Here is a 121,896-nt window from a genome sequence, read left to right as displayed (position 1 = left end):
CTGCCTAGGCATATGCAGCATAACCCAGGCTCCTTGAGCCAGTGCTGGTTCGAAAAACACAGTGAGAAAAAAAATTGTAAGCTGGGATGTAATGAGAGACGGGGTACTTGTGAGTTATCCGGGCGTCCGATTTTTTGATTGTATGCCTTAAGTTAAGGCATACAATCAGATGCGATGCGATGCGATATCGCATCGCATCGCATCGCATCGCATGCGATATCGGATGCGATGACCCGATTTTTCCATAGGAATCAATGTTAAAATGATTCCTATGGAAAAAGGGGTCCTTTTCATACCCCTACTATCCAAGTGGGCATGGAGTTGGATATAAACCTGTGGCGAGCGTAGCGAGCCACCGAGCCCGAAGCGTGGCGAGCGAAGCGAGCCCCGCGAGGGGACGGTATTCCGTGTCCCCTCGCGGGGCTCGCTACGCTCGCCACGCTTCGGGCTCGGTGGCTCGCTACGCTCGCCACAGGTTTATATCCAACTCCATGCCCACTTGGATAGTAGGGGTATGAAAAGGACCCCTTTTTCCCATTGAATTCCATGTTAAAATGGACTCAGTCCATTTTAACATTGATTCCTATGGAAAAATCGGGTCATCGCATCGCATCGCATCGCATCGCATCCGATGGTCGCATGCGATGCGATGCGATGTGCCCGATCCGACCCGATTTTCAAATCGGACGCCCGGATAACTCACATGTACCAGAGACGGTTTTATAAGCTCCATTAAAGGGCGGTGAGGGTTTTTTCGGACAACAAGGATGGCTTATTTTTGGCGAGGGAAAAGCCATCCTCACTGTCAAACCCCCTCGCCGTATTCAATGTTTGGCCAGAATCCTCTCCATCAGAGGCGGACGAGGATCCCCTTAAAACAGCGAGGTTCACTGCAAATGCAGCGAGTCCACTGTATTTTGTGACGAGACCCGCGATTTTAATGGAAACACTCGCTGTTTCCACATAGCCGAATGGAACCAGCAAGGTGGAAACGGCGAGTGAAGGGGAGGCAGTTGAATACTCTGAAGGCAAGCTGTCGGCACTGCTCGCCGTCATAGCTCACCGTCAGGGGCTTTGAATACCCCTCAAAGTCAGAAGCTAGAATGTCCGTCTTATTTCCGTAACTCAGACAGTGTAATGGAGTGTGACTTTTATGCTCCATTTACAAAATGGATGGAACTTTTCGCTGTTATCTTTAAATTAATTTACAAGTACAAAATTGAAGATCATTTTAGTAAGTATACTTCTTTAAAATAATTTCTATGCCGAAGCTCCCCTCAGCGACCCAGCAATAAGCCAGGCCACTGGGGCGGGGAGGAGCAGCAGTAAATCATCGGGAGGCGTCAAAGGAGGGAGCGCTTGGAGATGACGCTGCCTCCTCCCTATAGTATAAATGGGACCCTGGTCGCTCGACCCAGGTTATCCGTTTACACTGCCCAGCAACCTCGGTCCAACCCAGGTAAAACACTTATTTTAACCCGGGTCGAAATGCCGGGTTGCTCGACTCGTTTTTTTCCAAATTTAACTTACACACCTCACAGAGACCTGGGACGGACCTGGGTTATTTAGGGGTGATTCTGGTTGGCTTGCAAAACCATGCGAACTGCAGGTGGGGCTGATGTAACATGTGCACAGTGTTACATTTGTGTGAGTCATTTTGTTTCTGTTCAGAGTAAATACTGGCTGCTTTATTTTTGCACTGCAATATAGTTTTGCACATTGTTTGCACCATTAAAGGTGTTTTTGCAAACCAACCAGAATCACTGATTCTGGTTGTGCGGTGTGAAAGGGGTAGTAGTTACATGTGCCGTCGGCTTTCCTCTAGTTTCTTTGCATTCATGAAATACCTGTGATAGAGCACAATTGTTTGTCACCTGATCACTACACAATAACTAGAGCCAGTTGAGAAATATACAATGAAGTAAATGTTGCACTTAGATAATCTTTTCCTTGAGTGGTGAGAGAGTGGTGTTGTTGGGCACATCACCATGTTATTACAGCCATGCCCTGTAACATAATGCATTGCTTCACAGGAGTCATTTACAGGATGTGGGTTGGACAATCTACAGATCTGCATATTATAATATGTATTGATGCCTGTGATCACCACTGGAAAATCATCAGTATATTTGGGATATTGTAGTGTAGTAATGTGAGCAGCCTGGGTTACATAGGAAAAGATGTAAGAGAACTGGGCCATCTTAACAGCAGTATAGGTCCTGGGCAAAGCAATGATCTTGGACCCCTACCCACCCAATCAAAGGAATCAATTAAACAAAATAATAGAATTTATCCCTCCTGTACTATCTGTCGTCAGCTCTCTGGAGGATAGGTCCAGCCATTCACCAATGGCATGATGACAGCCATTCACATTCTGATTGGCTCCAGCCATCCACTGTAGTGACAGCCATTCATGTTGTAGCTGCAGGTTTGGAGGCAGGTACAGAATGCTGTTGTTAGTGATGGACATCAGTAAGCCCACCATTAAAATGTTTGATGCAATGGTAAGTAACAATCCCAGCAGCGCAGTAGTCAGGAAATATATATTTTTCAAAATAACCATCAAATCACCATTGGATGATTACGAAACATCAGAGCGCTGACATTGAATGGGTACACCACTACCAATTGAAGAAAAACATTGATGGTCAGCAAATACAGTATACCATACACCTGTCATCAAATATTGTTGATTGTAAAAATTCTGAGAGATTAGGTTTTGTATGAAATAGATACAGAAATATTACACCACAGACAATTGAGAACGAAGAATTGCTCCCATGGAGTCAGCAATAAAAATGATAATTCACAGAAAAAATATTTGAATACTGGGAATAGGGATGGATATCCAAAAACAATCTATCAGGGGAAACAAAAAAAGAAAAAAAATCTATCACAATTTTTGGATAGATCCTGTAGGCATGAATCAATAAGAATGAGCCAACAATCATACTGTTAGGAGTGATGTTCTTATTTGTTTCCAGGCATGTGTGACATTTTGAATTTATTTTTTTACTGCACAAACTGACTCCCCAATTGCGACAGAATGAAAATCAATCCTGGAGAAGTTATTTTCATAATTATTTTTTGTTTGTATCGATACGGGACAATCAATTAACCATTCCTACTTGGGAGAGGCTGGATATGAGGGGTAAGAATAGCCTTAGAAATAAAATGCAATAATACCAATAGCATATTGGGCTTGACCATGGATCCATACATCAAGGCCCCTGGTATTGCATTGCAGCAATATCTGCAACTCATCGACCCCATCCCCCCCAGGTACAAGGCTCAACAGCGTCTGTTCATTCACTGGGTCTGAATTACCCCATGTTCTGAACTTGAGCCAGTTTGTGTTTGCAGACAGTGGACCAGATGTACCAAGCTTCAGATGTGATAAAAGGTTGAGTGATAAACAACCAGCCAATCAGCTCCTATCTGCCATTTTCAAACCCAGTCTGTAACATGACAGGTAGGAGCTGATTGGCTGGTTGTTTATCACATTCCATTTTATCATGTGAACCTGGCTCACTGTCTGTGAACTTAAATTATCTTAAGTTCAGAACATGGGAGTAATTCAGACCTGATCACACAGCCACAAATATGCAGCGGCCAACGTTTAGTTAAACTGACCTCCCTGTTAGAGTGAAGTCCCGCCTTGTGAATTAAAGTGCTCGCTGTGCAAATGGATGTTTACAGCTAAATATCTATTCGCAGCCGAGCCATCATAACAGGCTCACCATCGAGTGATGGTAAGAGGGATCTAGGTGTCACTATTTCAGGGGACTTAAAGGCAGTTAGGCAATGTAACAAGGCAATGAAAAAAGCAAGTCAGATGCTTGGTTGCATAGGGAGAGGTATCAGCAGTAGAAAGAAAGAAGTAATAATACCACTGTATAGTTCATTGGTACGACCTCACCTAGAGTACTGTGTTCAGTTCTGGAGGCCATATCTCCAGAAGGATATAAATACATTAGAGACTGTACAAAGAAGGGCAAATAAAATGGTGCATGGCCTACATCACAAAACGTACTAGGAAAGACTAAAAGATCTTAATATGTATACTTTAGAGCAGAGAAGGGAAAGGGGGGACATGATAGAAACTTTCAAATATATGAAGGGTTTGAACAAGGTACAGGTGGGAGACATTCTTCACAGGAAGAGGAGCAACAGAACACGAGGGCATGCACTGAAACTAGAGGGAGGAAGGTTCAGGGGAAATGTAAGGAAGAATTACTTCACAGAAAGAGTAGTAGATAAGTGGAATAGCCTCCCATCAGAGGTGGTAGAGGCAAATACAGTAGTACAATTTAAACATGCAGGGGATAGGCATATTGATATCCTTTAAAAAAAAAAAGGATCAAATACGGTTTAAGGTAACATGTTTAAAAAAAGTGGCAGGCTTATCTGGTTCTTATCTGCCGTCAAATTCTATGTTTCTATGATTTTTATACTGATCATTGCAGGCTCAGAGTAGACAGAGGTTTACTCAGGGGTGCGATAGAAAAAGGCATATACCCAGTGGCGGAACTTGTGAGTAGTTGGCCCAGGTGCAAAAATATAATTTAGGCCTCCCACCTCCAGTCCAACCTAAGTTCACAATATGCCACACAGCAGTGGTTGGCAGCAGTGGGCCCCTTAGTACTTATGGGCCCCGATGCAATGCACCTGCTGCACCAATGGTAGTTCCGCCTCTGCATATCCCGCCTGGAGCTGACATCACACACCCTCCCTAATTGCTCAGGCATGCCTAGGGTTTTCCTGTGTTTTTCTTAGTACTCCAATGAAATGTCTGGTTTCCACCCCCAGACACCTACTTTCTGTCACTTTGCAAACAGCTTGAGAATAGAAAAAGTAGCAGGCATTCATCGCAGGCCAATCTTGCGCATGTGTACTATGGGCCATGCGCATTGTATTGACAATTGGCCGCCGTGCGAATTTGCAATCAGGTCTGAATTAGCCCCATCGGATGTGCAAGGGCAGTGGCCTCACACAGGGCCTTATTCTAGTTCACTTTCTGACAAAATCCTTCTTACATAGACAAAACCATGTGCACTGCAGGGGGGCAGCTGTAAAATGTGCAGAGAGAATTAGATTTGGGTGAGTTATTTTGTTTCTGTGCAGGGTAAATACTGGCTGCTTTATTTTTACACTGCAATATAGATCTCACTTTGAAGTAAAACCCCACCCAAATCGAATTCTCTCTGCACAAGTTACATCTGCCACACCTGCAGTCAGTGGCGGAACTCCGGGAGACAACGGAGGCTCCAGCCGCCGGGCGCTAAGCCCTGAAGGGGCACATCGCCCTGTCACTGGGCACATAGCTTGATCACCGGGCTTCCCCCCTGTCCCCACCCCCGTCCGCGACAGCCCCGACAGACGCTAGCTCTGCAGTGCCGCAGGCTGTCTATCAGGCTGTCCTAAGCAGGCAGTGATAGATAGCTGCCTGCGCTGCAGAGCTAGCGCCTGTCCAGTAAAACTTCAAACCTGCAGCCCGGGCTTCATGACGGGACGGCAGGCAGGACAGGAGGCCTAGAAGGTAGCAGTGGCACGGAAGATCCTGCGGCTCCTGGCACCTCAGCTCCAGCGGTGTTGCTAAGGTCAGGAGGCTGCTGTTTGCCGGGAGCTATTCATGCGCATTACCAAACTGACTCATCTCTCTCACCCCTCTCTATCTGCCCCCCCTCATTCTCTGCCTCACCCCCTCTCTATGTGCCTGACCCCTCTGTCCCTCTGTCTCTGCCTTAGCCCCCTCTCTGTCTCTCTTTGCCTGACACCCCTCTCTCTACCTTACCCCCATCTCTCTCTGCCTGAACCCCTCTTTCACCTCTCTCTCTCTGCTTGACCCCTTCATTCTTTGCCTCACCCTCCTCTCTATATGCCTGACTCCTCATCCCTCTCTCTGCCTTAGCCCCCCCCCCTCTCTCTCTCTCTGCCTGACTCCCCTTTCTCTACCTTACCCCCCTCTGTCTCTGCCTGAACCATCTCTGCCTGACACCCCTGTCACCCATCTCTGACACTTGTTTCTCTCTATCTCCATGATTCCCTATCTATAATTCTCTCTTTCTCTCCATTGCTCCCCCTATCTCATTTTCCCTCTCTATAGCTATGTATCTATGGTGGTGTTTGTGTGTGTGTGTGTGTGTGTGTGTGGGGGGGGGGGGGCACCAGCTTATTTCTTGCCTCCGGGTGTCATGGATAAACTTACGCCACTGCCTGCAGTGCACATGGGGGTTTATTCTAGTTCATTCTTTCTGACAAAATCCTTCTTAGATGGACAAAACCATGTGCACTGCAGGGGGGGCAGATGTAACATGTGCAGATAGAATTAGATTTGGGTGAGTTATTTTGTTTCTGTGCAGGGAAAATACTGACAGCATGATTTTTCACTGCAATATAGATCTCACTTTGAAGAAAAACCCCACCCAAATCTAATTCTCTCTGCACAAGTTACATCTGCCCCACCCGCAGTGCACATGGTTTTGTCCATCTAAGAAGGATTTTGTCAGAAAGAATGAACTAGAATAACCCCCATGGTTTTGTCCATCTAAGAAGGATTTTGTCAGAAAGAGTGAACTAGAATAAGGCCCACAGTCACTATGCAAACCACCCCCTATTGCAGGGCTGAGCAATTCAGATGTTGATGAACTACACATCCCAGCATGCCTTGCATCAGTTTCAGCATGGCCACATAGCAAAACTAATGCAAAGCATCCTGGGATGTGTAGTTCATCAACATCTGGGGGGCCGCAATTGCCCAGCCCTGCCCTATTGCCTTTAGTAATGCTGGCCACACATCAGACCAACTTTCCTCGAACCATCCAACTAGTTGCTCGGATGGAATAAAAACCTGGTACCTGATAGGAGCAAATGTAATTTGTAATTAAGTAATTTGTTTCCCAAATCTGAAAATAGACAACAGCTGTCACTCAGACAATGTACTGTAGTTGGACCTATTTGATTTAAACAATTTTATCGAATGTTTTTGTCCATTCTCCTGCGTTTGTGAGCAAATTGCTTATTGGCATTTGCCCCCACACAGTACCAGATTTTCAGTCCAACCAACCAACTAGTTGGATGGTTGGAGGAAAGTTGGTCTGTTGTGTGGCCAGCATAAGCAGAGCCCGAAGCGTGGCGAGCGCAGCGAGCCCCGCGAGGGGACGCGGATACCTTCACAGGTAAACGCGTCCCCTCGCGGGCTTCACGGGTGTCCGCTTTTCGCCACGGACACCTGTGAAGCCCGCGAGGGGACGCGTATAACTGTGAAGGTATCCGCGTCCGCTCGCCGACGTGGATAGTAGGGCATGAAAAGGTCGGAGGACGCGTACCGCCGCCCCTCGCGGGCTCGCTGCGCTCGCCACGCTTTGGGTTCACGTTGATCGTGGGGTGGCGTTAACAATTGTGGGGGCCATTTCACAGTTCACGGTGACTATTAGGGCTCTGTGGCCCATTTAACATTGTTTCCTATGTAAAAATCGCGGGCATTGAGGCATTGAACACTAAAATCGGGTCCAATCTCATTTTTAACATTGGTCCCTATGGGAAATCGCGGGCATCGCGGGCATCGCGTCGCACCCGATTTTTAGTGCATTCGATGGTCGCGATGGTCGCGATGGGCGCCCTTCTAGGTAAAGAGTACCGGTGAAAATGTGGTGGTCAGCCAAGAGAACTACATGGGTACACGTTTTAATGTTCTGAACAAGTTTAATGATGTAAAACGTTTTTTTTTATGCTAACCTAGGGGTCCCATGTTCCGAATTTGAACCACTGAAATATTATAATACAATAATATTATATACTATATAATATTATTATTACTATTATTATTATAGAGGAAACACAGCAACTTAACAACTCAGCTGGCAGTCATGGTTTTGTCACGGTCTCTTTATACATGTACACACAGCCAGGCCAAAAGCAACAGAAGAACTACAATTCCCGAAATGCTTTGTGCACGGACGGTGGCTCGAGCAGCCACAATTGACACCCACTTCCGCTCTGGTCGGTGTGTGTGTTGTTTTCCTGATCCGCGAATACGGCGCTGTGTCGTTCCGTTTATCCGTTGAGCTTTTACAGTCAGCAATGGCCGCCCCCAGGCCGGAGAGCTCACCCTCTAGGGCTCTGGCCGTTCAGAAGCCGGGATCCGCTGCCCTGGCCGTACCCAGCGAGAGTGTGGATAAGGGTGAGGGCACGAAGCCCAAGAAGAAGGTGCTGTCCGAGGAGACGTACATACAGGTGAGAGGGAGAGCCCACTGCCAGCGCTGGTGTTAGTTATGCCCATATCCCTGGCTGCTCCTGTGCTCTGCAGATGTATAGTAGAATGATTTGACTGAGTGAGTGCTGCAGGACACTGGCACGGCCACATAGTTTTCATGTGCAGGCCCCATACATTACACATTCAGTTAAATTACGAGGAAAATAAACGTTTAACAGGGCTCTTGAAGAACTGTTATTAAGGTTGACCAATCCCCAGACTGAAATATTTCACATTATGGGCCAGATGTATCAAGCTTCAAAAAGGGATAAAGTGGAGAGTGATAAACAACCAGCCAATCAGCTCCCTCCTGTCATATTTCAAGCCCAGTCTAACATGGCAGTTAGGAGCTGGTTGTTTGTTACTCTCCATTTTATCCCTTTTTGAAGCTTGATACATCTAGCCCTTAATGAATCTGAGAACGTTTAGTGCTGAGACTGACTGTAAAATGTCCTGTGCAGAACTTGCAGAACATTATCCAGAGAGATTTCTTCCCAGATGTGGAGAAGCTGCGAGCTCAGAAAGAATATTTAGAAGCTGAAGAGTCTGGAGACCTGGAGAAGATGAGGCAAATAGCAATCAAGTTCGGGTCTTCTGGGAAATGTTCTCGGGAATCTCCATTAACTTGTAAGTAGTAAACACCAGCTGTTCCTAAAGTCTCTTGAATCATGGTAGTCTAGACCCCCAGTGTTTTATTTTTGCAGCACTGCAAATGTCTCCTATTCATAAGCTCTGCCAAACATGATTAACATAAGAAAATTGGACATTGTACTAATTGTTTGTATAGATTTTACCTGGCAGCTAAACAGGAAGGAAAACCATGAAGAGAGTAGTGGGAGAAGGTGTCTTGCTAGTGGACAGGGGGTTGTGGGAGCAAATGGGAGACTATAGAGGAGAAACGCAGACAAAGATCAGCAACATTTGAAGCGCAGTTCTGATGTCCTCTTCTGTTTGTAAGGACAAATCGCATACATTGTGTTGGTGCACTCACATGGTAGCTAGCGATGGTTGCTAGGATTGATGTGCTGCAAATGAAACCCAGCGATATCGCTAGTGGCGAGTTTATGCTTATGAAAGTACATGTTCGTTCCATTCTGCATTAACATCGTTCCAATGTGTACACACAACCTGGGCTTTTTCAGGATTTAAAATTACTTTCAGTTTGCCATTTACTGCAAAATGAATTGAAATTAAAATTCTAATTTTGCTTTTTACAAGTGAGATGAGAACCTATGCGAGCAATGAGAAATGTGATCTGTGTGTAATTCAAAGTTGTATGAAGGTGACACTATGATATGTATATCATTTTTCTTTTTTCAGTATTCAAGTTACATAATGAGGGTACAGTGATCCCACTTGGATCACTGCAGAGGTACAGGAGCAGCATAAGTGTAGTGCAGGGATGGCTAACCTTGACACTCCAGCTGTGTTGAACTATACATCCCAGCTGCCCTGCTACAGTTTTACTATTTGGCCATGCTAAAACTAATGCAGGGCATGCTGGGATGTGTAGTTCAACAACAGCTGAAGTGTCAAGGTTAGCCATCACTGGTGTAGAGTGATGTCAGTGCTGGTGCCCCGCTCCCATAATGACATTACTGATGAGGGCGTGCCCAGCTGCCACCGCTGTCACTGGTGGGGGGGTGCTATGGCGGTGCTGGGCTTCCTCCAAGCTCTTTGGTTAATGAGAATAGAAGCTGTGGGCATGCGCATGGCATCTTTTCACGCATTGGTGGTGACTGCACATGCAGGCTGTTTGGTACTTGTTTCCTAGCATGGCCACAACGATTTGGATCTGGGGCATCGCAGGTAAAAAAAATCGCGTCGGTCGCATCGCATGCGGGCAAAAAAATCGCATGCGATGCGACCAACGCGATTTTTCATAGGGAACAATGTAAAATGCCTCAATTTACCCAAATCAACATAGGGAACAATGTAAATTGGCCCAGAGACCCCCAAAAAACCCCCTGAACAGTGAAATGGCCCCCCAAAAATTGTTAACGCCACCCCACGATCAACGTGAACCCGAAGCGTGGCGAGCGCAGCGGTATGCGTCCTCCGACCTTTTCATACCCCCACTATCCACGTCGGCGTGGAGTTGAGAATAGAAAGTGTGGCGAGCGCACCGAAGCGTGGAGAGCGGACGCGGATACCTTCACAGTTATCCGCGTCCCCTCGCGGGGCTCGCCACGCTTCAGGCTCGGTGGCTCGCTGCGCTCGCCACACTTCCTATTCTCAACTCCACGCCGACGTGGATAGTGGGGGTATGAAAAGGTCGGAGGACTGATTCATCACACTTAGACCAGCCCGCAGAAATAGGTGGCATTAACAATTTTGGGGGGGGGGGGGGGGGGGGGGGGGCCATTTCACTGTTCAGGGTTTTTTTTTTGGTGTCTCTGGGCCATTTAACATTGTTCCCTATGTTGATTTGGGTAAATTGAGGCATTTTACATTGTTCCCTATGGAAAATCAGGGGCATCGCGTCGGTACTATCGCATGCTTTTTTTTTGGCCGCATGCGATGCGACCGACGCGATCGCGTCGGTCGCATCGCAGACCATTATAAATGACCCGCGATGCCCGCGATTGTGGCCGTGCTAGGAAACAAGTACCGGCTGTTTTACCAGGATGTTGCTAAAGGGGCAGATTGCATTTACCCTTTAAAAATCGGGCAGGGTACTAAAACAGTCCTGATCACAAGATATTACATTCTATAGGGTGGTGTTTCCCAAACTGTTTTGAATCACAGCAGCCTAGGGTTTTAGCATTTTTACTGTGGCGCCCTGAAGCCTAAAGTTTCTTTTTGAGCTGCACGGTTAGCACTGGACTGACAGAAGTGAGTATAATTACATGGGTGCAAGCTGTGCAGTGTGTGGACCCAGGGGCCTGTTTGCAAAACACACATTGCAGCTATTATAGATACAACAGTGGTCGACAAGGTCAGGCTTCTGTACGTCCACATAGTTTGATTAGCAGCCACCAGCACTGGTTTTGCCACTCCGATTTCAGAAAAATCGTTTTATGTGGTACTGGACCACAAACACACGTGGCAATCTTGCAAGCGCCTTTTGGCAACCAGTTTGGGAACAAATCCTGTAGGGCAGTGGTTCCCAACCCTGGTCCTCAAGTACCCCCAACAGTGCATGTTTTGCAGGTCTCCACACAGAATCGTAAGTGCTATAATTAGCTCCACCTGTGGATCTTTTCAAATGTGCCTGAATAATGAGTGCACCTGCCGGGTGACCTGGAAAACGTGCACTGTTGGGGGTACTTGAGGACCAGGGTTGGGAACCACTGCTGTAGGGGCTATGGCTTGATCCAAAGAAGGTGAGGGTGTGCAGTAGCTGGGAATCGGTAGAAAGGTGGTAAGCTTCATTGTAGAAATACTTTTTAAGGGCACAATTGAAGGCTGTGCATGACTGTTATAATAACTGTGGAAACGTGGGTGTAATATGCAGTTTAACTCATGTGTCTTACTAATGTTTCACTATTCAGATGCAACACCTGCCACCTTTGAGACACCTGCTGGTATTCCAGGTACACCTTCACTGATTGCTAAGCAAAGAGGCGGGGATGAAGGTAAGTCCCATTGGCTGTTGCCTAGAGTTATTGTAATTTAAATAACACTCTCCACAGGTGCAAGTGTATTTCCTGGACCTGAGCTTATCTGTTCTAATACCTAACTGAAGGCTTTAACCATTAACTTGTTAATTTTACCCCCATCAAAGACTCAAACGTATATCATTTTAATATAATAACATTTTGACTGTATTTTATTTAATGGTTTTAAATATTTCATTGAAACAAATATGCCTATAGGTTCTCCATAGGCTCCCACTGTAATAGTACCTCCCTACCCACCCTCACTAGGTTTGTTATATCCCCTGTGGCATTGTTCTATTAGCCAGCAGTTTCCATAGACCTCCACTGTGGCACTACTAAGGTTTACTAACATATTATGTGTAAAAGATTCCCAGTGACATTATACAACCAGCCACAACTGTTCATAGACCCACTTTGTGGGACTACCCATCAGGGCCTCTAGTTCATTCATTCCTGTGTGGGGGTGGAAAGTTTCCCTCCTACACTTTTAAGCTGGGTACACACAGAAGTGATTGTTTCTGGACGAACCATAAAGACTTCACTGCTAGTGGACCAAAACAATAGGAGGAAATTCATTCTGCACACATGCAGAATTGTTTTCCTCATTCACAGCCAGGTGATGCAGGCCGGTTTACGTGAGAATGTCAGCATTAGCACAGCGGACTGCCGTTGCTTCCTAAGTGACTATGCCAGTTAAGTGGTCGTGTTTTCATAGAAATTGCAATGCACTGCCATTACAGTACCATCAGCTGTATCATTTTTTTTTTAATAGATCTCTTTGGTGATTTTTCAGTCCATGTAGATGAAACTGTTCAACTGGAAATGAAATACTGTGCTTATTTTAAAAGATGTGAATTAATTAGCATGCACCCTTTCCTTCATGCAGGCGTCATATTATTTATTTATTTACCTCCTGTATAACTACTTGTTTAGTTTGATTGTACATTAAGTTATAGCAAATGACTTCAATTGTTTTGCATTACTGATGTGAATATTGTAGGGGACTCCGAGAAAACAGACGAGGACAGCAGGGCACTTCCCGGACTTGATAATTTTTTAGCGAAACATACAAGTGAGGACAATGCTTCCTTTGAGCAGATAATGGAGGTGGCAAAAGAGAAGGAGCGGAGCCGTCATTTCTGGCTGTACGAAGCAGAGGAAGAGTACAAGCAGGTGAACAAACCATCCCAATTCTGTGTGTAATCTGACATAGACAAATTAATGGAGGAATATTTCAGCTACCTGTATTTAACAAAAAAATAAATAAAAATCTTTTATATGTGTTAAGAAGGTATCAAGAAGGTCAGTAATTTTACTGACTTATGTTGGCCATACACTAGACCAGGCATGGACAACCTGTGGTTCTCCAGCTGTTGTGAAACTGCAAATCCCAGCATGCCTTGCCACAGTTTTGCTATTAGAGAAGGCTAAAACTGTGGCAATGCATGCTGGGATGTGTAGTTTCACAACAGCTGGAGAGCCACAAGTTACCCATGCCTGCACTATGCCAACTTTCATCCAACTAATTGGTTGACTTAAATAAAAATCTGGTACTGGATAGGAGCAAATGCATTTTGTAATTTGCTCCCAAAAGCTGGAAACAGACAAAAACTATCGTTCAGACGAGGTACTGTAGTTGAATCTGTTTGATTTCAATAATTTAACATGCTGGTTTTTGTCCCTGGGTTTATGAGCAAATTGCTGATTGTCATTTGTTACCATACAGTTCCAGATTATTAGTTCAACCAACCAGTTGGATATAAGGCTAGCATTTTATTTATTTATATATAGTCTTTTACTTACACCAAAATTGCTGCCTTCACTGTGTAATGGACAGGTGCTCTTTAAGGTCATTCATATCCGGAATTTTAAAGGCAGAACATTTTTGATGAGAATACAATACACATTTTAAGCACTTGTATTTAACGGAATAAAAAGGCCAGTTATTGCTCACCTTGTCCTTTTAAAAATATTATTTGCCTTCACAGCGATATCTACAAAGTCTGGCTCTCCCTTCCATTGAAATGCAAGCTATCGATTGTGGAAGAGCAGGTCTTGACACCTGGGACTACAAAACTCATAACTCCCTCATGTACTATCCTGAAGGTATGTAATCTGTACATGGTACTAGTCACTCTTCACTAGTTTCCACACTTAGCATTACACTATTTATATATGTAACACTCATGGTTGTCAATCCCATGATTGTTACATGGGGTGGCCAAACCGGTCTTCAAGATCTACCAATGGCCCATGTTTTCCAAATCATTACTAAAGCTGTGTACACACTTGGGCGATAGGGGCTGAAATCGATGGAAATATGGTCGCTGGTGACCATACTGTCAGTTATGGGAGTGTGCCCCGGCGATAATTCGCCGGGTGCGCGCTCCCGTTTTCAGCCCCTTTCTAATCGCTGGTTACCGCTGCCGCACCGCCGGCAGAGGTTCCTTTTTATCAGCGACCATCTCTGGTCGCTGATGAAAAGGAGACACTGGGCAATATATTGCTGAGCAATATATCTCCCCCGTGTGTACGGGGCTTAACTGTCACATTTTTCAATCATGCTGCATTCATTCCTACTATAGATCCACAGGTTGCCTGAAAAACATGAACTGTTGGTAGACCTTGAGGGCAGGTTTGGCCACCCCTGCAATAGACCCGGACTGATAGTTAAGAGATATGTGCTTATTGACATGTACAGCCCCATTTCTTATATTGGTTCAGGCAAGTTTGGATTGGTAATTAATGTAACATGGTAACCCGTGTACTGACCAGGGCAAAGGAACTGATGTAATAATAATTCATGTATAACCTGCTGTATAATGTGCACCCTGCCCTTCTCCTTAGCTTGTACAAGCAGTACTTTACACTGAATCCTTTCATCATTCATTTTACAACCTCTCATGTCTAATAACTACTTTCTATGAGATTCCTTTTTACTAAAGTATCATGCTTGCCACGCACATGCCAGGATAATATTTACTCCGTAGCACATCACTATAACTTTTGTGATGTGTTTCAGATCTTTTGGCAATCAACCGAATGGCTGATTCCTAGGGTTCATTCCCATTGGTCAGATGAAGTTTGCTTTATAAACTACATTTATAACTTTTTTAAATAAGTAGAGGTTTCCTTTAAACAAAAAATTACAGATACTGTGTTTGCTCAATTATTATGACTTTTTACAAAACATATTAATAATACAAATGATTGTGTAAAAAATAATACAAACTTATGTACAATTAGCAAGTTATTTTGTAGCACGAGTTAGGAAAGTGTATAGCTACTGTTACAATCCCTTTTATCTTCTTTTCAATGTATGTAATGTGTATGTCAGTGCTTTGTAAATAAAGGATAACACTCATGCAGTACTACATTGGCCAAGACTTCCTAGGACCTAGGCCAGGCCTGGCCAACCTGTGGCTCACCAGCTGTTATGAAACTGCACATCCCAGCATACTTCACCATTCTCTAATAGGAAAACTGTTGCAATGTATGCTGGGACTTGTAATTTCACAACTCGAGAGCCACAGTTTGGCTCGGCCTGTCCTAGGCCATCCTCTCAGTCCAGTCCCTACCATCTTGTATAGAAACAGAAAGCGCATTATTCTCACACAGCTTGTCATATAGGGAGCAAGTGAGGAGAAGCATTGGCTTTCAGGTGGTGTTCTTCGTGAATCCCTACATAACTGGCAGTGTATGGTTTTAAAACCATACCTTTTTTTAAGTGATTTTTCTATGTAAAAATAAAAGCCATCAAAATTAAATTAAGGCTAAATCTATCTAAGTTGGCACATCCACATCATTCAGTGGTGGTAAGGTTATATTACTAGGAATACCCATATTGGATCTTTACTGACACTAAAATGATTAGATGGTGTCACTGCTGTTCAGTTAGTATGTGGGGAGAGCTGTCAGATTGTCCAAACTTTCTATGCTATCTACTGTACATAAAAAAAAAAAAAAAAAAAGTTGAAATAAAATTAGCGGAGCATGAAAAGACAACTCACCCCACAGTCTGCAACATCTCTTTCTAGGTGTGCCAGATAATGATGCTATATTCAAGAAACCCAGGGAAGTGGTCCATAAAAACACACGTTTACAGAAAGATCCCTTCAGTCAAGCTCTTAGCAAAACTCAGCTCCAGCAGGCAGCAGCCTTAAATGCACAGGTAGGCAGCTCCTCTCCTTTCTGCCATACCGTGTTACCACTTAGAGGATAATGTATATTGCAATTGCCTCCAATACCCCTCAAAAATGATATTGTTCTTTTCTGTGTACAGTACAAACAAGGAAAAGTTGGTCCTGACGGGAAGGAACTCATACCACAGGAATCTCCAAAAGTCAATGGATTTGGATTTGTGGATACTCCATCACCTGCCCCAGGTATATACATAGAGGTTTGCAACCGTCTGGTTGTTGTAGACTTTTTAAAGTTCTAGAACTCACAGGGCGGTGTTCAGTCCCGGGCCTTATTTACGCCAGCGGGGAGATTTATTCAATGCTGCCGTTTCTGACAGCATTGAAGGCAGTTTTCGACAAAACAGATCCGACTTTTAAACAAGTTGGATCTGTTTTGTCAGAAACGTTTGCGGATTGTCGGCCGCTGTTTGACAATCCGCGGCCGTTGTCTTCGCCAAACCCCGGACTTTGCGACTGTCAGTACTTTGAATCCCAACAGTCGAGTATCAGTTGTGAGAAGCGAAAATGGCCTGGGATTCCGTCTGTTGGGACATTCCGACAGTCACAATCCCGGACTGAATAGCCCCCATAGTCACAGTACTGTGTCCTGTAATATACTACCAATTATTTGTCATTGTTAAACTATCACAGGAGTGGATGACTCCCCGCTAATGACATGGGGTGAAGTTGAGAGTACTCCTTTTCGATTGGATGGCTCAGAGACGCCATATTTGGAGAAGGCACCTGGACCATCATTTAAGGTATTTACATCTCATCGCTTTTTAAAGTGGATTAAAATCTGTATATTTTACAGATTCAATGGAATGACATTCATTTTATATTTAGTACTCAGACATTGTAGTTCCTATTAATGTATAAACCATATAAAGAAGTGGTGCATGGTTTGTCACTAATACTCCTTTACCCCTGCATTCAAAAACCCGTGATTTGGCACATGAACAAGCGTCAACATGGGTTTTTGCTAATTGGTAACTATAACTCTAAAAGAAACCCAGGTTTGGTTACCTGGGAATCCAAATTTACGTAGCTTGCAGGGTTAGATACAAGTAGGACCTGGTTTATTCCAATCCTGGTTCAGACCCAAGACTTTGCAAGTACAGGTTGAGTATCCCATATCCGTGCATCCATTATCCGAATTATTCCAAAAACTGTGGTTTTTGGAATAATTCGAAGTTTTTTTTTGTTTTTTTTTACCCCCCCCCATACCCTCTTTTCATACTTACCAAGTCCCAGGGCGTCCACAGCAGGCCTCCAGCATCTTCTCCAGGGCCTCCAGCGGTCCCAGGAATACATTGCACGAGTGCGCCGGTGACGTCACCGGTGCGCGCGCACACCCACGCAATGCATTCCTGGGACCGCTGGAGACCCAGAGAAGATGCCGGAGGCCTGCTGTGGACGCCCGGGGACTGCGTGGATGCAGAGGGAACACCGGACACCATCAGGGGACAGGTAAGTATGCCTAAAAAAATTATTCTAAAAACCGAAAAAATCCCCTATCCGGAATGCTCGTGGTCCCGAGCATTTCGGATAAGGGATACTCAACCTGTATTATACCTCTTTTTCCACCAATGACAGGTCTGACCTTTCATAAGTAATGTATGTAAGCTGCACCTATTTTACTATTTAAAGAATCAATTTTAAATATTTGCTAATTAATTCAATTGATTTTTTTAGTGTCCACCAGCCTCTAATTATAGGACTGGACAATTGTTTAGGGATTCTTTTTAAATAATTCACTGACTATACCAATTTCATGGCTAAATGGCTTCTTATTTCTTAAAGCTTAGCACATCCAGTGCTTTTAATTTTTTAATAACCATCCCACTTGACCAGATATGTCACTACCATCTTATAATGCCACTCTTACCTCTTCATGTATTTTCTGAACAAGCATCTGTTATGTTATTAAGCCATTATATATTTTACTCTCTAACACCATTGTGCAAGTTATGGCTAATATTCTAAGCAAGTGCTATAAAGAATCCACACTGAAATACCTGTGTTCCAGGTAACATCACTCTTCAATTTTTCTGTACAACGCTACAAGACACATGCCATTGATTGCTGTCTGGAAACTATATTTAACACTATTGGATGATAAACTGAGGCCCTTTGGGTGACCATAGAAATGGGGGAGAAGGTTACTATTTGCAATGGGGTAATCTATAGACCACCAGGCCAGGGGTAGGATTTGGACAGGAACCTATTGCTGGATGTCCCTAAAATGGCTTCCAGGATCCAGAACAGCATAGATTTACTGGTTTCGAGATTATTCTTGGGAGACCTTATTGACTTTTTTTTTACTCCATGACTAAAATAATAGCTCAAAGGGGGGCCATAGTTGTAAAATATCTAGACTTTACTATTAGTAATGTATTTGTCACTGTTCAACTGCTAAACAAATTTGAAAGCATAGGATTCGTAAGCATAGGAAGCATAAATGGATCAGAACATTATTGAATGCTAGGAAACTGTTGTAACTGGAGTACATTCTATGGGGCAGATGTATTAAGCCTTAAGAGATTGATTAAGAGAGATAAACGTCCAGCCAATCACCTGCTAACTGCCATGTTACAGGCTGTGTTTGAAAAAAGGCAGTAAAGAGCTGATTGGCTGGACATTTATCTCTTTATCACCCTTGCATTTATTTCTTGTTCAGGCTTAATTCATCTGCCCCAATGTTACCAATGGAGTACACCAGAGATTTACACTTGGACCAATGCTCTTAAATATCCTTATTGGTGACATTGCAAATGGTATTAAAGGAAAGTATGCCTTTTAGCAGATGATACAAAGATATGCAACTGAGTAGACACACCAGGAGGGGTAAAACAAATGATTAATGATCTAAGTAGATGAGAGGAATGTTCAAGAATGTGTCCAATACAGTTAATGCTAACATAAGCAAAATCATGTACTTGGGCCTCATAAAGCCCAAAGGCTTTATATAGTATCTAATATACAGTGAAGGAAATCATGCACTTGGGCCTCATAAAACCCAAAGGCTTATTATAGTATCTAGCCTACAGAGAAGGAAAGGGATTTAGGAGTCAATATTCCAAGTGACTTATGGTCCGCACACACAGGGCGACGGGGTGCCGCGCTGAGAGATGTGCTGAAGTATGGATTGCTCAGTACACATTGTTGGCACACATGCGGCGCACCAGCGATGCTGAGCGTTCTGTGCGGCCATTGTTCTCTGGTGAGAAAGGGAAGTCAGATGCTTGGTGGCATAGGGAGAGGAATTAGCAGCAGAAATAATGAAGTAATAATGCCACTGTATAAGTCATGGTATGGCTATATATATATATATATATATATATATATATATATATATATATATATATATATATATATATATATATATATATATATATATATATATATATATATATATATATATATATATATATATATATATATAATTCTGGAGGGCAACTAAACTAGTGCATGGCCTACACCATAAAACTTACCTGGAAAGTCTTAACATGTATAGTTTGGAGAAAAAAAGAGAAAGAGGGGACATGATGGAAACTTTTACATTTACAAAGAGATTTAGCAAAGTACAGGGAAACACTATTAGAACTTGGGGATAAACACTGAAAATGGAGGGAAGTAGGTTCAGGGAAAATTTATGAAAAAGAATCACAAAAAGGGTAGTGGAATAGCCTCCCACCAGAGTTGGTAGAGTATAAGGCAGTAAAGCAATTTAAACATGTTTGGGATAGGTATATGGATTTTTTTACGAAAGTTAAAAAAATGGTTGAGATTTGCCCAAAGGTTAAAAAAAAAAGGTACAGACTAGATGGGGGAGTTCTGTCAAATTCTAATGTTAATATAATATTTGTTTTTGAAATTGTGTATGATAGATTCTGGAGCCTGGACGCAGAGAACGTCTGGGTTTAAAAATGGCCAATGAAGCAGCAGCAAAGAACAGGGCAAAGAAGCAAGAAGCTTTACGGAAAGTAACAGAGAACCTTGCCAGGTGAATACAGAGCATTAGTGACACATTGTCGGAGATACATTACAGTTTGATTCTCCTATATCCAGAAATGCTTTGGACCAGAATTTTTGGATTTCAGCGTTCTGTATTTTGGAATATTTGCATACTGTGATGTATCTGGTAGTTGGGACACAAGTCTAAACACAAAATGCCTTTGTGTTTCATAAACACATTATACACTAAGGGGGATATTCAATGTCAGGGGTACGGCTGTCGAGCAAGCTCGACAGCCATGCCCCTGTCCCGTTCTCGCTTTGCTCGACGTGAGCTTGGCAGTCGGGATTCAATGTCCCGGCTGCCGAGCGGCGAGTTGAGGATGGAAATAGACGAGCTCCGGCCGGGAGCTCGCTTATTTCTGGCTTTTCTCGGCAGAACGAGCCCGACAGCTTGTGATGTCGAGCTCGTTCTGCGGAGAACCCCTGTTCAATGCTGTCGGGGAAGACAGCATTGAATAGGGCCCCGCAGCCATCTCCCCCATCGGGAGATGGCTGCGGGAGGTCGAACAACATTGAATACCCCCCTAAGAGTCTAATTTGTATATAAATCTTAGTTTACTTCCAAATCTGAATGTTAGGTGGTCTGCGCAGAATGGGTCTCACAACGATCAGACATAGCATGATTTGGGGGTAGCAATCATCACAGTTTTTCAAAAAGAGGGTGTGTTACCCCTTAACCACTTGAGTGGTATGCCTGGAATTTCCAGGCATACCACCAATATGAAGGTGTGTGCCAGTGGTGCCTGCAGCTGCGCACCACTGGTACATCACCTGTCCAGACACGCCGCAACTCCTCTCCCCTCAACTCCTCTCCCCTCCCATCGTTCACCCTTTCCTTTCCGCAGATCGTACACCCGAGCTCCCCTGCCGCTGCCATTAGTTGCAGGCAGCAGGCTCGGGAATGTTCAGTGCAGCTCAGGGGGACTCTGGAGTTCGGACGCCCGAGTCCTTCCGAGCCGCCCCGAACATCCCGAGCCTGTCACCTGTTGTGAATGGAGGCTGGGGCAGCGGTAGGGCCCGGGAGCTCTGGTGTATGATCGCCGGAGCGGAAATGAGGGGGAGGAGCGACAGGGGGTGGCCCACCGCTCTGTGGTGGGTTTTGCTGTGACAGTACAAACTAGGGTTCATTGTATGCCTGACTGGTCCATGGTCTGTGTTTTTGGATGCAAACTTACTGGACCTGGGTGTCTGAATCAGAGGGTCAGCCTGAGTAAGCTTCAGCTTACGCAGACTCGATCGGTGCCTAAAAACGTCACAAATTGCATCTGATGGCCTCGATGATGATCAGAGGCTCGACATTCGGATCTCACAAATAATGCATGCAAGAGGTGTCTGCCTCCTACAGATGCCTTTTGCTGCATTTAAATTTTAATTAGATGGAATTGCCCAGCCGCTTCCTTGCAGCTCCGCAATTCTTTACGAATATTAATTAGTCCAATACAGTAGCCCGAAAGTAACTTTATGCAATATTTTGAATCTTTTTTTTGCATGACGAAGTTTGTGTGTAAAGTAAAACATCGGAAGGTATAGGTGCCACTATCAGTTGCTCTAAAAAAAATGGATATTGGATTTTTTTTAATATGGAGGTCTTCACCTGCACCATTTTGTTTTGGATATCTCTGTGCATCCAGTCCATGCTAAATATTGATTTTTTTCTTCCACAGTCTCACCCCCAAAGCACTCAGTCCATCGTTGTCTCCTGCTCTTCAGCGTTTGGTGAATAGGACTTCAAGTAAATATACCGATAAGGCTCTGAGAGCCAGCTACACCCCATCCCCTGCACACACAGGTTTGCATTCCTATAAAACGCCTGGAGGCTCACGTTTGACACCTACTGTTACTCCTACACCAGGGGCTGCTTCTCAAACTCCATCTGTACCTGATCCCACCTCCATCACTGATAACTTGTTACATTTGCCAAAGCGAAGGAAGGCGTCAGACTTCTTCTGAGGAGGCAGTGGTATGGTTTCCAACAAGACTATATATTTACCTGAGAGTCTGGGCCAACTTTGGATTGTAAGGTGGAACCTGATGAAGATTGGTGGACCAGGCATTAAACATTACATCTCTTTTTGGAGATTGAAAGTGACAAGCTAATTTACTAGCAACTACCTGTGCTACTGGACTTTTTTTTTTTTTAGAATTTAAGCAAACATCACTAAACTTATTCTAAATGTTTCTGTGGAACACATATTTGCAAATTTTATGAACATGATAAAATGGTTTATCAGCTGGATCTGTAGTAATTTTTATATTGAACGTCTTGTGGCAAATATTATAATATCAAGAGTACAAAATAGATTAATTTAGACCTTCCTCGCTCTTTGCTGAGCATCTGCACAAGTGCTTGATATTCTATATAAAATTAAGTTACTCTGGCCATACACCTAAATATTTATTGTGCAATCTGGCTGGTTGGAACAAAAATCTGGTAATATCTGAATGACTGTTTTCCAGCATGTCAAAGCAAATGGTCAACTGTCATTTGCGCCCAATAATTTACCAAATTTTTGTTCCAACCAACCAGATTGGACAATAAATCATTAGGTGTATGGCCAGCTTAATTAACTGAAGCTCTTGAATGAAATGGTGGAGATGACCAATAATAGCAGTTTACTTGTTTACATGCAATGCCTTTAGTCATCATTATATTATCATTATATTACACATGCAGGGGTGCTTGGACAACCCTGCATGTGTAATATACTGATAATATGATGATAACCCAACATATATAGCACTTCAGTTGGTGTTCTTCCCCACACTTTTCTGAAATGAACCACTGTACCACATTATTTTAGAACAAGGAGAGAAGAGACATGGCTATGTGTTGAGAATGAGAAATGTAGCGTGTATCTAAATGAATGATTGTCTCCTGACCAAGCCAATGCTTCCCATCTGGGCAGTTTGAACCTGAAGAAAAGAACTGTTCTGCTCCTCCAGCACTGAAAATGTTCTGCCCAGTTTACAGTGCAGAGCCAGGTTGTGTACAAAGGGCCCGATTCAGGTTCATTCGCAAAGCACATTTGGTTTGCTGATAGACAAAACCATGTGCACTGCGGGTGGGGCAGATGTAACCTGTGCAGAGAGAGTTATGCTGTGTACACACAGTTAGATATAACATTTGATTTAACTATATAGTCAAAATCGAATGCTTTTAGCAGCATTTGATGCAGATTCGATCTGGATGCGTGTTCTCATTTCGTGGAAATCGAAAAGAAAAATAGTCTCTACAGGCAAGACTACATAGCCAAAATCGAATCAAATTCCACATCTAACCGTGTGTACGCATGGATTTCTGTGAGTTATTTTGTTTCTGTGCAAAGTAAATACTATTTAATACTAATACTGCTTTACTTTTACACTGCAATATAGATATCAGTTTGAAGTACTCACCCCACCCAAATGTAACTCTCTGCACATGTGACATATGCACCCCCTGCGGTGCACATGGTTTTGTCCATTAGCAAACCAAATGTGCTTTGCGAACCAACCTGAATTACCCCCACAGTAACAGAGGTAGTCTCAGGAGAGGTACCTGCCACCTTATTTATGGTTGCAGACAGCATTTATTTTTAAAATATGTTGTTAAAAGTAAAATATAATTGATCTTGAAAACTGAACGAAATTGGAAGTATATTCACTTACTTCTTTGTGCCTTTTCTATCTTAAGGTGCCCACACACGCACCGATCCCGGCGGTGCGATGCTATACGATGGGGTGCGCGCTCCCGCGGCACCTCATCGCACAGTACAAAAAGTATGTGCTGCACTTACTTTTTGTACTAGCTTTTTCTAGCATCGCATCGCATGCACATCGTATGCACAAGGCATACGATGCGATGCTATGTGTGCTAGTTAAGCCCACAACGCACGCCGGGATCGGTGCGTGTGTGGGCACCTTTACCAAAGATACATACTCCTTATGGAGAAATTGCCCATAGCAATTAGCTTTTTGCTAGCATTTAGCATTCTAGTACATCAGACACACACACATACACACTATATATCTGCTTCGTACAACTGCCCAGTCATTTCATACAAAATCTTTTTGTCTTCTCTTAATAACCGTTGTAATTATTTTAGAAAGGATAACATACCACAATAAATGTTTTTGATTGCATTTACCAGTTCTTACATGACATGTTTTTTTAGTAAGTTACACTGGTGGGGTCTGACTGCTGCTGGCTTCTTCTGCACAATCTGAGGAGATTGCTTTGTTTATACTGGTGCTGGCCTGCTCTTGCTGCAGGCTTTTTCCTTGGGGGCTTGTTGCTCCAGTGGCCAGCCGTTGTTCTGCATTTGCTGCTTCTTTCTTCACAACAGAAGTTGGGTCTGCAGTGGTGACTTTGTCTGCTTTTTGGGGTTTTGAGGCAGGTTGAAGCCAGCTGTGGTTCAGAGTCTCACAGATTGTAACACGGCGAGTAACATCTGGCTGCAGCATATGGCATATTAAGTCCTTGCAGTCACTTGAGATATGTTTGGAATTAGGGAAATCAATCCGGTGCTCCTTCTGTGTGCGTAACATCTTCTTGACGTTGGAATCATCAAAAGGCATTATACCGCAAACCATTATAAAAAGTACGATTCCCATACTCCAGATATCGAAGAGCTTGGGATCATAAGGTATTCCTTGCAAAACCTCTGGTGCTGCATATGCTACTGAGCCACAGAATGTCTTACTGAGAACGGTCTTGCCAGCCACATCATAGCTTAATCTTCTCCCAAAGCCAAAGTCCGATAGCTTAATGTTAAAATCTTTGTCTAAGAGAATGTTCTCGCACTTGATATCTCTGTGGACAATATCTTGGTCGTGGCTGTATTGTACAGCTAGGCACAGTTGATAAAACAATTTGCGAGCCACTGCTTCTGGGATTGATCCTCTGCTCCTGATGAAGTTTAACAAATCCCCTTGGACCCCCAGCTCCATTACAATGTAAATTTTTCTTGCTGCAGTCTCAAAGATCTCAAATGTCTTCACAACTGAATGATGGTTCATCACTGGCAGGATGGCAAGTTCACGAGGAAGGAACTTCACAAAAAAATCTTTTGAAGCTATTTTACAATTGATTATCTTCACAGCAACTTTGCATTGTAACTTATCTGAGTACGCAGACCAAACTTTTGCATATGTTCCTTCACCTAAATATCCTCCTATTGTGTATCCCTTTTTTTTAAGTATGGCCGAGTCCTCCATGATTTGATTTGGTTTGATGTTTGTTGAGTTAAATGTTGCCGGCGTGGTGTGAAGTTCCTGCTGCCACTGTCTGGTTGGTCTACCTTCCAGAATGTGATGATGTCACTATATGCATTATGACATAATGCTGAATCATTTGTCTGTGAGGTTCACTTTAAAAGCATGGGATAATTTATGCAAAAGTACATCATTTGCTTCTGTTTCAATTACTTACATGTTTACATGGATATTTACATGGATATTTAAGCTTAATGTTCCTAAAAGAATGTTACACATTATTTAAGGAACAGATGTAATTTATTTATTTTTAGATTTTGATCAGTTCCATAAGAAAGACCAAATTAAAATCCAACACCTTTCTCAACTGAATTACTGGACTCCAAAAGCAGAGCTAACAAACTGTATAGGTTTTATAAAAGAGAGAAAAAATACCAAATGAATGAATAAATGGTATAGACACTATATGGACAAAAGTATTTGCATAACAGGGACGGTAATGATACTGTATTCAAATGTATAAACCTTAATATGGAGTTGATCCTCCTTCTGCAGCTTTGACTGTAGGTCAGTATATTTCAACCACTGTGCCATGGCACACTAGTGTGCCTTGAGCTGTTCTCAAGTGTTCCCCCAGATCTAGAGATGCCCAAACCAGTTACAGCCACCACCAGTTCAACTGTTATTTACTGGTCTCTTCTTTTCATGCAAAGGGCCAATGTATTCTATTTTTGTTACCTGTGGGGACCAGTGTGATTGGTTTTTATATGAGGGCCAATAGGTTTGTTTCCCTGTGGGGGCAAATGTGTTTTAACCTGTGGAGATCTCATGGCAATTGCCTTGGCAATTTTAAAATCTTATTTAGTGTGCCGCAAGGAAAAAAGGTTGAAAATCACTGCTGTAGGTACTGTGCTATATATTAATTCATATTATATGCACATATGTCTAAATGAACTGCCACAACACAGTGAGAAACACACAAATGTGTGTGCGTATATATATATGTGGGTGTGTGTGTGTGTGTGTATATATAAAAGAAAACAAACTGCACTCTCACCCAAAAGGAGCCAGATGCTGGGGTACCATTCAGGAGCAAAGGAGTAACCACATGTTCCAATAATATAATGTGTGTGTATGGATGTGTATATATATATATACATATACATATACACATATACATATATACATATACGTGTGTGTGTTTCTGGGTTAGCAAACCCTGAAACGTTGGACTACTAAAGTTTTGCTTTTCACAACAGAGACCTCCAGAGTGCCTCTGCCTGTTTATTGGACTATCTTTATATCATTTGTACGAGAGGGCACTGGGGCAGGTGAATATCCATCCAGAAAAAAGGGGGTTGTGACCTTGTCCTGCGCTCTTTAGAAAGCAGGGTACTTATGAGTTATCCGGGCGCCCGATTTCTAAATCAGGTCGGATCGGGCACATCGCATCGCATCGCATGCGACCATCCGATGCGATGCGATGACCCGATTTTTTCATAGGAATCAATGTTAAAATGGACTGAGTCCATTTTAACATGGAATTCAATGGGAAAAAGGGGTCCTTTTCATACCCCTACTATCCAAGTGGGCATGGAGTTGGATATAAACCTGTGGCGAGCGTAGCGAGCCACCGAGCCCGAAGCGTGGCGAGCGTAGCGAGCCCCGCGAGGGGACATAGAATACCGTCTCCTCGCGGGGCTCGCTTCGCTCGCCACGCTTCGCTCGCCACGCTTCGGGCTCGGTGGCTCGCTACGCTCGCCACAGGTTTATATCCAACTCCATGCCCACTTGGATAGTAGGGGTATGAAGAGGACCCCTTTTTCCCATTGAATTCCATGTTAAAATGGACTCAGTCCATTTTAACATTGATTCCTATGGAAAAATCGGGTCATCGCATCCGATGGTCGCATGCGATGCGATGCGATGCGATATCGCATCGCATCTGATTGTATGCCTTAACTTAAGGCATACAATCAAAAAATCGGGCGCCCAGATAACTCATAAGTACCGAAAGCAGCGCTACTCTAGGGACTCGCTGTTAATAGAGGTCCAATAGAAAGAGATAGAGTGAAAGATGTAGAGGTTCGCTTAGATGTGTTTCACCAACAACAAATTAACTTAAAATCGTATATGTTTATTCCAAACAATAAAAAGTATAAAATACAAAAAACAGAAGTTTTCCGATGATTGTTTTCACAAAGGTGTATTAATTCCTGGTTTGACCATAGATGTATATTGGTCTGAGATACCAATATATATCTATGGTCAAACCAGGAATTAATACACCTTTGTGAAAACAATCATCGGAAAACTTCTGTTTTTTGTATTTTATACGTTTGAATGTTTGGAATAAACATATATACGATTTTAAGTTAATTTGTTGTTGGTGAAACACATCTAAGCAATACCTCCCAACTGTCACGATTCCGTCGGGACAGTCCCGATTTTCGGGTCCTGTCCCGACGTCCCACCCGCGGCAGGCATTGTCCCGCTGCGGGGGGTGGCAGTTGGGAGACCCCCCAATCTAGTAGAATAGACGCTGTGCGCATGCGCACAGCGTCTATTCTCGTATGAAAATGAGGTCGCGGCTAATTAGCATAAGCCGCACCCTCATTTGCATACGCCCCACCCCCTTTTCGGGCGCTCGCGCGGGTCCCTATTTCATCCCGACACAAGTTGGGAGGTATGTCTAAGCGAACCTCTACATCTTTCACTATATATATTTATAATATGTGTTGCGGCTGTTCATTCAGACATAAGTGCACTTGAATATATAGCACAGAACCTACAGTCTTCTTTTGTATATATTTCCCAGTAGCAAGGAACTTGCAGTCAGCAAAATGTACTTCAGTCTTATGGGGCCTACACATGTAATGTTTTAGGGGCATTTTCTAAGCAATCTCACTGGATCGCTTACAAAATGCCCCAATCGTATGTGAGCCCTCCCTGGGAGCTGCAAGCCAATTAGCTCCTAACTTCCATTTTACAGAATGTGTCTTAAAAAATGAAAGGAGGTGGTCAGTTAATACTTTATCTCTATCCATTTTATCTCTCTCTCTCTCTCGATCGACCCCTAAATAGGCTATTGAGGTGAGGGGTAAGGATACCACCAAGTTTCCAATAGTAGAGACCAAATAAATCTGTACAGGCCAGGAAGCTGGTGTATATATAGTATTTGTTATTTACTAGCTAGGGTTTCCCCAACTGTGAGTAGAGCATTAGTGGCTGTTACAGCCTCTGCGTAATCTATCCCAGGGACACACAGGGAATAGGGGATGTTAGTAAGTTATAGAGACTGTGGTGCAAGAAGTAAAATTTAGCCCCTTTTTGCAGAAGTACAAAAGGATTAAATAATGTCATACTCTGTTAGCTAAAAGAGAATCTGTCTTGCTACTTTTGGCTCAGCCACATAAGCCTGATAAGATTGTATTGAGCTGACACTTCCAAACCCGCCATCAGCTAAAGCTATTACCAAAGGGAGTAGTTATGTGCGAAAGTTATAGAGACTTCAGCTGAGATTCACAGTATCATCCGCAGCAAGAACATTTACTCTCTTTTTGACTTTGTAATGTAATGTAAAGTAAAGAAAAGCTTTAATTTAATGTAAAACATTCAAGATACAGTGCAGAACCTGTGGTATGCCTTCTCTAATGAATAAACTTCACTTAGATGGGGTTAAATAGCATAATTTGGTCCATTGAGACATCATTTTTTTTTTCAGATTATCTTCTCTAAAAAGCTGAACAATAGGTTAAATGATTTGGGGGCACATTTATCAAGATCGCATTTACAATGCGATCTGGGCGGAATATTACCGCCCAGGATCTCATTGTAAAATGCATGATATCACCAGGATGTATTACCTGCTGTGCGCAGGGACAGGGCTCCGAAAGGAGCCTGTCCCTGCGATGCCGGAAGCCGGGGGGTCTGCGCATGCGCGGTTATGCGCTGACACCCACCCGCGACCCCGCTGACCGCACTGCCGCTCGGGCAGTGCGTTGTGCACCCATAGGCTACAATGGGTTATCGCCATATCAGAATTGCGATAGCCCAGGGGTGCGAAGCCGGGCTGCCCGATGTTGATACATCGGGCAGCTTCGCATCCCCCATAGAAAGCGGCGCTGCAGGGGAGATCGCAGCAGGGATCGAAGATTCCTGCTGCAGTCCCCCTTTAATACATTTCAGTGCTACTTAATATTTGCGGTTAACCCCCGAGAACGGATGTTTTTGGGGATTTGGCCACAAATATTGCTTGATAAATGGGCCCCTTGGTGTACTAAAATGTACTCTCCGGCCTTGGGCCCTTCTTCAGATCTGATCACAGTACAAATTTGTTCTCAAAATGGGGTAGGTGGCAGGGTTAGAGTGCATGCCAGTGTAATAGAGCAGAGGCCACAGGGTGATGGAGTGCTTCAGAGCAATAGAGCACAGGCTGCAAAGTGAGGTGGTAGTGTATTGGTGTGATAGAGTACAGGATGCAGGGATCATGTCGCTGTGATAGAGCACAGGCCATGAGGTGACGGAGTGCTTCGGTGTGATAAAGTGCAGGCCACAGGGTGAGGCAGCACTTTGTTGCAATAGAATTCAGGCCGCAGGGTGACGGAGGGCTTTGTTGTGATAAAGCGCAGACTGCAGGTTGAGGCAGCAGTTAATGTGATAGAGTGAAAGCCGCATGATGAGGGAGGGTGTCAGTGTGATAGAGCGCAGGCCACAGGTTGAGTCAGTGTGATAGAGTGGATAGACTGTTGACCTTTTGACCCTGTCGACCATATGACTGTAGTCCTAGATATTGTAGATCTAAAATACCATAACCATTAAGCCAACCTACTTATACTATCCATCTTGTGAGATTGAACATCACACAGATGCAATCCCTCACCCTGAAGCCTGTCCTCTATTACACTGACGCAATCCCTCACCCTGAAGCCTGCGCTATATTACAGTGACACACCCTCTTACCCTGTGGCCTGCGTTCTATCACACTGACACAATACCTCAACCTGCGGCCTGCGCTCTATCACACTGACACACCCTCTTACCCTGCAGCCTGTGCTCTATCACACTGATGCAATCCCTCACCCTGAAGCCTATGCTCTATTACACTGAGACACCCTCTTACCCTGCGGCCTGCGCTCTATCACACTGATGCAATCCCTCACCCTGCGCTCTATCATACTGACGCAATCCCTCACCCTGAAGCCTGCGCAATATTACAGTGACACATCCTGTGGCCTGCGTTCTATCACACTGACACAAGACCTCACCCTGCTGCCTGCACTCTATCACACTGACACACCCTCTTACACTGCGGCCTGTGCTCTATCACACTGATGCAATCCCTTGCCCTGAAGCTTGTGCTCTATTACACTGACACACCCTTTTACCCTGCGGCCTGCGCTCTATAACACTGATGGAATCCCTTTCCCTGAAGCCTGTGCTCTATCATACTGATGCTCCCTCTTACCCTGCAGCCTGCATAGAATTCTGCTCCCTATGCTCCATAGTCTGTACATTCAGAACAACGAAACACATAATTAATGGCCTGTGGGAGCGCACATCGTTGATGATATTGAGTATACAGACTAGGCAAATTTTTGAAAAGCTGTGCTTCTAAGAAAAAGTCTAGTGTCTGTCAATTTGTTACTATCCAGTTTGTTTTATCACGGTTTCCAATTGCAAAGCGCAATGGAATATGCTTTGCTATATAAGAAACTGTTAATAATGAGTGTGTTCAATGTTGTTAATAATGCGAGCTCCGATGCATCATTAATGTCCTAAGCCCCCTTGTTAGATCTACATGTACCTGTAGCTCAAGTGTGGCTATTCAGCCAACAACCTGCGTAAGGATAAGGGTGGGTGACATTACTGAATGATATGGTTCCTGTGTCTACACAATATCTAGTTTGACCAATGGCACCGCCAATCGTGTGTAGGCAGCTTGAGCGATATTATAAACTACATCGCTCAGCAGGTGCAAAATTAGCAATATTGTTTAGTGTATATGGGCAGAGCCTAATGAAAGGCTCAAGGGCCTACGCACAGGGTTATTTCAGGGCATTGTTTAAGCGATCCCACTAGATCACTTAGAAAATGTCTCTACATCGCTCATTTGTGTAGGGGCCATAGCGATGCACGGTCCCACGTGTCGCTATGGCCGGGCGATTAATATCCAGCATGCAGGATAAAGCTACCTAATCGGCGGTGAGAACACTAGCCCTGACAGATCGCTCTGCACACAGCGTTGACGCATCGCATGCAGGATCTAATCTAATGCTTGTGGCTTGTGGAGGAGACTTTAACTTTAGCTCACCCGGCTGGCGTTGTAGCACAATGTACATAAAGTAATGGTTCCATTGGTAATTTACATTGGCACAGCTATCTGGCAGTCACCTTAAGAAGTTTACTCTTCACTGTATGTGTGTGGGTAGGGTTACCACCACCCATCCATGATTACTAGGGACAGTCTGGAAGACCTGAGTCCACACTTGCCGACTTTCTGGCTGCCTCCCCCCCCCCCCCCCCCCCGGTGTGCAATGTGTCATTTGACCCATGGACCTCACTTCGGGAGATGTACGGCTCAGCAAAAGGGGGGGGGGGGGGACCCAATTTCCAGGACCCTTTCGGCCATTCGGGGAGGGTAGGCAACCCTGGGCCTGAGTCCCAAGGAGTAGCCTTCCCGGACTATACAATGTATGGGAATAGGCAGCTACTACTAGCTAGAAAAAAATGGAATATAGATATAAAGGCGCAATGAATACTTATAACATTGTGCCAAAAGTCTTTCTCAAGGTACTTGAACTCAGGCCGTGGTGTGCCGCAAAAAAGAAAGAAAGTAAACAACAATAAATTTCACATTTCTGTCTGTTCCTTATTTCATAACCCAAATGTGTTTATTTAATGTGGGAGTAGATTGTTTCCACGGAGCATACCGAAACTCACTTTAAATAAGATATCAAGCTTATAACGGTTCCTTTGATATGGTCCTGGGAACCCCCACTTCTTAGTTAAGGTCCCCATACACTAGCCGATTTTGGTCAGATTTCGGTCAGATTTCGGCCAGATCAGTCGGATCTGGCCGAAATCGGACCAAAATCGGCTAGTTTTGATGTCCCCTCAGATCCGATGCGCGGTCCCGTGCGCATCGGATCTGCGTCGGGTGGTTGGACCTGCTGTACGTCCGACCACCCAACTTGGGACCTAGTGGGGCGGCGCGGCGGTGGAGGGAGCAGGGGGGGCTGGGGACGCTGCGGGGGACACAGGCGGCATAGAGCCGGGAGCTGTCAGTACTTAATAAAAATAAAAAAAGCCCATACAATGAATGGGCGGCCTGTGATTGGCTGAGCGCTCTCTCAGCCAGTCAGCAATTGGCTGAGAGAGCACTCAGCCAATCACAGGCTGCCCATTCATTGTATAGGCTTTTTTTCTAGCACTGACAGCTCCCGGCTCTATGCCGCCTGTGTCCCCCGCAGCGTCCCCAGCCCCCCTGCTCCCACCAGCAGCCCTGCTCTGTAGCCCCCCCCCCCTGCTCCCCGGGTTTTTTACATGTGATAAATCGAGACGATTTATCACATGTAAAAAATGGCACATCAAGTGCCAATCTAATCAAGATCCCCCGGGGAGCAGCCGGGGAAGCTCAGGGGGAAGTCGGGGGCGACTTGTCCTAAGGACAAGTCGCCCTAGTGTATGGGGGCCTTAAGGGTAAAAGTGGTCTACTTCTCTCGTCAATTATTCAAGATTGTGAGAAAATGTCTCCGCAGGTGTTCCAAAACAAAAATAAGAAACCACTCATTTGTAGTACATAGGTGCAAGATATGTGGTTGGTGAGTGAGGAGCTGAGAAAATAATTTAATTAACAGCGTACCTCACTTACCCTTTTCCAAGCGATTCAAAACATATAAAGGTTTCTTTATTATGTAGGGCATACCCTCACTCACTGTGTTATCTGTAGTTTTCAAACCTATAAAAGTTTCTTTATTTATATGAAGGTGACTTCAGTCTACTTCTCCTGTTTATTATTCAAGATTGTGCGAGAGTGTCTCCACAGGTGCTCAAAAAAGGGAAAGATACCACTCATGTGTAGTACATAGGTGCAAAATGTGTGATTGGTGAGTGAGGAGCTGAGAAAATAGTTTATTTAACAGCGTACCTCACTTACCCTTTTCAAAGTAATTCAAAACAAATAAAGCTTTCTTTATTATATAGGGCGTACCCTCACTCACGTTGTTATCTGTAGATTTCAAACCTATAAAGGTTTCTTTATATAAGTGAAGTTAACTTCGTATAATAGTGATCAATTGGATCTCCAGATATCCTATGGTCTGATGTGCTCCAATGATTCGCAGTGCATAAAAAAATAGAAACAATTCAATGTATTATTGAGTATGTACAATGAGAAAGATTCCACCAACGAAAAGCCACCGTTTTCTGGCGTACTTTACACACCCCTTTAAATTAGGGGACAATGCCCATAATGGTTTCTTTAGCCTCCCAGGGGTTACCGTAGGTGAAGGGTTTCCCAAACAAAGTTTATGAGACCAAGTATGATAAAAAAAATCACACTGGTTTTAATCTATAAAAATATTGTATAAGTCCCACACACACTATTTGGGATAGTGGAAATTGTAAAAATCCAAAGTTAAAATACAAAACATAAAATACAAAAAACTTTATTACAATTTGGACTATTTAAATTTTTTTTTTGTGTGTTTTGTATTTTAACTTTGGCCTGAGTTCAAGTACCTTGAGAAAGACCATACTCCATAAAAAAGAGGACTTTTAATTATAAGTATTCATTGCACCTTTATATCTATATTCCATTTTTTTCTATCTGTATGTTTTTGAAGTAGTGGTGTAACTTAAGTAATTGTTATTTAGAGGCAGCATTGCGCCACGATTAATCTATCATTTGCTTAGCTACTACTAGCTGCCTATTCCCGGACATTGTATAGCCCGGGAACATGACTTCTATGGGCTATTTCACACGCTCCGGCTCCTGCCGGATGGCGAAATCCTGCACGGCCAGGAAGCCGTGCCGCACACAGTAGTTTACACTGGAGGGGATGGCCACAGCCCGGCAGCCATCCCTTCCAGTGGTGGGATCCGGCTGCAACCGGCCGTCCCGTGTGAATGGACACAGGCTATGTCACACGCTCCGGCTCTTACCGGACAGTGAAATCCCGCACGGCGAAAAGCAGTGCCACACACTGTAGTTAATAATGGACACAATTGTGTCCATTCACACGGTACGGCCACACCCCGCCTGTCCGGTTGCAGCCGGATCAAACCACTGGAAGGGACGGCTGCCGGGCTGTGGCCATCCCCTCCATTGTAAACTACTGTGTGCGGCACGGCTTCCTGGCCATGTGGGATTTCACCGTTCAGCAGGAGCTGGAGCGTGTGAAATAGCCCTATGGAATGTGGTCTTAATTACCGGAGAGCTAGCTGCCTATTCCTGGACATTCGAACGCCAACCCATTACCAGACTGTCCAGAGTATTCCCGGATGGGTGGTGGTAACCCTATGTATGGGGCTTTAGAGGAGTACTCTCTGTTTGGTGTGGTAATCTCTTCTAATCGTTTAATTTTATTTTATTTATGACTGTTGCACAGTGTTTTTCCATTTGTCTTACTATCAGCGCGCACACACACACAAATTTTATTTTACAGTGACAGTCAGTGTCCGCTACAGAGACACCCTAATCACGAATTACATACCCTCCAACGGGATGCAGTTAAAATCCCGGCGGTCGGGATCCCGGCGTTCAGAATCCCGACGCCGGAATCCCGACCGGCGAAAGCCCGACACTTTCTCCCTTCGTGGGTGTCCACGACACCCCTGGAGGGAGAATAAATTAGCGTGCCGAGCATAGCAAGGGGGGGGGGGGGGCGATCCACGTCCCCCCCTTGTCGGGATTTCGGCGGTCGGGATTTTAAACGCCGGGATCCCGACCGCCGGGATTTAATACTGAATCCCCTCCAACATGTCCCATTCTATTAGGTACAAAATGATCTGTTCCTGGACTTCCATCTTATTGTATGATTACCATCACCTGTGTTGAAACACCCTACTTGTCAATTAACTAGTTGAACACAGGTGATGGCAATCATACATTAAGAAGGAAGTCAAGGAACAGAGCATTTCTTACCTAATGGAGAGGGTCATGTTGGAGCGTATGGGATTACAACAGAGACAGAGGGCAGTATTCAATGAGAATTTTGACGATGTGCAGCGATTCCTGTTTAGGATTCGCTGCACATTCGCCACTGCCCGCCGCGTTCCGGAGCCTCGCCGGCTCCAGTATTCAACGAGTCAGGGGCTCACTGCCCCTGACCGGCGAAATTTAACTCCTGCGGCGATGCCGCAGGGAGCCTGAGGACGGCGGCAGGCAGGGAGATGGAAGTCTCCCTGCCTACCCCAGAACGTTTGTGGGGGGGGGGAGGTGGGCTCCCCGGGAGCCAGGCAGCACAGGCTGCCCCCCGGGATAGCCAACAGGGGACCGGTATTCACTACACCCGATCGTGCATATGTAATGATCGGGTCCAGTGAATATATGAATATCTAATGAGCGGCTCGGCTCCCGGCCCCCTGCTGGCTGCTCTGTGTAAAAAATATATATATATATATATATATATTTTTTTTTTTATTAAATATATATTCATGTGCTTACAGCACATGAATAAAAATAGCATGCCCCTTTAGAATAAAATTCCTGATTTTTTTGACACCAAATGTAAAAAACAAAACACTTTATTTTAAAAGTTCACATTCCACTTCACCATAAAAAGATAGCGATTGCTACTCGGTGAATCATGGCGATAAAAACCTTGAAATGTATTCGCCATCTGGTCATTGAATAGGGTGATTCACCGTTTTAGTAAAAAAAAAAATCACCTTACAGCACGAAAATAGCACAAAATCGCCATAAAACATGGCAAATCAGCCTCATTGAATACTGCCCAGAGAGCAATAAGCCGCCTCCGCTGCACCGCTCTCCTCCACTTAGGATGAAGGAGGAAGGCTGGTTTCACACACTCCGGCTCCTGCCGGACGGTGAAATCCCGCACGGCCAGGGAGCCGTGCCGCACACAGTACTTTATCATGGAAGGGATGGCCACAGCCCGGCAGCCGTCCCTTCCAGTGGTGGGATCCGGCTGCAGCCGTGCCGTGGCCGTCCCGTGTGAATGGACACAATAGTGTCCATTCACAACTAGTGTGCGGCACGGCTCCCTGGCCGTGCGAGATTTCACCGTCCGGCAGGAGCCGGAGTGTGTGAAACCAGCCTTAGGGCTGTTTCACACAGTACGGTTCCTGCCGCACGGTGAAATCCCGTACGGTCAGGGAGCCGCGCCGCACTCAGAATTTTATAATGGCAGGGATGGCCACAGCCCGGCAGCCGTCCCTTCCAGTGGGGGGATCCGGCTGCAGCCGTGCGGCCGGGCCGTGGCCGTCCCGTGTGAATGGACACAATAGTGTCCATTCACAACTGCTGAGTGCGGCACGGCTCCCTGGCCGTACGGGATTTCACCGTGCGGCAGGAACCGTACTGTGTGAAACAGCCCTTAGGGCTGTTTCACACAGTACGGTTCCTGCCGCACGGTGAAATCCCGTACGGCCAGGGAGCCGTGCCGCACTCAGCAGTTGTGAATGGACACTATTGTGTCCATTCACACGGGACGGCCACGGCCCGGCCGCACGGCTGCAGCCGGATCCCCCCACTGGAAGGGACGGCTGCCGGGCTGTGGCCATCCCTGCCATTATAAAATTCTGAGTGCGGCGCGGCTCCCTGACCGTACGGGATTTCACCGTGCGGCAGGAACCGTACTGTGTGAAACAGCCCTTACAACAACACAACCGGCCCCGCCCCCCGGTGATAGGCGCGCGATGCATCCGGGCTCTGCGTCACTCGACACACCGTAAAGCCCGCCCCTGTGCTACTCTGATTGGCTGGACTGCGCTCTGTTTGTTGTGAGGTGACGGAGGCCGCCATCTTGTTCCCGGAGCTAGGTGCATCGGTGCGGTACCCGTTACCGAACAAGACGGGGGTACGTGGGTCAGAAAGGCAGCCCAGCGACCCTGTCTGTTGCTACGACGGAAAATCCTTAGCACCGGGACCGGCGCCCGCTACGTTCCCCACCCCCTCCGGCGAGTGTCCGGTTTTCGTTGTTCTGGCAGGAGGATGAACGGAGGATAAATGGTGCTCAAACCGGACAGCGGCACCTTCCTCCTCCTCTTCCTGCTTGTGCTGACTCTGACCGAGCCGCTGCGGCCAGGTGAGTGCACCGGAGGGCGAGGCCTGCTGAACGGAATTTAAAATGGCGTAGGGGGGTGGGTAGCTGGGGTTCTCTGGCTGAGGTGGAGGTGTGTATGTACGGATTGCAATTACGTTTACTCATCGGTTAGATATCACTGTCAAGAGAAGGTCACATCCTGCAGTCCAGAGCCGGTGACAGGCCGCCGCTGTCTCCTATCTGCCAGCACAGCCCACCCGGTGCTGTCCCCGGTCCCCGCAGCTCGGTTTGGGCAGAGAGGCGGCGGTGGCGGGGGCTGTCGTGCCCCAACACATGGCAAGGAAATGCCAGTATACATTACTCGGGCCCTGTCACGTACACCCTGGTCACTGTAGCTGTGCCCTGCTTGTCACACTGTGCAGCGCTTTCCCATTTATGTCAAGCTTGGTAATAGGAAGTATAACACTTTTTTTTTTTTTTTGCCAAATAGTTTTTAATCTTTTGGGATTTTTTTTTTATTTTTAATTTTTATAAATAATGTTAAGGGCCCCATACACTACAATGATATATATGACCCTGAAGTTGGACGTAATTTCTCTTCAATAGTGCAGTACAAGCGATCTAGGGGATCCTATCGGCGATGCACACAGGACCGCAGATCGAATGGAAAACACACGATTTGACGCTTTACAAACAATATATTGGCCCGAAAGATCTGAAATCCGGCATAATCGTTGTAGTGTAAGGGGGCCTTTAGTTCTTGGTTTTGGGTAGAAGTAATTCTAGTAAGGTTTTGTAGAGTGTTCTAATTTTGTGCGCTATTATGGATGGTTATTGGCCTTCGCTACCTGGGACAAATGGGGTTAATGCAGACTTGAATGTATGCACGTTTGTTTTAGTTCATATGTATTTTGACATACGGTTTGCTCAGAAAATGAGAACGCACAGATGTGGTGATGCAAACCATACGTTTTGCACATAGTATGACCAGAGCGGCTGAATACTGGAGGGAAAGGGTGTAACCTTATATCAGTAATGGAATGCAAATGCTGACCAGCACCTATATGCCTGCGGGATGCAGTCATATGGTCTACAGCATTATGGTAGACATGGGTCTAGGTCGACAAGTCATTAGTTTGACGTTATCTAGGTTGACAGTCAAAAGGTCGACATGTAGTTTTTCGAACTAACGACCTTCCGACCTAGACCCATGTCAACCCGGCCGCTTCGACAGTTCAGGGCTAGCGTTGTCCTATCCCACACTACTGGGGACAATGCTAGCCCTGCTTCTGACTTGGGCTGCGCTGGAGATTTTGGGCTGCGCGGTTTTAGTGAGATCTTGCGCATGCCCAGAAAGCCATTCGAGGGGGGGGGGGCTGCGAGTGCACGGGGCGCCGGGAGAGCCGATAAGGAGAGCCGTTCACGCTGGGCATAATGGCTCTCCTTATCGGTTTTGGGAGTTTAATACATCTGCCTATAACGTTTGACCGCTTCTCCACATTATGCTGGAGAAACGGGACTCGTTATGTGCAAAATGTTATAGGCAGATTCATACATCTGCCCCAATCTATGTAGCTGACCCAAAGGTGTGTGCATCTAGAAATGTGTAGAGGTTTGCATACTGTATGTGCGGAAGTACACTATTTTCCTGAGCACTACTACTGAGCGATTTTTGCCCATTTTACTTTGGACTTTTTACTGTAGTCCTATTTCTTTGGATGGTAGATTAGTCCTTGGTTATTGCTGAAAGGCTGTTAGGATTTACTTTTGGAAGTATTTCGTGGTTTTTCTTTACATGAGATTTTTAACTTTTTTGGTCAGTTATTCTTTAGCATTCATCATGACAAGGTTTTTCCATCTTGTTTTTAAAACCTTCATTTAGGTGTTAATCTTTTGAAGGGGTATATGTTGCCAGTGTGTGTGTTCTGCAAAGCTGTCAAATATACAAGTGTACATTTGTATTTTTTTGGGTCATTTCAGTGACTGTAACTTTTTACAATATTATGGGGGACATTCAATGTGCAGTATTCAATGCCGGTGCGAGGGGGTTAAACTGCGAGGATCACAGAAAACCAGTGATCCTCGCAGTTTAACCCCCGCACCGGCCGCTCGCACTATGCAACGTTCTGGGGGAATCTTTGCAGTCACAGAACTGCGAGGATTCCCCTAAACTGCGAGAGCCGCGGCTAGTGCAGCAAACTCGCTGTAATTAGCCTCGGCTCTCGCAGCTTTTGGAGGCACATTCGCAAATTCCCCCTCGCTCAAAAAACGGAGCAAGGGGGAATTTGCGAATGAAGGGGGGTCAGTTGAATACTGACAGGGTGAGCGGTGACTGCGAGCAAAAAGTCCTGCTCGCAGTCACCGCTCGCCCACGGCATTGAATATATGCCAATGTCGGGGCACAACTGTTGGGCCCGCCCGACAGCAGTGACCCTTTCCTGTTCTTGGTCTGCTCGACCAATATTTTGCAGGCGAGATTCAATATCCCTCCTGCGAGTGTCGAGAAGGGGGCGTGGCTGCGAGAAGCTGCCGGGAGCTTGTCAATTCCCGGCAGAACATGCCCTCTGCTTGATAAGTCGGGCACGTTCTGCCGAGATCTCTGTTCAATGCTGTCAAGGAAGAACTGCCCCCATTTGCCCCATCAGGAATGGCGGCGGGAGATTGAATATCCCCCTTAAACTGTGTACACACGGGGGCGATATATTGCTCAGTGTCTACTTTTCATCAGCGACCAGAAATGGTCGCTTATGAAAGAGAACCTCTGCCGGGGGAGCCGCAGAGGGACCAGCGATCATAAGGGTGTTAAAAACGGGAGCGTGCTCCCGGCGATTTATTACCGGTGCACACTCCTATCGCTGGCAATATGGTCGCTCAGCGATTATAGCCCGTGTGTACGCACCTTTAGTGTGATTTTAAGGGTACATATCAAAGTTTGGGGGAACATAAAATTGTGAGAGGGAAAGTAGTAGCCAGTCTGTTTCTATCATACAATTTAGAGACTGTCTTTCAAAAATGACAGGCCCTCAATACGTTATCGCTTACAATTTTATGACACTCCAAGCATTGATAAACCACTCCTCATGGGGATCCTGTTCATCTATAATGTATGCAGTCTCGAGTTGGACAAATAATGTTATTTAAGGGGTATTTATCAAAGCTTGCTGAGAAATAAAATAGTGAGAGCCATAATATGAACCAATCAGCTCATTACTGTCTTTTTTTTTTTTATTTTAAATACAGCCTCTAAATTATATGGCAGAAGCTGATTGGCTGGTGCTTTATCTCACTACCTGCTTTGCTATATAGCTCCCTTTAGTCTAACATAAATGTAAATACTCTCATTTAGATATAATAACTACATTTTAAGATTTATGAACACTAAAGCTGGCCATAGACTAAGGTGACAACCCCCCCCCCTCCCCATGAGCCACACCAGACCTTCCTGCGATATATTGTATGCATTCCTTTTGCATAGGATATATTGTATGCGATGAGCATCGGACGTGCTGTCAAATAACATGCAATTTGGATACTTTTTATGCGATTGATTGCTGCAATCGCATAAAAAGTGGCCAAATTGCATGTATATCACCTATTGTATGGGCACCTTAATGAAAAAAGGCAAAGGTTTACGTTTTTGCTGCTGAATACCAAATTTAGTTGATATACTGGCTTATTACTTCTTATTATTTGTATTAGTAGTAGTAATTGTGGCACCTATTTCAAATTTGTGAATTGTACCTGGCACTTGACTATAAATTTGTGTAGAAATAGTTTCCATCCCACAATAATTAGAATTACTGCTGTCAAGGATTTAGTGTACAAATTGACCCACTTTACAATGGAGACAGGAAAAGCCAATTATGTCAAGACAGGTCTGGAGGCGGGTAACCCACTTTAGCTGACCTGTAGAAATTAACGCTTTATATATTCCTGTGGGGTGCCTGATATGAGCACAAGCACATGTTTTTTTTTTTTGTATAGATATTGCTTAATTTCAAGAAAATTGTTGACTTCTAATGTTCGTGTGTTAGGATTGCTGACAGTGTTCTATTTAATATGTAAAATAAAAGTAAAATTTTCATGTAGTAATCATAGCTAAACAATGCTACAATCAGAGCCTTTAGTTGCTCACACTGCTTCCCAGCCAGAATGCAAATAGAGCAAGCAGCTCATCTGTAGATATAATCAGCATTACAATTGCAAATCACCACAAAATGTATGTACTTTTATCATGTGACTTTATGTATCAGTGGTTCTCAGCTCAGTCCTCAAGATCCTCAAACTTGTACTATTTTCAGAACTTCTACAGAAGAAAAGAAGCGATATCGCTCATTTTAGCACCCAGCGTGTATGCTGCACCTGACGGCCAATGTACGTTTGTGCGGGTCGTTAATGTCCTTCTCTGTCATCTGTGCACCCATACAAGTGGATTGTTAACAAGGGCAGCATGGCCCCCACTGAGTGTTGTTCGTCACCTGCCAGCATCAGCAATTGTGTATGCACTTGCTGATGCCTGCACCCTGCTGGGTTCCTTCTGCCGCCAATGTTGGTGGCTGCGGGAGTTGCTAGGTGTGTATGCAACTTACCTGTGGAAAAACCCAGATAACTAGATGAACTCACCTGCACATTATTAAATTCATAAAACATGACTTGCTGTGGGTACTTAAGGGCTGGAGTTGACAGTTCCATCTGGAATATGGCTTAAGCAAATATCAATTTCCACTTTTTAATGTCTGGCATTTTAATCACTCGTGGGACTTTTTTTTTTATCTTATGCTGATATTTTGTGTCATGTATGTAAATGGATTTGTAAGAAATATATTTTATAAAGTGCTGACATTGAGGGGATCTAGACACAGACACTTGCTGCCAGTATCATTAAACCAAAGATCACACATTTCAGAAGTGAAATGATTCTTGTGGGATAAGACACCTTTGGCCAGGTTTACATTAAAGGGGAGGGAATGCATTCCTTATCTTGAATTGATTAAGTGCATATTAGATGCAGTAATCCATGTGTAGATCAATATGGCACGCGGTGAATAGCGCTGGGGGAGGGGGAGCTACCGGCGCTATTCTAATCAGTGACCGGCTAAGTTTGAGAATCCTGGTACTCGTGTGAGAATCCTGGTATTCTCACGCAGAAATGCAGTAGTCTGAGTTAGTGGTGCATGAATTAGAATAGCTGCTGGAGCTCCCTTCTGGTGCTATTCACTGTGCACCAAATTGGGCTGCACGGATGGTGTAATGGTTAGCATTACTGCCTCACAGCACTGAGGTCATGGGTTCAATTCCCACCATGGCTCTAACTGTGCAGAGTTTGTATATTTTCCCCGTACTTGCGCGGGTTCCCTCTGGGTACTCTGGTTTCCTCCCACAATCCAAAAATATACTGGTAGGCTATCTCCCAACAAATGAACCCTAGAATGTGTGTGTGTGTGTGTGTGTGTATGTGTATATGTGGTAGGGAATATAGATTGTAAGCTCCACTGGGGCAGGGACTGATGTTAATGTGAGGTCATGGGTTCAATTCCCACCATGGCTCTAACTGTGCAGAGTTTGTATATTTTCCCCGTACTTGCGCGGGTTCCCTCTGGGTACTCTGGTTTCCTCCCACAATCCAAAAATATACTGGTAGGCTATCTCCCAACAAATGAACCCTAGAATGTGTGTGTGTGTGTGTGTGTGTGTATGTGTATATGTGGTAGGGAATATAGATTGTAAGCTCCACTGGGGCAGGGACTGATGTTAATGTTCAGCTATACTCTGTAAAGCGCTGTGGAATATGTGTGCGCTATATAAGAAACAGTAAATAAATAATCTGGCAGCAATTTTTGACACATACAGTGTAGATACACTGTACAATTTTTAACACCTATATTTAAGGTACCTTTATTAACCATTTAGAGTAACAACATCTGAGAGAGGTGAGGTTAAAATGCCAGTTTCTCTCACATTTGTTTGTATAAATTTCAAATAAGTATTTAAGGTAAATATTACAGGTCATTATGAAGAATAGAAATATTTGCTTGGCAATTTTCACACCTATTTTGACAAATTCACTTGACACTCAAAGGGTTAATTACATTAACTCAAATATTTATAAAACTTTGTGGTGCTTTTAAAAACCTTGTTAATTCAATTTTTTTTCCTTTTCCCCCTAATGTTTATGGCAAGTTTAGTACCATTTCCAATTGTAAATTGCAAGGGAATATGCGGCACTATATAAGAAACTGTAAACACAATTACATTACATTAATGTTTCAGTTCAGTCATCTGTAATGGTAACATTCTTGCCAATTTCCACTCTAGTAGTACTGCTTCTGTAGAGAAATAGCCTTTCCCCATCCACTTGTATATTTATTACTCTGATGTGCTCAATTAGATTGTATCTAGCTTGGTAAGTGTTTTTAAATTTTAAATTTCAGGTCCTCAAGTAGCTCTGGCAAGACTGCAATCAGGTGAGCATGATTATAGTATTGGTAGTGAGTAGACTTATACTAGAAAGAAATACTTGTTGTGAATGTATATCTGGCATATTTCAATGACATATTGTGAAAACATTTTGGGGTGGTATATATATATATATATATATATATATATATATATATATATATATATATATATATATTTTTTTTTTTGTGTTGCATGATAATTAGTTGTCATCCATTTTGCATTAAAATTGTTAGGGGTGTCCTTTAATTATCATGCCCAATTTTTCAGGGTTCAAAGCGGCCAAACACTATTAAGCTAATGGGCACAAATGGAAAAGTGCTGTTTAGACATCCAAACAGCTGACTTTTAGCAAGTGTTATATTCTCTGTAAAGGGGCACTGTGGATCCCTTGTGGCCCCCATATAAATAAAGGATTTTTTGATAGTTGGCTCCCCACCTCAAGGGTGGTTGCAAGCTGATATGTCTGATGTAGCTAACAGAATTGTCTGTCAGCTAATGTGTGTCTGATCTGAGAAAAAATTGAAATGCTCTGATAGATGCCTTAAGAAAATAATTGAGTTCCTCCCTTGGAATGTGGTTATCCATTAAATAAAGAAATATTCTGGGTACTTGTGTAGTTTCACGGCGTCAGCATGGCGCCGTGCGTCTGAGTCCCCATGCGGGGCTCGCTTCCCTCGCCCACGCTGTGGGCTCGGTGGCTCGCTACGCTCGCCACGCTATTTAAAATCAACTCCATGCCAACATGGATAGTGGAGGTATGAACTATCCATGTTGGCATGGAGTTAAGTTACTTTTTTGGACATATTTTGTGGTGAGCGTACACCCGGTAGTAGCATGGCGCCGTGAAACTACACAAGTACCTTTTTATGAATTAGAAGGTGGTTTATATCTATTCTTTATCCCCTAACAAAGATGTTAATGTAATATTTTTTTTTTACCTCAACAAATCAGTGGTTGAGCACATATACTAAACTGGTTAGATAAATCCACTTCCGGCATGACTAAAAGTATAGTCAATTGTGTTTAGCCTATAGTCAATTTCTGATAATTTTTGAGAAGTACGAATAAAGATGAAGGTTATATCTGCATTAAATACAATTATGCAACATGTGTCTTTTTCATAAATGTAAAATAACACTTTTATTATATAACAATCATAAAACATCAAATTACACATACATTCATAATTGAATTGATAAATTATAGTAGATGGGAAAAACTAGTATTGAATTGATGTTCAGTAATTAGATGTGTACAGTCACCAAATAGTGTCCATTTGGATTCCTGTTTACTGCTCGTTCCTCGATAATGCTTTCCTGTGTTGGTCCCAATTTTTTGGCAGCCTATATTGTAGATCTGGTTTGATGGACTCTGTGGAGAGATGTCATTCTCCTGCTGTGAGAAAATCTGGTAATTTGGGGTTCCTTTTCATTCAGGCTTGTATTGGTCCAGTCCGAGACGGCTGTGCTCAAATGAAGGGTTGGGAAGCGTTTTTGCTAGGATAGCTTTTTCAAGGTGATGATTCATTTTTTTGAGTAGGAATTCGGATGTTGGTTTTTGTTAATGACCTGACCCAGTCACCAGCCAAACAGGCAGGTTTGGGGCTGGGCAAAACTTTTTTTTTTTTTATTGCTAAATTTGCTTCACATCTTTTCTGCTAGAACTTTACTGCTTGTTCAGCATAGCTTTTTTTTTTTCTTCCTTTTTATTGTCCTTTAAAAAAATTACCACTATGATTTTGGAATCTCTTAATGGAAAACTGCTGCTGAATTTGAAAACCTATTTTGAAAAGACTGACCGGAAGCTGATTGGCAGAATTCTGTCAGCCGATCAGCTTCCGGTCAGTTTTTGAAAACCTTTCAAAACTTTTTTTTTTTAATTCAGCAAATCTCCCCCCCGCAGTAGGAATAGATTGCATTCTAGGCTACTAGTTGGACAGGTTGCATTATGGCGTTCTTCTCTTCTACCATTTCCCTAATAATGGAACGTATTTCTGAAAGTAATCAGAGACCTTATTAATTGTATATCAAAATATAGACATGGAGCTTTTAAAGATTGTTTAACCTGAGGGATGTTAATGCATGGGTCGATGATAAAACCTTGCATGCAAGACCTACTCTTCACAATGTATTATCTGAGCCGCGTCTATTCTCTGGTCACGCACTTAGATGTTCTATTCAAGATTTGGTTAGATGTCTCTGGTCTATTTATAAACCCAGTGATGTTATGGAGGTTTGTGAATCACATGGATGGAAGTAAGAAATGTCTGCTTTCTGTCTTTAGTGAAATTTCTTTAGCATGTGGTCTTCAGCTTCATGCGATGTGGGGCCTGTATATTACACTGTTAAACATTTTAATGGAGCTGTTGAAGGATGCCAGGGTATAACTTTTTAAACTTTATTACCACAAGTGCAGTTGTATTAGCCTATTCTGTTTAAATTTACCTGCAAAACCTGCTCCAGTTTTTACCCAGTTGGCTTAATGAAAACATCACTGTATTTTAAACCATTTAGTCTTTTTAGTTTTTTTTTTTTTACCCTACATCCCTCCACTGCATTTGGATATTGCTTGGGAAGAGGTGCAGCGATTGGCACAATTCTTTAGATTTGTCTCTTGCTTGAAGCTGGGTACACACTATAAACCATAATGCTAATTTTGCCCATTCTGAGCGATTATCGTTTATAATATCGTCCTGTGTGTGTACACTCAAAATCATTAACTATGTGCGCTTTCGCTGGTCATTAACGATGTCCTGTCATTTTTGCATGCAGCTCAATTTTTATTTTACTGTTATGACTGCTTGGACAGAGCGGGGGCAGGATGACCACACTGAACTATATAGTTGGTGATCTCGTTAAGTGTGTATGCACTATATAGTTAGCCTGGGAGTTCAAGCAAAATTGTTATCTATTATTCATAGATGATATTGTCTAGTGTGTACTCAGCTTTAGACTCAGATACTGTCCCTGCAGACAGGGGGAGATGTAAAAAGTTGAGAAGTTGTGCAACGCAACCAAATGTCATTGGGTGCTGATTGATATTTGGTTACTGCTTTGTGCAAATACTCCACTTTATCTCCCTCCAAGGCTTCATAGATGTCCCCTTTTTAGTGAGATTCTAGACCCATTTGTGTTGACACCAAAAGTAAATCTTTCCCCTTTTTTCTGCTTAATTGGAGGATATATTTTGTGAATCATGGAATTGTTTTTTTTTTTTTTTTAATGTATTAAGTTTCTTACATAGCACAGTATATTCCAATGCACTTTACAATTGGAATTCTACTGAGTACACACTAGATTATGTGTGTACCCAGCCGAACCAATGGGCAACTGAATCCTGCTTTGGCAAGTGCAAACACTTACCAATACAGGGGAGCGTCTGAATGTTGTGGGATGCCATTTTACATTTTGTAGCAGGGCCGAACAGAAGAAATGGATGGCGACTGCAAGACACGATGGGTGAAATTTACTAAGATGTGTATTCTACTTCACGTGTGCTGTTGCTATGGGCAACCAATCAAAATCTACTTATTTATTTAGCACCCTCTAGAAGATAGACAGGATCTGATTGGTTGCCCATAGCAACATCACATGTGAAGCGTAATACACATTTTAGTATATTTCCCCCAATGTCCTATATTCGCTGATTTGAAAGACGAGATTGGTCAGTCTACTGCCTATTGTTTACCCAGCTTAAACCTAAATCGTAAACTCCTCACTGAAGATGGTTAACGACATGGCAGAGGCTCCCTTTGAGCCCTTTTACTGTAGTTTTGGCACAAATCAAAAGGCCGTGGAGAGGTGGTGGGAATAAATGGCCAAAGGTCTGGTTTTTGAACATCTAAATTCAGATTTGCTGATACTGATCGAGCTGGGAGGAGAGCTACTGCTTCATATGCACACTCCTCTGTCTGATGATGATCTCCGAAGGGAAAAGTCTCATACGATCCCCCTTGAACCACCCGACGGCTTTCTGGCCAGCAGGATTGCATATTATATATGGTATGTGGTCCTCTTGCATACGATATGTGATATGGGATCTCAGCAAGTCCTGTGGGATCCAATAAATAGTGCAGACCTTGCTCTCTCCAGCTCCGAGGACCGCATGTCGGAATCTGAGGTGACCCATGTGATTTGACACTTTTCATCTGATTTTATGAAAAAAACACCCAAGTTGCACAAATGTATGTGCACCTTTCCTTTTATTTTAGAACTATTATGACTTCAATAAATTCAGCCAGTTGTTCATGTTCAACAGTAGTTTTTTTTTATTTATTTAGGTATTGCTGGGTAGTAGGTAACGAATAGCTGCCATATGATGAAGGCTACAGCCTGATTAAATTGAAACCTTGGAGCAGAGCCTGTTAATTTGCCCCACCAACATTGGTGTGTTATTGGTTTTATTTTCTTTAATTCACAATAAATTTGCTTTTAGATTATTTTTATTGTTTGTTTTATATGGCGTCACAGAGGTTCTGCACTGCCTAACAGAACACAAACACATTATCAAAAAAAATAAAAAAAAGAACTTGCAGTAAAAGACAATGTAGTACAAGTACCGTGTTTCCCCGATGATAAGACACGGTCTTATTTTTTTTTCTTGAACAAAAAACACCATAGGGCTTATTTTCGGGGTAGGGCTTATTTTAATGAACATTGACAGCAAATGTCAAAAAACATGCCCCCAGTCCTCCTTAATAAACATGCCCCCAGTCCTCCTTAATAAACATGCCCCCAGTCCTCCTTAATAAACATGCCCCCAGTCCTCCTTGATACAGGTAAACATACCCCCAGTCCTCCATGATACCGGTAAACATGCCCCCAGTCCTCCTTACGGTAATAAACATGTTCCCAGTCCTCCGTGATAAAGGTAAACATACCCCAGTACTCCTTTAAGTCACAATAATGTCCGGCTCTTCTTTGCTGTGCCACAGCTCCGTGCTGCAGCCGCGTGATGTGCACGGTGATGTCACGCGCTGCACCGCAATGCATCCCTGGGACCGGGAATCGAAGCGGCTTCAGAAGAAGCCTGTGCTTTACCTACACAGCGGAGGTGAGGGGGGTTAGGGGTGGTGAGTGGGGGATCAGGGGGGTTTAGCAGGGGTAGAATCTATTGTCTGAACGCCAGATAATGAAATTTTACTAGGGCTTATTTTCGGGGTAGGGCTTATTTTGGACCAGTGTCCAAAATCAAGGGTAGGGCTTATATTCGGGGTAGGTCTTATTATCGGGGAAACACGGTACGTAGTAAATATATGTATGTATTTTGTTATTTATATAGCGCTTAAATGGATCCAAGACGCCCAGTTACAGTTCCTAAACATGTAAAGAAAACAGTGACTTACAGTTAGGACAAGTACAAGGTGTATAAACATACCTGTATCAACAGACGATAGATACTGAAATAAGTTTTTGGGTGGTGTAAAACCGAAGGATTAGATGCCGTCGAAGGAAGCATGAAGACTTTGAAGTAAAAGAAGGAAGGGCATATGAGGAAAGAGGGCCCTGCTTGTGTGAGCTTCTATTCTAAAGGTGATGGGCAGACAGACAGGGGTGACACAAATTGGGTAGAAGCCAGCATGTAACATTTGTGGAGTGGTGCATGTAAATGGAGATAAGGGCTGATATGTCTCTGAAGACAAGGCATGTGTTTGTTTTAGGGGTCTATGAAGGATTTCCCTCCTTTCTCGCATGCAGCTGTAGCCTGGGTTTTTGCACGTGAGCGTTCATCAACCTGGTATTTCTGTGAAAGGAACATCTTGGGACTATGGGGGTTATTCTGATTTAATCGGTGGGGACCTCTTTTTTTTTATTTTTTTCTGCGTGTGCATGTACAGACACTTGGTGTGAGCGGGTATGGCAAACAGCATGTTCGCCGTCCCGCTCACACCTAGTAATGGGGGGACACACAACCCATGGGAATTGCCAGCGTTTCATGGACCTTCTTATGGTAATGGCCCGGTGTGGGGTACTGAACTAATTTGAGCATCTACCACTATCTGTAAGCAGATGTCAGCTGCCCGCCCGCTTCCTGCACAGGGTGCTTGGGGATCTGTGCAGTAGGTGTCTCAGGTCTGCGAGCGCTGGAGAAATCAATTGATGGTCGCCGATCATCAAAATGATTTCTCCCCCGCACCCAAGGCTGCGAATGGTTGATTATGCAAATCCTCCATTCGTAGCTGTGTGTGGAATCGCGGCATGCAAGGGGAGGCGTAGGGTGGGTGACCATGCAGGCAGCATCTGGGGACTCACAAGGCAGAGGGTCCCCAAGAGTAAGGTCCTATGTCGCCGGTCCATGACCTTGCTTCTGCCCACAGTCATGGAGTCGAGACCTGAGAATGTGACCACTTACTAGACCCAGCATATTCCTGGGTCACATGTTTCAAAGCAGTGTGTCATCTATTTTGTTGAAGTTCTGCTTCCCATCTCATAAACTGTTAAAATAATTAAAACTTGTTTTGATTTGAACCTTTTACATGTTTTAGGTCCCACTTCCTAAAGTATTCCACTTTACACGGTGACCTGCACTGAATATAAAATGTAAACCCTTTCAAGTAGTAGATAAGGAATGTTTAACTCTTTAGAAGAAATCATTTAATTTTTATTCCTTAATAGCTGAAAGGGGAGCCTTTATTTTCAGTGCTGTATGAGAAAAGAGCCTCCCAGATGTGATAATGCTTTGTGTTCATTCAGTGGACTGAGAGTCCCTTGCTACGGTTCATTAGCCAACTAAAAGGAACCATCTCAGATCAGTGTTTTAGCCTAGCAGTGCCTATGAGCAGTTTAAGGAACCCCTGTGTATGCCTCTCCTGTAATATATGGATTTATGGGCAGGATATTGCCCTAATGTACTAAAAATTATATTTTTTAGCCTGTAAAATCTGTATGCTGTTGAAACATGTTTGCAACTTTTTTTTAAAATGACATTTCGGAAGTGCTGTCTAGGAAGATTGACTTGCAAAGCATTAGCCTTCTTTGGTCATGTGCTTTTCTAACATTTTTCTTCCTAGAGGGCATTGGCGTGATTACTCAAGATATGTCAACATCATACCCCCCCCCCCCCATTTCTGTCTGTTTATTTGGCTTCACGTGGTTTCTCCAGTACTGTAAATTGGATGGATTCTGGAGTTAAATGATGTACTACAAACAGGACATATATTGGACACGTATTGTAAAATTTACATTTAAACCTAATTCTAACCCTCAGAATACATAATGTAAATACCAAATGGTATGCAGAAAGAAATCTGCCTCGGGGTAGACAGGGATGAGTTATTAAACTAAATCAGGGATGGCCAAACCAGTCCTAAACATCTACCAACAAAATCGCCTTGCTGGTGCACAGCTGTAGTCATTATGAGCTGTCACTTTATTAAACCTGCTGCATCATTCCTACTATAGATCGACAGGTTGCCTGAAATACATGAACTGTAGATCTTGAGGACAGGTTTGGCCACCCCTGAACTAGGTAGTGGATAGACATGCCACCCAGTGTAAATTAACCTGTCCTGGTTAGCTTACATACTGAGGGAAGGGGCTACCTAATCAATAAGAGAAACTTCAGATGGCAAGATTCTGAGGCCTGAATCGAGCAGAGTCCTGGAAAAGGTCAAGAAGGTCATGACTAAAAGAGGTAATGCAGAAGGATGATGGTAACGAGGCCATATACTAGTGCAGTGGCTACGTATTCCCACTTAGGTATCTGTTCAGAATGATGACTATCTCTATCTCTAGAGTGGCAAGCAGCAGTGATGACCTTTTGTTCCAAATAAGCAATAATGGGTCAGTAGACAAACGCCAAAATCATTTGTAGGCCCAGTCTGATGGAGTAGCACTCCGAGGCACTGTAGCATCTAGACCAGTAGAGGTTCTCGGGGTTATAGGGTGGGAGGCAGCCTTTCTGTACTGGGGCAATTGGATTCTGGTCTTAAAGGGGAAAATCCCTGGATGTCATGGCAAGCAAATTGTTAGGTTGGGTGCTAGGTCGGTGCTTGCTTTGAGAAATATTATGGAAAGGTATTTGGTTAGGACTGGGTTCCTTTAATATAATGGGCCAGATGCACCAAGCTTCAAAAATTTAAAAAGCAGAGTGATGAAAAATGCAATCTGCTCATAACTGTGATGTTTCAAACCCAGCATGTACTATGACAGTTAGGAGCCGATTGGTTGTTTATCCACTTCAGCACTTTTTTCAGCTTGGTGCATCTGGCCCATTACATGCTAAATAGAAATTATTTCCCCTTCACCCCCTGCACACCCCTTAGAAAAAATATCTGGGCACATCTGTGTGCAGCAGAACTGAGTGCAGTAAATCAACAAAACCTTAAGATACCTGAAGGCTGGGACAGGTGGGGAGCACTGTTTAATCTCAAGTTATGATGAAGTACTGCTTGGTGATAAAGTTGGAGGGTGTCTCAATGGGGAAGCATGTCAGCAGAGAAAGTACAGCCTCTAGGCAATGGGTAGCAACAGTGTCTGTGTTTCAGCAGATGCAATAGAGTCTAAAGCAGGTGTGTTCACATGTTTCCCTCCAATGTTGTGGGACTACATATCCCAGAATGGCTTGACACTGGTTTAGTATTCCTTAATAGCAAAACTATGGCAGGGCAAGCTGAGATGTATAGTTCTCCATCTGGATGGCTTCCAATCACTGATCTGGAGAGTACAGACCTGTTCAGCATGGTAGAAAACCCTATTTATGCCCGAGAAAGCACCCTGCTCTGTCTGAGCAGAGTGATGGTTTCTATGACATAAATATGTTGGGCTTGATGATGTAGAGGAAATTGTTTAAATTCTGTCAACTAACTGAAGATTGAATTTCTACCCATGTGTCTTTGTCACACTGCACTTGCGACACAATGGTCCTGCGATAGTGGTAGCTGTTCGATAATAACATTTTGGGGAGATAACATCGAGTCGGATCTAAAATGCAGGCATTTCATGACCTTTATAGGGGCATGTTGTAGCTAGTGGTCCCTGCGTCTCCGTTGTGATGGACTTTCTTGTACTTAACTCATATGCCATTAGCCTATCTTCTCTACCAAAGATGCAACACTGGTCTGACTTGCATCGGGCCCAATGTCACTGAGATTACACAGTGATGTGTGGTTTTATATGCATGCCTCGGATCTGGGCACAACTGCTCTAAAGCTGGCTGCTGCCCAACAAGTTCTACAGTCGATGCGCTGGAATGTTCTTATGCTCACATGGCCATATCCTAATTTACTAAGTGGGCTGGGCATGGTCCCTACCTAATACAGAAGGGCAGAAACATGATACTAGTTTTCTATTCAAACACTGTTTTGGTACCATTTAAGTAGCAGTTTGTATGAACCTTTTTAATTGAATGACTTTAGCTTGACATGGTATGGATAATCTGCCCACAAAATTACTGCTTAGTTTAGAGGTTACTAAACACGGGCTTCAAAGCTCTCAAATGGTCCAGGTTTTAAGTATATCCCTGGCTTAGCATAGATGGCTAAATCCAATTTGCCTAAGGTACTAATTAAGCCACACGTGGCCAAATATGGATATGCCTGAAACCTGGATAGTTAAGGTGCTTGGAGTCCATGCTGTGGATGTCTCCTGTCAGAGGATGCCGCACACATAGTCTGCGTCCTAGTACGCACCCGTTGGTATCTGCAAGATTGTTAAGAATATTGTCTAGTGTGTACCCAGTAGGACTCTCTATATATTATATAATTTAATGAATGTCATTGTAAGTCTTGATCTCTTGGCATACTTGTCATCAGCTGTCTCGTTAAAAGAAATAAACCTGTAGAGCAGTGTTCCACAACTCCAGTGCTTGTTTTACACATGTCCCCAATATAACCATTTACCTGTGCATCTTGTCAGCCAGTAATGAAAACTCCTATGCACCAACTAGGAGAGCTGTACAACATGCAACACTAAGGGCCTTATTCTAATTCTATTTCTGACAAAATCGTTCATAGATTGACGAAACCATGTGCACTGCAGGGGGGCAGATGTAAAATGTGCAGACATAATTAGATTTAGATGAGTTATTTTGTTTCTGTGCAGGGTAAATACTGGCTGCTTTATTTTTACACTGCAATATAGATCTCACTTTGAAGTAAAACCCTACCCAAATCTAACTCTCTGCAAAAGTAACATCTGCCCCACCTGCAGTGCACATGGTTTTAAGAAGGATTTAGTCAGAAAGGGTGAACTAGAATAAGGCCCTAAGTTGGCCCTACATCATACCAACGTTTATTCAACTATTTGGCTGGTGGAAATCAAAATCTAGTAATGTATGGTCACATATTCCAACCAGACATTTGCTCCAAAAACTTCTTTAGTAAGACACATACATTGCAAAAATGTTGCAGTGTTTTTGTGGCTTCATAGATGAGGATCTGTAACTTTGAATTAATATGGATCACTTCGGCAAGTGATATGCTTTATTTGATTTTTAAATAGTCAACTGTGACAAAATTTGTTGCATGTGGCCCATCAGCTCCTTAACTTTCTCATGTGTCTGAAAAATGACAATGGTTAGGGCATCATTTATCATTATCCAGTTTTAGTTTACTTTGTGGATAAATTAATTTTGTAAATCCACAAATGTTAGTTATGTATAAAGCAAAAAATTATTTTTTTGTTATTTTGAAGATTTCAATTAATATCAAACTGGACATTTTATTGTTTTAAAATTGTAGATTCATAAAGATCTTTTTAAAATGTTTGCGGACCAGTAGAATGATTTGTGAATGGTCTGTCAGCATGGTTGTAGTTATAAAGGTGCCCAAACATGGTACAATTTAACAGTATGTGCTGCACATATTGTTTGTACTAGATTGCATATCATTGCATTGCAAAAGGTATGCGATGCAATCTAGTCCATATTGAATACAATAATTGTACCATGTATGGGCACCTTAAGAAAATGCATATTTGTTATGTGTTTGTGTATATGTTGAGGATTCTGATGTTGGATGATGGTTCGATTTATTATGATGGATGAGCATTGAAAACTCGGACAATGATGCTTTTAATATTGTTTGGTTTGTAAGGTGTTTTTCTAGTGTATGCCTTTTTAAATTACTTTATCACTGTAAAAATAAGTACTTTTGTGATCCTCTAACTGTTTAAAAACGTTATACTTTCCAAGACTAGGCTAGAAGGGCCAATTTTTAGTTTTCTACTGTATAAAGTGATTTTAGTACATCAAGTAAGTACTACATTTTTTATTTGTTTTTCTTTTTTTTCCCCCCAGAACTGCGCTGTACACCTGTGCAGTTTGCGTGCCACAGTGGTGCCATCCAGTGCATTCCCTTGAACTGGCAGTGTGATGGATGGCCAACCTGCGAGGATGAGAGTGATGAGGTAAACTGTCCGGGTAAGTCCTACCAATGCTCATTATCTGAAAGTATCTCTTATATACTTTTAAAGTTTCTAAAATGAACTACACATCCAGTATTCGTTGCTACAATTAAGTCATACTGAAACTGTTGCAGGGAAGATCTGAGCTTCATTTACTTTTGAGGTACGAACTGTAGTATTTTCTAAAAGTTTATTTTAGTCTCTAGGTATGAAAAATACATCTCCGAAAGGTGGAGCAGTCACCTAAACTATTTTGAGTGTGTCCTAAGCTTAATATAGCTGTAAAGGTCATTAGTATCTTGTGTCTTATACAGAGGACCACTGCTAAGCTGTAGGTTGATGTTATATTTAGGGGTATTCAATCTGTGCCAAACTTTTCACAAGGTTAAAAATTTACTATTTTCCCTAGTTTTTGGGGCAAATTAGGCTTGCCCTATTCATTCTCAGTAATGATTTTTCGCCTGGGTGAAAATCCGATTAATGAATTTACATCAGATCCATGTTTTTTGTGCTAGTTTTCTACCGTTTTTGGTTCTGATTTTTCTCTTATGCTGATCTGACAAAAGAAAAATTGGAATGGCCTCTGCGAAAACATACTTGAAAAGGACGAAAATGCCCTTGGTTATCGATTTGGCTGATCATTGCAGTTTTGTGCTATACCTGCCTATAGATAAAATATGATCATTATTTTGTCGTCGGGTTGGGTGTGACAGGTCTACCATGTCTAGTTAGACAGTCAAGTCAACACCAAAAGGTTAACATGCAATTGGGTTGGCATGGAAAAGGTTGACACGAAAATGTTGACATGAGTTTTCAGTTTTGGCATTTTTATTTTCCTATATAAAATATATAATTACCGGCATCCAGAAGAACAGAGGCGCCACAGCTTTGACTTTTTCGGGCCAGCCAGGCCTTTGTCATGGCATAAAACTTGAGCAACTGAACACCAGTGTGCCTTGATTCTGAGTGCTGTCCAGTTGCTTGCTTGAACTCTGTGTATATGTGCCTAACGCAGTGATAGGACACATTTTGAAGGCATGCATATATATGGCCCCCTAAGCTACAAATAGGCCTTATAGTACACCAGGAGAGGGATCATGTGGTGCAGTTTGCATATCCCTCCTCCTGTAATCTTTTAATTGAGTAATTTTTTATTAGTTTTACAGAGGAACAAACAAAAAAAAAAAGGCAAAGAGCAAAAATGATAACGGGCAGTAACATTGCATTAAAGCAGTAGGTTCGTAGAATAATTATATAACCGCCAGAATAATACATAAATACAGTGGTATGTAAAAAAAGATACATATGTAGTCACGTACATAATTGGCAGGATATATAGGACGACTAACATCTCTCCAGGATAAGGGCAAACATATAATCATTCAAGGACCCGGAGGCGTCATCCGGGTCCTCAGGAGCGGATGAATAGAAGGAGGCACAAATACAGAGACATAACATATAAAGATCATTACACACCACCAATCTGCAATACAAAGTTATGAACTAGGAAAAATACCACTGTCCAAAAAAAAATCGAAAATAAACCCAACACCACCCCCCCCAACACACACACAAAAAATTTGGGAAAAATAAAAGGCCCAAAACAAACCTCCCTATAACCCCCCACCCTGTATAGCCTATCCCCAACTTGGGTATATCTGAATCCCAAACAACTAATTCCACCCTAATTAAAACCCCTACTATCTATTTCTACTTCAATGGAGAAGAATCGTATGGACTATAGGAGGAAGTAAACTAGCAGTAATTAGCTAAAAGACAGATAACCACACTAACAGTATAGAATCACCACTATATAAGCTAACCTATACCAATAAACTAATTTACCCACCCACCCAACTAAAGGATAATTGCTAAATGGACCAACAGGGGCAATGGACTTATGTTAATAATGATGATAAAAAACAAAACAAAAACGACCCATGACCAGGATGACGTCAGCTCTCCCGCCAGAATATGTATGTCCCATAACATGTAAAACATTTAGTAATCGATAATAGTTATAGGCCTGTATCAGTAATGGTCAATTACATTTAACATAGTGTAATAGTAAGATTGAAAGTAAAGCATTTGCAGCACTCAAAAAGGGTGTAGCATCAGTCCGGTAAACTTAAAACGTTTGTGGACAGGACTGCGGCACGAAACTGGTGAATAGTAGTTTCAGTCCAGCCAGCTCTGAACCCCCCAAATCCACAATATCCGATCACTGAACCCACACCTTTAGTAGTGGGAGAAGTCAGACTCTTAGTCACCGTTATACAGTCCGGAGGAGAGAGTCACAACCCTGTCTGATAAACCCAGGAAAGCCCAGCCGCCAGTGTAGCAGAGCAGCCCTAGCACCTCGCCGGCGAGCCCCACCGGAGAGAGTACCCGGCCACAAACGCGAAACAGCTGGAGGGAGATGCCACCGGGTCACAGCCAAAGGTATAGGAGGAACTCCACCAACCCTCCTTGTCTGCAATAGGGGGTATTGTAGCCTGTACAGGAGAGATATGCAGGATATTGGGCGGGAGAGCCAGCAGACACATCTTGCTTCTAGGCAGTCAGGCCACACTGCCCCTCCTCCTCCTGTAATCTTACATGTGCTTCTAGCCTCCAATTGTGCCAAAGTTAACATTAAAATGAGGCCATGGATTAAGCTCAACTAGGCATGAATGAAACGGAGCTGGGACCAAGGGGGCGATAAGCAGGAAATCTATAGTAAATAATATGTGCATTTGAATTTTTCTATGACACGACAAGCAACTGCAAATAATGATATGGTAAATACAGGTTTTTGTGAAAACCAATTAACATTAAAGCCATGCATCTACCATTGAAAAACACTTTACAGACTATAATGAAAACACCTATACTATGTAAATTGGTTATTTCAAATGGAAAGATCTGAAATTATGAAGCTGCCGGCAGGGTGCCTGAGACACCCACTCTATTCCATATATTGCCTCTATATATACACTGCACCCCCATACCCTCTAGATGGTGCCCCTTCTATACAGAGAACCCCCAATATGCCATATAGTGCAACTCTGCACCCCTTCTTCCATATACTATACACCATATGGTCCTACAGCGCTCAGAGCGGAGTACACGTGACAGGGAAGATGGTGAATTGATTTATAAAGGAAAGGGTGAGACCATGCCCACTGGCTACTTATCCCCCCTTCACCAGACTGACTGAGAGCTGTTTGGGGTCTGGTGGACTTATATGTGCCAGTACCTATTGAATAATGAGAAAACACAACAAATAAGATATATGCTGCATTAGATCTGGTGTGTTATATTATGGAGCGCAAGTTATATAGTAAAGAATGCCATAACCTGGCTATACAGTTGCATTCCATAACGTTTTTTTTGGCTTACTGTGTGCCTGTGACCATGGTAGTCCCATCACTGTACACATTCTGCATAATTGTAAACCATTAATCTCAACCTGAAGAAGCAACCTACAAAAATGGTAGTTGCCAAACATTGAAATACCCTTTTCATGTTGAAATTTTATTTATTTAAGTTAGAATGCTGCTTTCAATGTACAAATGTGTAATTTCCTACTATGTGGCCTCTGTGTTAACATGCAAGCCACCCATTCTGCAGAAGTCTTCTAGATCCAAAGGAATCTGTGTTACTTGATGTAGTAGTAACTGACTTGTATGAGCAAAGTAACTGAAAGCCAGCGACCTATGTAGGAATGACTGCCGATCATATGTAGCTTGTCAGATGTCCATCATTGTAATGTCGCCCATACACAATGCGATGCACACCATGGCCCTTATTCAGATCTGATTGCAGAACAAATTTGTTTGGAAAATGGGCAAAACCATGTGTACTGCAGGTGGGGCAGATGCAACATGTTAGAGAGAGTTAAACTTGGGTGGTTTGTGTTGAAAGTGAAATTTTAAATTGCAGTGTAATAATAATGCAGCCAGTATTTGCCCTGCACAGAAACAAAATAACTCACACAAATCTAACTCTCTCTATACATGTTACATCTGCCCCACCTGCAGTGCACATGACTTTGCCCATTTTCCAAACAAATTTGTACTGAAATCAGATCTGAAAAAAGGCCCATGTGTGTTTAAATTAGATTGCATCGCATCTATTTCAAAATGCATGTGAAGCACCGTGCATTTCGATGTGATGCAATGTAGTTCAAAAAGTACAGGCAGCACACACTTTATGTACTGTGCGCAGGAGCACGCATCACATTGCACAGTGTATGGGCGGCATTAGTCTTTGGGAGTCACAGATGATTAGACCCCTTTCACCATTGTCTGTACATCCCTAGTGCCTCTGAATTCTGCTGAAGCCAGATGCATGTGCCCGGAGATGCAATTCTGCAGCTATACTTCGCACAAGTGAGATTTGAGAAAAAATGTCTTCGCTCACAGCCGAACCAAATGGAGCAGAAATATCTGAGTGAAATCAGTAGATGGAGGACTTTGGAATAAGCCGGCTTGAATACACTGGAGAAATCTGTATTCAAGGATACAGTACATGCAAGCTGAATGCTAAAAAACCGAAATGAAACTATACTAAGGGCGGTATTCAATGTGAATACCCTGCGAGGTGCAGCGAATCCTTTTTAGGATTCGCTGCACATTCGCCACGTTCCGGAGCCAGCGGGCTCCGGTATTCAACGTGTCAGGGGCTCGCTGCCCCTGACAGGCGAATATGAGCTCCTGCGGCGATTGCCGCAGGGAGCCTCAGGACGGTGCCAGGCAGAGAGATGGTAGTCTCTCTGCCTAGCCCAGACCTTTGTGGGGGGTTAGGTGTGCTCCCCGGGTGCCAGGCAGCACAGGCTGCCCCCCCGGGGCTGCCAGCAGGCAAGCGTATATTCACTACACAGGATCGTAATGATCGTGCAGTGAATATATGAATATGTAATGAGCGGCTCCGCTCTGGCGCCACCTGCTGGCTGCTGTGTAAAAAATAATAATAAAAAAAAATATTATTTTTAAAATTAAATATATATTCATGTGCTTACAGCACATGAATAAAAATAGCATGCCCCTCCTCAGAAGAAAATTCCTGATTTTTTGACACCAAATGTAAAAAACAGAACACTTTATTTTAAAAGTTCACATTCCACTTCACCATAAAAAGATAGCGATTGCTGCTCGGTGAATCATGGTGACCAAAACCTTCAAATGTATTCGCCAACTGGTCATTGAATAGGGTGATTCACCCTTTTAGTCAGAAATTCGCCAAACAGCACAAATTCACCATAAAAACCTGGCGAATCAGGCTCATTGAATACCGCCCTAAAAAACGACATAAAGGATGACCAATTGCTTCAGTCACTTGATCATCACTTTATGGTCCCTGCAGAACTGTACTCCCATACCTATAGAAGTCTCCATATAAAACACCAGTAAAATACTGCATTTAAAATGCTTGTAAATGCAAATAATGAACATGCTAACAGATGTGAACTAAAGAAATAAGACTGGACACATTGTTTATGGTTCTTAATGTGATGTGCATCAGATGAAATAAAATTTTATATTATTAATCTCCACTAATGCGTTATGAAAACAATCAGGTGATCTGAATTAAAAAGTTATTTTTTATGCATCTTCCTTCTTTTTTTTTTTTTTTTTTTTTTTTTTACATTCCATAAAAATAAATGCATTTCAAATGCTAGTGTTTAGTTAGATAGCCTATAAGAGGAAATAAATTCCTGAGCGTTTTATAGAGCTGGGATGTTTCGCTGCTCCTGAAGTAGAAGCCACATAAATTGCCCACAGCCTGAACCTGGTGCTTGAAATATTGATACCCTACAGCACAAATGGCATAAACATCACTCATCACAACACGTTCTTGCAGGCTAAATCCAGACCAACACCTGCCTTTCTGCTGCTGCTTGCAGCTGTGTTCGCCAACCGAAGTGACCTTCTGTGCCTTTAATGTTCCCGAAGGTTTGCAGTGTATGGCTATTTAATAAAGTAAGGTGGGGATATAGAACAGCATTTTTATTGACTGGAGGTTTTTGTGCTTTGGTTGTTCTGCGTTTACAACTGTGAACAATTCACACTAAAGTAATGCTTAATTACTTACTTTAATGGTACGTATACTGCTCATAGTATCACATTTTGTCCTAAAGACTAGTTCTATGTAACTTAAAAAAAAAAAAATTCTATTTATTTCCACAGTAATCTTACTATAGTGCTTTTCTGCATGTAAATGTATAATGTAAAGGAATATAGCATATGTTTTAAGCCCCGTATTTACTATCCCATTAGCAGCACCACACTATATCGGCGGTTCCAGTGTCTATGTGTTTTCGAAACACTGCCATCTGGCAATCACAAGGTAGCAGACTAGCTTTTGAAGCATTTGCTTACTAGTATATACTGTGTGTGTGTGTGTGTGTGTGTGTGTGTGTGTGTGTGTGTGTATAATATTTTTTCTTTTAATCGGTTCCGTTGTAATATTTTAGGTCTGGCTGGAGACCAGAGAGCATTTCATGGAAAGGAAAGCGTGGAGACAAGACACGGCCGCAGTAGGAATGGGGAAACACCTCGATTCCACACCGTGAACTTTGCTCAACCAGTACGCTTCAGCAGTAAGTTTTTTTTTTTTTTTTTTTTTTTGCATTTTCATTATCTAATGTATGTGGGTTTTTTGGTGGACCAGCACTCCACACATTCAATGAATTTCCCAGCCTCAAGTGCCCTCCATGATCCGTATGCACTATCTTCCCAACAAAATAGTGTCACTGGTCTTTTTTGTAAGATGCTATATTGTCAAAACATCACACATAGTGGTCCAACATTTGAAGGCAACATGCCTCTTTATGAAGGTGAGAGGTAATCTATTCACCTCGAGAGGCATGTTGCCTTCAAATATCGGACCATATTGTGTGATATTTTGACAATATAGCATCTGTGGCAGATACAGCATATTTCCACATGAGGATAATGTGGAAAATCAGACCAAGGGCCAGATGCACTAAGCTTCAAAGTGATAAAATGGAGAGTGGCTCCTACCTGCCATGTCACAGACTGTGTTTGAAAAATGTCAGGTAGGAGCTGATTAACTTTTTTATTTTTGTTTTAAAATCCCTGTCCATTTTATCACTTTTGAAGCTTAGTGCATGTGGTCCAAGATTTTAGATCAGCAGCAGTAGCATGAAAACTAGATCCAGTCCAGGTTTCCTAATTTATGTGATTTGGGTTGGGCTGATTAAGCGGCACCTGTGTTCTCCTGACCTAAGGCTTTCCAGGGCAAAGGATCATTGCACTTTTATAGTGGGCTTCCTGAAGTTTGTACTATGCTGTGATACCTGTATGCTACTATGCTGTAACCATTATTTCTGTGCTGATTACATGGTTTGCTGTCTGGTCCAGTGTATGTGCTTCCTTGTTACACAAAAGACCTCTGAGTGCCGCTGTTTTGTTGGGAAGATAGTGTGCGTTTGTATAATATGAAACCATACACGAGTTTATGCGCAGTTCTTTGTCCTTTTGGTTCAGTAAGTCCCACAGAAAATGATATCAAACAATGGTAAGGCTGATGTTACATCAGGGTACACTTTCCCACTGTATATGTGTAGTTGGCGGCTCAGTTCATCATGTAAATCAGTCGAGGATTCTGCAAACGGTTTTTCAAAAAACAGCTGAGACACAGCAAGCACCAGATAGTGTTATATTATAGATCACGTTTCAATGCACATCAAAATAAATCCTTTTCAGTCAATCGCAGATGGATCCCGCAATCAAGGATACTTTAGTATTCTTCAGTGATCATTTTAAAATGCACCAATTAAAACCAAATTGGACCATTTATTTATACATAGCATTAGTGTAAAATCACAAACAAAAGAAGAAAAATTACTTCGCTTGGTTCTGCGATTTTTTTTAGAAAGGGTGGGGTCCAAGGAAGGGCCACTGTTTCCTTCTGTCAAATGCAGGTAAATGTCAATTGGGTGGCAGACCAATGCATTTTGCCATTTATACCTTAGGAGTCGGTATATTTTTTATACATACATACATACATACATACATACATACATACATACATACATACATAGAGCACTCTCTCCAAATTGCCTGTAGCAGAATGTGTAGTTTATTGCTCAGTGTTAGTACAAGCAGGTCAATGTTTCAGCCACATAAACTTGGCCTTCTAACACATGTGTGAGTGTGCTCTTTTTTCCTTCTGTGTATCTATGTATGATTCTAATTAGCACCATTCCAGGCAAATGAATGCCGGCGAAGTGCAAGTTCAAATGCTGCAGAATTTAGTTTCAAAATCTCCTCTCTAATTTCTTTGCAGCATTTCAGTCCCAGTACACACTAGAAGGACCGTCAGTCTTGCAGTTGTTCAGGACAATTTCCTTTCAATACAGTGAATGTCTGCATTACACTGCATTGGCTCAAACACGATTCCCATGCAGCACGGCCAACCAGCAGATAACGCATGCAGCTAGAGGGAGTGGGCAATTGGGGGCACACACTAGGTGATGTAGACTATTTTTGGTTTTATTACCACAAAATCATCCGAATACTGTCCTAGAGTGTACCTGGCCTAACGCTCGGTACACAGTGGTGTGCTGACTGGATGATTTGTCACTTCATTTCGACAAATGGCTTCTATCGCTCAGTGTGTATGGATGATAGCACGTGGTCGCTAGCACATGAAACCAAATGGTAATCTATGATCGTTCTCTCCTTCATTAAACTGGTTATGTATGTACTGGCAACGAATGCCCTCGCTCCAGTGCGTACCCAGTTTTAGTGTCCCGTCTTATGGCTTCACTGCATTTTTATTTCAATCCAGTTCCACTATCTTCATCCCCAGTTAAATATGATTTTTTTTTTTTTTTCGGGACAGTTTCTGTCAGGTGTTCATATTTTGGGGGTGTGTACCCCCTCCTTCCTTTATGTTTCCTAGGGAAATGTCCATCAGGATGGCATCACTATGATGGGACTGCAAGCTGCTACAAGGTGTACTCCTCTGGGGAGAACTACTGGGATGCTGTGCAGACCTGCCTAAAGGTGAATGGTTCACTTGCAACATTCACTACAGACTCTGAGCTAAAGTTCATCCTGGCACAAGAATGGGACATGGAAGAAAGACAATATATAAGAAAGGACCAGCGAAGGTGAGGCACTAACCTTTAATTGAGATGTTTTGTTGGAAAAGTGGCAATCTCTCTCTCTCTCCCTTTTTTTAAAATGTCTATATATATTTAGCTATACAAGCCATTGTCCTGTCTGGTCTGTTCGTGAAGTGCCGCACCGTCCGATCTGCATTTCCTTCCGTGTGTGTGTATATATCAGGCAGCTCGCTTATGGTGTGTACACACGGTCAGATGTGCCTTAAGATACTATCCACGATCAGATCGGATCGTGGATAGTATCTTAAGGCAAATCCGATTTGCATACAAGTCTGACTATATAGTGCAGATCTGCACTATATAGTCATGGCAGACAAGACTTTCTGCCTTGCGATACGTGAACGAGCATCGGGATCGCAAGGGTTAAAACCCTTGTGATCTGCATCCGATTCCGATCCGATGTTGACTATATCGTCAACATCGGAAGGCAAAAAGTACCGTGTGTACACACCATAAGTGTGTTTTGTGGAACCAGACAACAACTGACCGTGGACAGCAGTTGAAGCTGCGCTTTACACTGTCAAATTTTTATACTGATGTGTTGCAATGCAATATTTCTGAAACTTGCCAAAGGTTCATTGACCTAAACAGCTTATGACACTGCACTGAATGTACTCAGTATAGTTTAGATCGGTGGTTCTCAGCTTTGGTCCTCAAGTACCCCTAACAGTTCAGTTTTTTTCTGGTTTCCACACAGAATCACAGGTAAAATAATTAGTTCCACCTGTGTCCTGGAAAGCGTGAACTGTTGGGGGTACTTGAGGACCGAGGTTGAGTACCACTAGTTTAGATGATCAAAAGCATTTTGTTTACAGGGGTAGATTTATTAAAGGTCGATCAGGGGAATATGCGTTTCCCCTGAACTATAACACCAGATATGCCGGTGTCTAACGTGCGGCTAATGTATGAATGGTCAGCATCACTGACCGTTTTGCCCCCCTGCAGCTATCGACTTTGACAGCTGCAGGCGGCGGTGCCCTATGCCCACAGTAGGGACAGCGCTGTCCCTGCTGCTGGCTCTGAGCCGTGCTGGGGATCTCGCGTGAGTAGCTAGATCCCACTCATCTAATAGTTTCTTTTAACGCCACTAGGGGTCACTCTTTGTTCACAAAGATGCCAGTATAGAGTATGAAAGTGGAGCATTATTATTGTTGTTATGATGATGTAATTGATATATGTATGTTGATGTCTACGTATATTTTACATATGAAATAAAATATTTTTAATGCAGAGTAATTGAGTAATGATACTTTTATTGAACAATAGAGATTTGTATGAACATAGCTGCTAAGTGTAATAATGTCTGTTTATGCTAATGATGATCCCCTCCGGCTGTACAATACAATAAGCAGTGCAGAGTGTTTAGAAACGTTTTGCCACTTCCTGAGTCACATGACGGAGGTGACTAATTGGCAACAAGAATCAGAAAGAGGCTTTTAACACAAGCGTGATGCTGAGCAAACCGTGCCCTTGATGTGTTCCTGGTCACATGACTAAGGTGACCAATCGGGAGCTTGATTCCAAAGAAGGCTTGCAACACAGACAAGAGTGAAAGAGGCTTGACATGCGTAAGAGACGTGTTGAGCCCGGGAAACTTTGGACATCCGTGCTCTATATAACGGGCGCGGCTAACTACACATTCTCTGAGGAAGCCGCCGGCTGCATTAAGACGGAGAAATGCGTTAGAAGGATCTGGTACCAGTATCTTTGTTCTCTGTGGATGGCCTCCCACCCACTATCATTAACCCTGAACTGCTGAACCTGAATTGCCAACTTAGCCTGGGACAAAACTTGCCATCTTGGTAAGAAGGGATGGCCTCCTATTGATTTACAGAAATTATCAGCCTCACCTTCAGCAAAAAATATTGCTGCTGCAAAAAGGAGTGGTAACTATAAACTGATGCTTTACTACTAATCTCTACGGAATAACCACGCTCTGCCTCTGTGTTTTCTGCCTCCCTAACATTTACAAAAAGACTGCTGCCAACTATCAGCTAATGACTCTCTACTGCTTTATGCTTTCTGCATTTACTAACAAGAATGACTAACTGCTGCTATTCACTGCATAGTGGCTTTTCATAGCTGCTTACTTTCTACATCAGGATTAAGGCACTAACATCGACTGCATTGGGACTCTTTTGGCCGGATAATTAAATCTGTTCATATATAGCATGAATGGTTTTTAATGTCCTTTTGTATTTGTTGTTTAATTGCTTTGTATATTTTATATAACTTGTATGGCTAATTTATCCATTTTTATCAGTTACACAATTAAAACAAAATATATTTTTAATTCTATCTCATGAAAATAATGAACAAAGAGTGACCCCTAATGGTGTTAAAAGAAACCATTAAAGGAGTTAATACATGAGAAGAATCACAGATCTCAGCGCAGTATAACCTCTCTCTAGTTCTTTGATATTTTCTATGTAGCAGAGTACCCACATATCTACTGCAGCTTTGATCTGAGATTCATCCATATATCTTTTTAAAATTGTGCACCCACAAGCGCATAGCCACACCAAAACCCCCCCTTCTCTGTTCAGATCCCACGCATGCCCAGTGAGCCGGCCGGGGGAAAGGAGACAGTGCATCAGTGTTAACTGATGCGCTGTCTCCAGGAGGGCACATCGCCGTAGGGAGCAGTTAGCGATCCCCGCTTCAGCGTACATGATGTTAATACATCTTGTTGGTCTCCCCTCCTGCTTCGCCTCACTAATATGGCGAAGCAGGTAGTGTTATAGCGGCACATTTTAGCGTTTCTACCCCAATACAGTAAGATAACACTATGAAAATATGGTGAGAGGCCAACATGCCCTCTTTAAGATTTTATAGGTTGTTTCGGCACAGCATGCTCCTTTCTGACTTCTTAGTTGAACATTTATGCTGCCCCCTTCATGTAATCCAGCTTTAGGAATGATCATTCTCAGAATGGCTGGCTCCCTAGCATTAACATTATTATCTCTGCATACTGACCTACACGGTCTTCATACAGCTCTATTTTGTCAGGTAATGACACCGCTGTAACGTTTAACTAATCTTGGATAGTAGTCTTGCCAAAACTGAATACGGATACCTCCCCACTAATCTAATATCCCTGTTGAATAAGGATCTTTAAAATTATGTTTAAAAGAATAGCACAAAGGATACACTTCTCTTCCCAAATTACAGATATAGCAATACAGGTCTTTGGTACATAATATGCATCAGCTGCTGGCTGCCCTGCCAAAATTCCTTAAGTCTACTTATGGTATGAATTTGTTAGTTCAACATTATTGGTTCTGAACTGTAAATGCATCACCTATAATTTCTTACTGTTAATGGTTTCCAGTGTGAGGCAGGGATAGTTGCATGCTCACAGACTTCCTATCCCCGGCTCCAGGATCCACTATGACCACTCTGCATTTAGTGGTCCCACTCTGTTTGCCCTCACCTGCTGCTGTGGGACCCTGCTGAGTCCTCCCCAAAGCCACTGACAGTATATTTCCATTGTGGCCTGCTTCTATCATTGAAGCCACTGGCATACGCTGGACTGACTCAAGCAACTGCTGTGTCTGACAGCAGTTCTGGTCCTGCTTTCTGTTGCCTGCCTCCTGTGGTATTCATTCAGTCCAGTAGACTGAACCCTACTCCCATGGGTCCTCCACCATGGGGGGCCTTCCTACCACGCTGGATGCACCCTTCATCCTCAACCTCACAGGTTGGGCATCTTGTCTTGTAAGGATCTCCGCGCTCTGGGACCAGGGACGTGCGGTGAGGTTAGTGGTTGGTGAGGCACTGCCATGGTGGAGCCAGCGCCAACGGGCTCTGTGGGGAGCACTGGGTCTGGGTTGCGTCTGCACTGACAGGCAGGTGTGGGAGCTGCGGCCTGCATAAGCAGCAGAGAACGGCAGAGCAGCTCCTGCCTGTCAGTGCAGAAGCAACCTGGACCTGATGCTCCCCACAAAGCACGTTGGCGCTGGCTCCACCATGGCAGTGCCAACATAATAATTGCCAACATACCTCTGACCTTTTGGCAGGTGTGGGCTTTGTGGCATCTCTCATTGTGCTGCTGGCTGCTGCAGCTCCTGTCTGCCTCTCCCTCCTGCGCAGCGGACCAGACTGTGGTGCTGGGACGATGCGCCGGCATCTTCAATGTGTGCTGGTGACTAGCACGGCGGGCTCTTGTCTGCGCCGTCTTACAGTTCCTCCCACGCTGGGGACATGAGTGACTCTTATGGCGGGAGGGACTCGGTCCTGAGCTTCAGCCATCTCCCGCATGACGGCTGCGTCCGCTCCCCGTCCCAGCTGCTCCCCTCGGATTCTTCTGGCTCTCTGCCCGCTGTCTCTGTCCCCTCCTCTGGAGGTGAGCGGGGAGCAGGGCGACGGCAGCGAGAGAGCAGGCAGTGAGGAGCCTGGCCCGCGCGGCGACAGAAGAAATTAGCGGACCTCTGCCTGTAGAAACGGCACCTGTTGAGGTGCCTCAGTTACAGCCAGGGACGTGCTTTCTGCCTATATGAAAGCACGCCCCTGTCACTGAGGCAGATGTGATTGTCCAATCACATCTGCCTTAGTGACAGGGGCGTACTTTCTTATAGGCAGAAAGCACGTCCCTGTCACTGAGGCACCTCAACAGGTGCCGTTTCTAGAGCTTTTTGAATGGGCTTTTACAGCCCGGCGCTCAGAGCCGCCCGCTGCCCGCCCCCTGTTTTGGACCCTTACTATTATCAGCGGGAGGCACCGCTCTTGGTGCCTCCTTAGCCTGTAAAAAAAAAATGGGAGATAAAAATGTTAATAATAATAAAAAGCAAACATGTTAATAATAATAAAAAGCAAACATGTATGACACATAATATGTGTCATATGTATTTGTTTTCTATTATTTTATTATTTTGCTCATTAATGACAGGGGAGGCTCTGCCTCCCCTGCCTCCCCTGACTGCACGTCCCTGTCTGGGACGTCCCCACTGTAAGATGCTTCCAGTGTCACCTGTATAATCTGAGAAAAGGATTTACTAGTAGTTACCAAAACCCCGCTATTTTATATGGACTGGCAAGAAGATGATGTTTTGAAACTAATTTGTATGATTTAGAGTCTCCCATTGAGTTGACAATTTTAGTAATTTTGTCAAGATAGGACAGTGGTTACATCATTATATAAACATTGGTGAATAAAGCATAATTAATCAAGACTCATTTATCAATTATTTCAAAAACATTTGGGTACTTGTTTCCTAGCACGGCGCCCGTCGGGGTTGATCGCATGCCTTAAGTTAAGGTACTTAAGTCAATTACCAGCTTTAATTGCAGGTAAAGAGAAAATTGCGTCCATCGCGTGCCATTACAATGGCGCAATTTTTCCATAAAGAACAATGTTAAGTGAGTTGTAAAGTTAAAATTGCGTTGATCGCATGCCATTATAATGCATGCGATGCGATCAAAGCGATTTTACATAGGGAACAATGGGTAATGAGCCAATATGGCCAATTTCTCATTGTATATGCCCCCTCATGGGTATTAAGTATGCTTAATGCCCCCCCCCCCCCATTGTTAACGCCACCCCACTATTGACGCCAACCCGAAGCGTGGCAAGCGGCGGCGGTACGCGTCCTCCGACCTTTTCATACCCCCACTATCCACGTCGGCAAACCCGAAGCGTGGCGAGGGGACGCGTATACCTGGGGCTCGCCATGCTTCGGGCTCGGTGACTCGCCACACTTTATAAAATCAACTCCGCGCCAACGTGGATAGTGGGGGTATGAAAAGGTCAGAGGATGCGTACCGCCGCCCCTCGCGGGCTCGCTGCGCTTGCCACGCTTCGGGTTGGCGTCAATAGTGGGGTGGCGTTAACAATGGAGGGCCATTTCACCCATGAGGGGGGGGGGGGTTTGCAATGAAAATGGGGGGTTTTGGGGCTTTTTGGATTGAAATCAATGTAAAATTGGGTCTCAGGGACCATTTTACATTGATTCCAATGCAAAAATCGCGTCCATCGCATGCAATTTGGTTGGCATACGATCAACGCGATTTTTGCGGCCGCGATTAATACAATCAAAATCGCGGGCGCCGTGCTAGGAAACAAGTACCAACATTTGTCTCATAATACTACATCATGAAGAACTATCTCTGCATATCCCTGTTCCATCCCTCCTCTTTCCTTAGGAAACAAGAAAAAAGTGGCAGAGCGCAATTCTATATAATTTAATCTGCTGCTGTCTCTGATAAGGGGACACCCCAGCCCCTTAAACAACAAGAAATAGAAGAAAAATTTCAGAGGCAGCGCTGATTCAAATAGACAGTTTAAAAATTTATTAATTACACAATTTATACAATTATCACTCAGATACCGGCCGGTACTTCAATATAAAACACATGTTAATAAATAAAGCAACAATAAGCAATAAAAAATGTTAGTGGCTTGCTGCAATAATCACTATATCCATTTTTTCTCTCTCTCCAGCTTCAAGTATTATTCACTTCTATATATAGGTTAGTATGCAGTTGAACAGTTAGCTCTCTCACAGCTTAGTCCATATTAGTAGATTAGATAGCATGCATGCTTTTAGTATTAGGGAAATGCTCAGTCATTTGAGAAAATATTGAAAAAATGGATAATGCTCAATTGAGCTATAACCTGCCCGCCTCTGGCTCAGTCACTCGGTCAGACTGGGGGATTTTCCGGGTGTTGATTCCTTGCTTGTGTGCAAAACAGCTCCCAGGGTTGTGTCCACAGAGTGGTGTGCGGTCTCGGAGGCGAAGTGTAAGCTGAAAGGCACGGTGATGCAGCGGTCGGCACCTGGACTCCTTAACGCGTTTCTCGGCCTTTCACAATCGCCCGCTTCATCAGAAGGATGAAGAGAGAGCTAACTGTTCATCTGCATACTAACCTATATATAGAAGTGAATAATACTTGAAGCTGGAGAGAGAGAAAAAATGGATATAGTGATTATTGCAGCAAGCCACTAACAATTTTTATTGCTTATTGTTGCTTTATTTATTAACATTTGTTTTATATTGAAGTACCGGCCGGTATCTGAGTGATAATTGTATAAATTGTGTAATTAATACATTTTTAAACTGTCTATTTGAATCAGCGCTGCCTCTGAAATTTTTCTTTTATTTCTTTCCTTAGGAGAAGCTTTCTGAAGACATACAATGATATACATCATTGATAAAATGCTGACATTCACCAAATATCCTATATATTTCAATGTAATAAACCCAGTTTCCAACAATCATTATGTATAACCTTATTAAGTAACCTTATTAAGTATAATTGATGTCATTACGTGTGTGTGCATGAATGTATATTATCTATTTATATCTCATCTATTGTTCTCAGCTGCAATACAATACATAGAACAATACAGTAGTGGATTAGCCAAGGATTAACTGCAACAGTTTTGGCTCACTTCATATTAAAGGGCTAAATGAGGATGGCTCTATCCGTAGATCTCTCTATAGAGATCGATAGATGGATGGAGCTCTCTATGGAGAGATGGAGCTCTCTATGGAGAGATGGAGCGATGGAGCTCTCTATTAAGATTAATATATCTACCACAAACACACACCTGAGTATGGGTATAGTCTCTATTTTCCAACTTTGGAGGCTTTTTCCATGATTCTCCCACCTCAAGTATATGATGCTGCTCCTTCCCTTCCTTCCTGTCCCTTTTTTTTTTTTTTTTTTTTTTTTTTTAATCCTGTCTCCAAGTTTAGCTAGATAGAAGAGGTTGCAGTTTTGTGCATTATGAAGTTCTAAAAAGAACTCCTCGGTACTTGTTTCCTAGCACGGCCACAACGATCATGATCGTGGGCATCGTGAGTAAAAATGGGGGGCATCGCGGCCATCGCATGCACTAAAAAATCGGGTGTGATGGTACCGACGCGATGCCCGCGATTTCCCATAGGGAACAATGTTAAATACCTCAATTTACCCGCGATGCCCCCGATTTCCCATAGGAAACAATGTTAAATGGCTCAATTTACCCAAATCATCATAGGGAACAATGATAAATGGGCCAGAAACCCCCAAAAACACCCCTGAACAGTGAAATGTCCCCCCAAAAGTAGTTTACGCCACCCCACGATCAACGCGAACCCGAAGCGTGGCGAGCGCAGCGGTATGCGTCCTCCGACCTTTTCATACCCCCACTATCCACGTCGGCATGGAGTTGAGAATAGAATAGTGTGGCGAGCGCAGCGAGCCACCGAGCCCGAAGCGTGGCGAGCGGACGCGGATACCTGTGAAGCCCGCGAAGGGACGCGTTTTTTTCAATGCATTTCAATGGGAAAATCGGGGGCATTGCGTCGGTCGCGTCGCAGACCACTAAAAATTACACCCGATGCCCGCGATTGTGGCCGTGCTAGGAAACAAGTACCAACTCCTCCTTATTTAACAATTGTTTGGGCATTCAACACTGAATATTTGTGTTAATGTAGTTTGCTGAATATGTAATCACTGCCTTTATTTGGGTACAACGTAAAATAGCTAATTTGTGTATTTTATCATTGTTTTTTATTTCATTTTTTTCTTTCCCCTGTGTTTTTAGACTGTGGGTGGGGTACCAGTTTGTTATAACAAGCCGGAACCATTCTGTTGAGGGACACTGGGAGGTTGCATACAAAGGTGAGTGCAGAGTCCTGAATCCTGTGTCCAATTTACACACATTCATCCATTACATCTTATGAAATGTAAATGTGCAGTCCTGCTTCAGAAATATAGGAGAAATGGTATATAATTGCATATGTTAAAAAAAGCAAGTGACCACAGTAGTGATCAGTATACCCCTGATTTTTCCACCACAGGTTCCTCTGAAGTATTCTTACCCCCAGTGCCAATCTTTGGAACCGCATTATCTGAAAATGAGAACATCCTGTGTGCCCAGCTGCAATATTTCCATCTGCCATCTCTGCGGCACCATGGCCTGCACAGCTGGTATGCTGAGAACTGCAATGAAAAATCCTCCTTCCTTTGCAAACGCAGTAAGTCGTTTTTTTATGGTGTATACAGAATATTAGGAATACATCATCTAAGCTTTCTTTGTGTGTTGAATGACAGCTGTTCTTTCGAAGGTGAGTGACACTGTCACTGTTGGCATGTAGTAGTATTGCATACATTCTTTACCCACCTGTACTATGTATACCCAACTACCTGTGAACCTTCTGCAATCAGAAACTTCTTGCTGTTTCCAGGGTTGCAAATCCAGCTATCAGTGTCTACACTGGTGGCTGCGCTTCTGTGTTTATTTTTGCTTGTAGAGCTACAGCACTTTTTGTGGTTGTATAATTGGTAATTTCCTATGTAATGCCATTTTAGTTAACAAATGTTTATTATTATTATTATTATTCATGCACAGGGAGTTTTCATGTATTTTAGTTGCTTTGAGAACCAACAAAATATTTGGACCCGTTTATGATTCTGGAGTTGTATAATGTGACCTTAGGTGTGTTCTTTTATTAAGCTGTGTATTGATAACGTCAAGGAAGGGTGGTGGTACGGGGAGGGTTTTTTTGCTTCAAAGTGCATATCCTAATTTTAAAGGAGGTGCTACCGTACCTGAATTACATTGCAGGAAAAAGAAAATGCAGTGCAAACTATAAGATACAGCAGATACACCCAGAATATTGGCATGCCGCATATGATTTTAATCAGCAATAGTGTGTGTGTGTTTTGTTTTGTGTGTTATTAACGAGACAGACACCTTTTTTTTAATTGAAAAAGTTGCATGAAAAAATGCTAGGCGATGGATTCACGGCATGGTGTGGCTAGAAGGGCAGTAATGTGTCAAGAGGCTAGATGTATGTTGACATATCTGTAGGCTTACCTTCTGGATCACAGAAATGGGAAGAAATTCCACATTTGTATTCAAGGTTCTATTCTCTATTTGCTGAACGTGCAAGAAAAGGTATCTGCAGGAATCAAATTTGGTTTCGGTCTGTGGAGGCTCTGACTGCTGAAAACAATGAGCTAGGTATAATGTGTTTTCTCAGCGCTGTGTATAAAGCTACCCAGAGTTGAACTAGTTAGCAGCTGGTAGTCAGGTTCTCCCAGCTTAAAGTGTGCACCTGCAATTTCTTAGTAAACAATGTCTTAAACCGCAGGTTCTCAAACTCCCCACACAGTGCATGTTTGGCAGGTCCCCTCACAGAATCACAAGTGAAATAATTGGCTCCATCTGTGGGTCTTTTAAATGTGTAAATGAGTAATGAATGCACCTGCTCGGTGACCTGGAAAACGTGAGCAGTGTGGCGTCCTGAAAGACCGAGTTTAAAAATCCTTGTCTTAAACACTAGAAGTAATACATAATTCCTTACGAAGCATTAGTGCAGGACTTGACTGCCTTTTTAAATTGCAGTAGTCCCAGGGAAAAAATAACATAAATATAATTAAGTTGTCTAAAATAAACAAGGTGGCATTGTAAACCGGAAATGCTGGATGATACTACTTCAATCAGCATAACTTTGTAGCTGAACACCTTGGCTCTTCTTTTTTTAACTTTTAATGTTGTCTAAAAGTGTCAATCATATACACATGGTAGAACTTTAAACAACTCTACTGTGCTTTCTTGGTTAGGTCAGACATGTGTTGACATCAAAGACAATATTGTGGATGAGGGTTACTATTTCACACCAAAAGGGGATGATCCTTGCCTGAGCTGCACATGTCACAATGGGGAACCTGAAATGTGTGTTGCTGCTTTATGTGAGAAACCACAGGGATGCCAACAGTATCGCAAGGATCCCAAAGAATGCTGCAAGTTCACTTGTCTGGACCCAGGTAAGATTTTTTGTTTAAAGTAGAGGTATTCATGGCAAACGTACTTTTCATGAGAACAGTGCTTTACCATTGTATTCATAGTCATCAAATAATGATTGTGATGTTAAAAACTCATTCATGATAAAATGAGCAAAACGTCATGACAATGATTAAAAAAGTATGTCCTAGATCCTTATTTAAAATGTTAAGCTATTCATATAGACAAGGAACATTTTATCTTGTCCGCATAATCCTCATTGCAGCCATCACAATCTAATGAAAGCACATGTATAGAGCAAAAAGATTCCATATGCAATATACTGGGTACCCACACGATTCTTTGGTCATCTGTAGAAATGTAGGGGGATACTTAGAATTCTTTCATTTTCAAAATTGTGGTATGAACATGAGACTTGACATCTGAGTTATTTGCTATTTGTGTGATTATCCTTCCACCAGTTCCCTAATGAGATCAAATTATTAAGTTATGTTTTCCTAAATCAAGCGAGACTTTTTTCAGGCGTTAGAAAATGTAATCTAATTGTGTCATAAGAAAGCAATTTTATTCTGTTATGGAATAAAAATATACAGGATACTGGGGGATAGAGAATAATGCTAATTATATGCTTTTCATAGGGATATTTCCCAGAGCACCACCAGTGTTTGTAGTATTTAAATAGGAGGATCTTTCCAAATGGCTTCTGCAGACCAATGTATCTTCCTATCGGGTGTAACATTACACAAGAGGCAGCATTTAATCAGATACTTTTACCTCTGTGAGAATTATACTTATTAGTGTGTAAGTGAACAAGACATAGTGCAGAATTATGGTTTTTTATGCCAACTACATCCAGTGGTCCGATAATGGAGTACCATAGGCAAAAAAGAAAATGAAAAATACAATTTCTCTCCACCTGGCTGTCGCTGTCTTTTTAAGAAGAAATAAATGCATTAACAAAAATAAAAATAAATGGCTTTATCCAGGGAAGCATCTCGGTATATGCCAGACTACACCAAATTGTTCTGAGACACAATTTCAGATGTACTAAGTTACAACCATGAGCAGAGAGGAGATCTTGTTGGATATTGATGGTGGCATCTGCATTTTAGGAACATTTAAATCTTGCCAATTAATTCAGGAAATCTTTAGGAGGGTATTTAATGTGCCAATATTTCCCACCGGGACATATCGGCGCTTACCTATTCAATGCTGCTGTTAATGACAGTATTGAAGGGTGTCAGATTCGGCTTTTTTTTTTTAAAGTTGGATCTGTTTTGTCAGAAACAGCCACGGATTGTCAAATTCACTGTAGTTTTCTGACAATCCACAGCGGTTTTAACAATTTGCAGACGCTTCGACACTCGGTACATTGAATACTGACTGTCAATGTACTATCGGATCAGACCAAAATTGGAGGTGATTCCGACTTTCGTAACTAATATTGAATTCCCCATTAGTCTTCTATTCAGAAAAAGTAAGGTGTAAATATAGAAAACATTGCATTAGCAAATTAAGCATGAGTACTGTTCCCAGCAAATAGAACAGCCTGAGCGTGCTATTTCTACAAGCCTGCTATTGCTCTAGCTTGTGAAGATAAATTACCCAGCAGAGAAAGCTGGCCGGCTGATGTCTGCAGGGTACTTAGAGTTGTTCATTAATGGAATGTTTGTCTTTTAGTATATAGAGACAAGCGTTTAGGGTTGCCATCCATTGTTATAGTCTTGGGAGGTTAGAGGAGAGTATAATACCACTTTTACACCAAATTCCCTGGTCTTCGAGTATCCAGGGTCGGACCCAGCTTCTTACCCCATTTACCCAGCACTTCGACCTGGGTCCGACCCAGGTCTGCGCTGTTTACACTGAACCTGGGTCAGCCCTGCTTTTCCATATGGATGTCAGGCATTTCATGCTCGTTGCCAGGGAGATTACATGCCAATTACCATAGGGTGGCAATGGCCCCCCAAAGGGTACATTTTTATCCCCCCTTCCCCCAGGGTGCTGAGCATCCTCAAGCCGATACACCAATTGTAATATACTGGGGAAAGACGTGGTTAATGTCCAATACCAGTCAAGCAATAAGACAGTGAATGCTGCAGGGATAACACTGAGAGGAGGGGCTGCTGCAAATCTGGGGGTTTCAATAGTCTTCCCCCCCCCCCGTAGTTTAGCGGGGACACTATGTATGCAGGTACAGTGACATGCTGCCTGGCCAGTGGGGAAAGTGCACAGCGCAGAGCATGGGTGGGGGGGGGGGAGTGGCCTACAGGAGCGTGCACTTCGTAGCCGGCACCCAAGAACTGACAGCTGCTTTTTTCAGCGCGGTCAGCTCTTCCAGGTCCCCCACCCCCTACGCTGAAATGCTGCTAAGGTTCAGCGGCGTGTCAGGCTGTCAGCACTGCGGGGGGCAGCTCTCCAGAGCGGATGGGAGCAAGTAACCTGTGCCCCACTCACAGTGTACGGCTGGTGATGGCTGTGTTCAGTGGCTGCCAGCGCGGTCTCCCTGCCTCCATCAGGGACCACGCAGCCTCCCGCCTCTGATCACTTCCAACTGTCACTGCAAGTACCTCCCCCTGCCCCCTGATTGGGCAGCGGCTACTTCACTGCAGCCACCCTGACTGCCCGTTCTGCTCGTATGTCCCAAACTGTGCAGGGACAATTTACACCGGCCTCTACACTGGTCCTAACCGTGTTCTACCCAGGTCAGGAGAGGATCCATGTAAATGGACATGGGTTGACACCATTTACACCGCCTCTGATCCGGGTCTGACCCGGATTTTTGGGCAGTATAAAAGGGATATAATTCTGTGTAGATATCAATCTTGTTTCCTAAATATTTTGGTAATGTTTTGCAATTTGTAGAATTGGGGCATTTGTGACCAGAAGCTTTTCTGTAATACTGCATTGCTTAGGCAAACTGTTGCTTAAACTGCAAACCAACTAACTTTTTTATTTTCTGTGTCTTAAAGATGGAAGCAGTCTCTTTGATTCAATGGCCAGTGGTATGCGTCTGATTGTGAGCTGCATCTCCTCTTTCCTCATCCTCTCCCTACTGCTATTTATGGTCCACCGGCTGCGTCAGAGACGGAGGGAACGCATTGAGTCTTTAATTGGGGCCAACTGTAAGCAGTATTCTAATTTAAATAGCTGTGAACTATTGGACTAGTAGATCTACAGATTCTATGTGAAACAGAAGTGCAGTCTTGTGAAGGCACAGCTGGGCTGCATGTGGAATCTCTGTTCTCTGTGCTGTAGTAACCACCTGTGCTCATTGGCCCTTTTTTTTCCAGTGAAATATCAAAATCTTGTCTAGAAACTTCATCAATTTTCTACAACTTAATTTGGGTCACTGCAGTGTTTATAGATTCAACCAGCAGCAGCTCTTTAATGTGCAAATTAAATTACCAAGGACATTCCATAAAATAACTAGAATCTAATAAATATTTCACTGAGACACCTAATACACAAGGGTTTATATGCAAATCTATTCAATATTGTATGGTTCTGCTCACCAGGGGAGTTCTATGGAAATTGCATAGCCAAAATCTCACCATGTGTATGCACCTTTAGGCCATAATGGCTATTAGTATTCTGTTAAAAACATTGGATAGTGGAGTTTGCGATCACGAAGATGTTATACAGCAGAAAGGGACCTACAGTATCTGAGGACTTTTGTAAAATGATCCATAAGTATAATTTACATTGAAAATAGCAATCTTTTCATGTATTGGCGGTAGTGATTCCAAATGAACTGCTGAAAGATATCGAGCTGAAAGCCCGCTCCACCGACTGTGTGGGAGGTCAGCACGATATATACTTCATAATTGATACTGTTGATAAGTGGTCTAGTGGACAGAACTAACTATACGTTCTAGTGACTGATCATATCCAGTGTCTCCCATCATTATACAGGAAAAGTGAAGAGTATCATATCTCCTAAGTGATCTAACGGATGAGCTTAATGTAGTGCCACTGTAATGTATTTAGTATAATGCTGTGTTGGCACTTACAGTCCTCGTGCTGTGGGGCCAGTGTAAAACAACGCATGCTATTTGTAATCCGAGTACTTTCTAACTGGTGTTTCTAGAAGAGCTTAGCCTTTCAGATACAAAAGTTAAAAATGTCACTCCTGATTATATTTGGTCTTGGTCTTTTACGTTACCCTTTTTCCTTTTACAGTGCATCATTTTAACTTGGGCCGTAGAATGCCAGGCTTTGATTATGGACCTGATGGCTTTGGTACTGGTCTGACTCCCCTTCATTTATCTGATGATGGAGAGGGTGGAGCCTTCCACTTCCACGAGCCACCTCCCCCTTATACCGCATATAAATACTCTGACATCCAGCATCCGGACGATCCACCGCCTCCATATGAAGCTTCAATATGTCCTGATATCATTCTGTGCTCAACAACTGGTGAGATTTCCTAAACCATCTAATGTCACATGACTATATGGCCTAGTTTAATAAGATTGGCTTACATTTTATAGCAAATAATGATGCTTACAGGTGCTCTTATGTTTGTAAATGGTGATATTTGTATGGCTTTGATGGGCTTGGATGTAAGTAAAAGAAAGTAGCCAGGAGCTCACATTTGTTTATTATTGACAGCTTGTATACTTTAGATGCAATCTTGCAAAGCCGCCTCTTGAGGGATGTTGCACCAGACAATAATTCTATGTTGTGCACAAAGGCCATGTACTGTCAGGCAGAGCAATGTTAGGACACCATGATAGTCGTTGTAAACATTAAACAGCTGTCTGTCATTTGACTTAGGAGTTTTATCAACGCTTGGAAACAAAGTGGAGAGTGATCAAGTTCCAGCCAATCGGTTCCTATAATTTTTTAAAGCGCAGCCCGTAAAATGACAGAAGCTGATTTCTATCTCTCACCAGTTTGTGCGTGTCCAAGCTTTGATACTTTTCTGGGATATGGTATCAAAGCTGGGAGGGAGATAAAGTACCAATCAGATCCTAACTGCCATGTTACAGGCTGTGTTTGGACAATGCCAGCCTAGAAGCTGATTGGCACTTTTATCTCGCTCTTTGTCTTAGTACATGAAATACTTTCTCTTTCAGTTATCCAGCAGCTCCATAGATATTGCCAGTAAAGGAGTTACAGGGGACAGATTTATTAGGAAATGGAAGGACATCCACTTATTATTTTGCCTGTAGTTGCTACTGTATTTTTTTTCTCTTTCAAAAATCTGATGTTCCTTCTGCACTTTTTTCTCTTGTGACTCTGAACTCAGATCAAGTTACTCGGCAATCTGCTGTGCTGGGGCAACGATCCACTGCAAGCAGCAGCAACTCCTCCTCTCCTCAAACCACGGAAGAACCACTGCCACCAGCAGCCCAACCTCAAGGTGACACAGAAGACTCAGAAGATAGAAGCACTTCACTACTTGTTGCTCCTAGTATTCTGCAAAGTGAAGCCTTCTGTAGTGCTGGCCAGACGGGGTCCTCACCCAGTAACTGTTCTCTTAACACTGTTGTTTAAGGCAAGGGAGAAAAACACAAGAACCGGAGGATGGAAAGAAATCTGTGCCCAAGACAGAGTGCTGTTTAGATAAACTGTGGACTGTTTGAATATACTCTGACCATCAGAAAGCAACCAGATCATTCTTACCTTTCAAATTAAAAAAAGGAAAAAAAAAAATCTAGTTAACCCCTTTTGCTACCTAAGGTGTATGCTATTTCACAAAGCTGCTGAGGGCGTGTCAGGTGTTAAAGGCAAATTACACCATGTCCTGAAATCTAAATGATTTATCATGTAAATATTACATTTAAAGTGCTGCACTTTGTCCATTCCCCCTAGAGTGTGTATGTGTGGGTGTGTGAGTAGGGCAATCTCTCCTGTAGAGTTTTTATACATATTTTGGGATTGTATTTAGCTTTTTTTCTGAATTCAATTACTTGCAATAATCAAGCAAGAACTGCAATCATGGGACCCTCCGAGATACTGTAAATTTGGCTTCAGCACATGGTAAGAAGCAGAGGAATTCACCGTGAAGGACAATATACTTTCAGAGCTGATCTTAATCTGCCACTGGGTCTCTGGCAGTAATGGATTTAAAATGCTTAGCATCATCCTCCCAGGCACACCACTATATCTGTGAGATCTTTTGTATGTGTGATGATTTCTCATCTGTTTGTAGACTTGCAAGGTGTAGATATTCTCTACTGTTGGGACCAGGTAGTGTTAATATGATTTTTATTTTCCCTAAAGATAACAAGACTTCCTACTTTAATATTTGTCTCCGGGTGTGAACTTGTAGCATATGTCATCTCCATTTAGTTATCACTATTTCGCCTTTAGTTCAGGTTGTAGCTAGCAGTCTTTATACATGATGTATTACTACCATATACCAGCATGCTGACATGAGATGCTAAGGCTTACTTTCTGTATTCATATTGGAGATAAGGGGGGAGGGAGACGAGCTTTGGGAGAGCACTGCTGGTGGAGTGCAAGAAGGAATGGTTGGTAGACTTGATAATGTAACTTCCCCAACCCTGGAATTAAAATTCTGCCGTAGATTTTGCTCAAATATTATTATTTTTTTATTGAATTCTTTGGTTATTCTTCCAAATGTATTAAAAACAAAAAAAAGAGGATTTGCTAAAACCATATAAACGTAGACTAACTAAATGGTAGGTATGTGAGAATGTGCATGATATCTGGGACAGTGTACATTGATACCCTTATGTATGTTTATCATGTTTTGTTACTCTTGCTTTTGCCAGGACCTAAGCAGCATGAGAATTGAGGATTGCACTTATAAACAGGGGCATTGCTCTTGTAAAGGTATTTCATTTTCGAACAAATTTTTTCCCCAAAAACATTGGAGAGGCTTTAATAGCTGCTCTATTATAAATGATCATTGTTTTTGTGTACAGAACTCTTTTCTGTTTGTTTTTTTCTGTCCACTAAGTAGTGCGTTTAGATCATAACAAGAACGTTTATATTCACAGTATGAAATGTGTGTTACATACATATAGGTCAGATTTTTTTTTTTTTTGTTTATTGCTGTCGGCAGCCCTGCAGAGTCCAATACAATGCAAACGTGATTTTCTATGTTGACCGTTCTACATCATGCTTCTCTCTTCAACCTCAGTCCTACTGTATGTTAGTCTTAATATGTGATGAGACTCTTGGGCATCTGCAGGATATAGTCAGCATTACTGGCTGGTACATTAGGATAATGGCGGATATTGGTCAAAGTAACAGATGTGATGTGTCACACTAGTGCAGTACATTGTTTCTATTGATACACTACTATCTTTTAATTTAAGATAAGAGAGCAAACTGTAAATAAATCCAGAATTGAGTTATTTCAAGAAGGACATCAAAATTGTGCTTCCAAACTACTGCACTAAGAGCCTAATACAGACTTTGACTGTCCATAATCCAGAGGTTTCCATATAAAACAGATGGTGTGGTGTCTGCACAGTCGCAAAACCTGGCTCTGCACATGTGGAAAACCGGTCTTGCGCTATTGCTCGCAAGCCCCCTGTCAGCCGTGCATGATTGACTTGCTGCTGTATTTTGGGGTACCCGCCACCATTCTTCAATACCGGGTCATAATGTCCCAGTTTTGTAGGTATGAAGGGTCTAGGGCAGTGATGGCTAACCTTGACACTTCAGATGTTGTTGAACTACACATCCCAGCATGCCCTGCTACAGTTTTGCTAAAACGGATGCAAAGCATGGTGGGAAGAGTAGTTCAATAACAGCTGGAGTGTCAAGGTTAGCCATCACTGGTCTTGGGTCTGCTTTCTCAGACACAGACTGTCAATCTGTGTAAGCTTCAACTTAAGCAGACTGACCGGTGCTTAGGAACATTGAGATGTGATGGGTAGTGTGCGGCTGTGTCCTCAGGCGCAGCACTAAGATGCAGAAGGTGTATCTTTCCTATAGATATCCTCCTGCATTCCCATTTTAATTACTCAATTGAACAGCAGCTTCCTTGTGGCTGTGCAATTCCTTACAGTTGTGAAATAGGCCCTAATTGCGGTATCCGGTACATTATACTGATGGGTACCATTATTTAATCTACAGTGGAATATTTTTACCTCAGTATTCCCTAAACAATTTTCCTTTTCCCATTGAACCATACAGTCAGATTGAGAATTTTGTATATCCACAAATTCTTCAAGGTTACAGTCACTGTGTTAAGCTGTGGTAACACACAACGGTTATATAACCAAGGAAAAAGTGCTTTTGGTCTAGTTCCTTACGTACTGCTGACTTGTCTGGATGAAAGAGTAATAAAGTTAGAATTCCATCATTTCTATTAAGGATACATTTTCAGGATAGCACAGTCTCCCCAAAACCTTATCCCATATGTCCATACGTTGTTGCTGAGCCACCACTGACATGCTTTGAGCATATCCTCTTGTATTACTGTAACATAAAATTGTCAATATTATCGCTATAATAGAATGGGCATACTGTATGTTTACAAGCCACTAATGTAAGGGGGTGGGGGGGTTCCTGCTCTGCTCGACGTCAGCTGTTGTGACTGATCTTACCTGTGGCAGTGTGTAAATAATTTTGATATACAATGTAGATATGACACTTGATGCTGTATCTTTCAGCCCCAGTGACTTTTTTATTTTTTTTTATTTCATTTTTTGATTTAGTTTAATTTGACATCTACTGATTTATTTTTTCTTTTCTTCATGTTACTGTGACAAACATTTCATTCAGATGCCAAAATAAAGCTGTATTCTGGAATTTTCATTTTTGTTTGTGTCTCCGTGATAAATAAACTATTCTTCTGTTTTACAAACTAATTTTTTAAACCAGAATATGCCACATTTAATTCTCAACAGAAAATAGAAGACGTGCCATTATAAATTGGGCAAGGCTTCAGGAGTCATTCACATTTTCTATGTATTTATTTGCGTGCCATTCCACTGATTTAAATGGAAAGATCTATCATCTGTTAAAGAATGATCATGTTTTGTATGGTATGGAGCAACATGCTCCTCCCATTAATGGTGGTGAGCAGTAGTCCAGAGAAGAGACGGAGACACAGGTACAGAAACAGCTGTTCAAGACACCAGGCGACCAGTACTATGTAACAGGTGAAGTTGGAGCGGAGCGGGATGTATCTTTAAAAAAAAAAAAGGATCTAATCAACAAATGCCCCCACAAAAGCATCAGTCCAGCAGGAACCTTCCCAATGAACTTTGGTTTTATCTGAAGATGGCATTTGCTACTGAGGCTAAGCTTGGGAATGCTTCACATTCCAGTGCTCTGTAAATACAACAGTTCAGCAGCCGTCATAGTATATTGGCTGCTTTGCAGTCATAAATCTATGGCCCGCTGCAGATATTGGCGATATCTGCTACTCTTTGACTATATTCAATTCAGGTGATGACTAATAATTGTAGGTTCCAACCAAAATGGCATGTTTTTTAGGGTAAAATTCACAAATATACTTTTTTGCTCTATGGAGATGGTCACTATCATTGAGGGAAGTTCCTTTTCTATTCTAACATGACTGTGACCCAGTGCACAAATCAAGGACAATGAAAACATGGTTTGAGTTTGGTGTGGAAGAACTTGACTGACCCGCACAGAGCCCTGACCTCAACCCCTATGAGCACCTTTGCAATGTCAATGTCCCACCCACACGATGAGGAATTGTTTGCGATTCGCGGCTTCGCGGATAGATGACTTGGCTATATGACACGGTAGTGTCTTTTAGGCCCCTTTCCCTCATACATCAGTCAAGTCTGTACTGGTTTTATCCCCATCCTGCCCACTTCACTAGGAAAGGACACAGGATGTGCGAGCGTTACCTACCCTTCTGGGGCTGCAGGGGACTACCCAAAGATAGGGAGTTTACTGCAGCTTTCTGAGAGGGCAGGCAAGTGTGCCCCACCCCCTTTCAGATGCAAACATACACATTTTCTTCTCTTCCCTCAGTCTCCTAGTTTTCATGCGGTTTCCTCTTTTCTCCTTTTACCTCTTATTGGTTTTGCATATAACTGTAATAGTCGTTTTCAAAAAAATCAAACATTGATACATATCTGGACCATAGCACAATGACAAAATTAATCAAATCAATAAAATGTATTTCCCTTGTTTAAATAATGAACTGGAAATAGCACATAGATCAGTAAACTTGTCCTAAAGTTGTTTTTTTTTTTTTTTGTTTTTTTAGTGCTTTTCCCTAGGATTTGACTTCAGTAAATCCCTTACTTGCAAAAATAATGGAAAACCAACCAAAAATTAAAATCTCCCAAATTAAATGTATCCTCCAGGAGCTGTGGGATTAGATTAAAATAGAAACTGGCTAGAGCGCAGAATGCCGGACTGAACCAGCTTCCCTGCAGAAAACATTGCCATTACCGCAGTTGAAGTGTTCTGGGTTTTTACCTAATCCCGAGTTATCACTCAGGACGTGTCCATAATAGGAGAATAGTCTCTCAAATAATCCTCACTTTTGTATTCAATCTCACCAGCAAACTGTAGCGCTCTAGTCTCTGGTCGGAGTTCCATATCTACTCCTACATTACTCTATGCAAGAAGCTCTGAAGATTTGACATTGGGAAATATAGTACTATATCACATTACAGAAAATATAAATTAAATAACAGTTTGTCTTTCCAAAAGGAATTTGACTGCAGTTATTAAGATGGTGTCCATTTTAATGTTTTCATTGACAAACTTTATCCACTAGATGGCAACATTAGATCTCTTGTGTGTAGGGCTACTATGGAGCAAATTCTGAGGTGGGAGTAAGCGGATAAGTGCAAGTAAAGCTGGGCATACATCAGGACAACCAGCATCTGATCTGGGTTGTTTAATTGCCCAGCAGCTTCCTAGACACACAATAGATCTTATGTATGTAATTTCACATAAGATCTGCAGCTCCCAGCATACTGGTTGTTGGCAGCATCTTCAGATCTTACATAAAATCCAAGGATCTAAAGGCCCCCATACACTAGGGCGACTTGTCCTGAGGACAAGTCGCCCCCGACTTCCCCCTGAGCTTCCCCGGGGGAGCTTGATAAGATTGGCACTTGATGTGCCATTTTTTACATGTGATAAATCGTCTCGATTTATCACATGTAAACCCGGGGAGCAGGGGGGGCTGCAGGGCTGCTGGTGGGGGGCGCTGCTAAGGCAGCGTGCGGGGGACAGTGACAGAGCCGGGCAGGGGGAGGCGGGAGCTGTCAGTGCTGGAAAAAAAAGCCCGTACAATGAATGGGCAGCCTGTGATTGGCTGAATGCACTCTCAGCCAATTGCTGACTGGCTGAGAGAGCGCTCAGCCAATCACAGGCTGCCCATTCATTGTATGGGCTTTTTTTTTTTTCCCCAGCGCTGACAGCTTTTCCTGCCCGGCTCTGTTACTGCCAACTCTGTGTCCCCCGCAGCGCCCCCCCCCCCCCCCCCCCCACATTGACTGCTCCCTGCAGAGGTAGTGCAGGCGTCGCAGAGCAGAGACTGCCGGCGCGGCGGGAGAATAGAAAGAAATCTTATTCAAAAGACTGGGCGGCCGCTGATTGGCTGAGAGCTCAGCCAATCAGCGGCCGCCCGGTCTTCTGAATAGGATTTCTTCCTATTCTCCCGCCGCGCCGGCAGTCTCTGCTCTGCGATGCCTGCACTACCTCTGCAGGGAGCAGTCAATGTGGGGGGGGGGTGGGGCGCTGCTAGGGGCTGTATATAAAGATATATCGGATCTGAACATCGTGGGTGCTAAAAAGCACCCATGATGGCTCAGATTACGATATATCTTATGTTCTGCAGGTCCGACGCCGTGAACAGATCCGATGCGCGCGGGACTGCGCATCAGATCAGATGTCAAACACATGCGATTTTGGTCCGATTTCACCCGATTTATTGGCCCAAAGGCATAGTGTATGGGGGCCTTAACTTATGGGTTCACGCATCGTACGTGCGCTCGGGCCTGAAATCCTTCTGATGGTATGGCCAGCTCTACTGTGCATCTGCTCCAAACCATGATACACCGCAGGTGAGGAGATTTGCGAAGCATTTTGAGCGATGCTAGAATGCTCAGCACACAGCGATGTGTCAAAGCTGTGTGCTGAGCAGTCTGTCAGGGCCATTGTTCTCCGGTGAGAACACTGTCCTTAACCAGCGATATTACTAGATTTATCCAGCATGCTGGATATTAATCGCCGGGGGAAAGGGTGTGGAACGGGCTTGGCTGTCACGCTACCCGATCACGACTGGCTCATAGGACAAACTGCTGGTCTTGGCGTTGTGACTCTGCACACTGTAGATAGATAAATACATACATATCTCCCGACTGTCCCGATTACAGCGGGATAATCCTGCTAATTGGACACTGTCCAGCTGTATTTCCACAGGTTGCAGTGTCCTGTGGGTGGTGGGGGACAGTGATAAGAGCCGATGATCACTGCTGCTATGCTATACAGAGCAGACTGTGATCCCTGAATATATGCCATACACATGTGGGTGGGGAGCTGGGGCTGTGAAGCTGCTCAGGGAGTAACAAAAAACTGGATTTGCAGCACTTAGGCACTCCCCTCTACCAAAAGGTTACCCACTCCGATACAAGACCTTACCCCTTTTTCGGCGCAGTAATACTTATGGCGCAGCAAGTCCCATATCGCACACATTACATACATATAGGTCAGATTTTTTTTTTTTTTGTTTATTGCTGTCGGCAGCCCTGCAGAGTCCAATACAATGCAAACGTGATTTTCTATGTTGACCGTTCTACATCATGCTTCTCTCTTCAACCTCAGTCCTACTGTATGTTAGTCTTAATATGTGATGAGACTCTTGGGCATCTGCAGGATATAGTCAGCATTACTGGCTGGTACATTAGGATAATGGCGGATATTGGTCAAAGTAACAGATGTGATGTGTCACACTAGTGCAGTACATTGTTTCTATTGATACACTACTATCTTTTAATTTAAGATAAGAGAGCAAACTGTAAATAAATCCAGAATTGAGTTATTTCAAGAAGGACATCAAAATTGTGCTTCCAAACTACTGCACTAAGAGCCTAATACAGACTTTGACTGTACATAATCCAGAGGTTTCCATATAAAACAGATGGTGTGGTGTCTGCACAGTCGCAAAACCTGGCTCTGCACATGTGGAAAACCGGTCTTGCGCTATTGCTCGCAAGCCCCATGTCAGCCGTGCATGATTGACTTGCTGCTGTATTTTGGGGTACCCGCCACCATTCTTCAATACCGGGTCATAATGTCCCAGTTTTGTAGGTATGAAGGGTCTAGGGCAGTGATGGCTAACCTTGACACTTCAGATGTTGTTGAACTACACATCCCAGCATGCCCTGCTACAGTTTTGCTAAAACGGATGCAAAGCATGGTGGGAAGAGTAGTTCAATAACAGCTGGAGTGTCAAGGTTAGCCATCACTGGTCTTGGGTCTGCTTTCTCAGACACAGACTGTCAATCTGTGTAAGCTTCAACTTAAGCAGACTGACCGGTGCTTAGGAACATTGAGATGTGATGGGTAGTGTGCGGCTGTGTCCTCAGGCGCAGCACTAAGATGCAGAAGGTGTATCTTTCCTATAGATATCCTCCTGCATTCCCATTTTAATTACTCAATTGAACAGCAGCTTCCTTGTGGCTGTGCAATTCCTTACAGTTGTGAAATAGGCCCTAATTGCGGTATCCGGTACATTATACTGATGGGTACCATTATTTAATCTACAGTGGAATATTTTTACCTCAGTATTCCCTAAACAATTTTCCTTTTCCCATTGAACCATACAGTCAGATTGAGAATTTTGTATATCCACAAATTCTTCAAGGTTACAGTCACTGTGTTAAGCTGTGGTAACACACAACGGTTATATAACCAAGGAAAAAGTGCTTTTGGTCTAGTTCCTTACGTACTGCTGACTTGTCTGGATGAAAGAGTAATAAAGTTAGAATTCCATCATTTCTATTAAGGATACATTTTCAGGATAGCACAGTCTCCCCAAAACCTTATCCCATATGTCCATACGTTGTTGCTGAGCCACCACTGACATGCTTTGAGCATATCCTCTTGTATTACTGTAACATAAAATTGACAATATTATCGCTATAATAGAATGGGCATACTGTATGTTTACAAGCCACTAATGTAAGGGGGTGGGGGGGTTCCTGCTCTGCTCGACGTCAGCTGTTGTGACTGATCTTACCTGTGGCAGTGTGTAAATAATTTTGATATACAATGTAGATATGACACTTGATGCTGTATCTTTCAGCCCCAGTGACTTTTTTATTTTTTTTTATTTCATTTTTTGATTTAGTTTAATTTGACATCTACTGATTTATTTTTTCTTTTCTTCATGTTACTGTGACAAACATTTCATTCAGATGCCAAAATAAAGCTGTATTCTGGAATTTTCATTTTTGTTTGTGTCTCCGTGATAAATAAACTATTCTTCTGTTTTACAAACTAATTTTTTAAACCAGAATATGCCACATTTAATTCTCAACAGAAAATAGAAGACGTGCCATTATAAATTGGGCAAGGCTTCAGGAGTCATTCACATTTTCTATGTATTTATTTGCGTGCCATTCCACTGATTTAAATGGAAAGATCTATCATCTGTTAAAGAATGATCATGTTTTGTATGGTATGGAGCAACATGCTCCTCCCATTAATGGTGGTGAGCAGTAGTCCAGAGAAGAGACGGAGACACAGGTACAGAAACAGCTGTTCAAGACACCAGGCGACCAGTACTATGTAACAGGTGAAGTTGGAGCGGAGCGGGACGTATCTTTAAAAAAAAAAAGGATCTAATCAACAAATGCCCCCACAAAAGCATCAGTCCAGCAGGAACCTTCCCAATGAACTTTGGTTTTATCTGAAGATGGCATTTGCTACTGAGGCTAAGCTTGGGAATGCTTCACATTCCAGTGCTCTGTAAATACAACAGTTCAGCAGCCGTCATAGTATATTGGCTGCTTTGCAGTCATAAATCTATGGCCCGCTGCAGATATTGGCGATATCTGCTACTCTTTGACTATATTCAATTCAGGTGATGACTAATAATTGTAGGTTCCAACCAAAATGGCATGTTTTTTAGGGTAAAATTCACAAATATACTTTTTTGCTCTATGGAGATGGTCACTATCATTGAGGGAAGTTCCTTTTCTATTCTAACATGACTGTGACCCAGTGCACAAATCAAGGACAATGAAAACATGGTTTGAGTTTGGTGTGGAAGAACTTGACTGACCCGCACAGAGCCCTGACCTCAACCCCTATGAGCACCTTTGCAATGTCAATGTCCCACCCACACGATGAGGAATTGTTTGCGATTCGCGGCTTCGCGGATAGATGACTTGGCTATATGACACGGTAGTGTCTTTTAGGCCCCTTTCCCTCATACATCAGTCAAGTCTGTACTGGTTTTATCCCCATCCTGCCCACTTCACTAGGAAAGGACACAGGATGTGCGAGCGTTACCTACCCTTCTGGGGCTGCAGGGGACTACCCAAAGATAGGGAGTTTACTGCAGCTTTCTGAGAGGGCAGGCAAGTGTGCCCCACCCCCTTTCAGATGCAAACATACACATTTTCTTCTCTTCCCTCAGTCTCCTAGTTTTCATGCGGTTTCCTCTTTTCTCCTTTTACCTCTTATTGGTTTTGCATATAACTGTAATAGTCGTTTTCAAAAAAATCAAACATTGATACATATCTGGACCATAGCACAATGACAAAATTAATCAAATCAATAAAATGTATTTCCCTTGTTTAAATAATGAACTGGAAATAGCACATAGATCAGTAAACTTGTCCTAAAGTTGTTTTTTTTTTTTGTTTTTTTAGTGCTTTTTCCTAGGATTTGACTTCAGTAAATCCCTTGCAAAAATAATGGAAAACCAACCAAAAATTAAAATCTCCCAAATTAAATGTATCCTCCAGGAGCTGTGGGATTAGATTAAAATAGAAACTGGCTAGAGCGCAGAATGCCGGACTGAACCAGCTTCCCTGCAGAAAACATTGCCATTACCGCAGTTGAAGTGTTCTGGGTTTTTACCTAATCCCGAGTTATCACTCAGGACGTGTCCATAATAGGAGAATAGTCTCTCAAATAATCCTCACTTTTGTATTCAATCTCACCAGCAAACTGTAGCGCTCTAGTCTCTGGTCGGAGTTCCATATCTACTCCTACATTACTCTATGCAAGAAGCTCTGAAGATTTGACATTGGGAAATATAGTACTATATCACATTACAGAAAATATAAATTAAATAACAGTTTGTCTTTCCAAAAGGAATTTGACTGCAGTTATTAAGATGGTGTCCATTTTAATGTTTTCATTGACAAACTTTATCCACTAGATGGCAACATTAGATCTCTTGTGTGTAGGGCTACTATGGAGCAAATTCTGAGGTGGGAGTAAGCGGATAAGTGCAAGTAAAGCTGGGCATACATCAGGACAACCAGCATCTGATCTGGGTTGTTTAATTGCCCAGCAGCTTCCTAGACACACAATAGATCTTATGTATGTAATTTCACATAAGATCTGCAGCTCCCAGCATACTGGTTGTTGGCAGCATCTTCAGATCTTACATAAAATCCAAGGATCTAAAGGCCCCCATACACTAGGGCGACTTGTCCTGAGGACAAGTCGCCCCCGACTTCCCCCTGAGCTTCCCCGGGGGAGCTTGATAAGATTGGCACTTGATGTGCCATTTTTTACATGTGATAAATCGTCTCGATTTATCACATGTAAACCCGGGGAGCAGGGGGGGCTGCAGGGCTGCTGGTGGGGGGCGCTGCTAAGGCAGCGTGCGGGGGACAGTGACAGAGCCGGGCAGGGGGAGGCGGGAGCTGTCAGTGCTGGAAAAAAAAGCCCGTACAATGAATGGGCAGCCTGTGATTGGCTGAATGCACTCTCAGCCAATTGCTGACTGGCTGAGAGAGCGCTCAGCCAATCACAGGCTGCCCATTCATTGTATGGGCTTTTTTTTTTCCCCCAGCGCTGACAGCTTTTCCTGCCCGGCTCTGTTACTGCCAACTCTGTGTCCCCCGCAGCGCCCCCCCCCCCCACATTGACTGCTCCCTGCAGAGGTAGTGCAGGCGTCGCAGAGCAGAGACTGCCGGCGCGGCGGGAGAATAGAAAGAAATCTTATTCAAAAGACTGGGCGGCCGCTGATTGGCTGAGAGCTCAGCCAATCAGCGGCCGCCCGGTCTTCTGAATAGGATTTCTTCCTATTCTCCCGCCGCGCCGGCAGTCTCTGCTCTGCGACGCCTGCACTACCTCTGCAGGGAGCAGTCAATGTGGGGGGGGGGGGGGGCGCTGCTAGGGGCTGTATATAAAGATATATCGGATCTGAACATCGTGGGTGCTAAAAAGCACCCATGATGGCTCAGATTACGATATATCTTATGTTCTGCAGGTCCGACGCCGTGAACAGATCCGATGCGCGCGGGACTGCGCATCAGATCAGATGTCAAACACATGCGATTTTGGTCCGATTTCACCCGATTTATTGGCCCAAAGGCATAGTGTATGGGGGCCTTAACTTATGGGTTCACGCATCGTACGTGCGCTCGGGCCTGAAATCCTTCTGATGGTATGGCCAGCTCTACTGTGCATCTGCTCCAAACCATGATACACCGCAGGTGAGGAGATTTGCGAAGCATTTTGAGCAATGCTAGAATGCTCAGCACACAGCGATGTGTCAAAGCTGTGTGCTGAGCAGTCTGTCAGGGCCATTGTTCTCCGGTGAGAACACTGTCCTTAACCAGCGATATTACTAGATTTATCCAGCATGCTGGATATTAATCGCCGGGGGAAAGGGTGTGGAACGGGCTTGGCTGTCACGCTACCCGATCACGACTGGCTCATAGGACAAACTGCTGGTCTTGGCGTTGTGACTCTGCACACTGTAGATAGATAAATACATACATATCTCCCGACTGTCCCGATTACAGCGGGATAATCCTGCTAATTGGACACTGTCCAGCTGTATTTCCACAGGTTGCAGTGTCCTGTGGGTGGTGGGGGACAGTGATAAGAGCCGATGATCACTGCTGCTATGCTATACAGAGCAGACTGTGATCCCTGAATATATGCCATACACATGTGGGCGGGGAGCTGGGGCTGTGAAGCTGCTCAGGGAGTAACAAAAAACTGGATTTGCAGCACTTAGGCACTCCCCTCTACCAAAAGGTTACCCACTCCGATACAAGACCTTACCCCTTTTTCGGCGCAGTAATACTTATGGCGCAGCAAGTCCCATATCGCACACATTACATTTCAGTGTAAATATAAAGCAGTCAGTATTTTCTCTGCACAGAAATAATGTAACACACAAATCTAACTGTGCATATGTTACGTTTGCCGCACCTGCAGTTCAACATGGTTTTGTCTATTTGCTAAAAATATGCATTGCGAATATAGTAGATGCTAAATGCAAGCTGGCTAAAGGACGATTCACACCCAGGGGGGAGGAACAAGGCTGGGGGCCTTGCACTGTCACTATCCACGCCACCACTTGTTGCCTTTTGTAGCCTTTGCTCGAAATGTGGCAAGCGAAGCGAGGGTCTGTTCGGGGACCCTTCTTACAAAGTTGCTCTCCCCCTGTCCTGCCCTGTCATGTGACCAGTCCTTTAGCCCACTTGGAAATATACCTAACTGTGAATATCCCCCCATACATCTACTCTGTGCAGAAAAAGGGGTATAATATACTGTAAAATTGTGTTGCTTGGTGCATATGAAAATACCTTCTTATGCACATTTCAAGCAGACATATCTCTGATGGGATCAATTAACTCTGAGTTGCTGCTGTTAAACCTAATCATCAATCAAAAATTGTCTGCAACTATCCTTTGATTAGAAATGAGAATATATGTATTCAACCCTTTGTATAATGATACTAGAAGACCCAGGGCCGGTGTAAGACCCAGCTCCCCCCCCCCCCCCCCCCCCCCCCATACTGCCACAAATACCCACCTAACATTCCAGAATGGCAGGGAGGCTCCCAAAAATAGTTTGGTCCACCCAGCCCCCTGGGAAGGTGGGCAAGTCCCCTGCTTTCCCTGGAGGCCTCCCTTTGCCACCCACAACAGAGTACAGGGGGCAGCAAAATAGGGAAGTATGCCTCAAGGGAAAGTATGGAGGTGAGGTCTTAGAAGTTCCACAGCAGCCACCTGCATTAAGTACAACAAGGCTCCTGTTAGACATTCTTGATTTTTTGATAGGCAGACTTGTTGGCTCCCCGCCCCCCCCCCCCCCCCCCAGATCCCGGTGCCCAAGGCAGCTGCCTAATGGTAGAGCCGACCCTGAGAGGATCCATTAGAGTGTTGTGCACACATGGAGCCTTTGTGCACAAATCACATAGCTGCTGTGTCTATGTATGCTGTGGTTATGGGGGAATTGATACTGCTGAAGCCAGTGAAGCTGCTTGAAAGCAAGTTAATAACTGTTCTTTACAGGGAGGCTACAAATCCCAGCAAGCCTGTTCCAGCTGAGCCACTATGACACATTAATGTGACCTTGAGAGGAGTCCCCCTTAGTTGACTCCCGGCCACTTAGACTGGCTACGGGGGCCGTAGTTTCCCCACCCCTGCTCTACTCCATTGTTTTTGCTTCCTCTGATGACCTAGACCTGCTACCTGCACCCACACTAATAGTACAGGTTTTAGCTTATGTTGAGTATTTCAATTACACCCTTTGCATTGGTGGTGTTAACAATTGTAGTGCTATTTGTTATTTGTCTATCAAAGAACCATCAAAGAGGAAGAACGTGGATGAGGATACAGGAAAGAAGAGCAAAAAGCAGAAAGGATGAGGATGAATAAGATCTATATAGTTTTAGTTGTGCACTGACCTACATAGTCACTAGTTAGAGGCATATGTACAAAGCCTTCAAAAGAGATGGATGGATATAATATCCAACCAATCATCTCAATTTTTGAAAGCCAGCCTAATAAATGGCAGTTAGTAGCTGATTTACTTTGGGACCGATTTAGACCTAATCGCAGGGTCTTTTGCAGCCCTACCATCAGTTAGCCCCCCTCCCGCCAATGTGCATTTCTGCGAATGGCATCACAGCCGTGCGAAGAGGGGAAATTCTTTTTGTAATCCTTCACCATCTAAAGCAGGGCTGGGCAACACCGGCCCTCCAGATGTTAATGAACTACACATCCCAGGATGCTTTGCATTAGTTTTGCTATGTGGCCATGCTGAAACTGATGCAAGGCATGCTGGGATGTGTAGTTCATCAACACCTGGAGGGCCGGTATTGCCCAGCCCTGATCTAAAGGAATTCCCCACCCCCTGTGTAAGCTGATGCTGCAATGGCCGTGGGGAGTTCGGGGGGGGGGGGGGGGGGGCTGTATATGTCAGGACACGGGCTCTCTGTGACTTGTAAGCTGTGAGCTTCACAGCTTACCGAGTCAACCAGAATGGGGGCCATAGACCCCTTTGTTCTTTTGCTCAGCAGGCAACATTACTTTTAATTTGCTAAATAGCTTTAGAAAATACAATAACACACTCTGTAGTTTGTGACTTTCTTCCTCACCTCTCATTTAATGTAATAGGTTTGTGCTACTTATTTATTGCCAGCTACTGTATGTGCATATTTGCTTTGTACAATGGCAAAGGTGATGGCTATCTAGTAGTCCATTTACTGTCCACATTGTTGCTTTTCTGCAGCATATAATGTCTGTAAGTATGATATAATAACCAGATTATACAAAGGCAATTTGTCCAATTTACCACCACTGTGTATTTTCCATAAATCTGCATGTCTGAAAGCATAGGTGTGTTCATGTCCAAAGAGGTATCAGCTGATCAGATGGCATTCTGCAGCTCAGTCACATCTAGTACTCCTCAATTCTTAACACTGATTAATTCAAGCATTGATGTGTCTCCTGACCACATTACGGTAGAATACACCACTCGGCTCTATTCTCCAATTTCCTAATGAGAGTGCTGCTGAAACTGTTTGTTCTTCTTGTGAAGAAATGGAAAACATTGAACCTACTCTCCCTCTGTGAGGGAGCATTCAGGTTGCACAAGAGGAGACGTGGAGATGTGATTGCACCATCATGACTCTGCCCCGCACTTTACAGTGCCCACATCACCTGCATTGCAAAGCAGGGAGTTGGGCTACGATGACTCGATTTAACGCAAATCAGATCATCGCTTCACCCACTGTTCCCATATGAGCTGTAGAGCCAGGTGTGCGGGCGGAGGTTAAGTGGCTAAAAGGGGAGGGGGACTTGCCTACTTTTGGGGGTAGTGGGGTTGGGGGGACTGAGGCAGGAGTGCACCCGCTTTTGCGGAGCCTCCTGGCCATTCCGGAAGAGTAGGCAAGTATGTGGTAGTGACATGCTTGGAATAGTTCTTTGGCTTTGCCCAATGATATTTCGTTATCATCTCCATAGCAGTAATAACAACATGGTTTCCTCCTTTGTCATCTCATACATGTAAGTAAAAAGAAAAAGTCATTCTCTACATGCCATAACATTCCCATGACTTATCAGTTCCATGTGATCGTATGGGTAGGGGTAATAACCGGACCTGGACAAGACCCTGGATGCCGGACCAGACATCAAACTCTGCATTCTGGAGCTTGTATTGTCCAGTCCGGGGGTGTCCTGTCTGGGGCAGTGCCAGATCTAAATGGGCCTGGAGCTGAAAATTACCAAGGGCCTATTATGCACAATAATAGGGGTTGTGGCCAGTGTTCTGTTTGAGTGGTCTGCTCATGGTTGTGTCTCTATTTGTGTAAATACTTTCAACTAATTATATATGCCAGGAATAGGCAAGGGGCTTTGTACAGTATAGGGTGGAAAATAGCGAAGAGGTTGGCATATGCAAGGGCCAGAAAAGAGGTAAAATAGAAGCTGCAGATATACTTACCTTCCAGCGGTGGCTGCAGTGCTGACCATGTGTCGCCAGCACTGAGAGCATCAGGTGATATATATGCACACTCCTTCCAGCTAAAGAGTGCAATGGCATATATATATATATATATATATATATATGTATATATATTAGTAGAAGCAAAGGGTAAGGCGTTACTCCAGGGCTTAGTAGAAATCAAATTTTATTGTGAGGCGGTCAACGCCGTTTCGGGTTTCCCCGTCGTCAGGACCAAAAGTGCTCAACTCAAACAAACAACAGTGCAGTGTTTAAATATAAAAACTTACATTTGGAAGACCCTCCCTGCTGCTCCTTCTCCCGGCCGGGTCCACCGCATTCTGCTTCCGGGTTCACCCAGGAAGTGACCTTACGGGTCTCCGGGCGGGGAGGTCAGAGCAACTAAGGGAAAAAGAAAAACAATATACATGAGGATAATAATACAATTGTAAGACCCGCTCTATGCAGGATATGCTATGGTCTAATGATATTCGTGATTATCAATATAAAATGACATAAAAAGTGTAAAGTGCATAGTGCATGGTGTTTATGGTTTTAAGAGACAAAACGAACAAATTCCCACAGCTAATTCACTAAAGGACCACTAGATGGCAATGTGGTCCATGCACTGGAATACCTGTGTGTCTATTAATAATTACATAATTAATACCAATCAATGTATGGCACTATCAGGTACAGCAGAACATGGAAGGTTTGCATATGCGTTCAGTGGGGCTCATGGTGTTCCACATCAAATGTGATAAATCATCACATTATGTTAAACAATTTTTTATATATGTGAATAAATACACAAGAAAAAAGCTATACTATTTATCAAAAATAATTTTTTGGGGATGAGACACCAGAAATGTCCCACTGTACTTGCTATAGGGACCACTATGGAGAAAGGTACATGGGCAGTGCATGCTGAAATCACGCCACTGCACAAAATAAAAGGTCAATGTGCATGAAAATAATTTTGATGACTAAACATGCTATACCAATTACTCACAGAAAGCTGCCTTGATTTAGGGTCTCATTGAGGCCGCCTGGGGCAAGGGTGCCCAACCTATGTATCCAGCGGCTTTCTATCTGTAATAACCGCTTTTCTCTGTCTCCCCCTCTGTTGTTGTCTGGGGCCTGATCTATGATGCGGTATCTCAGGGTGGCGATATTGTGTTTGGCCTTTAAAAAGTGGCCGGCTACTGATTGTTCGCTATGCCCTTTAACCACTGCGGCTCTGATGGCTGCCCTGTGGTTAGCCATCCGTTCTTTGAATGTACAAATGGTCTTTCCCACATAGTTAAGACCACAGGGACAGGTTAATCGGTACACCACATATTTCGAACTACATGTGAGTACCTGTTTGATCTTAAATTTCTTACCAGAGTGGGGGTGCTTGAATGTGCTCCCCGCAACCATGTAGCTGCAGGTCACACATCCAGTACACTTGTAACACCCAACCTTTTCTGGACAAAAAATGTTGGGGGTTAGGCTACATGGAAGAAATATCAGATTTTACCACGCTGTCACCGATGTTGTGCCCTCTAATATAGCCTGCCTGTATGCGGGTGCCCTGTAGGCTGAGTAGACTTGGATCGGTGTTAACTATGTTCCACAAGTTTTTGGTGGTCTTATTGATGCCAGTACTTTTATGGGTAAAGTGATTGACCCAGGTAATCACCTTACTCTGCTCCTTGGTGACTGCTTTTTTGGACTTGGACCCTGTTAGTTGATCATCCCTGCTATGGGCACATGCCTTCTTTTTGGCTGTTTGCAGGAGGTCCCAAGGATACCCCCTCTGGATAAATTTGTCTACCATTTGTTCTATTTGAACATCCCTGATCTTCAGATCACTATTGATCCTACATACCCGTAGGAACTGGGAATAAGGGAGACTTCTCATGGTGGACGTGGGGTGGAAGCTATTAAACTGTAGCAGCGTGTTTCTATCTGTTTCTTTAGTAAAGAGCTGGTTTCTTTAGTAAAGAGCTGGTTGTGTATTTTGTTATTGATTATCGATATCCGGACATCTAAGAAGTCCAGTTGACTGCTGCTGATTTTATAAGTGAACTTGATAGGGCTAGGAGACGCATTGTGTGCTGATAAGAAATTAGTCAGCGTCTCTTCTGGCCCTGTCCAGAACAGCAGCAGATCGTCAATAAATCTCACGTAAAAGATGGCATGATTCTGGAAAATGGGGTTATGCAAAAATATCTCCTGTTCAGTTTTATACATGTATGCATTCGCATAGGATGGCGCTGCTGGGATCCCAAGCGCATCCTGATGCTTGGCTATAGAACTTACTGTTGAACATAAAGATGTTGTGGGTGAGTGTGAACCTCAGTAGTTGGATGAGGAACCCTGGGTCAGGCCCCGAATATACAGGGTTGTTGGTAATAAGCTCCTGAACGGCCTCAAGGCCCTGCTCATGGGGGATGCAGGTATATAGACTGGTAACATCTATACCTGCCATGATGGTGTTAGCTGGTAAAACCCCTAATTGTTGTAATTTGACCAAGAGGTCCGTGGTGTCCTTTAAATACGTGCTAGTACTTCAATCCTGTAAAAAGACATCTACAAAACTAGCAAGAGGTTCACACAGAGATCCCCGTGCGGCAATAATGGGCCTACCAGGGGGTCTCTGAGCGTCTTTATGCAATTTGGGAATGATATAAAACGCTGGAACTGAAGGCTTGGTTCGTAGCAGGCTTTTCTTGGCGTCAATCGAGATGAACTTTTCTCTGATGGCATTGTCCAGTATGCCTTCAAATTCGTGAATATGGCCATCTGATGGATCCCGTGCTAGGTTCTCATATGTGGCGATATCATTCAGAAGCCTGTTACATTCTTCCATGTAGTAAGAAAAGTCTAAAATCACCACTGCTCCCCCTTTGTCCGCTGAGCGGATAATGAGGTCTTGGCAGTCACGGAGTTGCTTTAACGCTAGATGTTCTTCTTTGGTGAGATTAGGGGAGGTTGGTGCAGTGATCGATTTATCAGCATCCTCCAATACTCTGGCAAAGGTCTTCAGGGTGGGATTGTTGGAAAGGGGATGAAATGTACTTTGTGGTCTTAATTTCCGTAAAATGATATCCTCTTTGCTGGGTATGGTCATAATCTGGGTAGTTTTGTCAAAATGTTCGCGTAGTCTCAATTTTCTCTGCAGGAGGTAGTTAAATGCATCATGCCCCACTGTGGGCACGAAGTTAAGTCCTTTATTTAATAAGGAAATTTCTGCAGAGGTTAGGGCTACTTGCGAAAGATTAAAGACTACGTCCTGCGCATTCTTTGTCGCTGCTGTCTTCCTCTTCCTTTTGTTCTGACCGCTTCTTCGCGTTGGTTTTGTATCGTACTGGCATCGCGTGCCCTCGTGCCCACAGCTAAAGGGATCTGCTGTCTCGGGCGGGCTGTTTGACGTGAGATGTTTAGTTCTCCCTCACTTGCTGAGGTGCTGTTGTCACGTGAACTCATGGCAGGTTGTCTGCGCCAGTTTCTACGCGAAGTGTCAGTGGTCCTTCGTGGATCTCTTCCTCCCTGCAACCATCGGTAAACCCGATGCTGAGCATAATCGTCTTGGACCTTGATGAATTTATCTTTCTTGAACTTGATTAGGTCATTAGGCTATATATATATATATATATATATATATATATATAAAAACGATCCAGGGTGTCCGGCACAACCTCCTTGTTCTAATGCTGCATGGGTGCCCGCATGGGTGTGTGGACAAACTTGGTTCAAAGATGCGGCACACCATTCACATAAACAGGAACAAATTTTAATGCACAAAGCAACGTTTCAATGCCTATGTCGGCATTTTCATCAGGCTTAGGACAATCATACACAGACATCTTACCTAAATAGGCTTTAGCTGGCGTTCGCGGGACCACGCACCCGTCCGGCGGCGCTGGTCACGTGACGTCATCATCCAGGGACCCGTCTCGGCCTCTGTGATGATGCGTCACGTGGCCGTATCTAGGCAACCAGAGAATAACAATAGTTACGTACATTTAAAAACAAGGTAGAACACATGTAAACATATACAATATACCCGAAATACACGGAGGAGCAGCAATCAATCAATACACTGGATGTTAAAAAGACATATGCAAGGTTGATATTAGAACAGAACGATCCAATCATCATGGTGGACCTATTGTCACGGTGTCCACAAAAGGACACAGGACCACCCAGATTTGCCTACCGAAGAGGCCCTAACCTCAGGGATCTACTGGTCAAGACTAAGTCTAACCCCAGCGTGGGTTCTAGACATAACTGGCTCAAATTAAGAAAAGTTACTTTCAAGTGTGGGGGATGTGTCAACTGCCAGTTCCTACTGACTGGCAGTAAATTCACAAATCCATCTAATGGCGAAGAGTTCAACATAAAGTTGCCCTTCAGTGCCCCTGTAAAATGCTATATGTGGGTAAGACATCCCGCATGTTAAAGGAGAGACTTAACCAACATCGGTCGTCCATCAAGAAAAGTACTGACCCCAACATTGCTCAAAGTGACCTTAAGAATCTCCCTGTCGCAAGACATTTTTTGGAACGCTGCCACAAGGTTGTGGATTTAAAGTGCACCATCCTTGACCACTTACCACCACTTAGATATGGTGGCGACAGAGAGAGACTTCTTCTCCAAAGAGAGCTCTCTTGGATATTTAAATTGAAGTGCCAAGCCCCGCTGGGCTTGAATGAAGACTTCAAGATGGGCTGCTTTCTGTGACTGTGGACTTTCCATTAACAGAACTGTTCTATTGCATCATATATATATATCTGCACCTCCATGCACCGCCGTGTGCTAATGAGGTGGCTTATTGTATATATTGTATATGTTTATCTTCTGCACTGCCGAGTGCTATTTATCTCTGTTGGCATGATTGAGATCATGCATAAATATACTATTGTATATTGACACCTGTTCTAGCGCCTTCTATGCATGTTGTACAAGCATCCATATAGTTGACTATAAGTGTATGTTGACACCTCCGAGTGTTGTAGTCATTGTGGAATTAAAGATCCTATGTAACGGTTTTCCGACACCGCCGAGTGTTGTAGCTTTTATTTACATGGTCGACATACCATGAGTGTTGACACAGTATGACTCATATGAGTGATCAGGAGACTTTAAGGCTCAGAGTGCCCTGGAGCCTGGAGCTACATGCATATATTATTCGATTGAGTGAACACGAAGATATTATTAGGCTGAGAGTATATAGCCGGCATGCATCCATGTTGACGGCTCATCTATGCAAAACATGTTGCTCATATACCCTTGTTATGTCTCCAAATATGAGATGCCTCAGAGTCTACAAATACCATGTATTATTATGGTGGTCGACATGCTAACCTGTCTACACACCCACGCAATGTTTATTTCTGTACACACTGTCAATGTTTAATGGACAACCAATCCTGCGCGCTCCCCAGGACCAGACCTAGGTGGTCCTGTACAGCGGTGTTATAGCCCAACACCACGGTTGACACCCACTGTCCCCACCAGCCCGTCACCACCTCTCTTGGCGTGTCAAGCGGCATTGTCTGTACGCACACAGACAGCTGCCGTCCGCCACACACTGGCAGATATGGGACTCCTGGAGCTAGCCTAGTGCTTACACTCTGGGAAATCCCAATGATGCTGCCTGAGCCGCGCCCCCCACTACAGCTGTCACTCACTGTAATTGAAGTCAGCTGCAAATCAGTGGAGGCCTGGTTGGCCCAATTTACATATGCATTTTGGCGCAATTTTCAGCTATTTAAGCAGACTCTTTTACTGTGTGCCTCACCTCTGATGAAAACCATTTATTCAGGTTGAAACAGCTGTCAGGTGTACAGCTGTCGTTGTGTGCAATCATGTTTGTACAATAAATCAACTTTTCTTCACCATCCACCCGTGTGCCGGTTCCTATCCTTCTACAACCAAGGGGGGTAAGTGCTTTTCATGTTCTAAAACTTTATGTTCCTGGCACCGGGATTTTTTTCTATTTAGAGTGCCATCCTGCAAACCAAAAGTATATATATATATATATATATATATATATATATATATATATATATATATATATATATATATATATATATATATATATATATATATATACACACCGTATGTACTCGAGTATAAGTCGATCCGAATATAAGCCGAGGCACCTAATTTTACAACAAAAAATTGGGAAAACTTATTGACTTAAGTGGGGACTCTCACTCGAGTATAAACCGAGGGGGGCTTTTTCAGCAAAAAAAATGTTCTGAAAAAGTAGGCTTATACTCGAGTATATATGGTGTATATATATCAAACGTAACGGTGGCACTCACTCAAATGAATACTCACAGACGTCTAGTCACGGTCAACGTTTCAAGGTTTTTAATAACAGGATATGATGTCCTGACGAAGAGGTGTTATTAAAAACCTCGAAACGTTGACCGTGACTAGACGTCTGTGAGTGTTCATTTGAGTGAGTGCCGCCGTTACGTTTGATATACAGACGACCCCATGCTTGGAGCTGTTTGGAGGGCACCGAACAGTCAACGCTGGCTTGAGGAGTGCTGCTTCACTACAGTCTGTTATATATATATATATATATATATATATGCAAGCGCACAATGAGCAGTATATTAAGGTAAAATGTATAAAGAAATAGCAGCTCACGTACATATAAGGTAAAAGATAAACAGCTTGCCAGCATGTATACACAAGGAGCAGCAGGTGGCTGTCTCTTCTTAAACAATGCTGAAGCCTCCGACGTCCCATCAAACAGACTCCCAGCTCCAAGTACATCACAGCAGAAACACGCCTGACCGGTTTCGTCTCGTCTGGACTTCATCAGGGGGACGAAGTCCAGACGAGACTCAACTGCTTAAGCTGTTACCAGTGTCTGTGTTCCGTTTTTGTCTCATATCTATGGGTTTTGGATGGTGTGGATTATTTGATTCAGGCACCGAGAGAGAGAGCGGAGAGGTGTATTACAGCCAGCAGAAATAGAATACTATATATATAGTATAGGAAGATATATTGTGGGTGCACCCGCAGGACGCTGATGTCTTAAGATACTTGCGGGGTGAGGCGGCACTCCAGTCATAAAAAAAAAATACTGAAAGCCAAAACTTGGTAGACAACATTTCAGCACCTTTTATGTGGTCACCTAAGTTTACCACACCATATAACCCTTATACAAATCATGCAACACAATAGTAACCCCTTATACTGTACTTGCCACTTACACATTATGCCACATGGAATGAGATAAAATTCACACTATAGCACATGGATTGAGTCAAAATTCACATTATGCCACACAGATTAAGGCAAAATTCACATTTTGCCACATGGATTGAGCCAAAATACACACTATACCAATTGAATTCAGCAAAAAATTCACAAAATGCTTCATAAATAGGGGCATTGTGCGCCAAAGGTGCTCATTAAAAATTTACACCATAATGTCCATTATGTATTGTGCCAAACTATTAAAAATTATGCTATATAAGTGCTGCTTACCTACATGCTCATTGCCAGGGGTTCCATGCTCATTGCCATGTGGGATTACATGCTCATTGCCAAGGGGGAATACATGCTCACGGTAACTGGAGGACAGCCGCCGCTGGGCAGAAGTGACAGCCATTGACAGCCCGTCAGAGAGCAGAGGGCTGCCCGGCTGTATTCAGAGCACTGTAGGTCCCGGCTATTTGAAATGGTACTTGTTTCCTAGCACGGCCACAACGATCATGATCGTGGGCATCGTGAGTAAAAATCGGGGGCATCGCGGCCATCGCATGCACTAAAAAATCGGGTGCGATGGTACCGACGCGATGCCCCCGATTTCCCATAGGAAACAATGTTAAATGGCTCAATTTACCCAAATCATCATAGGGAACAATGGTAAATGGGCCAGAAACCCCCCAAAACACCCCTGAACAGTGAAATGTCCCCCCAAAAGTATTTTACGCCACCCCACGATCAACGCGAACCCGAAGCGTGGCGAGCGCAGCGAGCCCGCGCGGGGCGGCGGTACGCGTCCTGCGACCTTTTCATACCCCCACTATCCACGTCGGCATGGAGTTGAGAACAGAATAGTGTGGCGAGCGCAGCGAGCCACCGAGCCCGAAGCGTGGCGAGCGGACGCGGATACCTGTGAAGCCCGCGAAGGGACGCGTTTACCTGTGTAGGTATCCGCATCCCCTCGCGGGGCTCGCCACGCTTTGGGCTCGCTGCGCTCGCCACACTATTCTATTCTCAACTCCACGCCGACGTGGATAGTGGGGGTATGAAAAGGTCGGAGGACGCGTACCGCCGCCCCTTGCGGGCTCGCTGCGCACGCCACGCTTCGGGTTCGCGTTGATTGTGGGGTGGCGTAAACTACTTTTGTCGGGACAAAAACCAGACGCTTTATCACTTCACCGAGCTTAATAAATCTACCCCAGAATCTCATGCTATGTTGTCCGTTTTTATACGGTCTTCTCTCTTGTCCTCAGTCAATATTAAACCCCTATCAATGGTAATTCATATATTTTATGCTTATTTTATTATGTGCTGCAGTTGGAATGCAGGTGCTGTGTCTAAGACATTTTTTAACTTTGTCTTTCAAATCTGATCATTTAAAACCAATGACATTTAGTCGGGGAAGGATTATAGCTGTTGGGTCATTTGTGTTTCTGCATGGTATATAATTACAGCCTTGTACAATTATTCATCTAACGGTACTTGTTTCCTATCTGGGCGCCCGTCGCGGGCATCGCGGGTACATTTATGTATGGCCGCGACGCGACCGACGCGATGCCCGCGATTTCCCATTGAAACCAATGTTAAACTTGGAAATCGTGTCGGTCGCGTCGCGGCCGGCCATAAATGTACCCGCGATGCCCGCGACGCGATGGTCCCGATTTCCCATAGGAATCAATGTTAAAAGCCGCGATGGACCCGATTTTACTGTTAAATGCCTCAATCCACCCGATTTGGCCATAGGAATCAATGTTAAATGGGCCACAGAGCCCATTAACCCTTAAATGTCCCCCCCAATTTTTGACGCCACCCCACGATCGACGCCAACCCGAAGCGTGGCGAGCGCAGCGAGCCCGCGAGGGGCGGCGGTACGCGTCCTCCGACCTTTTCATGCCCTACTATCCACTAGGGCGTGGTGTGAGAATATAATAGTGTAGCGAGCGCAGCGAGCCACCGAGCCCGAAGCGTGGCGAGCGCAGCGAGCCCCGCGAGGGGACGCGGATACCTTCACAGTTATGCGCGTCCCCTCGCGGGCTTCACAGTGAAGGTATCCGCGTCCCCTCGCGGGGCGCGCTGCGCTCGCCACGCTTCGGGCTCGGTGGCTCGCTGCGCTCGCCACACTATTATATTCTCACACCACGCCCTAGTGGATAGTAGGGCATGAAAAGGTCGGAGGACGCGTACCGCCGCCCCTCGCGGGCTCGCTGCGCTCGCCACGCTTCGGGTTGGCGTCGATCGTGGGGTGGCGTCAAAAATTGGGGGGGACATTTAAGGGTTAATTTGCCCTATTTGGACCCAAATCGGGTCCATTGAGGCATTTAACAGTAAAATCGCGGTCAATCAGGATTTTTAACATTGTTCCCTATGGGAAAATCGCGGTCATCGCGGCCATCCCAATTTACCCGCGATGCCCGCGATTTTTACCCCCGATGACCGCGATTTTGATCGTGGGCGCCCAGATAGGAAACAAGTACCCATCTAACTGTGTGTTTAACTATTTTTGTACAGTATTCTACAACAGTCATGTAACATGAACAAATGCCATTATAGAAATGTCATTGAGTTAATGTGTACATAAGAAACTGTGCGCTGAAAGCATTACGACATGATAACTTCGCATTAGTTCTTAAAATCAGTTACCTGATTGAAGACTAGCTAATATAATGACCCCTCTGGGTAACATGGGTTAATGAGTTCTCTGTTGAAGGATTTATGAATAGCCTTTTATTTGAAGGATCTAAAACTTCCCAACACACAGTGCACAAGGTTACCGTATACACCCTTTACGTCTCTTTAGTAGGGATTTCAACTGGTATAAATTGTTCTATACAGGCATTATATTCCTAGTTCTGCAACTGACACGAGTTTCTAAACAAACCAATGGCATTGTTTAGCAGTAAACCTCCTTCTTATCCAAGGATTGTACTTCCTCATCTATAGTTTGTCTACATTTTATAAATGAATGTGTGCTTGTTAATAAATAAATGTGACAGGTATGTTCCAAGATTTTTTAATATTAATATCATTTTATGTATTGCCTGTTGTATTCTTCGTGCATCACAGATTTTTCATATGTCTAATATAGAGTGCTATGCCTATTTCTAACTAGCTCTGTGCTCTCCTCTTTCAGAGGCTGTCTGATGCCAATGATGCTTTCTTCTTTTTTTGACTATCATGTAACCAACATTTTTTATATCTTTTTGTTGTTTACAAATATTTTCTACATTAAGAGCTTAGTTACTTGGTAATATGTTATTTCTAATGGGTATGGACCAGTGCCTACAAACCGATCAGACTGCAAGTGACTACCTGTTACTCATTGACATGCTGATAGCAGCCTCTTTGCAGCAGGAAGAGATTTGCCTCAGCACCACAGGAGGAGTCACACTGGCTGTTCTGCCCACCACACAGGTAGGAAAGAGTTAATGTAAAACCTTTAGCATGATCCTTATATATATATATCATTGTGGAGCTGCATAGGTCTAGGAGCACCCTGCTAGGTCTGCCAGAAGTAAGGACCAGTGGTGGGACTCTGGTATAGTCTTCAAGTGCAAACCTTCAGCATGAATATATTCCAGCTTTGTGTGACTTTAATCACGGTTCCCTTAATTATACAGGCATCTGGAGGAGGTGAGAATATGTTACTACCATTATTTTTTTGTAATAATGAATGTAAAGCTGGGCACAACCAGGGTCATAAGCGTCAGGCGCTTTCCAATAACATTGCTGCTTTTGTTTATGCACAAGAGCAAAGTTTTCTATTGCAGCAAAACAGCTTTGTTTATTAACAGTCACACTATACACAGTTTATTAATAGTTACAAAATATGCATGAGGCTAATTAATAACAAAATGTTTATGGTAAAAAGGGTTTCCAGGTTATGGTTGTGTAGAAAACAAATTGTTTTGAATCAAATGTATGTCCGTGCTTGTGCTCTTCCTTGGGCTACATGCGTATTCCATGGGATGCATGTGTATCCATGATTGTGTGCTCCCGTGGGTCGTATGTGCAGCATGGCCAACCAGAAGATATTGAGTTTGACCTGCTGTAGTGTAATGAAGGACGGTACAAGATGTTGTTCCATCATCCATTACATCACACACTGTACAATTTTTTTGATCAACTTTTTTTGACCAATTTCTTTCATTTCAGCCATTCTGAATGAAATTGGTCAAAATATCTTTCAATGCGTTTGCGACGAATGATGCGCATACCCAACAGTTGTTCATTAAGGTTGTTCGTCAACTGTGCATGCAGCTCAATTTGGATATCTTTTAAAAAGAGACTATAAACTGTAGATAGATCTTTTTCGTCTTTCGCCTGTTGTCAATATCTTTCGTCCAGGAAACTGGGTTCTAGGGAAATGTCTTTCAAAGAAATTGGTAAAAAAAAATTGTACAGTGTGTATGCACCTTCACTGTCATTAACAATAGCGTGCATACGTGAAATAACCCTTATACAGTATAGCACATTTCTTTTCAGTGTTGCATCTTTTGCAAGATTGATTAAAGCAATAAATATTTCTATAGGTTACTACACACTTTCAATTGCAAATACTTGGCAAACACAGACTGTAGGTAGTGTCGTTTCCAAATATTATATATGAACTACAATGGGAACTATCACCAGGACAAACACAGAATATTAAGGGCATCATTCTTTTAATACTATCCTTTAATTTCTTGCAAATGCCACATTTTTTATCAATCTACATGACACCATAATTCACACAAAAGTACAGTTTGAATAAACATGATGCAACATCTAAAGTTTTTCTTTAGTATTTTAATAGTAAATCCAATAACGGGGTCCAATGCAATGGAACTCTGACCTGTTTCACTCCTGCATCAAATAGTTACTCTGATACTATTGCATTGGACCCCGTTATTAGACTTACCCCCTTAGACACCTTTTCAGGATATTAAAAGTGACCCAGCATTTGCTACTTCTAAGGCTTAAGGGAGACCCCAGGATACTCGAAGCCGTTTCACTATTGTTTCCCCTCAACTGTTGTTGGTGCTTGCAAACAGCCAGCAACAATGGCCTAACAAGTAAGGAGCTCCATCCCGGGAAAGGTAACATCCCCCAGACGGACCAACACTCCAAATCTATACTGCATAGGAGTGCAGACGTCTGTGTTACATTAATAACCTGGATAGATTTGCTTATATGGTCTTAATGACCGGAGAATACAGCCTTAAAGGGGAAGTGTCCATATACGGACTTGGCAAATATGATGCATCGCTGCTAATTCATTTTTTAATATTTCCACCTTGATCCACCCTGTTGTTGTTTTTTTATGCATTTGTGTTTTGTACTCGTGCACACTGAAATTTATCGATTTTATGATTATGTATCTGCAATAAACTATTATATAATACAATTGGAGTTTGATTCATCCACATCAGCTATATTATTAGCGCAGATATTGCATTGAACATTTGTTTTTTTGTTTTATGTTTACATCTTGTATGCCACCACAGGCATATTTTATATCTGCAGCTTAATTACATAGTATGTTAAACTAGTGCAAAAGCACCAATTTTTTTTATTAACACTCAACTAGCACCTAAATATTCTGGAGTATATAATTATGACAATTTTTTAATCATTGTATCATATCATTGTATGTTATTTAATTGTATTGTGATCAGGGCTTAACCCCTTCACGACATTTGACGTATATATACGTCATGGCCGGGAAGTACTTCCCGACCGTTGACGTATATATACGTCATGGCTTAAAACTGTCACTGCGTCTAGAGACGCAGTGACAGAGGGACGATGTCTGCTGTCCCTGACAGCAGACATGTCCGATGCCGCCCCCCCGTCGGCGATCGCTGTGATTGGCTGTTCATTGTGAACAGCCATTCACAGCGTTTTCTGTGTCACCGGCGAATAACGTTCGCCGGTGACACGGGATCGGAGGTGATTGGTGCTGTAAAGTACAGCACCAATCACCGCGGGGTGTAAGGGTGACACTGGTGTCACCCCACCTCACCCCTCCCGCCCCCAAAGGCCGTGATTGGTTCGTCGGACCGACGGACCAATCACAGCCATGGAGGGGGGTTTAAACTAACGGTGACTGCACTGCAGACGCCATTCCGGTCTGGAATAGCGTGCAGTGCGGTCACCGTGCCCAGCTGCCGCCTATACTGACCAGAACCCATCCAAAATACTTACCTGATCATTGATATTGCTTATGCTTGTGACATCTTGTGACATCCTGTGACATCTTGTGCTGCTGCGATTTATTAGATAGAGAGAGAGTTAGAGAGAGAGAGATAGAGAGAGATAGAGAGAGATAGAGAGGCCTAGTGCTATATTTTGTGCTGCTGCAGTGTGATAGAGCTATAGATAGAGAGATAGAGAGAGATAGAGAGAGATAGAGAGAGAGAGATAGAGAGAGAGATAGTGACAGATTGTGCTATATATTTTTTATATAACTGAAAGAGATAGAGAGAGATAGAGAGAGATAGAGAGGCCTAGTGCTATATTTTGTGCTGCTGCAGTGTGATAGAGCTATAGATAGATAGAGAGAGATAGAGAGAGATAGAGAGAGAGAGATAGTGACAGATTGTGCTATATATTTTTTATATAACTGACTGCTGCCCCCCCTTTTGTGCTGATCAGTATAAATTAACTGATCAGCAACTTTTTGGGGGCGCAGGTTTTTTTTTATATATAGATATACCTGTCAGTGCTGCTGCTGCAGTGTCATAGAGTGATAGATAGTGAGAGATAGAGAGATAGAGAGAGATAGTGACAGAGAGTGATAGAGAGTGCTAAATTTTGTGTCTGCTGCCCCCGCCTTTTGTGCTGATCACTATATCTGAGGTGATCAGCAACTTTTTAGGGGTGCAGAGGTTTTTTTTTTTATATATACCTGTCAGTACCACCAAAGGTTGTGCACCTGCTGCCCCTCACTGGTAATCAGTGTCGCATCACTGATCACCTTTTTTTATTTTTTGTGAGTGCTGTGGGGTCTTTTTTACATTTTTTTTTTTTACACACACTGTGATTTTGTGTGTGTCCTGTGGCCACTGTGCGCTGATCAGTGACGTACATCACTGATCAGCTTTTTCGGCACAGGGTTGATCTATTTTTTTTTTTTTTTGGATCAAATTCCTGTTGCCTTTGAGCGCTGTTCAGTGACGGACGTTACTGACCAACATCTGTGCTCAATTTTTGGCGCAGGACCTTTTTTTTTTTTTAACCCCTTCCATTTTTTTTTTAACCCCTTCCATTTTTTTTTTAACCCCTTCCATTTTTTTTTAACCCCTTCCATTTTTTTTTTTTGAACCCTTCAATTTTTTTATTTTTGTCTTTTTTTTTTTCTGCACTACATACATACACACTACACACTACATACCCCCCGGGTTGAAATAAAGTTTGTACCCCCCCCTACACTATACACGTGTTGAAACATTTCACTACCAGTAACACAAAAATATAAATGGCATCCCAAATGTCATCCCAAATGTCGTCCCAGTCATCCAGGAGAATGTATTCGGTGGAGGAGGCATATGCCATGCTTGCCTCTGACACAGCCAGTGAGGCAAGCGGGGAATTTGAAGGATTTGTCTTAAGCTCCTCTTCCTCCTCTGATGATGAGGGACCCCCTCAAAGACGCCCCCGTAGAGCAGCTGAGACCCCCCCCCAATAATTGATCTCGTATGGACCCCACCACCAGACAATTTTGAGCCCCAGGTTCCTGAGTTTTTGGCCATCCCAGGAATCCAATTTGATTCAACAGGTCTCAGAGAAATTGACATTTTTAAATTATTTTTCTCTGATGATTTTATAAATTTAATGGTGGACCAAACTAATTTATATGCCCAGCAGTTTATTGCTCAAAACCCCACGTCATCATTTGCTAGGTGGACCCCTGTAGATGCAGTAGAGATGATGACGTTTTGGGGTCTGGTGTTACATATGGGCATAGTAAAAAAGCCACAAATTAGGCAATATTGGAGTACAGATGTTCTGTACAGCACCCCATTTCACCGTATGGCCATGCCCCGGGCTCGTTTTGAGGCAATCCATAAATTTATACATTACACCGATAATGCACAGTGCCCACCCAGAGATGATCCCACCTTTGACAGGCTATTCAAAGTCAGGCCGGTCATTGATCATTTCAGTGCCAAATTTGCAGAGCTATACATCCCTGATAAATGTATTAGTATCGACGAGTCCCTTATACATTTTAAAGGAAGGGTTAAATTCCGCCAGTACCTTCCCAGTAAGAGGGCAAGGTATGGCATAAAAATGTATAAGCTGTGTGAAAGCACCACAGGGTACACCCACAAGTTTAGGGTATATGAAGGGAAGGATTCAAGAATTGAACCACCAGAATGCCCCCCCTCCCTCGTAGGTGTTAGTGGAAAAATTGTCTGGGATTTAATGCACCCCTTCCTGGATAAGGGTTATCACCTCTATGTGGATAACTTTTACACCAGCATCCCCCTGTTTAAGGCCCTTGGTTCAAGAGGTACAGCAGCTTGCGGTACTGTGCGCAAGAACCAAAGAGGCCTCCCCAAAACGCACATTGCCCAAGTAATGAGAAGGGGTGAAAGCAGGGGAATATGCACCGAAAATTTGTTGTTGGTCAAATATAAGGACAAGAGGGATGTCCTTATACTGACAACAATTCATGGAGACAGTACCACCTCCATCCCTGTACGAGGTACCAGTACCCACACCTCAAAACCAAATTGTATCCTAGATTACAATAAGTACATGGGCGGAGTGGATCTTTCAGATCAGGTACTGAAGCCGTACAGTGCCCTGCGGAAAACAAATATCTGGTACAAGAAGCTGGCCGTGTATATCATCCAGATGGCACTGTATAACGCTTACGTGCTATTCCGTTCTACCGGCCAGAGGGGGACATTTATGCACTTTCAAGAGGAAGTCATAAAGAGCCTAACATTTGGGAATCAGCAGGCAGAGGGCCCCAGTACTTCTAGTACTGGCCCCCGTATTGTACCAGGGCAGCATTTTCCCAACGAAATCCCCTCCACTGCAAGAAAGGGCAGGACACAAAAAAGGTGCAAAGTTTGCTATAAAAAGGGAATAAGAAAGGAAACTATTTTCCACTGTGAAACTTGCCCCGACAAACCCGGCCTATGTATAAAGGAGTGTTTCAAAATATACCACACATCTATGGATTATTAGGTTCATCATTTCACCGTGCTTCGGGGGTCTTGCTAATGCCACATAGCACCCACCATTCATTCCACCAGAATCTGAGCTGCAAAAACCAAAAATCACTCCTTCCCTTCTGAGTCCTGCCATGCACCCAACTGGTATTTTTTGGTCACATGTGAGGCATTGCCGTACTCTGGAGAAATGGGGGCACAGATTTTGGGGTGCTTTGTCTCCTTCATTCCTTGTGAAAATGAAAAATTTTGAGCCAGAAGTACATTTTTGTGTAAAAAAATGTATTTTTTTCATTTTCACTGCCCAGTTGTACCAAAATTGATGAAACCCCTGGGGGTTTGAAATGTACACTATACCCCTAGATGAATTCCCTGAGGGGTGTAGTTTGCAAAATGGGGTCACTTGTGGGGGGGTTCCACTGTATTGGTAATGCAACATAGCACCCACCATTCATTCCACCAAAATCTGTGCTGCAAAATCCAAAAATCACTCCTTCCCTTCTGAGTCCTGCCATGCACCCAACTGGTATTTTTTGGTCACATGTGAGGCATTGCCGTACTCGGGAGAAATGGGGGCACAGATTTTGGGGTGCTTTGTCTCCTTCATTCCTTGTGAAAATGAAAAATTTTGAGCCAGAAGTACATTTTTGTGTAAAAAAATGTATTTTTTTCATTTTCACTGCCCAGTTGTACCAAAATTGATGAAACCCCTGGGGGTTTGAAATGTACACTATACCCCTAGATGAATTCCCTGAGGGGTGTAGTTTGCAAAATGGGGTCACTTGTGGGGGGGTTCCACTGTATTGGTAATGCAACATAGCACCCACCATTCATTCCACCAAAATCTGTGCACCATTCAAATCCAAAAATCACTCCTTCCCTTCTGAGTCCTGCCATGCACCCAACTGGTATTTTTTGGTCACATGTGAGGCATTGCCATACTCGGGAGAAATTGGGGCACAGATTTTGGGGTGCTTTGTCTCCTTCATTCCTTGTGAAAATGAAAAATTTTGAGCCAGAACTGCATGTTTGTGTAAAAAAATGTAATTTTCCATTTTCACATCCCAGTTGTACCAAAATTGGTGAAACCCCTGGGGGTTTGAAATGTACACTATACCCCTAGATGAATTCCCTGAGGGGTGTACTTTGCAAAATGGGGTGACTTGTGGGGGGGTTCCACTGTATTGGTGCTTTGGGAGTCTTGCTAATGCAACATAGCACCCACCATTCATTCCACCAAAATCTTTGCTGCAAAATCCAAAAATCACTCCTTCCCTTCTGAGTCCTGCCATGCACCCAACTGGTATTTTTTGGTCACATGTGAGGCATTGCCGTACTCGGGAGAAATTGGGGCACAGATTTTGGGGTGCTTTGTCTCCTTCATTCCTTGTGAAAATGAAAAATTTTGAGCCAGAACTGCATGTTTGTGTAAAAAAATGTAATTTTCCATTTTCACATCCCAGTTGTACCAAAATTGGTGAAACCCCTGGGGGTTTGAAATGTACACTATACCCCTAGATGAATTCCCTGAGGGGTGTACTTTGCAAAATGGGGTGACTTGTGGGGGGGTTCCACTGTATTGGTGCTTTGGGAGTCTTGCTAATGCAACATAGCACCCACCATTCATTCCACCAAAATCTTTGCTGCAAAAGCCAAAAATCACTCCTTCCCTTCTAAGTCCTGCCATGCACCCAACTGGTATTTTTTGGTCACATGTGAGGCATTGCCGTACTCGGGAGAAATTGGGGCACAGATTTTGGGGTGCTTTGTCTCCTTCATTCCTTGTGAAAATGAAAAATTTTGAGCCAGAACTGCATGTTTGTGTAAAAAAATGTAATTTTCCATTTTCACATCCCAGTTGTACCAAAATTGGTGAAACCCCTGGGGGTTTGAAATGTACACTATACCCCTAGATGAATTCCCTGAGGGGTGTACTTTGCAAAATGGGGTGACTTGTGGGGGGGTTCCACTGTATTGGTGCTTTGGGAGTCTTGCTAATGCAACATAGCACCCACCATTCATTCCACCAAAATCTTTGCTGCAAAATCCAAAAATCACTCCTTCCCTTCTGAGTCCTGCCATGCACCCAACTGGTATTTTTTGGTCACATGTGAGGCATTGCCGTACTCGGGAGAAATTGGGGCACAGATTTTGGGGTGCTTTGTCTCCTTCATTCCTTGTGAAAATGAAAAATTTTGAGCCAGAACTGCATGTTTGTGTAAAAAAATGTAATTTTCCATTTTCACATCCCAGTTGTACCAAAATTGGTGAAACCCCTGGGGGTTTGAAATGTACACTATACCCCTAGATGAATTCCCTGAGGGGTGTACTTTGCAAAATGGGGTGACTTGTGGGGGGGTTCCACTGTATTGGTGCTTTGGGAGTCTTGCTAATGCAACATAGCACCCACCATTCATTCCACCAAAATCTTTGCTGCAAAATCCAAAAATCACTCCTTCCCTTCTGAGTCCTGCCATGCACCCAACTGGTATTTTTTGGTCACATGTGAGGCATTGCCGTACTCGGGAGAAATTGGGGCACAGATTTTGGGGTGCTTTGTCTCCTTCATTCCTTGTGAAAATGAAAAATTTTGAGCCAGAACTGCATGTTTGTGTAAAAAAATGTAATTTTCCATTTTCACATCCCAGTTGTACCAAAATTGGTGAAACCCCTGGGGGTTTGAAATGTACACTATACCCCTAGATGAATTCCCTGAGGGGTGTACTTTGCAAAATGGGGTGACTTGTGGGGGGGTTCCACTGTATTGGTGCTTTGGGAGTCTTGCTAATGCAACATAGCACCCACCATTCATTCCACCAAAATCTTTGCTGCAAAATCCAAAAATCACTCCTTCCCTTCTGAGTCCTGCCATGCACCCAACTGGTATTTTTTGGTCACATGTGAGGCATTGCCGTACTCGGGAGAAATTGGGGCACAGATTTTGGGGTGCTTTGTCTCCTTCATTCCTTGTGAAAATGAAAAATTTTGAGCCAGAAGTACATTTTTGTGTAAAAAAATGTAATTTTCCATTTTCACATCCCAGTTATACCAAAATTGGTGAAACCCCTGGGGGTTTGAAATGTACACTATACCCCTAGATGAATTCCCTGAGGGGTGTAGTTTGCAAAATGGGGTCACTTGTGGGGGGGTTCCACTGTCTTGGTGCTTGGGGGGTCTTGCTAATGCGACATAGCACCCACCAAAATTCCACCAGAATCTGAGCTGCAAAATCCAAAAATCACTCCTTCCCTTCTAAGTCCTGCCATGCACCCAACTGGTATTTTTTGGTCACATGTGAGGCATTGCCGTACTCGGGAGAAATTGGGGCACAGATTTTGGGGTGCTTTGTCTCCTTCATTCCTTGTGAAAATGAAAAATTTTGAGCCAGAACTGCATGTTTGTGTAAAAAAATGTAATTTTCCATTTTCACATCCCAGTTGTACCAAAATTGGTGAAACCCCTGGGGGTTTGAAATGTACACTATACCCCTAGATGAATTCCCTGAGGGGTGTAGATTGCAAAATGGGGTGACTTGTGGGGGAGGTTCCTAACTTTTAGCACTTATGGTGCCTAGAAACCTACATGGTGCCTAAAAAAAAATCTCATAAAAAGGAGGCTCCAAAATCAAGTAGGTGCTCCTTCTATTATGAAGCCTGTGGTTTGGTCAACGTGCACACTAGGGCCACATATAGGATATTTTTGAAAACAAAAGAATTGGGGGAATCAATTTTTAGTCACATTTCTCTAGTAAAATCTACTGTATTCGTTAGAAAAATGTATTAAAATTGAAACTCTGCAAAAAAAAAGAAATTTTGAAATTTCACCTACACTTTGTTTTAATTCCTGTGAAACACCTAAAGGGTTAACAAACTTCCAAAATGCTGTTTTGAATACTGTGAGGGGTGCAGTTTTTGAAATGGTATCATTTATGGGGGTGTCTCACATACAAGTCCCTCAAAGTCACATCAGAACTGAACTGGTCCCTAAAAAAATCAGTGTTTGAAATTTTCTTGAAAATTTGAGAATTTGCTATTCATATTGTAAGCCTCCTAGTGTCCAAAAAAATTAAAAGGAAGTTGAAATAATGATGGAAACATAAAGTAGACATATGGTCTATGTTAGTTATTAACTATTTTGAGTGGTATGATTATTTGTCTCACAAGCAGAAAATTTAACATTTTGCAAATTGCTAAATTTTCCATTTTTTCACGATATTTTGGTATTTTTCACAAAAAAACACAGACTGTATCGACGAAAATCTACCACTAACTTGAAGTACAATGTGTCACGAGAAAACAATCTCAAAATCACTGGGATAAGTAAAAGCAAAAAAAAGTTATCCCCACTTAAGTGAGACATGTCAGATTTGAAAAAAAGGGCTCTGTCATGAAGGCACAAACTGGCTCTGTCATGAAGGGGTTAAAGTGGTCATGCAGTGGGGGAACTCATTTATCTATACCCCCCTCCCCTGCCCTCATTAGGCAGAGACAGGGCCAGTGGTAGGGTTTTTGGCATCCCCTGTAAACTAGAATGCTTTTCTGTAAGAATTACTGTGCAGGGCCAATGTGGAGGTTAAAATGTTCCACCTCACCATTAGAGGTGGTGGAACTCTGTTCCACCCCGTTCCCCCTCACTTTAACCCCTGATCATTATCCTCTGAATTGACAGCTCTGAATAACAATGTTGGGTACTTATGTATTATCTGGGGTCCCATGTTAAATGCACCCCATTTTTTCATACCCCTACTATCCAACTACGCATGGAGTTGATTTGATATAGTGTGGCGAGCGCAGCAAGCCACCGTGCCCGAAGCGTGGCGAGCGGACGCGGTCTCATAAGAAAAACGGGAGCCCAGATATTACATAAGTACCCAATGTTGCATCTTATAAAATAAATAATAATAATAATAAACCTTTTCCAGTGGTTGATCGCTCTCCTTCCCCTCTTTCCATCACTCCACTCTTTATCCTTTCTACATCCCCTCTTGCTTCTCTTATTTTTTTGCTGTTTATTTCCTGATTTTTTTTTTTTTATAATGTATACCATGGGCTGTATCTAATTACCTGCAGTATATTTTCATCGGGAGCTATCCAATTAGCCCTGATAAGCCCGCGGGAGCTGCAGCTTATCAGAGACTTTGTTTCAAGCGAAAATGGGACTGTGGCTGGCAAAAACATTCAGACTTCACTGAACCTGTGTGTTTTTGGGAGAAGATGTATTTTTTTTCATGCAATTTAAACAGATAGCCCCCTTCCCCCAAAAAAATATTGTTTAAAATTAGGAAATACAGTTTTGATCCCTAAATGTTTATTTGCAATTAATTGGATATCCCCCAATGTGTACTCCATTTCTCATTGTACTGCTTTGGACTCTTGATTGAATGTTGCTTTGTATTTTGGCTCTGGTGATGGAGTGATCTGTCCACTTAGTTTGTATACATCTAGAAACCTTAATAAAAGAAAATATACAAAAACAATAATACATTTCACAGCAAAAGCTAAAAGTTGTTTTAAATTAATTCCGTATTTTGCAGCAAAATAGTATCACATAAGAAAATTCTACCTTTAACTGTACTTTTATTCGCTAAACCATTTAGAGGCTGATGTACTAAAGGTGCCCATACGCTGGTGCAATATGGCCAGTTATCATGCGATTGCCACGGATCTCATGAAAACTGTCATATCGCAGGTGGTTTTGGTGCGATGAGAGGCGCACTCCCATGCGCCTCGCATCTCAACTGCAGATCTTACTCGCTGCCACAAAGATTTGTCGCAGCCCGTTCCACCCTAATAGGATCTGATGAGATACATTGAATGCAAAAGGACTGCACACAATGTATCATATGCAAAATAAACTAAAAGGAACAATATCCCAAGGCGCACTCAGAGTCTCTGCTGCCTCGCTACGAACAAAGACCACAGGAAATCCCCAAGCAGGTAAACATAAACAACAAACAGTGGCGGTTTGCACTGGACTCCGTTTTCGGTCTTTAACATCCAATTCTCATGAATGGTTGTGTGTTGAATGTGGTTATATAGAAATGAAGAGAAATAATACAGGTGTAAATAAAACATCTGTATCAAAAGGTGTGACTCCAAGGATGGAGATAAGAGGGTGCATACCCTACTCACTCTGAGAGGAGAGAGCACAAGTGCATCAATGTTTCTTTAGGGGACACCCAAGTGGAGGAGCAGATGGTATTTACCAAGTTATGCTATTGTTCCTGTGATACCATACTCACACAGCAGCTAGCTGTGGTCCTCATATAAAGGTATCTTTATAAGGTCAGGGCTCCCTATTGCGTTTAGCAATTACATATGTACAGAATAGTAGTATCTATTTGGATGTTAACAACTTTCTTTAAAAACATTACATATACATTACATTTTTATGTATGTACTTTATGTGTCTATTAGTGTCATACTGCTAAATTCAAATATTATTGAAAGACTTCAATATAGCAATGGCCAAATTTTTATGTTCAGTCATCATAATTTACAACTCTGCACTTGACAGGGAATGTAGTCAAAAGGTGAACAACAACAATGTCCACATTATGATCTAGGCACTACAGGGAGGGCTAGGGATTGTAGATAACTACTGTACTTACTGGAATGCCGGAGGACTGACCTAGAAGTGATGGTCACATGACAACCTGGAAGACTCCGCTGGAGCCTCCACAGCTTCTAGGATAAGGTAAGTAACTGGCCACATGACAGAATGTCAACATTGAAACATTTCATCACTGACAGATGTCTTATAAATAATGTATACATACAAATTCTAGATAGACAAAGAACAAGAGTATACAAAGGTCATGGATGTGAGAGAACAAAACCGACACAATATGGGCGATGGAATGATAGCGGGTAGGAACCAGAGCAGTTTGGTATGCTAGGCTATAATAAAGCATTGAAGGTCACATGCGGAGGTCAGAGATGAATGAGGGGAAGCACTAGTAAGAGCTTTGATGGTGAGGAAAAGTTGCTTGAAATGCCCTTTAGAGGTTATGTACCAGTATAGGGTATGCAGAGCTGCATTGTATAAAGGCATGGACCCAATACTTATTTTGTATTTCTGATGCTATTAAGTCAGGATAGACCGGTGAGGTGAACACTAGATTGCCGGATTTTGCAGGAGTTACTATGGGAAATCTCATTCAATATATTAAAAGAGGCTATTTGTAAAAACGTTTACAGTTCAAAAATTAGATCAACTTTGCTTTGTTCCAACTTTTGTTCACTAACATTAGTATTTATTAAACATCTCATCATAGCTATATAGCTACATTTTATAACACCCTCACCAGATTCACAAGACCCCGGGCCACTTCGACTGGCTTTTTCTAAGGCAAAACCCCATTCATTGCTGTCGGACAACGTAAATCAATCTGATGCAACTGCTATTCCCTCCCCATTCTCACCACCAGTTCCTCACAGGTTCCTCCCACCAACAATAATACCAAGCATGTTACTTATATCCAAGATCATGTCCTTATTTGTTACGCTCTGCCTTTCCCTGATGGCCAATTTCACATTGCAACCTATCTCTTCATCTTCCATTTAAAATAATTTTTTAAATCTATATTTAACAATGTATTACTGTTGAAACATAATTAATACAAAAATGTATTTCATAAAAATGAACAGAGTGCAAGGAAGAGGGGACTGAAACTGAGGAAATGAAGGGAGTACACTGTACTAAAAAAAAATATTATACACTAAATACAGTATGTACCATACACACCGGGAGATTTATAGCATGTCACAAAACCATCAAATGACATACAGTAGCTACAGGATGTAACAATCTGCAATCACTGTACAGCTATGTGAGATTGAGGCTCATACAGGCATACCTCCCAACATGACCCTCTCCAGGAGGGACACAATGCTCTGCTCCTGCACTTTCCTCTTAATTAATGATTGCCATCACCTGTGGAGAAACACCTTTCTTATAAGTAAACCTGTTCAACACAGGTGATGGCATTCATGCATTAAGAGAAAAAGTCCAGAAGCAGAGTAATTTGTCCCTCCTGGCATGGGTCATATTGGGAGGTATGTACAGGTGCAGTCACAATGTGGCTACTGAATGCACATCAGTCAATGTCTTCTTCCTTTGCATGCATCTGTGTCGCAGTGCACATGTGGAGCGAATGCAGTTGCACCGAGTGATAGGAAAGCAGTGTTAGTGGAGACGTTGGGTAAATGCAGGTGTGTCATGGCTGTTTAGACAGCGTTTTGTGGGTGTGCATAAATTAGCAGTGGCAATCTCTCTTGCTACTTGGGAGCTCATTGTGTCCGAAGAGAGTATCTCAGCCTGCCCATGTACAGACTCCCTCAAGATTCAGTGACAGGATCAGATATGCAATGATATTTCTGATATATGAGCTATTACATGCCGTTGTATGAAAATAATAGAACCACAGTAGATGTACCTATGCTCAGGTTGCTACTGCCCATATAAGCATATAGTCACAATTGCATCATACTTG

At 43.2% G+C, this 121,896-nt stretch overlaps 4 protein-coding genes across 7 annotated transcripts in view; 3 read left to right on the top strand and 1 right to left on the bottom strand.

The window, feature by feature from the left end:
- Positions 1-7,964: 7,964 nt before the first annotated feature.
- On the top strand, positions 7,965-22,293 carry ESS2 (ess-2 spliceosome associated protein). Its single transcript, XM_083148915.1, has 10 exons — positions 7,965-8,235; positions 8,716-8,881; positions 11,749-11,832; positions 12,857-13,029; positions 13,845-13,962; positions 15,894-16,027; positions 16,139-16,241; positions 16,689-16,798; positions 19,928-20,043; positions 21,722-22,293. Exons 1-10 carry the CDS (start codon positions 8,083-8,085, stop codon positions 22,005-22,007), a joined length of 1,443 nt encoding a protein of 480 aa, XP_083005041.1. The 5' UTR covers positions 7,965-8,082; the 3' UTR covers positions 22,008-22,293.
- Positions 22,294-24,165: 1,872 nt separating this feature from the next.
- Positions 24,166-25,371, bottom strand: LOC146008993 (testis-specific serine/threonine-protein kinase 1-like). Its single transcript, XM_083148931.1, has one exon. The coding sequence runs from the start codon at positions 25,251-25,253 to the stop codon at positions 24,216-24,218; it is 1,038 nt and encodes a 345-aa protein (XP_083005057.1). The 5' UTR covers positions 25,254-25,371; the 3' UTR covers positions 24,166-24,215.
- An 11,815-nt stretch (positions 25,372-37,186) lies between these two features.
- Positions 37,187-83,898, top strand: DGCR2 (DiGeorge syndrome critical region gene 2). Of its 4 annotated transcripts, none has more exons than XM_083148882.1 (11): positions 37,187-37,522; positions 43,912-43,944; positions 55,175-55,297; positions 61,739-61,864; positions 64,195-64,405; positions 72,952-73,028; positions 73,208-73,384; positions 74,976-75,179; positions 78,126-78,278; positions 79,336-79,572; positions 80,408-83,898. In XM_083148882.1, exons 1-11 carry the CDS (start codon positions 37,444-37,446, stop codon positions 80,653-80,655), a joined length of 1,668 nt encoding a protein of 555 aa, XP_083005008.1. In that variant the 5' UTR covers positions 37,187-37,443; the 3' UTR covers positions 80,656-83,898. The 4 variants fall into 4 exon arrangements, with proteins under 4 accessions (XP_083005008.1, XP_083004999.1, XP_083005025.1 ...); XM_083148873.1 differs by having other exon boundaries at positions 37,188-37,522; positions 61,739-61,866; positions 64,188-64,405; XM_083148899.1 differs by lacking the exon at positions 43,912-43,944 and having other exon boundaries at positions 37,188-37,522.
- A 23,607-nt stretch (positions 83,899-107,505) lies between these two features.
- LOC146007228 (carbonic anhydrase 15-like) overlaps positions 107,506-121,896 on the top strand; it is a 25,717-nt gene continuing 11,326 nt past the window's right edge. The window contains exons 1-2 of the mRNA XM_083145589.1: positions 107,506-107,649; positions 120,190-120,271. Of these exons, the coding sequence (XP_083001715.1) occupies positions 107,506-107,649; positions 120,190-120,271 (226 nt within the window). The remainder of the gene's footprint in view (positions 107,650-120,189; positions 120,272-121,896) is intronic.

The sequence above is a fragment of the Crinia signifera genome, chromosome 1 (genome assembly GCF_055691185.1).
Source record: "Crinia signifera chromosome 1, ASM5569118v1, whole genome shotgun sequence".
Lineage (NCBI taxonomy): Eukaryota > Metazoa > Chordata > Amphibia > Anura > Myobatrachidae > Crinia > Crinia signifera.
Note: the sequence above shows the minus strand (reverse complement) of the source record. Positions and strands in the feature narration are given on the sequence as shown.

Bases quoted from the DNA above. Each gene is read 5' to 3' on its own strand.
- ESS2 (XM_083148915.1), top strand. From the start codon at position 8,083: ATGGCCGCCCCCAGGCCGGAGAGCTCACCCTCTAGGGCTCTGGCCGTT. The intron at 13,030-13,844 runs GTGAACAAACCA...TTGCCTTCACAG, and splicing joins CAGAGGAAGAGTACAAGCAG to CGATATCTACAAAGTCTGGC. The intron at 20,044-21,721 runs GTGAATACAGAG...TTTCTTCCACAG, and splicing joins GTAACAGAGAACCTTGCCAG to TCTCACCCCCAAAGCACTCA.
- LOC146008993 (XM_083148931.1), bottom strand. From the start codon at position 25,253: ATGGAGGACTCGGCCATACTTAAAAAAAAGGGATACACAATAGGAGGA.
- DGCR2 (XM_083148873.1), top strand. From the start codon at position 37,444: ATGGTGCTCAAACCGGACAGCGGCACCTTCCTCCTCCTCTTCCTGCTT. The intron at 55,298-61,738 runs GTAAGTCCTACC...GTAATATTTTAG, and splicing joins TGATGAGGTAAACTGTCCGG to GTCTGGCTGGAGACCAGAGA. The intron at 73,385-74,975 runs GTAAGTCGTTTT...TTTCTTGGTTAG, and splicing joins CTCCTTCCTTTGCAAACGCA to GTCAGACATGTGTTGACATC.